At 38.8% G+C, this 110,072-nt stretch overlaps 3 protein-coding genes across 6 annotated transcripts; 1 reads left to right on the top strand and 2 right to left on the bottom strand.

Annotated features, from left to right (window-relative positions):
* Positions 1-9,702: 9,702 nt before the first annotated feature.
* ITGA2 (integrin subunit alpha 2) lies at positions 9,703-78,238 on the top strand. 2 transcript variants are annotated; one of them, XM_042875122.1, is made up of 30 exons: positions 9,703-9,779; positions 28,757-28,880; positions 35,830-35,939; positions 37,393-37,484; positions 41,393-41,507; positions 41,901-42,028; positions 43,272-43,420; positions 46,150-46,300; positions 46,704-46,869; positions 47,853-47,926; positions 48,855-48,993; positions 50,965-51,110; positions 51,802-51,945; positions 53,983-54,186; positions 55,095-55,231; positions 57,153-57,292; positions 58,383-58,534; positions 59,892-60,002; positions 60,564-60,646; positions 61,454-61,595; positions 63,227-63,319; positions 64,350-64,426; positions 64,519-64,602; positions 67,271-67,373; positions 68,217-68,327; positions 68,815-68,919; positions 69,199-69,312; positions 71,497-71,586; positions 74,425-74,541; positions 75,268-78,238. In XM_042875122.1, exons 1-30 carry the CDS (start codon positions 9,743-9,745, stop codon positions 75,355-75,357), a joined length of 3,528 nt encoding a protein of 1,175 aa, XP_042731056.1. In that variant the 5' UTR covers positions 9,703-9,742; the 3' UTR covers positions 75,358-78,238. The 2 variants fall into 2 exon arrangements, with proteins under 2 accessions (XP_042731056.1, XP_042731057.1); XM_042875123.1 differs by lacking the exons at positions 9,703-9,779; positions 35,830-35,939 and having other exon boundaries at positions 28,778-28,880.
* On the bottom strand, positions 57,517-90,735 carry LOC122182113 (molybdopterin synthase sulfur carrier subunit-like). Of its 3 annotated transcripts, XR_006179707.1 has the most exons (5): positions 90,678-90,735; positions 90,400-90,521; positions 87,502-87,648; positions 86,325-86,460; positions 82,566-82,674 (listed from the first exon to the last, which is right to left on the bottom strand). XR_006179707.1 is itself a non-coding variant. In XM_042875126.1 (4 exons), exons 1-3 carry the CDS (start codon positions 90,687-90,689, stop codon positions 87,522-87,524), a joined length of 261 nt encoding a protein of 86 aa, XP_042731060.1. In that variant the 5' UTR covers positions 90,690-90,735; the 3' UTR covers positions 57,517-58,891; positions 87,502-87,521. The 3 variants fall into 3 exon arrangements, 2 of the variants coding, with proteins under 2 accessions (XP_042731060.1, XP_042731059.1); XM_042875126.1 differs by lacking the exons at positions 82,566-82,674; positions 86,325-86,460 and adding an exon at positions 57,517-58,891; XM_042875125.1 differs by lacking the exon at positions 86,325-86,460.
* Positions 82,566-86,445, bottom strand: LOC122182112 (molybdopterin synthase catalytic subunit). The gene is made up of 4 exons (XM_042875124.1): positions 86,325-86,445; positions 85,403-85,556; positions 83,881-84,004; positions 82,566-82,674 (listed from the first exon to the last, which is right to left on the bottom strand). Exons 1-4 carry the CDS (start codon positions 86,443-86,445, stop codon positions 82,606-82,608), a joined length of 468 nt encoding a protein of 155 aa, XP_042731058.1. The 3' UTR covers positions 82,566-82,605.
* Positions 90,736-110,072: the final 19,337 nt, after the last annotated feature.

Below are 110,072 nucleotides of genomic sequence, written 5' to 3'. Positions count from 1 at the left end.
TTGAAACTACACTGTGAAACTTGACACTGTTTTGAATGGGTGAACACTGTGTGATGTACACCACAAGAAACAGGGCTTCAGGCAGACAGTCACTGATAAACAGATTTTGATAAAGATACTGAACTCTGAATGCCAGGTCATACACTTTGGACTAAACAACTTATGGTAATGCTACAGACTTGAGGAAGACTATGTGGAAGACTGTGTGGAAGAAAATTACCTGGGGGTGTTAGTCAGTGCTCAGCTAAACATGAGCCAGGAGTGTGCCCAGGTCAAAGAGGGCCAATGACACCCTGGCCTGTACCAGAAATAGTGCTGCCAGCAAGAGCATGGAGATGATCCTCAGGTGAGAGAAGGCAGGAAATGAAGTCAAGAGACTGGCATGGCTGAGCTGTGACCTGCTAGTCAAACTGAAGAACAAGAAGAAAGTACACAGACAGCGGAAACAGGGGCAGGTACCATGGGAAGAGTATAAGGATGCTGCTAGGCTGTGTAGGAATGGGGTCAGGAAAGGCAAGGCCCAGACTGAACCAAACTGGTCAAGGGGTGCCAAGATGGATGAGAAAGGCTTCTAAAGGTACCTCAACCAGAAAAGGAAACTCCTAGAGGGTGTACCCCGACAAATGAGTGACATAGACAAGCTAGTAACAATAGACAAGGAGAAAACTGAGGTACTCAGCAATTTTTACCTCCATCTTCTCTGATAACTGCTAATCACACAGCTCTCAAATGATTGGTTCAGAAGGAGAGAACAATTGGGGGGAAATTGGGGGAACAATGTCTCTCCCATTGTGAGCACAGATCAGGTTTGTGACCCCCTGAGGAACTTGAACATCCCCAAGTATATGGGTTCTGATGAGATGCAACCCAGACTCCTGAGAGAAGTGGCCAATAAATCACCAAGACACTCTCCATGACATTTGAATAGTCATGGCAGTCAGGTGAAGTCCCAGGTAACATCTTCCTCATTTTTAAGAAGGGTAAAATGGATGACCCTGGGAACTACCAGCCTGTCAGTATCACCCCTGTGTTGGGAAGGATCATAGAGCAGATCCTTCTGGAAGCTATGCTAAGGCACGCAGAAAGCAAGGAAATGGCACAAGAGAACCAGCATAACTTCATCAAGGGAAAATCCTGCTTGAGCAACCTAGTGGCCTTCTGTGATGGTATAACTGCATGAATGGACAAGGCAAAAGCCCCCACTACCAATACAAGCTGGGAGATTAAAGGATTGAGTGCAGCCCTGCCAAAAAAGACTTTGGGATACTGGTGGATGTTGAGCTGGTCATGAGCAAGTAATATGCCCTCACAGTCAAGAAAACCAACCATATACTGGGCTACATCAAAAGAAGCAGGGCCAGCACAGCAAGGGAAGTGATCCTGCCCCACTACGCTGCACTTGAGGCCTCACTTGGACTACCTTGGAAACCCTGGGTTTCCTAGGGAGGCTGTGGATGACCTGTCCCTGGAGGTGTTCAAGGCCAGGCTGGATGGGGCTTTGGGCATCCTGATCTGATGCTTGATCTATAGTTAGCAGCCCTGCCCATCACGAGGGGTTGAACAAGATGACCTTTGAGGTCCCTTCCAACCCAAGTCATTCAATGATTCTAAGATTCTTAAGGTTGCTTCGCATTAACTGTTATTCCTCCTGCAGTAATGAGATATTCTCCACAATAAACATTGCCTTCATGTTATCTTCTATCATACAGCCTTTGCATCTTGTTGAAGAATCTCAATTTGCCCTAAAAGCACACGTAAAATTTTGCAATTCTGAGAACCAACATTGTCCATGACGTACAATTCATATGAGGGAATTATATACATGAACATTTCTTCTTGAGTGTTCTAATCTCTATTAGAATATTATAGAATATTAGAATCCATATTCATGGCCACTGATGTGCAGTCTGTTGTTTCCCTGCTCACAAAACACTGGTGTCAAGAGATTATTATTCTTGTTTTAGTCATTTTACAATATGAATTGTAAATTGTACAGAATTCTTGGTTTCAGTTTAAAATTTCTCACAGCCTCATTAGTTAGAAACAAAGCAAAACAAAAAGCTCTGATGACACTAATGTTATGGTTTTGGGGACTCTCAGGAACTTCAGAAACCTGTTAGTTGGGTTTTTGCAGTTTATCTGAGCGATCTGTCTTTTAAGAATCTTAGATTAGAAAATTCATTCAAAGTCTCTGGCCTTCTTTGCAACATAGTTTTCCAATATTTGGAAACATGCCAATAGATACCAACACACAAGCACCAACAAATGCAATTAGAAAGCAAAGCAATAATTTCGAGACACTGCTGCAACACAGGTTGTCTCTTCATACACAGTACCTTCAGGTTTCAATCAACATTGGCTTGCCAGGTTGTCATCTAAAATTTTTTCTTGATGGTAAGATTTTTGCAATCTGATCAGGAATGCGTTGTGCATCTGGTCAACTAGATGACATTTAACACTGTTACCAAGTTCATCCCTCACAGTCTAGTCTGATATTTCATCCTTAACTCAAGGTTCAACAGCAAATGGAAAATAATTGAGTGAAAGTAGCTCCAATTTAGCAGTTATGAATGTAATGAAAAGTATTCCCTTGGAGACTAAGTTTTTTTGTTGTTTTCATTTGTTCATTTGTTTGTTTACTATATGCAAATAATATAAGAAAAGTAGCAAACAAAAATTACGTATTAAGACTGAAATCCACCTCACCTCATCCATTTACAGCTCTTCTGTGGTTAAGCAGGGTTTCTTAAGGGTGCCAACTTTGAAAAAAAATATCTAGCAAATGATTGATTAACCTTTTGTGACAGACAAATAAAAAGAAAGAAGCAGTGAATTTTAACTCCACAAACCAAACAGTCACTACGCCTTCAAGGCAAAACTGTCAAGAATTTGAGTTAAAGGCATATTTTTAGCGGACAGAGTTTCTCATCTTTTTGTTGCATACCTATAACTCCTATCTGATAAATATCTGGGAGAAGGTATCTACTGTTGTTAGGAGTGGTTATTGGAGTGGTATCAATGTTAATGCTCTGAGAAATGGGCTGAAGCTCACTGTCTGTTTTAGAAGGCATAAAACTACATAAATTAACAGGCTTTCATATTGGACCTCAATTTAGAGGATCACAAATGAGTGAGAATATGTCTTCCCCATCTGCCTTATATCCCATGAGCATCTGTGATAATTTCCAGATATCAGGCACAAATTTTGCTAATCTGGACAGAGAATCACTTAAAGTACTCTATGTTAATTAGGATATAGCTCAGTCTAAACAATATGTAATCAGTAATTGTATGCTAAGTTATATAGACAGGAACAGGACGGGAGAGTGCTAAAGCTTCTGCTGAGAACACAACGCACACACTCTCTGCCTTTTGAGAGTTTTGCTTTGTATTGACTTGAATATCAATTTCATATTTTTTTTCAGAAGACAGTCTGGCTTTAAAGGATGTGAATAGTGTTCCTAAAGGTCTGCTCTTCACATCAAAAATCTTTACTTCTCTCTGCCAGCTCCTGTATTTTTCCTTTGAAATCCTTACTTCACTTTTCAATCCCTTTTACTTCCTCTGAGGTTCATATTACACGTCTAAGAAAGCAAGTGTATACTGACCCAGTTGGACTTTCAAACATCTTGCCAAAATCTATTGTGAGACTTTGTTATCCCTATTAGTTCTTTTCTGTTTGTCACTGACAGCTTTAGTGGATAACCGATCATTGGGTTTAAAATGTTTACCCTTTGTTAAATTGTATAACAAGATCTGTTGCTCTTAAATCACCATGTAAGAAAACCTCCTTTCCAAAGTGTATTTGGATGATTCTCAGGTGGATGGGGAGATGAAGGAGGCAGCTTCACGTTTTAAACTGATGTGTGATTTGTCAGGATTAACTCATCTGTCAAGATTAATCGTGGCAATCACGTAGATGTTAGATCATGACTTTCTAATAGAAAATGCTGAAGTTTAGGAACAGGCTCTAAATGTGATATTCAGCTCATTTTCTTGTGTGTATGTGTGTGTGTGTGTGCCAGGGGAGAAGAGCTCACTTCTACTGCTTTCACTGGGTAAAGAACTGGCTGGATAGCCAGGCCCAGAGAGTGGTGGTGAATGGATTCACACCCAGCTGGTCACAAGTGGTGTTTGCCAGGGGTTGGCATGGGGGCCTGTCCAGTTCAATATCTTTACTAAAGACCTGGATAAGGGCATTGAGTACACCCTCAGTAAATTGGTAGATGAAATCAAGTTGGGGGGAAGTATTGATCTGTCTGGGGGTAGAAAGACCCTAAAGAGAGATTGGGCAGGCTGGATAGCTGGGCTGAGGTCAATTGGATGAAATTCAACAAGACCTGTGTCCTGTGCTCTGACCAAAAACCCCAGGCAACCCTACAGACTGGAGGCAGAATGGCTGGAAGACTGCATATGGGAAACAGACCTGGAGGCATGGGTCAATGCTTGCCTAGACAGGAGCCAGCAGCATGCACAGGTGGCCAAGAAGCCCAATGGTGGTGGCTTGGATCAGAAACAATGTTGCAGCAGAAGCCAGGAACTGATCATCCCTCTGTACTCTGCACTGGTGAGGCTGCAACTGGTGTACTGTGTTCAGTTTTGAACCCATCACTAAAAGAAAGACATTGAAGCCCTGGAGCATGTTCAGAGAAGGGTAATGAAGCTGGTGAGGGCTCTGGAGCACAAGTCTTGTGAGGAATGGCTGAGGCAACTGGGATTGTTCAGTCTGGAGGAGGCTCAGGGGAGACCTTATTGCTCTCTACAACTACCTGAAGGGTGGTTGTGGTTCTCCCATGTAACTAACAATAGGACTGGAGGGAATGGATTCAGGTTGGACATTAGGAATACTTGTTCTCTGAAAGAGAGGTCAGGATCTGGAACAGGCTGTCCAGGGAGGTGGTGGAATCACTGACCCAGCAGGTGTTCAATAAATGTTTGGCTGTTGTACTGAAAGACATGGTTTAGTGGGCAATGTTGGTGGTATATGGACCATTGCACTGGATTACCTGAGAGGTCTGTGCCAACCTCCATGATTCCGTGAATCTATAATTCTAAGATTCTACTTCACATACTACTTTACATACTATTTCACTGCTTTAGGTGTCTGACACACCTGTCCTACTGAATTTTCTTCTAACTCAATATCACTGAAATCAGCTATCTACTCTTCACATGATGAAACTTTCAAAGGTGACTGAGACCGTAGGCTACTTCCATATGTGAGTAATCTTACCCCTTCTGTACAGATTTCCAGAAGGGATAGATAATATACCCTCCTGAAAGTGCTCACATCATTAATAAAGAAATATTAAGAGCATGAAAATATAAAATACAGAAATATTAAATTCAAAACAGCTATGATAGTCTCAACAATGGCATAAAATGAAATCATAAAATGAGCTAAACACTAAAAATAATCAATTCTGTTTGGCAGATCAATTTAACAGAAAGCTATAGGTTAGTCCAATAGCAAAAGCACATGAAAGGACTAATATCAGCTCGCAATAAACATCTACGTAGTGTCAAGTCATGTCCTTTGATGTTAAAAGTAGACACCTATGAAAAAAAAAACTAAGACCAAAGCAAAACTGTCTTTCCACAAAAACTCTTGGCTCCATGCTTTTTGCAGTGCAAGGTCTTCACAAGCTGGGAAGATTTCAATACGTTTAGTAATCCTTGGCATACTTTTCTTTCCCAGTCATGACTTGGAACTCAGGTTAACTTTAAGTATTCTCATAATCTGTGGCACTGAGGTCTGTTCCGGAGTGCCCAGAGATGGAAAATCCATCCTCTTTTGCCTGTGCTCACTCATTTTGATATGCAGTAGCTAGACCAGACTGCCCTAATTTACCAAATGTAGAAGACAGCATTCAACTGACCCCATCACTCTCATTCATGCTATTTCCTTTTAAGACATCCCTTTTCTGGAGATAAATGTCTTTGTTGTGATTCAACAGCACCACACGCTCATTTGCTCACTCCCCCCAGTGGGATGGGGGGAGAGAATTGGAAAACAAGAGAAAACAAAAACAAACAAACAAAAAAACAAACAAACAAAAAACAAAAAAAAAAACAGGCAACAAGGCAGAATTTGTGAGTTGAGATAAAATCTATTACTAAGAGAAAAGAGGAAGAGAAAAGAAAAATAGTAGTAGTAATGATACGAGTATAATATATATTTATGAAACAAGTGATGCACAAGCAATGGCTCACACTTCACCAACTGATGCCCAGCCAGTCCAGTGAATGCATCCCTGCCCAACTCCTTACTGTTTTCAAGTTATTTCACGTGATGTTTTATGGTTTGGAATATTCCTTTGGCCAGTCTTAGATCATCTGTCCTCGTTCTGTCCTCTCCCAAGATTTTTGTGCTCTCTAGCCTCTTGCTTGCAGGACAGTGAAAGAAGTTGAATTTCCTTGGTTCTGTGCAGCACTACTCAGAAACAGCTAAAACATCAGTGTGGTATCTACATTTTCTCCTAAAGCCAAAATATAGCACCATACCAAACTCTAGGAGAGAAAAAACAACTCCGTATCCACTGAAACTAGGACACTTAACTTACTTAATTAGCCTTTGTCTTCTAGCTCTTGAGATCAATGAAGCAAAATTTCAACTCTACTGCTTGCTTAAGCAATTTCGAGCTGGGAGAGCAGTAATCAGCCTTTTTCAACTTATCTCAAAAACTTAATTATTACTAAGGTCTAAACTATATCCCGACAGCCATTTTTAATATTTCCTTTTTTGTTTTGGTTTTATTTTAAGCTTTTGCTACAAGCATGTGTCTGCCAAAAATAATAACTACTTGGTGGTCATTTTCTATGACACCTTCAGAAATACCAAAGGAGTGACCTGGAGCCATACACCTTGGCCTTACTGGTGCAAATTGCATCACCTTGGTGAGAACCCTTCCCAGAATTATGTTATCAAAAAAGTCCAACGTTGAGTACTGCACAGAAACTCTGAGTCTATGGGCACCCCTCACAGATAACAAAGAATGGAAATTCCCAAATGTTTGTCTGAGAAGGTTGGCATTAAGTTTCTTTTATGTCATCACATTAAAATTACTATATATTAGTTGTAAAATCCCACAATAAAACTTACTATTATGCAGTCAACAGATATCTTTTAAAATCAAATATTTGCAGTTTCTTTCCTCTTTAATTCTTCATTCCTCTTGAAAATACAAAAATTATACTGATCTTTTCTGTAGTGGAACTTACCAACCTACTTGCTTCCCTTACCACAGGAAAAAAAAAAAAAAAAAAAAAAAAAAAAAAAAAGGCTAAGGCTTACTTGGCATTTCCAAATGAAATAGATTTGTCCCACGTGCAACAAATCCATATTTATGCACAACCAAGCCTGAAACTTCACAAACACGCTCAGGCAGATAAAGCATTTTTGGCAAGTGTCCCTGTGACAAGCAGACAAAACAGGGTGTTACAAAGCACACCAGTAAACAGCCAAGTCATGGAGAGCACAGGGTGCTTATCAATCCCCCCTTACATACAAAAAAAACAAAAAAAACAAACAACAAAACAAACAAACAAAAAAAAAAAAAAAAAAAACAAGCACAAACCAAGCTGTTCAGTGGATTAGTTTTCTGTTATTCTAGACAAAATAAATTAAGGAAATATTGCCTTACTTTTTCCTTCATTCTTTCCCTAATTTCATAAGATGCACGTATAATACATACAAAATAGATGGGAAAAAGTTGGAAAGGTGAAGTACTGCACAATGCAGAAAGCCTGGCTTTCTGTAACACACAATGGGTAGTTCAGGATTACATAGCAGAGTACAAATGCTTTGTAAACTATTTGAAATATAAATATTCAACTAAAGGTTAAAGGATGCAATAATTCACACGGCACGTATTCTCCTCTGACCTATTATTTGCAGATACAGACAAATGTCAGTCTGGGAACGGCCTTTGTGTGTATGAAACTATTTTTCAACATTGTGTCTGGATGAGGAAGAAAGTTTCGTATCCTGAGGGTGTGTTCATAATAAGGATGATGTAACTGAATCAAAGGCACTGTTTCTTAGGAAACTGACATGTTGGTCTTCAAAGGTTATTTTTAGGTGGGTTAAAGGGCAATTCCAGGTGTATGTATTAACTAAGAAATACTTCTTTTTCCCTGTGCTGTAGATTTCCTTTATTACTGTCCTTCTAACAGAGTCTATTAATTGGTGGTTCTTTTTTCTGCTTCATGGAAGTATAGATTTCCCTCCCTGCCCCAGAGCTGCAAGCATTCTTACATGCACAGCACAGGCAGAGAAAGCCCAGAGCTGTGCCAACAGCTGTTCCTGGAGCAGATTTTCCTGCTGTAGGTAGCTGGCTCTTGAAGCACATTCTGCAGGGCTGTTAAGACACCAAGAAGGGACTGCACGTGAGTCATTCTCAGTAAATGATTGACTCAGAGGGAATGGTCAGAAGTAAGGATGTCCTGTGAAGTCTGTCCCTGTGCAAGTTCATGAGCTAGGCTGAGTAGCATGACTTCATGAAAGAGTAAATACGTGGAAGGGATCATCATCAACTGTCTAGTGTTGGGTCTCTGCTGTACTTTCATCAAGGATCTGAATGTCCTGACAGTTTCCAAAGACCCACTGTCTGAACCAATCAGTACCTGCTGGACAATCCCGCTTACCAACAGCCTCTGCTTTAACTTAAAATTCACATTCAAAGTGTTTGAAAGGAATATGATGAGTGAGAGAACGCATGTATTCTTACATTGCTCCCGAAATAAAAACTGAGGTCTGTGACACACCACAAGGACATGACACAGATGATGAACAGGGGTAGGAAGGAAGTATTTCTATTTCAAGTTTCCAGACAAACTGCCTTTTTCACCCCACTGTGTTCATGCCAGGAAGATACAATATGTTCACCAAAATCATTGCTGCAAAATAGAATATCATCCAGTATTCAATAGGTCTCATACACCAGAGCTGTGGGAGAGAGAAAAAGAAGGGATATCAAATACCATGAATATGTAGGGTACAAACACTGCTAATAGGCCTACATAGGCTGGAAACTACACAGAACAGGAATAATCCCACACATCGCACTGCTTTCTAATTTCTTCCCAAGTAGGACCTCTTACTATCACATCATTTGTGGTATTCACTCACACTGTGCCCCTGGATATTGGCCGGACACCTAGGGCAATATTTTGCATGACCAATATATTGTTACTGTCATGGCCAGCACTGGAGTCGGTGGAGTGGCAATGCTCCCACATCCTGATGCACTTCTTACAGCTGAGGGCATGGTCTGCAGGAATTTCACTTAAAGGAGAAGATGCGGGTTTAAGGCAATAGAGAAGAACATATGGTTGTACTCGAGGAAGACTTTGTGCTCCTAGAAGGGAAAAAAAAAAACAAACAAAAGCAAAAACAAACAAACAAACAAAAAACAACGGAAATAAACCATGATTTTAATTAGTTTCAGTGGAACCCGTTCAGAACTCGTGGTTCTGAAGCCGGACGTCGGCAGGTCCTGTCGGCGGCGGGCATGCACCGGCGGGCTTTCACCCATCCGCCCCTCCCGAGAGCGAAACGGGGGAGGGCCGGAGTTCCCGGCCCGCTGCAGGGACCCCGCGGGACGCTGTGGGCGGGCAGGAGGAGGAGGAAGAGGAGGAGGAGGGGTATTTCGTGGCAGCGAGGAGCAGGTGGCGCTCAGTGCCGCGCAGCCGGCACCGCACCGCGCTCTTTGCTCAGTACCTCTCCGCACCGCCCTGCGCCATGGCCTCTGCGAGTGCGGCGCTGCTGCTGGCGCTGGGTAAGGCTCCGGGCGGAGCGGGGCGATGCCGCTGAGCCTCCCGCCGTGGCGCCGGGGACGGGGCAGAGGGAGGCGCGGGGCGGGAGTCTGGGCCGACGCGAGCGGAGTGCGTGCGTTCCAGCGGCAGGTTCGAGCCCTGGGCTGGCACCGCTTTGGGAATTCAGTAAGATGGTGGTGATGGTAGTTCTGGAGGCCGGGGGTGTGCATGCGGTTTGTTGCGCGTTTGCGGTCCTGTGGGGATTGTGCTGTCCGAAAAGGGAAGGTGATGCTCTTTGCTGGGAATGCCACTCCTGATTTCAAGAATCCTTTACGTCCTATCCCACTCTGCTCAGCAGATGCCTCTGCTTGGAAAAGGACAGGGAAACTTAAACCATCTCCTCCTTCTCTTGGCTTGCTTAATTACCATTACATATATTTTCCTGGGAAATGTACGCCGTCATATTCACTTGCCATAAGCAAATTCCCAAGAACTTTCAGAGTGATAATATTACTGTATGCTCACTCAAACCCTTAATTAGTAAGTCACTGAAGAAGAGGCATAAGAATGAGTTTTTACATGTGAGCTGTTCTGACTTGTTCTTTCAGTAGCTGTAGCAAATACTGCAGTGGAATGTGCGGCTGCAGGGTATAAAGTAGAATGCAAAAATATTGTCCTGTGATGAGATACATAGTATACAAACAGCCTTATGTTTTTTGTTTTTTCTTTTTTAAGAAATGAAAATTCTTAAAAGCATCATTGGGCAAAACACCCATCTGCCCTTTTGTTTAATCCATCTCTTATGCTCTTGTTTATAGTCACTGCACACCAAGAGCGTTACAATTCCCAACGTAAAAGTCCTAAGACTGGAGGGGATTTGTCAAGCAGTGCAGAAACCAGAAGATAAGGACTGGTTATGGGAGCAGAATTCCCCCAGCAATGAGTCTGACAGAAGTGGGATAGGCCTGCTTTGTTCAGGCACTATCCATGGTTTGTCCAGATTTGTACATTACATAAGTTCTTTACAGAGAGAGTGGTGAAGTGCTGGAACAGGCTGCTCAGAGAGGTTGTGGATGCCCCGTCCCTGGAGGTGTTCTAGGCCAGATTGGATGGAGTCCTGGGCAGCCTGGTCTGGTATTAAATGGGGAGATTGGTGGCCCTGCATGAGGCAGAGGGGTTGGAGATTCATGATCCTTGAGGTCCCTTCCAACACTGGCCATTCTGTGATTCTGTGATTATGTGAAACAGCTGCGTGAAAAGCAGACATGCTTTTGATTTCAAATGTGACATTCGTGACATTTGATGCTAGTAGGTGTAATTGCTGAGTTAATACTTTAAAGCCTTTTTTTTGATCTTGTAGAACTAGAAGGAAGGGAGAGTTTTCTCTAATCAATTTACAGTCCCACTGTGTTGATGGAATGGTGATGAGCTCTTTAACCTTCAAAGGCTTATTGAGTGTAACTGGGCTATGATAGTTGAATTAGGCAGTCCAGCAAGAAAATAAATTTGCACAAAATAAATTTGATTTTATATAAGTATTCATTTCCAAATTATCAGCTATATTGAGTAGACCCCATAAGGGCTTTGTTGTATACCCAGACTCAACCAAAAGTAATGCAACAGTTAGTAAAAGTATGCATTTTTTACTTTTGTTGTGTATTTTTATGTTTGGAAAGTCATTCAGACTTCACAATTGGTAAATAAATAAAAAAAAACAGTAGAACTAAAATTTTTATATTACAACCTTGCTAACATAGATATATTGTTATTCATTGGACAAAAAAGTATAGTATGATAGAAGTAGACTATGGTAGGGGGATAACAGTAAGTGGAGGAGTTAATAGTACAACCTGTACGACAAAGCATGATGATTTCCGTTGCAACATATTGACTGTTTTGAGCAGATCTCAAGTACTTGTAATTTTTCAAATCTTTAAATCTTTGAATTCTTTAAATTAGAGGTTAATGTAATTCTTTAAATCTGCATGCTGATGCTTTCTTAGCCTGTTCTTAAAAAAAAAAAAAAAACCTGAGCCAAAATACCCTAGCTCTTCCTGAGAGCGAAGCCAGTGGAAAACACAGTGCCTTTCCTGGGCTCAATTCTGGTAACGTTTTCTTTGGAAAGCTCCTGTGCCCTCATGCTTCAGAGCAGATATTTGAAGTTTGGCAGGAAGATGTTATTTGCATCGTCTTGAAAATCTACCTAAATTAGTCCAAGTAAAAAAACCTTTGGAAAATTTCATTCCTCTGGAAAGAAATTTATTTTTATCGGCTTGATTTTAACATAAACCTTGTCTGTCCTTGGTATGGAGCTCAGACAGACTTTATTTGCTATTGCAGTGGCAGTGGTCTGCAGGTTTCTTTATGAGGTCTATGTTTACATCTGCAAATGTCTCCCTTGTGTTCTTGTGCTATTTCTTAAAATCCCCACTCTTTCAAACACATATCCCTCACACCATTCTGCTCTGAACTGAAAAATCCCAGCTAAATAAGGTGTGTGTTTTTGAGGACACAGGTGTACTGCTTCAACCTGTTAGACCCAGTCAGACTGGAGAAGGAATCAATCTTATGCAAAATGAAGGGGGGATTTTCTCTTAAACTTCATATGGACTCCATAATTTCCAAATGTAATCCTTCTTCTGTTTTTCAGTACATATCTCACCCTTGCTGATACAAAGCATCACATTATCCTAGGAAGCAGCAGTGTCCTTCAGCCTTGATGGCAATGGGCTGAAGAGCTGTGCAGTGATACAGGGGAAGACTCCACTAACATAAATCTTTTTCTTCTGATTAGTTATGTTTATGTCCCAGGGAATATGAACTGTGATAAAACAACAACTGAGTCAAATGTGAAAAAGTTAGGAAGTGCCTAAGTTAGCAGCCTTCAAGGCCAGGTCAGATGAAGGCCCTCAGCAGCCTGATCCAAGTCCATGGCACAGGATGAAACCAGATGATCCCTAAGGTCCTGCCCAAACAGAGCCGTTCTGTGACGCTGGTTATTTCCTCTTTGAAACCTGTGTATCATGCAATCTTTTGGACTCAGGTCTGCATCTTTGCTTTGTGGCTGACTGTGGACAGGTGGCTGTAGTGTGATCAGAAAAGGGGCTGGAAGTTCTACCTCTGTTACTGATGAAATTGGAAGATGCTCTAGAAATGGTGATGAAGGGTACGATGGAGAGAAATGATTATGTTCTTTGCAGAATAGGGCTCTTTCACTGTGTTTTTTGTTTGGGTTTGGTTTTGTTTTTGGGGTTTTTTTGGTCACAAAAGCCCAGTGCAATTTCAAGCGAGTCAATTAAATTAAATGTTTGACACGTGATTGGAGCCTTTGTCTTCCTCTCTTTCTCTTTGCTCAGCCAGGGGTTCTCAAAACTGTAACTGCATTTTCACAATCTGGTTAAGCTGACCTGAATGTGGGCTGCTGCTGCAAGGACATTTCATCCACTCCTGACCGCGTGTTTCCACCAGTATCCTGTGGTGCCACTGGAGCTTGGTTTGGGGACAGTAATATTTTCCCTTTTTTGGGGGAGGCAGGTTAGTTTTGGAGATAAGCTAATCTGATCCTGTTCACTTGAGCAGTCAGTATTTAGGTGTCAGTGCTGGCACAAGGGACAGTCAGAACTTGTGGTCAGAGGTGGGAGGCAAGCTGGAAAAGTTTCTTTCACTGGTAGCCAACACTTCCACTGGCTTGAGCTGGTTGTGAAAGTGCATCTTGACATGCAAGACTGCTGTGTATTCACAGCTGTGAATGAAGTCAATGGAAATTGTATTTTGGATGTGCAATGCCTTCTGAAAAAATAAAGTTTTTAGCTGAATCATTAGATATCCAAAAGTGGTAGTACTTTTGACCTTGATCTCTTTTTTTTTTTTTTTCTTTTTTTTAAATGAGACTTAGGATCTGTCATTTCTGAAACTACTTTCAGAGAACTTGTCAGGTAGCAGGACCGTTACTATATATTATTCTTGGAACTTTGCCTTTCATTCATGCTGTGTTACAGGACTGTATTTTGTACAAATGATGTTTATCTTAGACAGCATACAGGGTATTACCATCACACTTCTAAACACATTAACAGCTAATGTTTATTTGTGCATAATTCGTGCAGAGCAAACATGAGATCTTACCAACAAGTTATGAGCTATGTGCTCTCTGACTCTGGAACAATTTTTAATTGTACTTTATTTTTTTAAATTTATTTATTTTAATTCAGTTGCACAGAATTTTCATTTAAGAGATCAAAGGAGTTAGTAAAAGGACTGACAAGTCTTGGTTTCATTGTGCTTTATAGTTACTACACAGATGTTATTCATTGTGGTCTTTCTTCACTGTCGTTAATTTTGAATGAATGAAAGTAGTTTTTTCATATGCTTTGTGTAATGTATTTTCACGAATGCTAATAACTGGAGCTACCAGTATAATAGATTAATGTCTAAACAGCTAAATGGGAATAAAATTCTTTCCCTTAGGGTTAGTGCAGGTAAAAGGGAGTTTATCCATCTTCAGAGCAGTCATTTTCCCCCTCAGAAATCTTGGCTGGTCTCTCACCACTGTTGCTATTTTCATTTCAAGGTTTCCTTTGTTAGACTCTGTGCAGGCTGGTTCCCATTTCCATGGTTACCATGCTGAAATGCAGACAGGACATAGGCTGGCTTCTCCTTGGCGTAGCCATGCACTTGCATACCAACACATGTTATCTGCTTGTTTTAGGACATTTCCATTAGCAATGTTCATGTTTAGGACTTCTTCACAAAGTGAACCCTGGCCCAGTGATGCAGAGCTTAGGATTTCAGACCCTATAAAGTGAAAGGAAGAGAATCAACAAGCTTTTCTTTTTTCATGTGTTTAAATAAACTTGTACTGTTCCTGTTCAGATTAGTCAAGGCATCAGAGAACAGTCTCGGCCTAAGTTTTCATTTCTGTTAAAAAGGATAACAGAGCAAGTTTATATTTTTTTAAAAAACATTTAAGTGAAGGACTGACATGGGTTTGTGCTAAATAGTTGTATGAACACACTTTTTCATGGCACTGATAAAAGGGCAATAAAAATAAATGGATGTGAATACACTGGATGTATGATACCTTCTGTCTATATTAACTGAGTGTGCAAGCATATAAAGCAATATGAGATAATGTGCTTTCTGCTCATTCTGCACTCATTTTTTGGAGGTGGTGGATGCTAAAGGAATCTAGAGGAGTTAATATAAGCTGTTTGAGCGCCTGCATCAATTCTACATCAGGATGGTATTTCCCATTTAGCAAATAAATTCAATATTCTGAGTGCCAGCAACTTAGTTTGAGTTAATCTTTTGAGGATACTGAAATGCCATTTAGTGACTTAAGTTAGTTTTATTTTCTTGTGGAGATGCATTTTATTAAAAAATCAGTAAGACTTGCACGCTATTCAGGACCTAAAAGAGGAACAGTACAGGCAAAGAAGTAAGGTAAACACCGTCTCTTTGAATACTGTATGAGCAAAGACATCTTGTGTATAACTGAATGGCATCTGCATGGCTGAATGTCACACATGATAAATGTCACTGATTCTTTCGTCCCTTTCATATCGCTGACAGACAAGGATGAAGGACTTGCAAGTTATGTACAGCCCTGGTGGAAATCTCCTGCCTTATCCCTGATTTATTTTGCCCTTTTAATCCTGCACCCAAGTTTATCATTCTTTCTTTACTTTGTTCAGGATATTTTTATAAATAACATAAATCTCCTTGTTTAATATGGTTGTTTCTGAGGAACAGAGGAAAATTACTGTTCACAGCAAACATCTGGGAGGGAGCATATTTGCACAGTGAAGGGACCATTCTTAAAATGAATAGATCTACTTACAGAAATAGTGGATTTTATTGAGTCTGGTGGTGGAGAAATGCTGAATTAAGTTTTTACTTTTTATCTATCTCATGTATGCTAACATTCTAAAAGACATCTGGCAACAGTTGATGCTATGAGTAAGTTAAGACTGTAACACAAAACTGCGTGGAATCAGTGGAGGTAAGACCACAGATGCCTGAGTGTCTGACTGTCTGGATTAGCTAGTTAAGAATGTTCTCAGCCAACTGCAAGATGATTTCTTATTTGATTGAGGAATAACCAACCTGTGCTTGGTTTATGTGAACTTACCACAGGTATGGGTTCCACTTTTCGGAGTGTTGTGCTGTGCTCCATGTTTTCCACAGTTAAGCCAGGTGGAGTTGCTAACGAGGTGTCTACCTTTTCCAAATATGCAGCAGTCACCTGTAACTTCTCAGTGTTTTGACTATTGTGGTAGCCAATGCATACTGCAGTTCTCCTTTCAACGGTGAAAGTGCGCTAAGAAATTCAAGTGAATTGCATAATTGCTAAAACAACAAATCAGTAAACTACAGAACTTCAAATCTAAATTTCCTTTAAGTTACTGCCTCTTAGTAAGGTAAATGTCTGTGTAGGTGTCTGAATGAGGAAAGCCGATGTCAAGAAGTAGTGGTCTAGTTTCTCAATAATATGAGAAACTAGCAATATGCTACATTATTCTGTGGAAAGAAGGAATCCCCTTCATATAGGCCTGTCTGAAACAGAAAGAAGTAGGCTGTCTTGTCCCTGGTCAATTCATGTGTCCCAGACAGTTAAGAAGTAATGCTGCAATATGTGAGACTCAAGAACATTGTAAAATTTTGCCGTGCGTGTATCTTTATTTGAACTTTCTATTTCAAGAACAGCAGATATCACAGAATCACAGAATTGTATGGGTTGGAAGGGACCTCCAGAGATCATCGAGTCCAACCCCCATAAAGTTGAAGACAGGCACAGCATTTTAACATAGACTTTTGTAAAATTACTTACCCATCTGACCCATACTACTGTTTAACTGTATATGTTAATAAGATGATACATGTACTGCTCTAATAATGAAGACAGCAGTTTAATCCAGTGTATATAGAAGCATAGAATCATTGAATAATCTGAGTTGGAGGGGACCCACAAGGATCATCAAATCCAACTCCACGCACCCACAATCCAAACCCTGTGTCTGAGAGTGTTGTCAGAATGCTCCTTGAAGTCTGGCCTGTTCCAGGGTCCAACCAGTCTCTGGTGAAGAACATCTCCCTAACGCCCAACCTGACCCACTCACCCCTCATCACAGCTCCACGCCATTCCCTGGGGCCCTGTTGCTGTTGCACAGAGCAGAGCTCAGTGCTGCTCTCCGCTTCCTGTGAGGAGCTGCAGCTGCCATCAGGTCTCCCCTCAGCTCCTCTGCTCCTGGCCCAGCAAACCCAGAGACCTCAGCTGCTTCCCATGCATCTTTCCTTTGGACCCTTTCCTATCTTCATAGCCCTCCTTTGGACACTCTACCTTTCCTTCATTATATACAAAGCTAGTAATATCTCCTTTCAGCAACTGAACTAATGGGAAGAATTACTTTACTATGCAGAACAAAAATACTTAAAAAACAGATCAGCTTTTCATACATAATAATGCCTATTGTTACACCTGTATGAAAAGCAAGACACAGAACACCATGTTACTGTAGATCATTCTGAAATGGTAGTAATTAGAGAATGTGCAAATTCTTTAATTACAGTTCCCCTTTTATAAAACATCCTATTCTTAAAAAGTTTGTGTTACAGGCAGTAAACTATAGCACCATGCCTCCTTTTCATCTCTGGTATAAAATTGAGTTATCACTATGTACACTACTTCCATTGCACATGGAACTGATTTATCTATAGTAATAAATTAAATAAATAAATTTTAATAAATAAATTTAGCTAGAATTTAGTTGACCTTTCGTAAAAGGAAAAAAATTAACTGGCCCAATGCTACATTTAACTATGCCAACAAATAGCGTTCACTTTTAGATGAGAAATACATGGAAGTTAAACTTAGAACTGTGGAGATGACTTGACAATAAAATAACTCCCTTATTAAGATGGAGAAAACAATAAACAGAAAAAAAAAAAAAAATCAGTAGCACTGCTTGAATAGTAGTCCGTTAGTAATTCTGCTAATTATAGTGATTTGCTTGACTCCAGCCAAATCCCCTTTCATTTCACCATGTCTATTCACTCCCTTTCTTGTTATTTTGGTTTGTTTTGGTTTCTTTTCCAAACTGCCCAGAGCCAGTTCATCATAGTAACAAATACACTGTGGAAAATACTCTGTGAGTCTCCGGATTTCTCTTTTGACAAAGTTGATTACAACTACAATAGACTTTCTTTCTCTGGCGACAAAAAACAACCGTTCTGCTTTAGTGGAAGTATTACCTCCAGAAAATGGAGATTATTTTCTTAAATGTACATGGATCCCACTCTCAGTTCCCATAATGTAGCATGTCTGCACTCTACAAATGAAGAACTTCCTGAACTCTGATCAAAGATAGCATCACCCACCTGACCACAACCATCTAGATATGCCAGTCTCCGGTGTATGAGTTGAAGGCTGGGACAGTGCACGCTACTGCCTCACAGCACCCGAAATCCACCTACCCTACCCTAGATGCTGCGGGTCAAAGTGGCAGAGCTAATGGAGTCTTTTAGGCACTTTTAACTGCAAAGAAAATATCTGCATGTGAAATAGGAAGGGTCCTCCAAATCAAGCAGTGGGCTGAGGAGAAGTGGTTGGACTCCATCCATCTTGGAAACCTGCATTAGGGGTCTCCTTCCCTTGAGTTATGCGCACGGGAAAAATTCTTTGAAGCAGGGATTTAGGTGATGAGCTCTTTCTCAAGAAAGTGCAGGTACCTGATAAATGATGATAATACTTGGGTCTTACTTAACTCTCACTTAGCTCTCCTTTGAGACTTAGTAGAATGTGAACTCTCCTCTCTCACTTTTCTAGAAGCATCTTTTCTACCAGGCAGCAAAGCGCTAGAGAGGCACTCTCAACCTCTGCTTTTGAAACCTGCTTTGTGTTCATCCCAGGATACATATTTGTGTTTGCAGGCAGACATGCAAAGACACATTTTGCCTGTGGCCTAATGGCTGGAGCATTGAGCTGTGAGGAGTTTTGGGCTGGCCCTTTTGGACTGTTCACGCAATTTACCTTTGGTAAATAGGTAGTGCATTAAAATAAATGCATTAGCTTAGCTTAATAATTCATTTATTTAGGGCAGACATTATTAATCTGGGAACCTGCCACCTGGCCATGCCTGCAGAGTGGATCTCAGTTTGAGAACCTTGCTGTTAGGGGTGTTTTTGCATCTGTATTGTATTTTGAAATTGTATGTGAGTTTGTACTACAAAACCTAGGTGACAGATAATTTTTAGTTCAGTCTGGGTTAGGCAGCTGCTGAAGTCTGGGATTCTTGGGCTGTTTTCTTGACATTAATAAGACCACATTCTGCCTGGTGCCAAAACGGATGGTTATGGTTTCAGTGTTCATTATGGTGAATTTCAGGTCCATGTCTGGGACCACCTAGCATTCAGTCTGCTGGGCTGTGAGCTCTCCTTCTAGCCAGTGAAGACAAATAGTCATTATGTCTACTATAGGAAAACAAAAGATCTGGTAATTATAGCTCTTCCAACTATTGTATTATATATCCTGTGGTGCTTTGGGGTTTTTCTTGTTGCAGGAAGCTAGGGTACCAAATAGCTGATTCAGTTCTTGTGTGTAGCCAAGAAAGCTGAGCTCCTGACCTGCTCTTGAGAAGCTGAGATGGAGGAACAGGGTCCTAAATGTGGTGCCCTGAAGACTGTGCCAACAGAATTGCTCTCAAGCTACTGCAGTCCTCACACTGCAAGCTGTGATTCTGGAATTGTTGTGCAGCAAGTTCCTCAGGCTTTTTGTAATTCAGCATTTTCAGGTGCCATTTAACAGTGATACTGTGTAAAATGATATAGTATTCTTACATTATATCATACACTGAAATTTCTGTGTAACCTAGGGTCTGTTGTGCACAGGAGAACACAGATCTTTTGGTCTTCTTGGTGTCTCTATACAAATATGGATGTTCATCAGTCTGTTAGTACACCTCTACAGCAGCTGAGTGAGTAGGGCACAGAGATAACAGTCTTGGTTTCTGTGTAATGACTTGCATTTCCTGTCTTACAGTCCTTAAGCAGCTCATGCTGCTCTGTCTGTATTTGGAAATAGGAAATGTTGGTGGCTTGAGCAAAGCTGATAATGTGAGTGTGAGGAAGGAGTATATGCTGGAGTGAAAAGTCATTTTTTTATCATAGAGAAGCACATGAAGTATTTTTTGATGATTGGTGCTTTGAAAGCAAATGGCACAAATGCGTATATAGCATGTATGTGTGTACAACTTGTTAGCCATGTATCCTTTTAATCTCTTTGTGGTACTACTAAGAACAAATTGTGACAGTGTAATCCTGTCTGTTGTACCCAGATCAAGGAAGAGAAGAAAACAAAGTGCAAGTCATTTTGAGAAGATGCAATTCCTGTGAGTTCTCTGTGGAAGAAAGTTATTCCCACTGGATTTAAGGATGGAAGTATGGCAGGATAATAATTCTGTGTCCAAGTACTTGCTGTCCTGATTAGAAGCACATAGGAAGTTGTCAGTCCAGCAGGAGCTTCTACTGAATGTGACTTTGGAATCAGTCCTTCTGCGTACAAGAGGTTGTTGAGGTTTCCTAGCTCCAGCTGAAGAGCAGCACACTGGTCTATTCTGGAAATGGAGGAGAGCAGTGTGTAGGCAAGAAACAGGAAACTATCAAGACAGACTTTCCAAGAGTAATTAATGCAGTTGTGGGTAGATTTAGGTAGATCTCATACAGCAACTTTGTAGTACTGCCAAAGCAGTTAAAGAGACAGCAGCATTCTCCCAGGCTTTTCTGCCTTTCATTCACAACTTGAATTATATCCTGTCTGCGTTCATAGCAGGTTACTGGTAACCCTTTGGTGCAGTTTCTCATAAACAGTTGTGATTCAAAGGCAGTGAATCATACTTTCACACACACAGAAGCTTTCAGGCTCAGAGCTGACCTACTTCCGGGACAACACAGTTGGACGATGAAGCCAAGGAAACTTTTCAGAGGGAGGAAAAGGAGGGGAAAGAATAGGGATGGGAGGGAGGATTTGTAACTAAATGAATCATTGTTTAACCTTTCTTCTTTTGGTTGTGGTTTCAAATTTGTTTATACTCTAACCTGTCTCAGTTAATTATTAAATAGTTTGAGATATTGTACCTAATGGGAAGAATAATTAAGGCTCAAGATAAAAATAAATAAACGAATAGAAGAAAAAATGCTAAAATAATCAAGTTTTACCTTTTAAGACTCAAATGTAATGAAATATCAACAAAGTAATTGAAGTGGGGATTGGCCTTTAATACAAAAAATACAATGTCTTGCCAATTGCATTCTTTTCTCCTTTTGATTTCCTCTCTAAGTTTTGCTTTTTTTTTTTTTTAAGATGGTTTTTCTCAATGAGAGATATGCCCGATTTAAAATAAAACTGATGAATGTAATGATAAAAGTGGTGTTTCAGTGCATGAGTTGAAGATTTCTAAATGTTGCTTTAAATATATACTTATGAGGTTGTGCACATTGGAGAAAAGAGTACAAACTCAGCAAAACTCTAATGAGAAATTATTTTTCAGTTATCTTGACCTTTGCAGGTGAGCATTAGTAAAACTTTCCAATATACAGACTGGGTTCAAATGTCTGAGTACAGTAAAGATATATAAAAAGTGTGTTTCATATTTACATTCAGAAAAGCCCAAATGAGTGCATCCACTACAGAATTACTTGCTTCCCGTGAAAATAACTTCGTTTGATATGCATGCATAAAATGCACACAGCAATACAGTAATGCTGACAGCTAATTTGCTATTAGGAGGAAAAAAAAAAAAAAGAAATTCATTTTTGGTCAAATTTGCTCCCTGTAGAAGCTTATTGCAGAGACAACTACTTGGTGGCTTGTAGAAGGCACAGTGAAGAATATCTGTGCTGCAATTCAACAGAATCAAGTAATTGCATGATGGTTGCTTTATTCTCTAAGTGTTCACAGTCTTGTCAGTAAAACCTTAAAAAACATAATGCACTTTCAGAGCTGCTCAATTATGGGTTCTTTCTGCAACAACAGTTGACTAATTTCGGTTGGATTATTGCTGTGATAGCACAAGTTCTGAATAGTAAGGGAATAACTTTATTTTTATACCAAAATGCCTTTTAGAAAAAGTAATAAAATAACACTGAATATATTTAATGAAGCAAATACTTCCTGACTGCACTCTTTCATAACTTTATTACTTTCTCTTCCTGCCTTCATTCCACCTTTCTGCTCAGTATTTCAAGGACAGGAGGTGATTATAGTGTGAGGAAAAGCTGTGAGTGCCTATACTCCCTTGCTAATTTTGGAATCCAAATTCAGCTATCTTTGCAGAGGAATGAAAACAGTAACAATAACAGCTGGCATTGGGATGAGGCAAAAGTGCCTTTACCAGTTTTATAACAAGTAAAGAGATTCAACATAAGCTTGTGTATTACAAAATACCAGAATATCAACCCCTGAAAGAGCACCTAGAATTGCTTCAGAACGATTACAGAAAGATACAGAAAGAATGCAGTCTCCACCAAATCCACCAAAATGTGCAGTCCAGGAAAGGTATGGCCAGAAGAAACAGGAGTTACCATGTTCTCTCCTGCGTCGCACCACTTCTACACTTTCTATTCTTAGGAGGAAAAAATCTTTGAGAACAAAGGGAAAAATCTCTTGGTAGAATTTTCTTTGGTGTGGAGATTCTCCTGGAGAAGACCAATGTGAAAGGGCTATCAAACTTGTCTTCTGGAAAAACTAGATACTCTAAAAATTGCTAGGCTAAGCAATTTAGGCAATGTAGGTTATACACATCTTACTGGCTGCCAATCTATGAAACTGCTTCAGGAAGCAGACAATCACTCAGTGTGATTGTCACCCAGTGACTTTTTTTTAATATTATTTTCCAAAGCAGATCGTGGACTTAAAAGACCACACAGGAATGTGTGAAATACTATCATGGTTTTACTATAATGCTATACTGTGACCTTTATCTTCTTCAATGACTACAGGCATAATCCTTCCACTCCTGAATTCTTAATGTTTTTTTTGTTGTTGTTTTTTTTTTTGCTTGTATGTAGGTGTAGGCAGTAATACTATTTTATATCCCCTACATAAGATAGAGTTAACCAAATTAACTCTTGTGCCAGTTCTGTGGGTTTTTTTTTGTTTGTTTTGTTTTTTCAATTCACCATCATTGCAGTTTGGTGACAAATCTGGCAGAGGTAGTTTACACTGCATATGTGTTTGCCAGGTTCTGCTGCCCTGTGGTGCGAGGGTTTCTGAAGCTGTGATGCTGCACAGTGCAGCTGTAGCTGTGGCTATGCATAGGGCAGAGTAGGACTTCACATAGGGGCCAACAGTGTTTCCTCTCCTGACACCATTAATGGAATGAAGGCTCATGCATAAAGACTACCCGTAGCTTTAGCTGGATTATGCAGTGAACTTTCTCAGTAGTGGCTTTTTATGTTTTGGCTTTTTGTTGTTTTAGTTTTTTGAACAAATTACCATGTAATTGGGGAAAAAGATGATGAATTTCCTATCACTTGAGAATTTTCTGCTGACAAGGCTAATACTGGATAAATTTAATACTAATGATTAGTATGAAGTGGGTCTTTATAGATTCAGTGATCAAGTTCCTGCATGTATTCTCTTTTCTTTATACTGTGAGTGCAAGACTTGTTTAATATAAACTAAACAATAGTAAATGCCTTTATTGTACTATATATCTGAGCTGAGACTTAGTAAAAATGGTACTGTGTGATTATAGGATTCTATTGTGTATTATCACCATTTCAAACAGTAGCATCACCTTTTAAGTGTAGTTCTGATGACTGAAAATTCAGTTTCAGTATTCAGACTTAAAACAAAATGATGTGGTTATTATTACAGTATGAAACAAAATGCAGACCAATAAGATTCTTACTATATTTTTAAAAACTATTACAAACTTGCCTGGCAAACCAAGTAAGGTCCAAGGCAGGGCCACAGGGCTTGTGAAGGGCTTGGAGAATATGCCCTACCAGGAGAGACTGAAGGAACTGGGGAAAAGGAGGCTGAGGGGAGACCTTATTGCTCTCTTCCAGTAGCTGAAAGGAGCTTACAGCAAGAGCGGGGTTGGTGTCTTCTCACTGGTGACGAGTTAAAGGAGGAGGGGAAATGGCCTCAAGTTGTGCCAGGGTAAGTTTGGGTTGGATATCAGGAAACACTTTTTTACAGAAAGGGTTGTAAAGCACCGGAATAGGCTCCCCAGGGAGGTGGTGGTGTCACACATTCCTGAATGTGTTTAAAAACCATTTAGATGTGATGCTCAGGGACATGATTTAGCAGAGGGTTGTTAGAGTGAGGGCAGTATGGTTAGGTCCATGGTTGGACTCGATGATCTGTGAGGTCTTTTCCAACCTGAATGATTCTATGATTCTATGACTCCATTAGACACACAGAGTCATGTTTCTTTTTTTTTCTTCTCATCTTACTATTTAACCTTTATTTTTTGTTTTGCTCCTTAATAAAAAGAGAGGGTTACAGCCACTATTGTTATAACCACTACATTGAATGATTGATTACTCAGTATTTTATACTTGCTCACTGAAATCTCTGTATTTTGCTTACAGAACCAAACCAATTACAAACTCAGGGTACCTTATATAAGCCACTGCTTCAAGAAACTTGCTTCAACTTGTACTTACTAGTACAATAGTAGCGAAGACGTAATAGCCATTATTAGACATGCCTTTTATAGTTACAGAAGAATTCCCACATGTTCAGGCTTAAAGGTGCTCAGTCAGGACTTGTATTATTTTTCATCCTGCTAGAAGCAAGAAAACAGAGGTGCAGATGTATAAAAGCAGCAGCACTACTATATTGCATCTCTCATATGCAGTAGAATATAATCATTGAAGTATAGTAATTCCCAGAAAAAAAATATGCAGTGCAGACTGGTACTGGAGTTTCATTAGATATCCTGCAGTCTCTTTTATTCCATTAAGGATTTTTTTCTAACTACTGTTTTTTTCTGAAATGTTGCTCGGAGCCACACTGCCTGATGAAGCTGTCCTTTTTGAACCAAAGTGCCTATGTTCCCTATCCAGCCTGTAAAGAGAAAAAAAGCAAAAAACACACTGAAGTCTTCAGAGGCCCTTTCAGAAACTTTGGTCTTGCATCTGGCTTCATTTGTTCCATGAAGTCTGTTTATTTGACTGTAATTAGGTTGTCATTTACAGACTGAAGTTGCAAAGTGGATTTTTCCTTGCCCAACTAATTTCTCATTGTAATTGTTAGGTCACAAAGTAATATTCTGTCACCAAAAGTTATTGAAATCCAGATAGTGGATTAGTTTTCTTTATTCTGAGATATTCAGATTATCAAAGTTCATTTCCTGAAGGCAGAAACAGATACTGAATCTTTCAGCCTAGAATATGCAGTACTTTGAACTCAGATTCTTCAGTAGTTGACATTCCTTTAATGCATAAGAAACCTTCTTATTCTGGAACAGTCTTAAAATAGGTTTGCAGCAAACAGCATTTTCTTTTTTTCTTTCTTTTTTTCTTTTTTTTCTTGCTACAAATGCTTGAATTTCTTGTTCTGAGTAGTGTGCATAGATAGATGTACAAAATGCATAAAATATGTCTTTATACTGTAAGCACAATATGAAATTGAGAAAAAAGCAGGAAAATGCCTGCTATGTTATTCTTCTCTAGACCTTACTACAGCCATAGGATTCTTTTGGCTCTTCACTCCAAAGCCAAGGTTTATTTGCATGTACACTACCTGATGTGTGGGACATAAATTTAAAATAAAATATCTGCTAATAATTATCAAAATATGGAGCATAAAATGACTGTCACTGAAATACATTTATACTATGGTTCCCTTAATAATGTCAGAAGTGAGTCAGATGTACTTGCCTGCTTTTCTACTTTGATTTTGCAAGTAGTCATGCAGCAAGTAGTATTAAAAAGCAAAGCTGATATACAAGAATATTGCAGATGGCACTGCCTCCCTAGACATTCCATTTTCTGGTTTCTTTTTTAACTTCACCTTATTTTTTTTAAATGTGATTGGTCTGAGGAGGACTGCAGTGCCCACATGAAGGCAAGGGGAGAGATGGACAAGCAGTGTGCAACCCAGCCAGTGTTTTCTCAAACCCTATCTAATTCGACACCATGCCCTATATGAAATACAGTCAACATGGGAATTTCTCTTCAGGCTCTTATTTGTGGCGTCTGGTGTTTGGAGTTTTATAAACTTCTGTCAATTTTTGCCCTCACTCTTGCATTTAATAATACCATAATCTCGGACACATGAGGAGGAATCTTCAATGCATTTGCACCTAAGCTGGCTAAGTTGCACTTAGAATATATTTAGCTAAGTAACAATTCATCTAGCAGGCTAGAAATAACATATGTCTTTGAAACACAGGAGCACTAAAGTATGATTGTACTCCCTTTTACCCAGTGACAACTGGGCAGTGACAGCAGCAGTATTAAGATGTATTCACTCAAGTCATACAAACAGAAGTCTATCTTTTGGCACCTTATTGCAGAGCTGCAGGTGTCATCTGGGATAGCTACAGTGTTGGTAGATGACATCAAGAAGATAAAATCTTTATTTTAAGATAATTTTTTTTTTTATTTTCTGTTAGACAAGTAGGGCTCTCCCTATCCTCTGTGCCCAACTCCATCCAGGTAAGGCATAGCCACATGTTGCACTGCTTCCTAATAGCACATGTACAGCAACTGATGATAGCAGTAACTCAGTGCAAGGATGCAGAGATGAGCATACAGACTTGGAAAACCGTACAGTATGCTTCTAAGTGACATATTTTGGCCCTTCATTCCAAATACAAGCTTTATTTGTATGTATATCACCTAATTTGTAGAGTTATTCTTTCCCTGAATTTGCATGAGGAAGTCAAAATATATGATGGCATTGTGGTAGAGCCTTCCATGGTCTTTGAGAATGAGTCACTACCAAATGATACTCGATTTGGACCAGAAGATTTCCAGAGGTCCCTTCCAACCTCAACCATTCTGTGATTCTATGATTCTGTGATTTCTCACCAAGTGTAATGTAACTTAAAAACAATAGACACCAAAGTAAAAATACATAGGATGGGACACAAGCAAAATATTTTGATAAAATACAAACATGTTAGATCACCAAAGAATTAGTGGCAAAGTTTCCACAGTAATCTTAATTTACATATGGTCAATATCTGTCTCTCCTTTTCTCTAATTCCCTAAACCTAGATTTGAGGTGTAACTTTAAGTGGTTGTAATTACTGTCAAAAGTATTGCAATACACAGAGTAGTGTGTCTGTACACACACTTCTCCAGTCTCAAGTAACATGGCTGAGAAAATACTTTTTCTCTCTAATGATGTTTCTCAAGGAACTGTATTTCTAGCAAAAAGCAATTGTTTGGTTTCCAAAGGCCATCTGTAGATAGTGGTTGTTTGAAATAACTAATGTATGATTTCCTGTTTTGAGTTTGTGGTCAAAAAGTAGTAAGTGTGTGAGTTGCATTTACTCTTTTGCATAACCTCTGTGCTTTCTATTCCATGGCTGTGATATGTAAGTCATTGAAATTTTTTACATGTAGTGAACTTTACTTGCAAACCTGCAGTTGTGATTTTGATGTTATCACTATGATGTTGTTACTGTTGTTACTATTACAGCTAAGCTGCTGTGATGGGCTACTGTATGCCAATTTAATTGTGGTTGAACTCTACTGAAGCTGTTTTAGGGACCTGGAAGAGTGAAAAACCAACAATTAGCACTCCACACATCAAAGATAGAGAAATACAATTTAAGATCAGATTTTCAAGTGCAAAAGATTGGTACATACCTCCTTAAAGGATCAATGTTATAAGGGATTGTTATAAAGACCTCTACTTTACTACAGAATGACTCGTACTGAAAAACTGTGATGAGACATATTTTGTATGTAGAGTAGATAAAACACTTCCTGTCTGGATAGACAGGAAGGGAGGGAAAGCATCAGGGATGTTGTTTAACCACTGTGCAACTCCGTGAACTAACCTACCTGAGAACCTCAGCAGTGCAAACAGAGGTCACCATTTCTTCCTTTGCTGTCATTTTCAGAGGCTTTCCTGGGACACTAAGGTGTCCATGAGCTTATTCTTGGGAGCCCACCATTGTTTCAATCTTTCTGCGTGGAAGGCAGAATAATCAACTTGTGGCAATTAGTGATTTCTAATTACATACAGTGTGTAATAATAAAATTCCTGCAACTTCTGTAGTAGACATTCTTCTTAACATCCTCTTACAGGCCTTCATCAGATATATTTCAGGTCCTTTATGAATGAGGAGTGAATCCCTGCACTTCCCAACACAAAGTAATTAACATCACGGTCACAGCAAAGTGAGGTTTCAATATTAAGTCCTGTAGTTTATTAATACTGTGATAACTTCCATGTTTGTATTTCTAAGTTTTCCTGTTTGGACAACCGTTCTGGCTGTTTGGACAGAAAACAAACATGCTGTGATAATGAAATGACTCAAAACCATAGGTTCTCTGATGCAGTAGGTAATCTGATTTTGTTCCAGTATTTCAAACATTAAATTTCAGAGAGACACTAGAATACAAACAGTATCAATAATTACTTTCTGTGAACTTTCATTTCAGCATTCCTCAGCAGGCAGCTGATGCGTTTGAGTGGGACACAGGCTTATGTCTTAATGTAAAGAACCTCTGAATCACATTTCCTGCTTCGCTTCAACTAAAATGCTCTCATTAGTAATGCCTCAAGATTTGCCGAGCAAAACAGTGAATGAGTCATTAACCTACAATATTATAACACCTGTGCAGCATACTAGACAGGCTGTACACATGGCAGGGCAGATGGATGCCATAGGCTGTCTTTTATTGCATGTGTCAAAGGCTGTGTTTTTTTTTCTTCTGTTGTGGCAGTTGGCACAGATGAAAAAACGTTTTCACCAGCATCTAAATTCTTCTTTAATTGCTTCTGTGGTAATAATAATCTTTTTTCTAACAGGTTTTCTTCATAATTGCTGTGAAGCCTACAATGTTGGGCTCCTTAAAGCAAAAATATTTTCTGGTCCATCAAGAGAGCAGTTTGGATATGCAGTTCAACAGTTCATAAATGAGCAAGGCAAATGGTAAGCAGTTTGAATATCTTGAAAATGTCAAACTAAATGGGTAGCAAAAAAGCCTGCAACTTATTTTTATTGTATGATTCCAGATTTCAGTTAAGTGACTTTCAATTAGTTCATTCTTATATTAATCTTTTTACTAGTAAATACTGACCTTATCAAAACAAAAGCGAAAATGTTCTGAAGATGCATTCATGTGAATGCTCCGGTTCTTTTCTCCTCTACACAATGTAATCTGAAGTCTTTATCTCCTTTAACCTTTTACTTTCCCCTCCAATATATGACTCTCCTCAGACTCACAATTACTTGTAGCATTTTAATTCTGATCTCAGTCGCTCTTGTAGCCATAACATACCTATTATACACTGTATATGTTAAGGATATTTTCTGCTTTAATGTTAGCAAAGTTAACACAAACCAATAGGAATAAGGATTCCCAGTTATTAAAATTAACTGAACTTAAACTTTGTACATCTTTTTCTGATACGATATTGTTTGCTTCTTAAGGGCAACGTGTCATAATGTAATCTTAGCAAAGGATGTCTGCTGCATTTCCTCAAGCATAAAATTTCATGTGAAGTCCTCTATTGCCACAACATTCAGCTTAATGAGTAACTAGTAAAATATTTTTTCTGGTATTGATGGTTCCAAAAAGAACTTTAAAATATTAAACCATGTACATTTAAACACATTGTACTTTTTCCTTCTGCAGTCTCAGCAACCACAAAGCTTAAGACATCTTTTATGGCAGGGACCAATGGGAAGTCATACAAGCTATACATATTATCATAAGCTGAGATAATATTTTAGATGCGTCATTCTCTACAGATTGAAACAGTATCATAACCAAAGAAACAACAAACTGGTATGTTTAATTGATGATGGACAGATAGTAAGTAGCTGAACTATTTTTCAGTAAAAAGAAAGATGGAAATGCATATGAAGATCTCAGTGTTTGCAAAAGCCCAGACAAAACTGTAAAAGCTAGCAGAGATGCTTTACTATGCAGAGTCACTGCTCTAAGCACAGTTTGTTGCATATGGAACAGTGTAAGACTTCCTTGGTCCCACTGCTTCTCTTGCATTACCTTGTTTACCGCTGATGACCAGGAGACAAAGCAAGAGAGCACAGCTGTATCCCGAGTAGAAGCTCAGTGTTTCCTCTCACCCCTTTGAGCATGAAATTCCCCTGCTTCTCTCTGGTTGCAGTAACAGTTTCTTGCTGTGTTTCTGCCTGCCTTAATTATGTGTTTAGCCACCCATAGTTCTGAGCACTCTTTCTTCTGTGTGAAACTATTGAAGGAGAGAAAGAATGTTTGCCCAAAGTCAATTAAATGCTTTGGTATTTTCTGAAAAAATTGTCATGCATTTCATCCTTATAAATTTCTCTTTAAGCTTACAACAGGAACACCAGGTTCAGGACTGAACTAAGGCATTTTTTGTTCTTTTATTGTCTCTGTTTTATAATTAGTTCCAATATAATAACTCCTTCACTACAAATTTACTGGCTGGTATGCTGAAGTTGGGAAAGAAAGTAAATTTGGATTTACTTTCCCTATCTGTTTTCCCATCTATGTGAGTATTATGAAATTGGGGCTGTATTCTGCAAGTAAGCACTTCTTCATCATTTATTCATTCACCGCGTAATGTCTGACCATGATTCCAAAACTTGGAAGAATTCTATTAGCAGCTGTTTCAGTAACCATGGCTTGTTATAGACTCTTAATGAAGAAGAGCTCTTTTCAGTCTTCCTCTCAAGTAACCATTAAACATGCAGGAAAAAACATCACTCCCATTTTACTCTCTCGTTCTTTTCTTATCTAAGCTATTTTCTTTTTACTGGGGCAATAGCACTTTTGCTTGTGCATGTTATTTAAAAGCACTCAAGCTGCTTTAGAGTTGATTTTTCCTATAGGTGATGCACTGACTGCAGTCTACGTACGGAGCACTGGCTGACATATCTAAGCTAGGAGGGAGGTAGGCAAATTGAGGCCTTGCACAACGGTGAGATGCTGCCTGGTATCAGAAAGGAACATTTATCACTATGTGCTTTTTGACAAGACCATAACTGTGCAGCAAGTGTGTGATGCACTTGTAAAATCTATTTAGGCACAGTAGAGTTTCTCTCCACATCAAACATCACAGGTGGCAGCTCTCTCCAAGGGAGAGATTGTCCAGAATCTGAGATCCGCAAGGATTTCATCACTTCCTAGACTTTCCTTTGAATATAGTAGGGGCTACTGTATGTAGGGAAGCTGTGACACAAACCAGCAAGGGAGCCCTTTTTGTGTAGAGTCAGAAGATCCAGGATAATTGGACACTGATCTGCTGTGCATTGATGGCATGTGATGCTTGTAAATAAGGACAGATTTGCAAGCCATGCAAAGCTCAAGCTTTTCATAGTGTCTGGTGGGAATTTTCAGACAGGAACTCTTTAATGAGGTCAAATAAAATTGTGAAAGCTGAAGAAACTTGTCAAATAGAAAAAAAAGAGGCAGATAGTCATGGAAGTAATAAGCCACAGCAGAAGCATCACTGAGTTTATAATATGGCTCTTCTTGTCATGAGATTATTTGCATTTGAGTCTTAAATTGAGAATAAATTCTCTGTTATTGCATTAAGTATTGTGAGATACATTCCACAATAGAACTAATAGACTGAAATTTCAGTGTGTGATATAAAAGTGCAGCCACTCTACTCTGTTGTACATGTGTGCTTAGGATTTGGGATTTTTTAATTTTGTTTTGCAACATACAGTATGGATTTTGCATTTTTTATATTTTTGTTACACTTAATATCATGTCAGTTATGAAATGCCTTGACATGCCCTATCATTTCTAGAGCATCACATCTGTTGATCTGCTGACTTGTTCAACCAAAAAGACATTTTGACAAAAACACACATTTCTTGAGCAATTTCATTGAAATTGATACATTTACATACTATAATTAAGAGAATGCATTTTGGCCAATTTTATTTTATTTTTTAACAAAATGCTGCCATTATTACAACTCTTGCTTTTAAGTGTCAGCAGCAACTGCTAACACTGGATTCACAGCCTTTTGCTTTATCAACTGTGTGACCTAGTTTCCCTTTTCCCAGCTTCTGTCTTCATGGCTTTCTATGTCTATCGGTCTGAATTCTTGCCATAATTCACAGTTTATGAGATTTTGAGTATCTTCTTCAAAGAGTTGGAAATTTTAGATGGTGATCAGGGCTTTAGGATGTGTAGAGAAGCAGCTATGACAGTGAAAAGATTCCTGATCTTTGTATCTATTCATCACTTCCTGTAGTTGAAGGGAAAAGAACCAGATGATTTAAGAGGTCCTTTCTACTTTTATTACTGCAATTTGCAGCTAGTCTTCTCTGTTTAGAAATTGCACAAAAGAACAAATGCATTTTAAAAAGTCAACAAGGCAACATTAAATTTAAAAACTGCTTTGACAACAGCTGGGAATGTAGCCCTTCACCCTGAATTCTGATGTTTTTTGCAACATCACACTTTGCCAGTTACTCGCTTTGTCATGGTGTAATTTCATGGAAATAATTCCCATTACACTTTGATCTGCCTCTCCTTCAGCCTGTGTGGTATGGCGTTGCTGCTGAACTTTACTTGACTTCTTGCTTTGTATATAGCGTTGGAGACTGATTAAAGAGCTGACTAATGAAATCCGTGCCAATACTACACAGTGATCACAATGGTATTGTGTAAAGCTACTCTACAAAGATACATAATGAAGTTTTGTTAAAATAAATATTTAACCCATGCCTAAGACGGGCCCATAATTAATGCACTGTGCATGATACAATTTATTTTAAAACAAGTATTTTCAAGTATTTTAGTAATCATTTTTTGCATTCTTTCCTGATACATTCTGTTTCACTCTGTTTTGTCTACATCCTGTTTAATCAAAGTAAATAAATGTTTTTGTCGCTAGCAGGATGCTAGTCAGATACTCTCTTTCTTCATTTCTGATTTTTTTGAAAGATACGCATTTTCCCAGAACACTGTTGTGTAACTGTGTACTGTAACAGTTTCTTTTACTTCTACTTTTTAAATACAATGAGGATTACTGATTTAGAAGATGAAGACTGGTACTAAACTCACGTAAGTCTCGGGATATAAAAGAAACCATCATTACGTTATCTCCTAGGTAGGATCTTCATATAGACAAAAAAAAAATCACTGTAGGCTAGGCATGGCAGAAATTGTTTAATCATTTTTTCTCAAGAAAATATTGATGAAAGTTTAGTTAAATCAAATAAGAAAAGATGTTAAATATTTAATTTCTGAAAATCAGAGTGTCAGTAATAATCAGTTTTAAGTGTTAAATTCTGTGTATAGATGCATTTTTTTGCTTGCGGTGTAATTGTGTGTTGAGATTTGTGGGTCTTACAAATCTATATTGAAGGCTAATTCCAGCAAAGGGAAGGTATGAAAATAACATCCAGAACACTAGGAGGAATGTAAACTAAATAAAAGCTATAATTACATTTGCTTTAGGCACAGTTTGCATAGATATTGTTTTGAGGAGAGAATTAGAGCAGCTTATTTTTTTAGCTTAGTTTTTCTTTGTTTGGTCTGCACAACAAAACAATTGGTGTCTTTCTGCAAGATAATTGAGAAGTGGACAGGTATTTTTAAAATATTCCTACACAATGGCAATTGAGTTAATAAAGGAGAAGAACGTTATTTGTGTCATCAGGTTTGCATTTGGCTGATGTGAAATAAACTAAAAAATACAGATAGCAGTATTTCCTTTAAGAAATCTCAATTATGGAATCATAGAATTTCCTGAATTGGAAGGGACCTATAAGGATCATCCATTTCAACCCCTGGCTCCATACTGAACCACTCAAAAATCTGACTGTATATCTGAGAGCCTTGTGTAGACTTGAAGGACTCAAACTTTTGTTCTTGCATCTAAAACTATGTGTTTTCATCAAAGCAATTTTACTTGAACTAGTTACAAAATTGGAGCAATAAAATCAGGTAGTCTTCCAAAAAATTAGTAGCATACCATCATTCAAGAAAGCTGCTTCAAAGCATAGTTATTTCATAAAATAATTTATTTTACAGTGCAAAATATTTACAACACCTACCTGTGAAATTTTAGGGAATGGCAGTTGACATGATGAACAGAAAAAAAGATGTACTGTTTGTCCTTTTTACTGTCCCACAAAGGCATTAATTATTACCATAGATTATGCTTCATGAAAGGAAAGTCATATTGCTGCTCTCTGATCACCTATTTTTTGTTGGTTTGTGTGTGTGTGTTTGTAGAGATCATGTTCGTATAGTGGTATTTTGTCTTGCCCTCATTTTGTTGCTCATTAAACTGTGTAAATAATTGTCTTCCCCCAGAGCTCCACTACCCTATGCTGCCTGTTAGTTGCACTCTCTCAGAGAATAGTGCTAGAAGACAGGTGTTCTTCAGCAGCATTTCCACGGGTTGAATTTGTTGGTTTTGTGAACGCTTTCAGACAAAATGTGAGAGATGTTTTGAGGAATAGGCTCTGGAGAGGGAATGTTAACTGCAAATGAAGAAAAGTGCTGGGGAGAGTGAGTCATTTCATACTACTACCATAAATTACTGAAGTTTTAACTTTCTTGTTCAGGATTAAATACTTCACGCAGCAGTCTGTTATCACCTGCAGTATTTTCTTTCTTACTCAGTGTTGTCAAGGTGTGGCAGCTTTCAAGTTCAGACATAAGAACCATACTGTTGCTGAGCAGAGCCTGAAGGAAGTGCTTCTTGTCAGTTAAAAGAATAACTTAAAAGGAAGCAGTTAACTGTTACCTGATGGGAGAATCAAATTCTTTCTCTCTCCTTCCATAAGGCATATATTTCTAAATTTGTATGCACTGGTGTACATTAACACCTGTGCTTTATTTCTTCTGACATGGTGACCCAGTGTCACAAGTCAGTTAGGTTCAACCCAAGTCCCACAGGCTCCATGTGGCCCAGCACAGCTTGCAATGCAGCTGCCTGCTGTCTAGCCTGGGCTCAAAACTCTCAGCACCACTGGAACACTGGTGCACTATTAACCCTATCGATGCTGAAAGCAGGACATGGGGTGCAACACAGTGCCAGCTCAAGCTGCCACTGAAGAACACTGATGCAATAGTTTCACAAAAACAGGGTCAAATAGCCCACCAACTTTATGATTTTGCTGCTTTCCTTTTTTAGGTTTTAATAAAAAGATATTTAAAAAATATTTTTTTTTGTTGTTATTTATATACATTGACTACATTTATATATTTTATGAGGGCTGCTCTGAAAGTAACATCTCTTACTTTAGGATGTTGGACCACAATGTCAGAGGTGGGTGTTGGTGTTATGTCATTAGAGATTAAACCTTCCCACCAATATCCTATTACATTTCATTGCCTTGTGACAAATGGCAGCAGAAGGGCAGTCTGACTACCAGTCAGCGAATGTGAGCAGTGAGGAAGCGTGAGGTATGTTTCAGCAGAGGCAACAACAGTGGATCGCCTTCACTGATACAAATTGCGTAGCTAACAGTGGTGACTGTCGAAAAATAGAACTTCCTGGCTGACAACTTGCTCTATCAAATGATGTTTGTGCACTTTGTATCCATTGTAGTTTCCATGGAAATAAAGAGGAGGCACTACTTTTGGAGCAACCTAAATATATATACAATTCCTCTTCACTCAGTGCAGTGCATACTAGCCAAAAGGTTGGACACCCATGGGATAAGTGCTTGGGGCAGTATGCTCCTAGAGGCATTCCTGTCGGGGTTTCCAGTCATCACTCAACTGTATTAACGTATAAGTAAAGTAAAACCCAGCATCCAAACAACTCTGGAGAAAACTCCTGAAAGTCTTAGGTGCTATATCTGGTGGAAGCCTCCTTACCTGATCCCCTCAGCTTTAATTGCGTCAATGCTGCTGGCCCTTTTGGCATGGTAAAAGACATTCCTGTTGTTTCAGGTTGCTGGTTGGCTCACCCTGGAGTGGCTATCCAGCAAATAGAACCGGAGATATCTATGCATGTCCTGTTGGTACACCCAAAACCACGTGTAAAAAATTGAACTTGCAAGGTAAGTTACAGTGAATAATGCCTCATTGCAATTATTCAGGCTTTTCTCATTTTTGTACCAGGTGCATCTATCTAATGAAATAGCTGGAAGCTAGTAAGACCAGTAGCAAAAGCACATAACAGCAGTGTAAGCATGAATGTTGCTTAAGAGGAATTCAGAGGAATTTCATTTTCAATGACAAGTCCAGTATTCAGTGGTCTCAGATTCCTTGAAGAATAAAAATATTTTTCTCTTGTCTTTTTCACTTAACTGTTTCTGAGTTCTAAAATTAACTGTTGGTGAATGTTTACGCATATTTTTTTACAATTGACCTTATGATACTGATGTGAGCTTTTTTTTTTAATCTTTCTGTCATTTATTTCAAGTATTTTTAATTAATGATCATAGAATCGTAGAATGACCTGGGTTGAAAATGACCACAAAGACCATCTGGTTTCAACCCCCCCTGCTATGTGCAGAGTTGCCAACCAGCAGACCAGGCTGCCCGGAGCCACATCCAGCCTGGCCTTGAATGCTTCCAGGGATGGGGCATCCACAGCCTCCTTGGGCAACCTGTTCCAGTGCTTCACCACCCTCTGTGTGAAAAACTTCCTCCTAATATCTAACCTAAACCTCCCCTCAGTTTAAATTTCAGTTTAAAATATTCCCCCTTGTTCTATCACTATCCACCCTCATAAACAGTCATTCTCCCTCGTGTTTATATGCTCTTTAATAAAATAAAACTAAAAAAAAAATAAAAATTAGTAATATGGTTACTATTATTATTAGTGTTTTCTATATCTTTTCTGGAACACTTTTTGTTCTGCCTTTATAAACACTTAGATTCTTTGTCATTTGTAGCAGCCCTGTTAACAGGGTTAGCAGTATTAATATTTATAAGACTTTTACTTAATACTTGGGGATTCTTATTACATTCTCATTTCAAATTTCATTTGGTCAGTGTATGAAGGCATTTCTGCTTTGTGTGTTTATAGACTAAGTATGAGATTCCCTTTTGCATACAGTGAAAATAAGTACAGCACAGTATAATAGTTTAGATGTGTACTTCATGTTTAATTGTGGTGACATATCTGTTCTCCACTGTTTCTTTCACATTTTTGTCTGAAGTGTGCTACTGAATAAGGGCAGCCTTAGTATCCTGAGGAATGTAACAGGAGCTGCTCAGCTGCATCTATGAAGCCAGCCAAAAATGCTTAGTTGGAAGGAAGACAATTTCTTCCTCTCCTGTGCCTTTGCTCTTTTGGGAGCAGGTACTTTAAATGGCCCTACTTAATGTCTATTACTAGCTAGCAAATTTATGACAAAGATTAGTTTTCATTTTTTTGTCTCAAAATATTATGCAGGTGTTTGGAAGAAGCGTGTTAGATTCTAAGACACGAAGGAATTGTAACTGACTGAATTGCTTCTGTTCCTCAGCTACTGTTTTGCCACTTTTTATTTCTTTTTATTACAGCTTTAATAAATATTCCAAATGTAACTGAGATAAAGGAAGACATGAACCTTGGCTTGACACTGATCCAGAACTCAAAAACAGGAGGATTTTTGGTATGTATTGAGGATACATTCAATAGATACAGAAATTCATGAAGACAATGAAGAAACTAGAATTTCTGTAGTTTCTAGTTAAGCCTGAGCCAGATGTGTTTCATTATGCAGCCTTGATAAATACATACTTCGGATGATTTAAAGTCAAGCTCTTATTTCCTAGGATCCATGCAGGTTGTCTTTCACACTTGTCAAAATACCATATGGAAGAAAGCCACCAAACATATAATTAAAGATTTTGTAATTCAGGTCAGAAAACATTTGCAGGAGCATTTCCACCATGGGCCTGTAAGGTAGTCTCATATAGCTTTGGTTATGCTTTCAGAAGAGAAATGAGACCTCTCCTCCGTATTAAGCACTTGCACTACTCTCCTGAAATGTTAAGATTTCCAGTCCTGTGGGTCTGCTTTTTGCTTTAGCAGTGTGGTTTATTTGAATAGTGAAGTAGAGGGAGTGAGTTTTTATGTGTATATTGTGAAAACTTCTCCTAGAATTCTGTGCAATTGGGATGTAGTAACTGAGAGTAAATTCAGGCCTGTTTTGTACACAGTTATACAGTTAGCCATAGGCTTGAAAACTCTTGAAAAGTAGATATGTACCAGTTTATGATGTACAAATGGTAATCAAGTGAAACAGTACTGGAAAATGAGATTTGAACATCCCTTTAAGCTTGTTATTTTTCAGTTGCATCTTCCTAGTAATCATGAAATTATTCAACTGTTTATATTCACCACCATATAACCCAGTTCACTGAACTACTACGATAGATGCAGATTTAATTACAAGCTTTCCAGCAGTTCTATTAGTGTTACTTAGGTGGATCATAAGCTCAGAGTACAGCAACAGTTCTCTGTTCTCACACAGATGGACTGTGTGATCCTATCTTTTGAGTAATATCTCTAATTAAAATTAACACTGTCCCCTGCATAACTACTTTAACCAGTATCAGTGACTGAGGCAGTATAAAACATCTCACAAAGGAAAAAATGCATTTTCTAGCAATACGTGAACTTTTTCAGTTAAAAAGAATTTCCCGATTCATGTGGCTCTGATGATTATCCAAACTGCATGAAGTAGCAAGGCAAAGCAAAACACACAGGAAAAAAGTGGAATGCTAAGGCATGAACTATTTGCCACATCTTTGGGAAAGGAAGTTCTTTCTGAAAGAGTGAGTATTAGAGATGGGTGCTTATCTGTGTCTCAGCTGTCTTGAATTTCAAAAGCCCTGTCATTTACGTACACTAGCATTGATCAATAAGTGGAGACTATCTTTGCTCCTAATTGCACGTTGCTGCTAACCAGGACTTCACTCTGGGACACATCTCTGGGAGCTGGGCTCTGCAATGGGCTCTCTGTACCATGCTCAGGACTTCCTATCCAGCTCATGCTTCATCCTCCCGTGGCTGCCTCTCTCCCAGGCTCCAAACTTTTGTGCCCATGCCTGCTCCTCTTCAGAGCTCTTTCCAGACTGCTCAGATCCTGGCATGTCTGTGTTGCAGCTTGAGGGCTCTGTGTGTTCAGCTTTTTGATGTCATGTGATTGCTTCCCACAGTGATCTAACAAACCAGGCAGTCATTTGCACATGCTTGTTACATTTTTTTGTAGGAAGGCTTAGTCCTGCTGAATAGTGTTTAAGAGTTTAATTCCTCTGATGGCTAACAAATTTTTATTTTTTTAACTTCCAGGCTTCGTTCCTAGCAGTTTGTTCTTGGGACACTGTTGTTCAGTAATTTGAAGGAGCTCCCACCAATCCCCAGGATATAAAATCTCACTTCAGTATTTAATACGGCATTCTCTTTCATTCTTTTCTTTGCTGGCCAAACAGGTTTTTGGATGAAATGAGATTTTTAAAATATATCTGTCTTGAATACTACAAACCAGATGTATGCTGTACTCCACATGAATCTCTCCTGGACACAGCACAGTGTATTTAGTACCTCCCTGTCTCAATTGCAAGTGCTTCTTGTTACATACCTCCAGGCCATTCATGCCACATTTGCCTTTGTGCCACCTTGTAATCAGTCAGCGCGTGATCCATCTGCTCCTTGGTCTTTTCCCTCCAGAGAGCTCCCAGTTTGCATTCAAAGTTCGTAGGATCAGTCCTTAAGGACAAATCTATTCCCCTTTCTGATATTCCACTTTTCAAGTTCATCAGTTCTACTTATCTTACCTGCCAGTTTTCCACTGCACTACTGCTGCATCTTGCTTCTCTGACTGTAACCACACTAGAACACTTGAACTTATCTATAGGTATGATCAGTTTCTTTTGTCTAGAAATATTGCTATCTTATAAAATATATTAGAATATTTTGATGCCATCTGCCACTGATATTCCTGTCTGACATTTATGTCATTTTTTTTATTAATTTCTGCCTTTAGTTACTTCTTTTTCTCTTCAGCATTCTTGTCAAAAGGGTAATGTTTCTATTGCTCTCCTTTCACTATTGACATGGAGATGGTGCATTTTCTGTTATCCAGACTCTTTTGACTTTGACAGAATTGATAGGTGAATCAGAAAGTATTTGCATGGGAGCTATCATTTCACAGAATCACAGAACTGTAAGGGTTGGAAGGGACCTCCAGAGATTGAGTCCAACCCCCTGCAAAGCAGGTTGCCTACAGCAGGTCGCACAGGTAGGCATCCAGGCAGGTCTTGAATATCTCCAGAGAAGGAGACTCCACAGCCCCCCCTGGACAGCCTGTTCCAGTGCTCTGTTGTCCTCACTGTGAAGAAGTTCTTATGCACATTTGTGCAGAACTTCCTGTGCTTCAGTTTGTGGCCATTTCCCCTTGTCCTATCACAACACGCCACTGAAAAGTCTGGCTGTGTCCCTTTTCCTCCTGCACTTTAGGTATTTATGGACATTGATTAGAACCCCTCTGAGTCTTCTCAAGGCCGAACAGATCCAGGTCTCCCAGCCGTTCCTGACAGGAGAGATGCTCCAGGCCCTTTATCATCTTTCTGGCTGCTGGACACTCTCCAGGAGATCGCTGTCTTTTTTGTACCGGGAAGCCCAGAACTGGACACAGTTTCTTTCGGAACTGTTGACAGAAGTCACATGTTTTCTCCTAATATAATTTTCTTTCAATAAGAACCTCCCAAATATCCTAATGATAAAGTACTGTCTCTGTATTTGTCTTTTCATCTAGTTACTTTTGTAGAAATCCTTCTAAGATCAGAGTTCTCACTTTTATATGATCAGTTGAAAAATTTTCTTTTTGTAGAGATCATTTTCTGCATAGCAAGCTTACTTTTGAGGAAGGCAGGGGCCAAATATCTCTTCAGCAGCAGCCTGCAGCTAAGTCAGATTGTGTAAACTGGGGAGACCATGAAGAAACTCAACTCACAAATGTTTTGGCAAAGTTAGTTTCCCTTGGGAACAAGTCTTCTCAAATTAATAAATCCATGTGCAGATGCAGTGATCTTAAGACTTGTCAGTCCTGTCACTGTGTGGGCTAATAGAGTGTGCTGTCTGGAGCTATGAAGATGCTCGTGGATATAATGCCACCTCCTGGTTTAATAGAAGAACTCCATCACATGGTTGAAAGCAACTTGGAAATATGAACTCTAGTTTTGTGCCGATAGTTTGTAGAGCAGGCAGATTAATAAAGCAGCACAAGTTCCTGGCAGACTGTGTCACACTAGAAATTATAGATGCAAATGCTCTGTAGGAAGGAGCTTGCAAAGACTTCATAATGGCCACAAATAGAGAGTCCTTTTTATGAGAATGTACACGAAGGGGATTGTCTGATGTTGTTGTGGTGACAGCAAGAGACTCAGCCTGATAACCCATGGGGGCTCATCTTATCTCATCTTCCTTTCATCCAGCTTATTGTGCTTTTGTATATGGATGCAGTGAGACCAGTACTTGTTATTTTATAATTTATTCTTGTTATTACTTTTAAAGACTTGTGGCCCCTTGTGGGCACAGCAGTGTGGAAGCCAGTACTATGCAACAGGAGTCTGTTCTGAAATCAGCCCAAGTTTCCAGATTCTAAGAAGCTTTTCTCCTGCTATTCAAAGTAAGACAACATTTATAAAATAGATTCAGTAAAAAAAAGGATCAAGCAAAATTAAGATATATTGTGTTGGGGACACTTTAATTTGGGATTTTAGAAAAAATGTATATGGAGACTTAAAATAAGCCTTTCTGACATAAAGGAAGATTCACGGATACTGATCTAATGCTGGTAAGAATCTGGATTCACTCTTCTGAATTCAGAGGCACTGCACTGGAGCAGTGCAAATTGTTACCAACTCAAAATCTGCATATGATATCATTGAGTCTTCATTCAGATGAAACCTTCCTTATCTGAAGTGCTGCCTATGTGAGACCTAGATATGCTCCTCTTGATTTCATTGAAGACTTGTGAGTAAATTGAGAGTGATGTCCACTTTTTTTTTTCTTTTTTTAGAGTGTTCTTCCGTCATAGATATTGTAGTGGTTTGTGATGAGTCAAACAGCATTTATCCCTGGGATGCTGTGCGGGCATTTTTGAAGAAATTTGTCCAAGGTTTAGATATAGGCATTAACAAAACCCAGGTAAGTAAAATGCAACCTTGGGATAAGGATCATGGGAAGGAAGCAGTGGATTTTACTAGCAAATTCTGGCAGTTTTAAAGAAAACCACATTTATTTTACCTTAACAATAGTAACTCCCCCAAGGCCATAGATAATGCAGTTGTCCTTTGTCTTTCAGTACTGGGTATTTTGTTTGTTGGTTGTTTTTTAGTCTCACACCTTATTTATTCCAAAAGTGACTAGTAATTTGATACCAAATGCAGACCAACTTAAATAGAAGTCTAAATTATGTATAGTGGACACAGATCTCTTCTAGATATATAAGATAATATGATAGATAAAAATAATTAAAATGTAGCCTGTGGAAATGTGGTATAAGTAAATTTTTGTGTGTGTGTGTGTTTGTTGAGTTTTTGGGTTTCTTTGTTTTTTTTTTTGTTTGTTTTTTGTTTTTTGTGGGAGGTTTTCATGTGGCTTTTACTTTCCAACTGCTGTATCTTTAAAATAGGAGTTTTTCCCCACTTGATTGTTGTCTGATCTTTGAGTTCTTTTCTCATTTTATTCTGATGATGGTAAGGAAAATTTTGTTTCCTGTTTTTAAACATTTTCTGTCTTTGCAGCTGTCCATTTTCCATAAACAATTCTGGGAACAAAGTCTGGGCACTGGAAATCTCTCTCCCAAAGGCTGCCTTCTTCATTGGGCTACTTTGGAAGTGAGGTGCTTAAAAGTCAGGCTTCCTGCTCAGCGTCATGAGTCCTTTCTAAACCTTACCTTTACCATCTTCCCTTCTTTTTTTCTTTCATGTTACATGTACATCTTAACGTATTTCCATAGTATTCACCTGTATTGAAAGTAAGTAAGGTTTGCAGTGCTGTCAAGAAACTAACCCTTAGGACTTCCCTAGAAAAGATCAAAATGAGGTGCTGTCAGCTTGTAGAATTCTTGCTGTTTTCTTATTTTTGCATAGCTCACTGTGTTACTGCTGTTCCTAAGCTCTTCCAGAAGTAACCAAACATTTAAATGCCTACTATTTCAAATTCTTTGCATTAACATATTGTAGTCCATAATAAATGATGTAAGATTCAAGAGTATTTAGATTTTTTTGCTTTCCAAATTAGTTAGTATAAATTGGTTTTATATGTTGAGATAAAATGGTATGCATCTGCAAATCTTCTGCTCCTGCTTGACAAATAGATATGCATCATGACATCATTTAAGTGATTGTAATACATGGTAATTTAACGTAAATCTTTCATTTTATAGGTGGGTTTAATTCAGTATGCAAATAATCCCCGTGTAGTGTTCAAGTTGAATGAGTACCGAACAAAGGATGATGTTGTTAATGCAACAGAGAAAACGTTTCAACAGGGAGGAGATCTGACTAATACTTTCAAAGCCATTGATTATGCAAGGTAAAATGTGGTGACGATTACTGTGGTATGATTTCTATCATAACTTACCTCACAGGGCAAGGAGCACATCCTGAATTTGGTTCCTTCTGAGAGCACACATCCTTAGAGTCTCCAAGGAGGTGTATTTGTAAATAGGTACATGCAAATAACTGTACATTGGGTACATATGTAGCATCAACTGCAGTGCAGGGCAACGATACGTAAATTCCGCTTGCTGAAATCAAGTCCTTAACGTTAACCTCAGGTACTGAATGAATTCTTTGCCTTGGTCTTCACTGGCAGTCAGGATTCCAGTACTTCTCACGTACCTGCATCCCTAAACCTCTAGGTGGGGACTGGGGTGGTAAATTCCCCCCCACTCTGAGGACAGAGCAGGTCCGAGACCACCTCATGAGACTGAATGTGTACAAGTCTACGGGGCCAGATGGTGTGCATCCCAGGGTTTTGAGCTGGCTGAGGTGGTTGCTATCCGCTCTCCATCATGTTTGAAAAGTCGTGGCTGTCAGGTGATGTCCCAGATGACTGGAGGAAGGGTCACGTCACTCACATTTACAAGAAAGGGAGCAGCAAGGACCCTGGGAACTACAGGCCGGTGAGTCTCACCGCTGTGCCTGAGAAGATCATGGAACAGATCATCCTGGATGACATGCTTGATCACATGAGGAACGAGCATGTGATCCGAGACAGCCAGCATGGCTTCCCCAGGGGAAGGTCATGCTTGACCAATCTGGTGGCCTTCCATAATGGAGTGACGGCATCGGTGGACAAGGGAAAGGCGACCAATGTCATTTACTTGAACTTGAGCAAGGCCTTTGACATGGTCCTCCTCCACATCCTTATCTCCAAATTGGAGGGATGTGGATTTGATGGGTGGACCACTTGATGGATAAGAAATTGGTTGAAAGGCCACAGACAAAAGGTGGTCATCAGTGGCTCCATGTCCAGGTAGAGGCTGGTAATGAGCGGCGTCCCCCAGGGGTCTGTCTTGGGACCGGTGCTCTTTACCATCTTCATCAATGACATCAATGTAGGAATCGAGTGCACCTTCAGCAAGTTTGTGATGACACCAAGCTGAGTGGTGCGGTTGATACGGTGGAAGGAAGGGATGCCATTCAGAGGGACCTCAACAGGCTGGAAAGGTGGGCCTGGGTGAACCTGATGAGGTTCAACACAGCAAAGTGCAAAGTTTTGCACTTGGGCCGGAGGAATCCCAGGCATCTGTACAGACTGGAAGGAGCAGTCCTTGAGAGCAGCCCTGCAGAGAAGGAGCTGGGGGATCTTGATAGATGAAAAACTTAACATGAGCCGGTACTGTGCCCTTGCAGCTCAGAAGGCAAATGGTATCCTGGGCTCCATCAGAAGAGGGGTGACCAGCGGGGACAGGGAGGTGATTGTCGCCCTCTACTCTGCTCTTGTGAGGCCCCATGTGCAGTACTGTGTCCAAGTGTGGAGCCCCCAGTACAAGAAAGAAAGGTAGCCATTGCAGAGGGTCCAGAGGAGAGCCACTAGGATGATCAGGGGACTAGAGCACCTCCCCTACAAAGACAGGCTGAGGGAGCTGGGTTTGTTGAGCCTGGAGAAAAGAAGGCTGCGGGGTGACCTCATTGCAGCCTTTCAGTTCCTAAAGGGAGCCTGCAAACAGGAGGGGAATCAACTCTTTGAAAGGGTTGATAACTGTAGGATAAGGGGAAATGGTTTTAAGTTGAGGGAGGAAGATTTATGTCAGGGGGAAATTCTTTACTATGAGAATGGTGAGGTGCTGGAACAGGCTGCCCAGAGAGGTTATGGATGCCCCATCCCTGGAGGTGTTCAAGGCCAGATTGGATGGGGCCCTGAGCAGCCTGGTCTGGTATTAAATGGGGAGGTTGGTGGCCCTGCGTGAGGCAGAGGGGTTGGAGATTCATGATCCTTGAGGTCCCTTCCAACACTGACCATTCTGTGATTCTGTAATTTGCAAATGGCATCATGCTGAGGGCAGATGACACCAAGAGGCTGTGGATGCCTTCACCCTGGAAGCATTCAAGGCCAGGCTGGATGGGGCTTTGAGCAACCTGGTCTAGAGGGAGGTGTCTATAGCAGAGGGTTGGAACTAGATGGTCTTAAAGGTCCCTCCAACCCAAACGATTCTATGATTCTATGATTCTAAGTATTTCTGGTACCCAATAGATACATCTGACATCAAGCACCACTGAAAACGTTTTGGGAGAGATACAAAATAATTGAAAGTAGTAAAAAAATTCCAGAAATTTAATGGAAGTGGTAACATATGAGTTTTCAGGTCATGTTTGTTAAATACAGGGAAAAGAAGTCCCTTTTCTGCTGTCAGTTTGTCACTGCATCACTAGTAGCATGAAAAAAATTGAAAAATATTTAAATGATATACTGTGAATTCTGGACACACATAGAATCCAGGTGCGTTTCTCAATAGGCAGGTGCTATTTTGTGATTGAATCTAGACAGGGCTGTAGGCATAAGCGTCTGGAAGTCTGAATGATCTTGAAAATCTTATTTAAGGAAAGAATCAACCTTCAGTGGAGTCCAAATTTGCATACTGTTAATATTTATCCCTTTTTATTTGAAATTAGTTTAGGCAGTTCCTAGCTATTCTGGTATTACAAAATATAGATTCTCCTTTTTCTATGTCAGTGATAGATGTGTTCATTGGTATATATACATATAATTCCATCTGTTGTGAATTTCAATCTGGTAAACCCACTGTTTTATAACAGACAGCATGCCTTCTCAGCTGAGTCAGGGGGACGGCCTACAGCCACCAAAGTAATGGTTGTTGTGACAGACGGTGAATCGCATGACGGCTCCAACTTGAAAACTGTGATAGGTAGATGCAATGAAGACAATATAACAAGATTTGGCATTGCTGTAAGTAATAATTACTTATAGTATGGCAGATTCGGAAAGATCATATTATTGTGCGTTATGTTCTATATGTAATAATTATATAATATAATAACATAGTAACTTAAATTTGGTTAAATGTATCTTCATGAGTTAGTGAAATATAGGACCTCTTTAATTGGCAAAAAAAGCAGAAATGTTTTAATTCGATCAGTGGATTTCTTCTTTGCTTTGGTTTATGTATTTTTTCTGTCTGAGTGGTCCATTGTAAAGGTATAATAACATTAGCAGTTCCTTAATATAAATGAAATTAGTTTTATTTTTGTTGTCGTATTTGGAATGCTTACTCAAGTGATACACAAGGAAATGAAGTAACAACATGATATCCCCTGCTTTTCTATGTTGTTTCTCCCCCTCTTCCCCCAAGGTTTTGGGATACTTAATCAGGAATGAACTTGATACTAAAAACTTAATTAAAGAAATCAAAGGAATTGCTAGTCATCCAACAGACAAGTATTTCTTTAATGTGTCATCTGAGGCTGCACTACTGGAAGAAGCAGGAACACTTGGAGAGCGTATTTTTAGCATAGAAGGTAAAATACTCAATCTCTGTGAAATATTAGACAAGATTCTCCCAGCTCGGGAGTGAGAATTTTGTTTGTCTTCACCTTAATGTCAGAAGGAGCAGCTGGAACTGCTTCGTGTTTGAGGCTCCCCAGGAGGGCTATGGTTTGTACAAGCTACTAAAGCCCTTATAACCCTGAGCTTCACTTTTCTGCAAATTAGTGGGAATTGTTCCTCAGTTTCTGAAAATTTCACTTGAGTCCTCAGTTTCAGGCATCAGCCAAGGGTTTGTCCATGTGCATCCAAATCTTTTTAGAGCTGCCATCACTGGACAGTGAAGGGATCTTTCTGCTTGTGTTTGTTAATGTTAAGCAAAAATAAAGATAAAAAGCAAGTCAGAAGATTGAGTTACCTTTTACAAAGCTGAAAAGCTACAGTAATGCAATCCATGTGGTTTCTGGTGGACTCCGTTCCTGGCATCATCCATGTGTGTTTTGGATGAGGGTATACCAGCTGTGGATCAGAGACACTTCATTCTCCTGACACCCAGCTTTTTAAAGTCAAATTTGCGCCTTCCTCAGGAGACCTGTGACTTGACCGCAGCTCGTGCTACAGAGCTTTTTGTAGCTTTAGTGTTACTATATTCAAGTGAATCAGTTGAGCTTCACTTTCTAGAGTTTTGCTGAGTATTTCTTTTGAATTCTTGTTACTTGTCCTATAGAACATAAAAGCTGATTAGCTACGGTGCCAGTATCATGCAGGCTGACCCAGGCCATCCTTATCATCTGCCTCTTTTGGAGAAGTCTTGTAACATGGCTCCATGCAACACTGTGAAAATATTTTAACATTTTATCTGATTTCATTTGTTTGCAAATGTTTTAACAGAAATGGTGAATTGGAGAAAAGATGGAATTACATAGGGACTCTATAAAGTTATACTTGTAAGCAGCAGGATTGGATCTCTCTCTGTGCTTCTGTTGGGTTAACTGTATGTGAACATTTATTTTACCAGGTACAGATCAAGGTGATACATTCCAAATGGAAATGTCTCAGGTGGGCTTCAGCGCATATTTCTCACAAAAAAAGGTATATGAATTTAATTATTCAATGGTATAAGTAGATTTTATTTGATAGACATACTGCATTGAAACACGACAGTGTAAGATTTTAAATTGATAATTTCTTAAAGATTGTTATAACCAGGAGAATGTCAAATTATCCTGCTTTTTTTTTTTACCAGAAAAACACAAAATTGACTTCTAACATGTGGTACGTTCTCTCAAAAAGACAAAATATTTGTTCATAAGTGAAGCTAAGTGACAGCTACATGTATTCGTACCACTTCACTGTAATGATTTTGAGAAAGTTAATCTAATGTTTTCATCAATTTTGAGTTCACCTATCATGAGAAATTCAGTCACTGAAGTTGACATTCTGCAGCTGAATAACTCAGAAGAATTGAAACAATACTGTAATGATATTGTATTTCTGGGCTCTGACCTCTATATAAATAGTCAGAAAACAACTTCTCCAATATTTATAAAATCAATAATAGTTGCTTAAATAACATTTCATTTAGAAATTACTATAATAAATCAGATCAATTCTTCATGCTAATCAATTTTAAAATTATCTTGATTAAATCAGTTTTAACACTCTCCCAAGGATCATGAGTTTGTAAAAGTGTTTGCTTAGCAAGACCAGCTCTAGAGAAGCCAGGTGTAGGAAAGTTGGGTTGCAGTGCTCAGAAACTAAAGCTGTCACTCATCCTCTTGCAATAGAAGGGTGGAAATCCTTTTTAATAGGGTAGTAAGGTCCAGCATGCAAGTGAAAACTAAACAACTCACATCGACTGCTTGTAGTCATTAGAATGCACATCATTACCTCAAAACACAGTGATGTTTTATATAATTACATATGGTAACTTCAGCTTTTTGGTGTTGTTTTTTGTTGTTGCTGTTCACACTTTTTCTGAAATAAGCAGCTCTAAAGTGTTGATTTTTACTTTTTAAAGGACGTCCTGCTGCTGGGTGCTGTTGGGGCTTATGATTGGAGTGGAACAGTAGTTCAGGAGTCTTCAAACAGAGTTACTACTTTTCCAAGCAGTGTGTTTGAGAAAATTCTGCAGGACCGAAATCATAGTTCATATCTAGGTAAAGGACTAAAATGCAAATCTGGAAATGCATCGAGCTTCTGGTGAATAAGTTGGAAAATTTATCTCTCATTCCCATTAAGAAGTGATCTGCAAAGAAAAGAATTTTGTATGCAAAAATATTTTATTTACTGGAACATTGAATGAAGTCTTTTACTGTGTTTTTAAAATTCTATTCCTATCAAAAATGCTAAGCTGGAAGAAAAAAAAAAACGAAACGTTCTGTCACAAATCCAAAAAAATCATGAGATTTGAGAAAAGGCCAGTTTGTAGTAGTGGATAACTTCTCTTTTAATATCTATATGTACTTTCTCAGTTGCACATGGCAGTTGATTGACTTGTTGTAGTTTCATCTGTGCTTTTTCATTTCTTGGCCTTTTCCAGTCAATTTTATAGTTTTAGGCATAACACAACAGTTTAGCAGAGATCTTATTTATAACTCCCATTCATGTTCTGACACATGCTTTTGTGACCCAGTGAAGCCAGGCAGTTTGTCTTCTCAGTTCATTGAAATGTTTTCTGCAAAGCTACAATATGCATGCTAGCAATTTGTTCCTGAATAATAGCACTGTGTTTATCAACTGTGGCTTTCTAATGTGTGAAGTTATTAAAGAGGTGCTATTTTTCCCGCTGATATTTACACTTTTCCCTATGAGTTAGCAGTACTTGTATCTGACACAGTGAAATTATTAAACATAGTTTAAAAAGCAGTAGCTTTTTTGCATGCCTAATAGATTCAGATTTTTTACTTTTCTCTCTGTTAGAATAATTCTTGAAAGGTCAGGTCATTTCTGTGCAGCACTTCTCCACTAGACGTTATCTAGAGCATCATGCTTACTCTTTTTGGAGCAAACAATGTTACTATCTTTTCTTACTCCTCCTTTGGTACTGTTGCTGTACTCTCATTTCCTTCCTTTCCCTCTTTCTGTTCCCCAGTGAATCTCCCCAGTGTCAGTGAGGAGCCCACGCTAAAGGGTTTGCTAGCTCATCACAGCTTGCTAGCTTGGCCTACATTTTACACCTTCTCATTTCAAGTGGCTGTGTGCTGTTTGAATTAGGAACTTGTGGCCTTAAGCTGTGGAATAAAATCTTGTTTTGAAATTTAAGCTTCCAGTGACATTCTCTTCCTGGAAAAACAGTCACAAATTAACTGCACACAAACCTGTATAAGACCGATAAATGTAATGACCAAGGCATAATCCTTTTGGTCTGTGCTTCTTGCTTTGTACAACAGCTTGCTGAAGACCTGCATGCTCTGCCCAATCACTGGGATTTTGTTATTCAGTTTAGTTACAGACTTTAGAAAGAGTGATTTTGTTTTCTTGTGTTAAAATAAATCTGGTGTAGTTAAATCACAGAAATGTAAAATGTGTAGTAAAACTATCCTTACAGTGCTAATACATTGTAAGATATCTGTGGGCACTAAAAGATGTTTCCTGAAAGCAAATAAATGTTAGAATAATGTGAATGAGGATTAAAATGTTGAAAGACATTCAACCAACTAAGCCCTTCAGCTGACAAGCTATTATGGTCTGTTGTGTTCAGCCAAAGTACTGGGCTGTGGTTTTGTGAGTTGTGAGAAAATGCAATGAGGGCTTTTCCAAAGCTAGGTATTTCTCCCTGATTGGAGCACTGGCTCATATGTTTATCTCAAGTTTCTCTTTATTTCTTCATTCCCAGGATACTCTTTGTGCAATTTTTCCTATCTCCTTCATAAAACTGACATTTTAATGGTCTATGTTTAGGCTAGGCTATTGTCCATGCTGGTCTGCAAACATTCTTCGATTTGATCTCTGTGCCTCTGTTTGTTCCAGAAGAGGTTTGATGCATATGAGACAACTTCAGTTCCCATCTGTAGGCACCATCCTTTGCCACTAATGCACCAGACTGAGTCGTCTGTGCCTTTATGGATAACCAGTCGGCAACCTGACTCTCAGACTCTCACATGTTATATGCTGTCTTCTTCCCCCAGGATATTCAGTTGCTGTTCTCTCAACTCAGAGTTCCATCTATTTTGTTGCTGGTGCACCAAGGTCCAACTACACTGGCAGGGTTGTGGTTTATGATGTTGACAGCCAAGGTAATATCTCAATTGTGCAGTCCCAGAGAGGTGAACAGGCAAGTATATTTTGTTTATGACTGCAGATTTTGAAGGTATCTATTCTTATTGATAGAGGAGTAGATTGCAGTACTTGAAAAATTCCTTTCGCCAGTGCACTTAGCATCCTACTTGCATTTTTCTCTACCACTAGACTTCGTGAGGTTAACTGAAGCATATTTTATGATGTCATTGTATTAGTGGTACAAGATAATACACAAAGCCACATAATGTACAATTCTGTCAGCACATCTAACTGGGAGAGATTTGATGAGCTCCACTCTGCCTGAGAAGTTGCGAAGTAGATGACATCAAGGGAGAAATTTGGAAGTTTTTTCTTTTTCTCAATTTTGGAAAGAATGGAAAGCTTAGATGGCTTCAGTTTGTTTTGTTCTACTTTGTAAGACACAGATAGCGGAGTATAATGTGTGCAGTTTAATATAAAAAGCATAGCTTCCATTGTTTGTTCTCTGTTTTCATTCTTGTTGTTTAGTAGTAAGGCCATGGTAGCAACTACTAGGCAGAAGCAGTGAACAAATAGTACAGTTGTGATTCATAAAATACTGGAGTATGCTTTATAATAGTTTCATGCCAATGGGCAGTTTCATTACTACTATGCCTTTTTCAGGTTTAAGAGTTTTCTGGTTCAGATGTTAAAGCATTATGCTTTGCAAAATCAACATAAAAACTCAGTTTTTTACTGGTTTTCAGATTGGCTCCTATTTTGGCAGCGTGGTATGTTCAGTGGATGTTGACAAGGACTCTGTGACAGACGTGTTGCTTGTAGGTGCACCAATGTTTATGAATGACCTGAAGAAAGAGGAAGGGAGAGTATATATGTTTTCCATCACAAAGGTAAGAATGGACATGTAGCAAACCTGGAATTGGCTTCTTGCATATCCTTCCATAATGAGTTCTGGCATTTTCACTTTCAGCTGGGATTCACTGTTTTTCCCTGGATTATAGTTTTATCAGGGCAGTCCAATCAGAACTTGGTGACAACATCTGTTCTGTTAAATCAGAGAACGATCTAAGGAGTGATCTGTGGCCCGAGGGTAGCATTGCTTAGCACTACCCTCTTGCAGAGGCTGGACACAGCTATGCAAAAAATCCGTTGGCTCCAGACTTTTTCTGGGCCTTTATTTTGTTTATCTTTCTCCGAGCATTTGAAATGCTGAGAGCAGTGTTTTTATTAAGACACACAGAACATGTGCTTTGCCTGAGGTGTAGTGTAAGGGCAGGGGTAAGTGATGCAAAGGCTGTCTGGTCAGAGGATGCAGATGGAACCCTTCCCAGCACAGTCTTTCCTGTCCTGCTTTTCAGAAGCAGGTGCAAACTCTCCCCAGAACCACTCATGGACATAATGTGGTAATAAGCCAGCTGGAGCAGTCTGAAAGAGAGCCACGAGGCAAGCTAATAGCTAAGCAGTATTAGTGATTAAGGGCTGACTGCTGCAGCTCGCTCCTCCCTGACCCTGGTTTTAGGGACTGTGCTGGACACAGTATATGAATGCAATGCAAGTTGACTGTTTCTCTATAAGATTTAGCTTGTGGCTTCCGCTAATTAATTTTCTGTGTAATTTTAGGAAATCTGTTCAGAACCTGACAGTATTCCTAGAATAGTTCTAATAAACACTGTTCTGCCAATGCGTTGTTTCATGGACCTTACAGCGGGTGGTTGCTAATACTTGTCTCCTTTGTCAGCATAGCTGTGCTATTTATGTGATGTTTTTTGTTCAGATCTGTGGTAGGTGTTTTCAGAATGTTTGTATTAAGCATCCTGAAAAATCTGGTAGTTCTGAACAGTCTCACAAACAGTCATGGATGTCTTAATACACAAAGTAAATTTTTCCTGTTGATGGCAGCTGTTAGCAAACATGGCATTTTACTAGGTAAATTACAATCAGACAAACAGAAATGAAGTGCCATCCTCTTTAGAAGTGCTCAGGGTCCAATTATCCTGAAGCAAGATGAAGCTGTACTCAGGGGCAATTTTAAGGTCGATGAAGTACTGTTGGCAGCTGGATTGGTCAATGTGACTGTGAAATGAGACAAAAAAATATACAAGGATGGTGGTTTTTTTCATGTTTCAGAAAATGAGTACATTGAAAGGCTGTCCTTACAAATTTTAATCTTTGACAAATATTGGACTTAAAATTACTTAAATATGGTGAGAGAGTGGTTTAAAAACAAAAAACGAAACCTGAATTTGCGAAACTGTGTTTATGTTGCGTAAATTACACATTTCTAGTCATTTTGAATAAATAACTTGGCTGGTATTTATAAAATTTTGAGCACAGTGTGATAACTTAGGTTGGAGATGAGAATGATACTTGCCAAAGAGCTGGATTTAAGGTAATATAAATGTGATTACTTAACTCTAAAGATCTCCAGCCTTCCTTTCTTCATTGGCACTGGAGAGGTCAGGAGTTTACCATTTGGACACATGTTTTTTGCATTAGTATAGTTAGGAAATTCCATTTCTATTTCAAAGAATTATGTCCAGTTACATAATTTCCATTCCCTCTGCATAAAAACTGGTAATCCAAAACTGGAAACTGTATTTTTCAATGTATTGTGAAACTTTCAGAACAGTCAGATGAGGACAGTGAGAGCACTTAAGCTTTATACATATGGTTATATTTGCTGTTAGTACTCTGGATAGCATGCTTTAATTTTGCTGTGTAATGCTTGCCAAGACTCTGAGACATAATGCAAACTGAATGGGCAATACAATGGGGAAGGAATTCAGGGTTGAGCAGTCCAAGGGGAATGTACTGGGGGAAAAAAAAAAAAAAAAGCAAAAAACAATGCACATAGATAATGCTGCTATGTCTAATCTGGTGTCATGATAATTATGTTTTGGCTTTTTCTTCTTTTTCCTTTTATAAAGGGAATTTTGGATCAACAAGAGCTTTTGGAAGGCCCACAAGGTTCAGAAAATGCTCGCTTTGGATCAGCAATTGCAGCACTTACAGACATTGACTTGGATGGCTTTAATGATGTTGTAATAGGTGCACCACTGGAAAATCAAAACTCTGGAGCAATTTATATTTACAATGGGTTTCAAAAGACTATACGTACCAAATATTCTCAGGTAAATAACTGCGCTGTACAATGTTGTACTCAGGTGTGCTGGAGGAAAACTGAAGGATTTTCTATCCTTTTATTGCCCATGGTTTCATCCTCTTAGCATTTGTTATTTTCACGGTTTATTTCAAGTTTTATCCCCCTCCTTACTTCAACTGTCAGCATATCCTGAGTGATACTGTTGTGGTATTTACAGCTGAAGTGTACAGAGGAAAACTGCTTGCAGGATGCTTTGTTTGAGCCTCTCATAATTTTGGTGCATGCATATGAAGTCAACTCATTTCCTTTATCTTTTTTGACACCTGCAATTCAAGTTTCTAAAGCTGTTGTGCAGCATTGAAGATTAGATAAGTACTTACACTGTAAATTTGAAATAAAGAAATTGAAAATATGTATTTGAGGAAAAGTAATTCAGAGAAATTTGCATATTAGGTATGCAATATTCAAATATATATATAATGTGTATATGTATATATTATATATTATACATTATATATTTTATATTTTATATATATTATAGTATATATAATGCAAAATATATAATAGTAATAATTTTAATGTCACTTTCCATGCAGATCTTCTAGTTGCAGAAATTGTTTGTTAGAAGTCCTGTTTAGCTTCCTATTCTTTGAGTTGCTCAATGTGAGATGGAAAAAGTTTCCAGTAAGTGCTGGCTGGCATAAAGCAGTCAGCTAGTTGATTTACTACCATGACAGAAAATTCTAGTCCATTGTCTCCTCCAACAGGGGAGGAAAAAGAGCTTAACAGCATTTGAGAAAACATTCACACAAGTTTTTTTGTTTAAACAATATGTTATGTATACAGAGAGAATCTGCAAAAATCCATTGTTTGGGCTGATATCTACAGGCTTACAGCACTGCTGTGGCAACTTAGTAACCAAACTTTCTTTCCCAGAAAATTTTAGGATCGGATTCTGCTTTTGGAAAACGGCTCAAATTCTTTGGAAGATCAGTAGATGGCCGTGGAGACTTAGATGACAATGACATTACTGATGTATCAGTTGGTGCAGATGGAAACGTGGTTCTGCTTTGGTCAGTAAACTCTTTTAGAAAAGCAGTACTTAATAAATCAGATGAAAGTTGAGCATTTAGTTAATTAAGCAGCAAAACAAATCATAAAGCTTTTTTATTCCATGTGTTCAGAGAGCTAGCACACTTTCTTCATCAGTAATACACAGCTACAGAGTACACTTCTGGGGCCCCAAGTACAAAGACATGGAGCTCTTGGAGCGGGTCCGGAAGAGAGCTACTAAGATGATCAGAGGGCTGGAGCACCTCTCCTATGAAAGAAAGGTTGAGGGAACTGGGATTGTTTAGCTTGGAGAAGAGAAGGTTCCAGGGAGATCTCATTGTGGCCTTCAAGTGTATAACAGAAGAGAGTGTATAACAGGAGGGGGAACGGCTGTTTATGAGGGTGGATAGTGATAGGACAAGGAGGAATGGTTTAAACTGAGACATGGGAGGCTTAGGTTAGTAGGAGAAAGTTTTTCACAAAGAGGGTGGTGAAGCACTGGAACAGGTTGCCCAAGGAGGTTGTGGATGCCAGGCTGGATGTGGCTCTGGGCAGCCTGGTCTGGTCATTGGCTGCACATAGCAGGGGGGTTGAAACTAGATGATCTTTGTGGTCCTTTTCAACCTAGCTTATTCTATGATTCTATGATTCTACTGAGTACTTAACAATCAAACTACCAAAAGCCAAGCCAGTCTGAGAGCGGAGTGAAGATGCAGAGGGGGAAGTTGGATAGTGAGGACTGTGAGAGGGGTTCAGAGAGGGTAGGGGGAAGAAACACTCCCATGTGGGCATATGGTCTGGAAGGAAATGGTAGCAGAGGGAGTGGGACGCGACAAGCAGCTTCAGTAACAGCACTCTTCAACAGCTACAAGGTAATTCCAGTACTGAGAGAGACAAAGCTTCTTCCTACAGAACCTGCAGAGCCATTGTAAGCTGATAGGCTTATATGAAGGAAGAGTGATTCTGCTGGGTATGGACTGAAAGCAGTGCCATTGAGTTGGCATCTACTTCTGACCGGAAACCCATATTTTCTAGCACGTAGCCTTTACTGACACAATCTGAGTACTTGTACAAAATAAAGAAGAAGGGCTTCAAGAACCCAAACCTTGTGCCTCCACAAATACTGTGTATTTTCCACTGCTTCTGTGGGGAGGAAAGTTAAACTGTAGCTTGCTGTCCAATCTGTCACCCTTCCTCTTGCCTGAGGGCCCCCATTGTAACAAGAAAAACATCGCTGAATTGCTATTTATTTCATAATAAAGCAAGAGTTTACAAAATGAGTGGTCAGTTTGAATCCTTGACCTACAAGAGAACTCCTGCTGGTGCTGATGGAGATTGTGTTAAAGAAAATTATGCTCCTCGGAGTACAGGCATTTATTTCTATGTGATTAATGAAGATGCTCATTTTTCTTTCACTCTGGAATTTGGCCTGATTAATGCATTTCATTTTTGATTGAAGTGTTTGTTTTTACAAGGGTTACTTTGAAAATGTTCTAATTACATGGAAGATGTTTTCTGAAAAAACAAAGGCATAATTAAAAAGAAGAATTACCCTTTTTTACCTTCCCAGTGGAACTCAATGACTTCCCCAAAGAAGCAGAAGAAGGTTTCATGTTAGGAAAACAGGGCAAGGGCTTCATTCTCTGTTATCGTAAGGGACTGATTAGGTCATTAGGACAAAGACATTGATTAGCCATTAATTTGATATGATACATTATTTGTTTAATTATCTCAAAGCTTTTTTTGTTTAATTTCTCAAAGCTGCTGTATTAATAGACTCGGTTATATGCAAATAAAAGTAATTTTGCCAGTGCCATAAATACTGTTTCCATTGAGAACCCAGAAGATCTATGTTACATTTACAAACAGTAGCAGAGAATGGTGTCTAAGTTACCCAGTGCTGTTGAAAATCACATGTAACCCTTTAAAAATGTTTTACAGGTCGCAGAGCATTGCAAATGTGTCCATAATTGCCTCGTTTATACCTGAGAAAATCAGTCTCCTGAACAAGAACACTGAAATAACTGTCAAAATATGTTTTCAGGCTACATTTAGACCTGCTAAGAGAGATAATCAAGTGGGTAAGAGTATTTCAATGGCTTGTTTTATATTAATTTCTTCAGAAATCCATTATTCAAATGTATAGTGGAAATTTTAAAGAAATAATGCATTAGATGTCAAGAAAGGTGAAATCACTATCAAATTTAAGTGCTTAAGGAAGTGTTTTTAAAATCTGTGGTCATCACTGGCTCCATAATCTTGTAAAAGTGAGGAAATAACAATATAAAGAAAATCAGTATGACAAAACCCAGAAAATGTTGATACTGAGAAGCTTTTCATTTTACTTTATGTTTTTAGCCTTTGCTCACCAGTTCTGTTTTTTTTCCTTCAGCTGATGTCACTCACATATGGCAACACACTTCAGTAAGGGTGAATGGGTATCTCTGGAAGATGCTTGTTTGGGTACAGTCTTTGTGAGCTGCTGTTTCAATGGCAGACTTCAGACTCTTCTTTCTTCAGCACAAAAATAATTTCCATAAGATCAGTACAGAAGTCCATGGAGAGAACCTTTTCTGTTCAGAGAACAGGAGAGCTCAGAATATTTCTGAGACCAGCACTCATCTCTCATGAAGCCATTTAGTCCAACACCAGTTGGACTGCTTCAGTCCTACACCCAGTGCCTTTTGGAACTTGTGATTGTTAGCTATAAAATTAAAGTGAACTTTCTAGGTGTATTAGTCATCCTAGGAATAGAAGAAGACAGAAATTATGATGTGATCGAAGAAAAGATGCAGATTTTTTATAGTCGTCTCAGAATTCGGGATATGATTGCAGTGCCTTTTTATCTGCTATAATCCTGGCCCTGCTAACTGGCTTTCTGCCTGAGATGCAGGCTCAGCCATCTGAAGTGGAGACTGAATTGATTGCCATTTAATGTGCTCTCTATGGATGAGAACTTACTTCAGGATTTAAAACTGTTTGACTGCTTTGGAAAACACAAGAGAAAATTTTATCATGTTGAGAATGTTCTGTGATTACTATGAAAAAAGTAAAATATTTATTGTGGTTTAGAAAGTCTGGTCATTCTGCAGTGTTGAGCATAGCAATGAGATCACAGGCAGTATGGCTCAGCAAAAAAAAAAAAAAAAAGTACTGTTATTTTTCTTGTAGCTATAAAGTGCAATGCAACATTGGATGCAGATCTCCAGGCCTCCCGAGTGTCTTCTAGAGGACTTTTCAAAGAAAATAATGAAAGGTACATGCAGAGGGATGTTGTGGTGACTCATTCCGTGAATTGTGTTCAGGACATCTTCAATGTACAGGTAAGTGCAATTGTAAGGGGCCTTGTGACAAAAATGATCAGAAGAAGATGTTGATGAATTTTATGTCTGTAAGATGATTTCCATCACAGAACTGTAGGGGCTGGAAAGGCCTCTCAAGATCATCTATCCAATCTCCCTACCAAAGCAGTTTCCCTATAGTAGGTTGCATTCATGTAGGAAAGTTTTCAGGTGGGTTTCAGATACCTCCAGAGAAAGAGACTCCACAACCTCATTGGGCAGCTTGTCCCAGTGTTCTGTCGCCCTCACAGTGAAGAATTTTTTCCTCATGTTTACATTGAATTTCCTACGTTCCAGCTTGTGTACATGGCCTCGTGTAGGATTTAAGTTTCTTAAATTCTGCAATGTCGAAAAACACAGAGTGAGATGCCAGTTCCAAAGAAAACAATAACAACTGTCTTATTTATCACAGCTTTTTAAGGCAGAAGAGGCCATTCTTAACTATGTATTTTAGTTTAGGAAAAAAACAGTCCATAGTTTCAGTAAATGTCAGTTTCCCTTTAGTTTCAATCAATTTTAGATGCATGACCAGTAGCAATACATACAAATGTCTTATTTCAAATGAACACTTGATGTGGACTTCTCTACCTCATGCATGCTAACCCTAAGAACACACAAGTTGTATTTGGGATAAAGTGTCCATCTTTCTCTAGAATCAAGGCCAAACACAGCCCTAACACCTGCAGTAAGCCCTCTGTGTTGTGACAGGTCAGGTATTAGAAAGTCTGAGAATTTTGAGTCTGCTTTGCTTTGCAATACTTAAAACCAGCAGGCTTAGAGCTGAATAGTAAATAGGAATGTTTTCACATCCCTCCTTCTGATTCTTCCTTCTTTTATTTATTGTATACCCAAATTCAGTGAGGGAAAATATTTTTGACTTGTTGATCACATTTATTGTCATCTTGGAGCCATGAGTTAGGAGAGTATCCACCCAGAACAAAGAAACTAAAGAGATACAAGGCATATAGTGTTTTATTGCTGCCTACGCAGACTGGAATAGGAATTTGATTCCTGCAGCAGTTTGAGAAGGAAAGTCACCTGCTGTTGGCATTTAATGGTTAGCTTCTGCAGATGCAAAGTCTATACATGTAAGTGATGAACAGAGTCTTTTGGAATACTTGCAAAAGGAGTTTTATCACAGAAATGGAAATAAAAGCTGTTTAGCAAGAGGATACCACATCAGGCAATCTCACAGAAGTATTTTGGTAAATAAATGGAGTTTTACATTGTTACTTCATGTTTAGAGAAAGTATTGTTTTACTATGCATTATAAATTTACAACAGAATTACCATTTTTATGTTATTTGCTGTGCTGAGAGCTACCATCTGTGTTTTACAGGAACCTTCTGATGCAGTCAGTTCCCTTAATGTGCGCATTGACATTGGCCTAGCAAATCCTGGCACCAGCCCTGTACTTGATACATCTTCTCCTGCATCTGTGGCCTACAGTGTAAGTACACAATCTCACTGTTGGACAATGCATTGCTATACACTTGTGCCTAACATGACCTACAAAATCACTAAGGAACTGCACACAGGTAAAAACTCGTACTCTAGTTAAGTTACTGGACTGAAAGCAGGCACCTGCACATATTCTTCCTGTTGCTTTATACCTTGATAACATAATCTTTGCTCATCTACAAGCACACAACAGACACCATGGCATAACAAGCATCTTGGTAGAGCCAAGTCACTGTACATGTGAATTTCTATTGCATTGTACTGTGAAGTCTTAGTTTAGCCTACAATAAAGGAGTAACTGGGAAATGTAGATTCCTTCAGATTATATGATTGGTGTAGGCTAGCAACACTCTGCCTGCATTGTTCTTATGGATCAGCTGATGTGTAGTAACATGCTTCTCAGGATAGCTTTTCCATCTGTCAGAATTCTTAACGTGCTTTGAAGTGATGTTCTTTCCCTATAAAGTGTTTAAGACTACTGTCCCTAGATAATTTTAAAGTAAAACACTGTCATTCAGGATTTATTTATTTGTTTATTTGTTTTTGGCAGATTCCTTTTATTAAAGATTGTGGTGAAGATGAGCTTTGTATCTGTGATCTTGTTCTGAATGTACAGCAGAAGGGAGATGATAGGTAAGACCTCAACAAATGGGATTGGTGGAGACATTCTCCTTGTGGATTTCATGGATTGGCTTACCTTTAGGCTCTGAATGAATTTCTAAATAAGAATACCATTTCAGTGCAAAATCTATTTAGAAATAGCAGAGGAAAAAAAAAAGAAAATAATAGCATTTCTGTCTAAATAACTAGCCATGGAAAAAGGGGTGCCATATGAACAGAGATACAGAAGCAGGATTCTTATAACTGTAGACAAAACTAATTTTTTGTACCATATGAATGAGTAAACACTGAAAACTCAGAAGACTGTGTCAGAAGAAGTGCTCTGGGAAAGCAGCTGCAGCAGCAGTCTCAGACCCTCCTGCGAGGAACAGAGAGGTTCCTGCATCAGGCTGTGCTGCTGGGAGGAGGAGATAGCGTATAAGCATGTACTCTAAATCCATATGCAGACACACGTACATTTACAGTATGCAGACAAAACTGCGTCCTCCTGAAGCTGCTGTCTGACTCAGCTGCCCATTCTCTGCTCACCTTTCCCAGAATGGTGGAAACTGTGAAAGTTCAGCAAAGTGACTGACTGTACACGATCAGTTCTGCACTTAACAATGACATTAATTCCAGTTGGTTCTGAAAAACATCATCACAGAGTTTCTCAAGTCACAGGGTTTAGAAAGCAGAAGATTTATATGAATAGAAAATAGGAAATGTCTTGCTGTGCTTGTTATTCTTTCTTGACTAGAGGCAACACAGTACGATACAGTTTCATGATCCACAGCTGTTCTATTACCTCTGTTTACAACATTAAACTTCATTTTCCAACAGCAAACAGCAGTTCATTGTCAGCAGCAAAAACAAAAGACTAACATTCAACATGAAATTGAAAAATAAAAAAGAAAATGCATACAACACCAGAATCCAGGCCACGTTTTCAGACAACTTGTTTTTTGCTTCTTCTTCCTTACCGGTACGTGGTACCCATCTTCACTGTTTCTGTTACTGCTGCCGATTTTCCAGCTACTCCAAAAAGTGTATTTTTCTGTCTATTAGTGTCTGTCCCAAGAAAGGAGAATGTGTGTGCAAATCTTTCTCTCAGTTTATTTTCTTGGCTACCAGAATTATTCCCTTCAGCATATCAGTTTTATATAGGTCAAGGAGAAACACTGCCAACTCAGCATAAAAGTTGGCAACCTGTTGAGTTTGACCTCACGTCAGTATTTCAAGTCATCTTTTCCTCACTTTAGGCTTTGGCAGTCACATCTCGTGCTTGACTCCCAAAAACATGCCTGAGTACAGTTGCTGGAAATTCATATTTGATAAAGCATGCGGCACAGATGCAACTTTAAAGTCAAGACTTTGGATCTAGAAGAGGTTTCACTGCCAGCACCACATATTCCAGCTATAGACAGTTAATCAGACTGAAATGATTGCTATACCAGAAGTTCTTCTAACAGATTTGGTCTTAGAAGGGAAAATAAAGGAATTTACAGACTATTTCAGGGAATACAGTAGATCTTTAAAGTGAACTGTTTCTCCAAAACAATTCATGTAGGATGAAATCCAGACTTCAGTGCTTGGCCTATGCGTTAGACTGCTACTGGGGAAATGCGTGATAATACGAGGGGTGAAATCCAGAGCAGTAATGAGGGGATAGGAGCATTCATCACTGTCCAAGAGCCACATTTTCTGGAACAATGAATTGGCAGAGGGACTCCATACTGTGCTGAGTGTGCCCCTCTACCTCCCCATCCTGTTGCACAGCAAAATTACTCCATTCATACCAAAGGACCACACTGGAGCTAGGCTTTTCTTCCACTTTAAAAGCTCATTTGTTTAGAAGTATTCCAGCCTGCAAGTGAAGTTTTTTCCCCCAAAAAACATGCCTTTTTCAAAGCTGAAATATTATAAGCTATTTGTTCAAAGCTTATATTCTTTTCAGAATATAAATCATGAATGGTAAGTATGTGGTAGGGATGTGTTTTACAAAAAACAGTACATTTTATTATCTTCAGCATGATGATAACTGGCCATAGTCTATGAGTTTGTCTTTCCTTTGATGTGAGATGCTGACATGCTAAATAATATAATAATAATAATAATATAATACATAAATAAATAAATAATAATAAGAGTAATAAATAAACTCTTAAGTACTGTAGACTTTCCTACAAAAAATATGATACGATTTCTCTTCCACGCACTAATTTCTATGGTGAGAGTACTTAACTGTCTCTCAGGCCATGCAAATATAACTGTAGAAGTTCTGCAGCAATATTATAAAAAGCACAGTAAGTGTTAATGAAGTAGGTGGCCTATACACTATGGTCATTATTCCTTCTTTCAAGTCCAGCATGAAGTTTCTGTAAGATCATTAGAGTCCAGAGAAATTACATAGCATCAAACCTTATTCAGCCATTCTCCTGCCTCACTCCCAGCCCTACCTATAATTCCCATCCATCTCATCTCTAGGAATTATTGCTATAACACCTCTGGTACTGCTTCTTACTGTAACACAGCTCATGTGGAAGAGGCAGGCTGGGAATTTCCTGTCTTTTATTAGAAACTGCTATTAAGATGACTTTTCTGTTTCCCCTGCAGAGCGATGGGACTGAAGTCTCATGTCAGACAGGAACATCTCAAACTACAGTCATCTGCCAGATAAGCTATCCTGTTTTCCGAACAGGACAACAGGTACAGCTAGCACAATTGAATAACCTCAACTGACGTACCAAAGCATTTTTGTTGTTTTTGTTTTCCCCTAAAACGGCATACACTGTTGTTGAAGATTTTAGGGCTGGCAATAGGTAACTTCCCCTTGGATTTCAGAGGCACTAAAAGAAGCAACTCGGAGCCTAAACTGTGATGACCAGAGTACTAGATTAAAGGAAAAAAATGCTCTAAAGCACACTTCTCTGTGCCCCTACAATCCAAATGCCTCTGTAGCTTTGTAACCCATGTAGAGTGAGGCTGGGGAGAAGACAAGAGATGGGCAGCCAGGTGCAATGTGCAGCCTGCTGGGGGCTCTGTGCAGTGCATCAAACCCTCACTGCTGAGCAAACCTGGGCAGCTGCTCCAGCTCAGCTCTGCAAGGAAGTGGTGCTGAGGAGAGGGAGAGGAGAGCCTGAGGATAGATCATGTATCCTTTTTCTCATTTATGCCATAAATTTCAGGATATCCCTGGTTTTATGGAACTTAATCTCTTATTCCTGAGGCAGAACAGAAGTAGGCTTCCAGCCTTTAGCACAGTCACTTGGAGGAATAAGAGACTTTCCAGAAGTAATATAAACATGATATTCTGCAAAGCCAAAGAAATCCCATCAGATGCATAACATTAAGGGTTTTGTTAATTGCATTGGTCAAAGCAGACCTGTTGGAATGACTGGAAGAGAAACGGAAAAGGCTGTGTGAGTGCTGGTGTTTAAACATGTAAAAATAAGTAACTAAAGCAATCTAAAGACCTGTAGTTGCAGCCTGAAGCAAGTTACACATCTTTTAAAAATACAGATAGCTAATGTTTACATAACAGAGTTGACTTGTGCATGAAAGAAAGGAAATTGCAGTGTTGAAGGATTAAGAGATTTTTGAAATATTACACAGAAACAGGAGAAATCGGTTACAGAGGGTGATGTTTGTACATATGAATAATAACGTTGCAACCTTTTAGTTCTCTTGGTGTTGTATCGTTGACTCATTTATTCTGTGCTCCTTGTTTCTTCCATAGGTGTCTTTTGATATTAGTTTTGATTTTAACCTGAAGAATCTTCAGAATATGGCAGTTCTAAGTTTTCATGCATTGAGGTAAAGTGTTTTATAAAGCAAATTATGTATTAGTAGGACATTTGTACAAAATAATATGAAAACACCTGATCAAAATCTATTTTGATGAACAGTGAAAGTAAAGAAGAGCAAGAACTGGACAACCAGATCAGCTTGTCAATTCCTTTGCGGTATGATGCAGAAATTCACTTCACAAGGTATGCTGAATAATGGAAGGAGTCGCTGTCATTTTTTCACAGGCATTAAAATATAGAAACAGTCTTGAAAGACCACTGAAAGTATACTGAAACTTTGTTCTTTTCTTACGGAAGTCACAAGAAATTCCCTTGGCTTTTCTTTCTGCTCCCACCCTAACTATCGTGGCAGCAGGAGCAGCATGTCCTCTCTCCACATGCCCAAGGTTAGGATCATGAGCCTGTCCCTCAACTTGGGAGGCAACTGAGATTGGTGTGTGTCAGACACGGTATCCTGAGAAATGGAGATTGTGAGTAGAGCTAGTTAGTCAGGAGGAGAGAGAGAAAGAGACAAAAGTCCCCGTAAGACTGATCTTGAATTCAAGCCTTTGAAACCTCTTCTTTCAGCCCTGTGAACATTTAGTGATTTGGGATGCACTGAAACAGTAGTTAGTCTGATAATGTTGCAACAAGAATAATTCCAGTTAAAGTTTAACTGAAATTGAAAATGAAATGAAAATACACTCGTTTGACTCACAGTTTAAGATATGCTATTTTACTTTCATCAAAGAAAGGTTATCTTTCCCAGCTGCTGAATTTTCAGATAAAATTTGTGGAGCTATACATGGTCACAAACTAATGGTGGAAAAAAATGCTTTTGCATCCCAAAGCATTCCAAAATCAATAAACATAAAATGGTAGAAAACAAATGGTAGTTATTCAAACAATGACAGAAATATGAAAGTAAGAAAGCTGTTTAAAAATGCACAGCAATGATGAATTTAGGAAATGAATATTCCAAAGCCACCATGACACATCACACAAGAGATTCATGCAGTGACCTGACCTTGAATCTGGATCATAGCACAGAAGCTTATTTTAATGAACTGCATTGCAATTGCAGTTTCATTGTTCTAAGGCCCTGGGCTCAACACAGTTGGGTCCACCAGGTCTAGAGTATGACAGAATTTTCCCGATTTTTGTAGTTGCTGAAAAGCATGTATTTAGACCAGCAATGCACGTTCTTTCAGCTCCCTGGGAAAGTCACAGGAGAAGAGTGTTTGTTACTCAAGTTGGCAGGAGCACAAAGGCTACAGAAAGATTTGAGTAGGTAGCTATCACACCAAATTAAGGACTAAGTCAGTAGGAATTTCAGATGGTGCAAAGTTGATTCAGCAAATTTATTTTACCTGAGAAATAATTACAGAAAAACAAAAAACAAACAAAAAACTCACAAAAACAGACAGAAAGCTTATAGAAGAGTTGCCCAAGGGAAAATAGGATTTCAAATTCACCTGCATCTCCTGAAGTATCAGAAAAGGTAATTGCCTATGCAAGTGCATGAAGAAATCTCTAGTCAGAAAAGTTTTTCAGTTATTCTTGGAGATGAACCAGCTTAAAAGAACTGAAGGAAGTACACATTAAGGCAGTGTACAACTTTAAATGCTTCTCTTGGATTTAGTAACTCTTAGCAAATATCAATATGGAAATAATTTCCTCCTCTGAAAGGTAATTTTTAGCAAGTAACTTTTTAAATAAGAACTGAGGGAAAAAAGTCATCTCGCTGAAGGGCGTCCTTTCTGGCAAAAAATCTTCTGAGTTTTCAGAGGTAGGAATCAATCTTATCAGTGACAACTGCAAGAACAGGAAGTTGATACTTTCAAACTAGAAGAATTGGAGATTTGAGCAATAAGAAAGAGAAAGAGCTCCACATGGATTGTCCTGCGAGTTGTTGTCCTGTTGCCCTGCAGGGAAAGGCCTCATGGGAAAAAGCATGGAGGATCACAGAGGATCCCTGGAAGAGCACCTCATCAGGAAGTGCCTCTTTGAGACTGTATATGTTATTTTGGCATTGTATGCACAGATGTTACCCAGATTAAATGGATAGAGCTGCCCTACTGAACAGAAGGGATTTGCAGTTTGTGCTACACAGATCTGCTGGAAGGAGTCACGATGGCCTCTGCTTCTTGCCAACTCACTTCCCAGATTCTACTTTTTTAACTGCTTGAGTAACTCCTCTGTAGGATGAAGACTATAAAATTCTGAGATGTTTCAGCAGAAGAGCTGCTCCCCAGGAGCACGCAGAAGCAATTACTTACATAGGGATGCTTTTTTTGTCTTTGAGCGTGGTCCCACCTAGTTGAACCCCCGAAACATCCACAAGCCCTCCCACCATGTTCTTCCATCAGACACCCATCATTTCATGCTTGATATGTTGGGCTGCATCACCTTCATGTTCTTTTGGGAATTCTGAATGAAAAACAGAAGTGTCCCAGAGTAGTGTAAGAATGTGTCATGCACATTTGCAGGGTGCTGTGTGTGCACACCCAGACCGTGAGGAAATAAACCCACGTGGAACAGAGCACATTAGGGCCAAAAGTAGCACTTGTTCTTGGGAGAGGAGCCTGCAGTACAGTGCCAAAAGCACTGTAGGGTGCAGGAGGCTGAGCAGAGGCCACATCTGATGCTGCACTGCTGGCTTCACATGCTTTCTTGGCTTTGGGCTTCAGTATAGCCCTTCTTTTCATAAACAAATTTGTAAAATTCAAAGACCAGTACAAGTGACTGATTTTTCTTCTCATTATACTTTTGACCCATCCCACAAACTTAAAACAAACCAAAGCAGATTCAGTTGCTTATGTTTTCAAAGTAGCTGCCAGCTGTAATGTATTGTTTTGTGGTTGCTACCTAGGCTTGCCAACATCAACTTCTATGAAGTATACTCTGGTCATAACATTCCTTCCACTGTGAATAATTTTGAAGATATTGGCCCCACATTCAACTTTTCAGTGAAGGTTAGTAAATGTTTCGGTTTCTGGTTTGTGAAGCCACTTTACCTCCTCTTATATGGGACCAAAAACACAGTTGAAAAAACAGTTTTGTTTCACTGTCTGATTTTGATGCTTTTGAATCAGTCAAATAGGAAAAAAAATGGCAAATAGCTGGAGGATAAATGCTTACAGTCTTATGAGGTCAAGAATGAACTTTGCACTTAATGCATGAGTAGGCTGGGGAGGGATTGGTCCTGCATTGTTTATGTTTTTGGAAGATGGTTAATGCTTAACTTCAGTCCAATTTATACTATTTGTTCACAGAGCTTATTTGTCTTCTATTCACTTGACAAAGGAAAATAAGTCTTTGCAGGCTTGGACTCTGAAATTTAAGTTTGGTGAGGGTTAAGTGTTCAAACCAGATGCAAGGACTTGCCAGATCACAACATTTATTACATACCTCAAAAAAACCCTAGATCCAAATATGCAACGTGGAAGAAACTTAAATTATGTTCCATTTACATTCCTGTAACTGCTGTTGTTAAGGCTTATTGGCTGTAGTAGAATATTTGCTTTTCAAAAAAATATCTCACCCAGTTAATAAGAGCTTTGCTAAGGAAACAGACTGGTACCCAAAGCTGTGCTGTATATACGGTACTCTGAAGGCGTACAGCATAGTACACTTTCCATTAGGGCATATTGTCATTATTTACCCTATTAAATTTACCAACATAAAAGTACTGATGCAAAAGGAATCCTGTTCTATATCTTAATTATCCCTGTTTTGGTTTTCTTTTGATATACCAAATAATTTATGTATATGTAAGTATCGCTTCCTGAATTAATTATGAGTTATTTGTTTTGCAGGTAACAACAGGGAGTATTCCAGTGAAGATGGCATCTGTGAAAATCCATCTCCCAGAATTAACCAGCAAAGACAACCCACTGATGTACATAACTGCAGTTGATACAGATCAGGTGAAGAACTGAGCCATATAAGCTGCCATGTTTTGAGAGTTAGCCAGCACTATGTACATCAGCCTTCATAGTGTGGCTGTGATTGCTTCCTGTCTCTTAGTCACAGATGGGAAGGTGTGGGGGAGGATCACAACCATCAGCAGTACTCTAAGTCTAGTCCTTGGTGTCTATCTGTGCAGTGCACAGCTGAGTTTTCATATCACCCTGGAACTCTTCAACTAGGTTCTTCTCCAAGCTCCTCAAAGGAATACAGTAAAAGTGGAATTTTTTGATCAGCACGAAATTTTCAGCATGATCTAGGAGGAAAAAAACTACCAGAAGAGCAGGCTAAAAAGTAGATTGTCTATTGGTTTCTAAATTATCCAGTATTATATAATTCACAACCTATAATTTCACATCAACCATGCCATCAGGAATATATGATATTATGATGACTGTAAACTTCAGAGCGTGCCAACCAATTTTAATTCTGCTGTCCATTTCCTAGGCCAGAGGCGTTACTTGTCAAGTTCAGATAAATCCACTGCAGATAGGAAAAAGACCTTACTCTGCATCTTTCAAGAAAGAAAACCTCAGAGCTGTGAAAGAACTGGTGAGTAAGAGCCAGGACATGGGTGCATGGCTGACATTTTCTGCTGCACCTGTGGGGATCGCTGTGATGGCCATGGCATTCTTCACCTGCAGTGCAGAAGTGATGTTCTCATGCTGCATCTGCCTTAGAGAGACGAAGCACTGTGTGTTCTTCACAGTGTGCACGCACTTAATGTGTGGGCATAGGAGAATAAAACTTTACCTACATGTTAAAGGATCATTACTTAAAGTGTAATTTGTAATGCATACTGTTGTCTCTCCTTGTTGTTTTCCCTCGAAGAACTGTAAGAATGCAAAGTGCAGTACCATCACATGCAAACTGGAAGACCTCATGCTGAAGGGAGAGTATTTTGTGAACGTGTCCACCCAAATCTGGAACAGTACCTTTGCTGTTGTGAGTACCACTGGTGTAATCATGATGAATCAATACCCAAGTATTTTCTAGTTCTTGATGCTTTACAAAGTTTGTTAAAGAGAACTTTCAATTCTAAAAATATTATGTTATGTTATTGTGTTTGTCTGAATTGAAAACTTGAACCAAGAAGTAAAATAAGGAGTAAGGCTAGATAATGGAGCTGGGAACCTTTATTCCAGCAAATAATTTAGGAAAATGCAGCAATAATGTAGATCTTCACAGCTGTAGAAAACATTTTCTGCATCTGTTAAATTAATTTAAGGGGAACTATAGCTCCACAAAATTCAGCATAAGAAAGTAGAGTGTAGTTATAGTCTAGAAAATAATATTGCTTTTAGTTTTTGAACATCTTAGGCTACATAGTGATCATTTCAAGTCACACCAAAACAGGAAAAGCCTATTAGCTCTGCCAGTTAATTTGTTTCAGAAGGCGTGGAAAACTTTTAATTGACTTTTTGTTTTTATTAGAGCTGGCGTCAAGGAAACTGTCCTTGCTTAAAGAACTACAGGATGCTTAAAAATATCCATCAATAATACCTTGACCTTCCCACTTTAAATCATCATGTGTCCTCCAGGACATTAATCATCTTGAATTACCAGACTTTTGAAAAGAGACCATGTTGGCTTCTCAGCTAGGCATCCAACCAGGCTGTCTTAGAGACCCAGGTTTGCACAGAGCATCAAGAACATGACGCAGTCTCATTACCCTGTCTGGCAAGTATGATGCAGGTACTGACATTTAACAGCAGGGTTGCTGTCAGCTTCACCATTCAGCTCTTAAAAGGAAAAGGTCAGGCTGATAATGTAATGTACTTATGCAAGTATGTGAAGAAAAGCATCTGCCTATGTTTAAAGATGGTGTTTTTCAAATTGGCTGGGTCAAGAGCATTTGTTAGTGCTGACAGATGTGCAGAAGGTGGAGACCCAGATAAAAGGTTGTTACTTGTACAAGACAGTGCCTAGAAACAATTTGTTTACCACTCAGAGATGAGAAAGGAAGATGACAGTTTTCATCTCATCTCCCATTTTGTTGTTTTCTATTTGACTGTGAATGTTCAGTGCAAATGCTCGTACAAACAGCCAAAAATGCAAATCATCACCCTTGTCCAGGATGAAGACGTAAGATTTCCTGGTACATTACCTGCTAAACAAAGCAAAGAAAGATGTGTTTAAGAATTGGGAAGGTGTTTTGAAACATGCTTGGGCAGCTTTCCAGTTTTCAGGTTTGCAGGACAGCCTGCCATGGTGCAGGCACGCTGTATGCTGCGGTCCATTCGGTGCACACTGATGGCTGTGGGATCACAGTAGCTCACACACCCAGTGTCAAACCCACCATACCTGAACTTGCAGTAGCAGTAGGGTTTTCAGAACCAGAGAAAAGGCTGAGGAGGCAAAAGGACAAAGAGCTCATTGCATCTGAGATGACTGGCAAGCAGTCTTACAAACCAGAAGCCGTCTCCAGTGACACTGCAGAATTTGGGACCAGTATGCTAGCAGGACATGGGAGATGGCATGGGAATAAGAGCAGCACTGAGCTGGATGCTTTTGCAAAGGAAGTGGTATCTGGCACATGGTCCCTTTTCAAATGGGAACTGGCCTGGATTTTTGTCTTCTTTGTTTAAGCTGAGGACATGAGGTCAGAATTTAAGCAGTGGAGAGGAACAGACAGTGGTAGGAAAAAAATAAAGGGGGAAAAAGAGAGAAGAATTGGGTAGAGGTCATGAGGAAAAACAGGGAGAGAACATCCAGTTTCCATTTCTTTCAAAAGCCAGAGAGATTTCTCCCTTTTTCACTGTTATATTTTTCTCATCTCTTCCCAGCTATCAGCAGCGATAGCTTTGAAATAACTATAAAAACAATTTTACTCATTCTATTTCATTTGATCTGTTAAAGAAGATAAAAGGGGGAGAGTTTTACAGTTTTACTGCTAATAAATAAAAACAAGAAAATTAAGAAATTGTCAGCATTACATAATTGCTTTCATAGATGCACTATCTTGAGAGAAATGAAAAGAAAGATCACTTTAATTTTCTTAATACTGTGAATTTCTTATGGTTCTGAAGACTTATGAAGATTTAAAAACAAGAGTTTTTAAAAAGTCTGTACTCTAATTGAGTTGTCCTGCAACAGAGCTTTATAATTTTTGTTAATCTTCTCTTTCAGTCCACTTTCCAGACATTGCAACTCTTTGCTGAGGCAGAAATCAATGTGCATAATACTGATTTATTTGTAATTGGAGAAAATACCCTAACTGTAAGTGATGGATAATTAGAATTTTTTTTTCTTACTGTGTTAAACTGATGATATTAAAGTGATATTTAGAAGTACATAGCAAATTTCAACCTCTTGTGACATATAAATATGTTGAACTGATGTATCCTTTTGGCTACATACAAACTTCTGTAAGTTACGAAAACATTTTAATTTCATCTGACGAATACCTAAAGCAGAGATAAAATCTTCAGATTTTAAAATGATTGTAGAAGTATCAGCAAACGCAGTTAAAGACTTAGGAATTTCATTCAGCTTCCTCTGCATGAAGAGATCAAACTGAACTTCTTTCTTCAATAGAATTAATTGTTGTAGATAAATAAGCTCTGGGAAACATTTTACCAAATCTGGTTTTTAGTCTTACTTCCATAACGTAGGTTTGTAGTAGGTTTGGAGTTTGCAGACAGATCTTTGAAGACCAAAGTAAGCTGTTAAGGGAGTCAAACATCTTCAAGAAAACGTGGTATAGTCCATTCACAGGCAATGGAATATTCAGTTAAGTATGTACCAAAACAGTAACTGATTGACCTATCTCAAAGTGATGATGAGACCATATTTCAGTACTATTTTTGTCATTATTTTCTCATGGATAATTCAGTTTTTGCAGAGAACCTCTAAACAGATCTTATTATAACCAAGGAAGCCTCAAATCCCTGAAGAAGGGAAAAATATGTATAGATGTGTAAGTAATGCCATGGTTTGGCAGAAAAATTACATTACCTATATTTGAAGTCTGCTGGGAATCTCTGTTTTGTGACATAGTATTTCTGCCAAAAGGTGAAACCCATTAACATACAGTACAAATATTCCACTTATTGTACAGGCTTTTTAGCTAGTTCATAGATTACATTTGACTGTGTGTTCTTGTACAGCTGGAATATAATAATACCAAATTTGCATTTCCAGCATCATTGTCAGTGATTTCAGAATGTACCTATTTCAGTGATTCTTGTTTAAGTCAGTTGACACACAAAAGGTAGTTTTTTCAGCCAACCATTGAAATATCTGCCCCTGAGACTCTTACTGCTCTGACACAGTGGATGAGCAGACCATGAAAGTTATCCACATATGTTCTGGTGAAGTTTAGTCCCATCTTTACTTAATAGGTTCTTGCCCTGTGAGAAGACTTGGCAAATGTGCCAGCTGGTAAAGGGCAGTGGACCATATACTCTTCTAGGACAACTCCCTTTGCCACCTTGGTGTTGGAGCCAGAATCAAGAACTGGTCACATAGCATGGCAAGCCAGAAGTGATGGCCACTCTCTGTCCCTTCACTCTTTCTTTGGAATGGGACCGTGCAGTGACAATCTGAGTTTGTTTCCAACTTATACTGTTATTTTAGAAAAGCAGCTAGAGTGGTAGGATTCGTCTAACTTAGTATCTACATTAAAAATCCATACAACAGTTAGCACTTCTATTAGCTCTTATCAGTAGAAAGAATAGGTATATTTGTGATGCAGTTAATTACATCTTAAAGGTGATTGCTAGAAATAGGTAAGGTGAATGATGTCCTAAAATAAGGCCAATCTTTTTCCATGGGAAACCAATGGCTATTCTGTAGGTATAGCAATAGATGAGGTGAATTCTAACCAGACAGATTGCATGTAGAAATGAGATTGGCTTTTTAAAATTATGATGAGTTAGATTGCTATGTAGTCAAATTAATTAATATCACCTTGTGATGTTATGTGGAGAAACTGCTTGATACTTTTGCGTAAAAGCTTTCAGATTCTTTCCTTGTTGGGAAGTACTGCCAGCTGGAGGACAGAATGTTAACCTGCTATAATCATCACTACAGCTACTCTGTTAGAGAATACATAAAGCCAGCCTGCCTCAGTGAAATGAATACGTAGAGCCACACCTAACACAACAGTAGAGCTTTCCAGCAGAAATGAGTTAAATCACTGAGATGTCAGCTCAGTGCAAGTTTCCCGGAAAGCTTAAGATTAAATTACCCCAGACAAATGCACTGAGCAAGCAACCCTGAGAAAGTAAACTGACATGACTTCTTTTATCATGTTTCAGGAAGGAAAGAAAAAAAAAATCTTCATGCTAAACGCACGTCATTCCAAAGATTTGACAGTTCATAAATATTACAGCAGTATCTCCTTGTGCTGCTACATTATGTGAAACTAGATAGCTGGTCATATGCAATCCAGCTAGATAGGGTATCACCTGAAAATGAACTTCCAGACATTGTATGCTATCCTGCGAGCTCTCTGGTATTTCTTGGGATGCACAGATGTCCTAGAGGCTTCTGTTTGACCGCTATGTCTTAATGCAAGTTCTTGAAGCTAACTCAGGAGAACACAGATTAATACCAGAAGATCTAACAATTAATATTGTTTCTAATGGCTGCCCACTACAGAGAATGGAGTCTGAAAACTCAGTTGGAAGTAGTCCTTCTCTAGCTGATGCAGATGAAGTCTGTTTTGAGTAGACGGGGTTGTAAGCACAGCTATTCCCAGCCTGCATGTCAGTATCTGTGGTTTACGTAGTAGCAGGGTGTCCACACTCTGGGAATAACTTTGAAAGTACCCTTGTTACCAAAAAGACAGAAAGCTGACATGAAGAGATTGTTTCTATGCCTGTTGTGTATGGCTAAGAATGATGAGAGTTCCTAATCTTCGACTGTCCAGTGCTACTGTGGTGCAGGCAGGTGCCTGTGGACCCCAGTGAAAAGGTTGCCGTTGTCTGGTGTGCTCCAGTCACTGATCTTGGCATGCGTGCACTACAGCTATCCTTAATAAGTACCTGGTTTACAAATCCTGCTTTACATGCTGTGAAAATGTTAACCCCTACCACATCTCTCTGCTTTCAGATCCCAGTTACAATAATAAAGCCGGATGAGAAAGCTGAGATACCAATTGGTGTTGTGATTGGCAGTATATTGGCTGGACTCCTCTTGCTGTTAGTACTGGTTGCTGTTTTATGGAAAGTAAGTAGGTGTTTATATTCTTAAAAAGAAAAGCAGAAAAGGATAAGTACATGTGGGCTGTTTTCTTTGGAACCTCTCTTTATTAGCACTGAACAAAACTGCATACGCAGTTTAGTAACAAGAATAATACTGCATTGGCTTTCCACTCTTGATGGGAGCTTTTAAAATCAAAATGCTGAAGTGAATCACCATAGACATGGGCAATGTGAAAATGATAAATGTGCTGCCAGTTCCTTAAAATGAGAGCAGCAGCATTTTTGTCCCTCTCCCTGTCTCCCTCCACAGTTCACCAACCGTATTTTCAGTGAGCAAGTCTGGGGAAAAGAAGCAAGGACAGAATATATGCTGAACAGGCAAAAAGAACAGAGAAGGGTGACAGCAAAAAGTGGTTTACAAAGGATACCTTGATAAGAGGAAAGGAAAATCTTTTGTTCATGCCAGAGCATTAGTTCTTGGGGGACCGTGGCACACCAAGACAGCCTAGATATCCCTTTATCTTGGCAGGGAGACTGGCTGTTCAGCACTATTATTTTGGCATTTGTTGCCCCAGGCAGGAAATTAAGGTCCAGCTTCTCTACAGTTAGGAATCATCTACAAATCAAACACTCCATGATGTGTGTGCACGCACATATCATGCATTTCTTCCATCATAGTATTTAGCTTAACCTAGAAATATAAGTACTGATGACTGACTGTAATGTGGTGTTATATCCATACTCCTCACAGTTTGGCTTCTTCAAGAGACAGTATGAAAAAATGACACAGGATATAGAAGATATCGATGAAATTACAGAACTCACGAAAGACAAAGACTGAAGATGTGTTATGTGGATAAAGAGAGAAGATCTGAGCCACCAATAGAAATTGTGATCCAATCTGTTCTTCAGCTGGAGTGCCTTAAAGCTTAATAACATTTAAACATTTTTAATTAAAGTGTTGGTGTTTTTTTTATAGATGAAAATATTTTACAGATTCTGCTCTATTATAAGAGTAACTGCAGGACAGTTTGTTGGTTTTGTTTTTTCAAAAGTGATTTATAGTGCCTTTTCTTGTATATTTTTGCCTTTCAAACAAACTTAGCCCTTAGAACTGGCAGGTCCGGAGTTTACAGTAACGTATTGCGCCAGCAACACTTCTCCTGATCCACTGCAGAGTGAAACAGAACAATTTATTTCAGATTATTGTTGAACAGCATCAGTTCGTAATTCAGTTGACAAGTACCATATGTGTAAAGGACACTTTCTATTACGTTGATGATGAATGTGTGGTGAATACTGCTTCCAGACTGGGAGAAAAAAATTCATTTTTTCATTGACTAGCTCCATCCTTATTGTTTTACACAAATTCATACAAGGAAACCTTTGTCTTAACTAATCTATGAAGTGAGAACTATGTAAGAAGACATGTATCTGTGTGCTACAGGGCAACTGGATGGGCATACTGTTCCAAAAGGTCAGCATTTCCTTGCACTAAGGTCACAAATTATTGAAGTATACTGTTTTTGGAAAATACTGCCAAATGATACATGTAACTGCCTTCTGAATGCTGTCTCTGAGAAGAAAATAAGAATTTCATAATCACTTACACCATGTTCTCTGTCATGTTATGACTGGCTTTCAAATTTCATCTGGAGAAGAACTACCAATACTGTTACGCTGGGCTTTTTGTGCGCAGGCCACCTGACATCAGTTTAGCTTTGGCATAAATAGAGAACAGAGTCAAAATCTTGCCCTTAATTCTGTACTGGAAGATTTTGCAATAGTAAGTGCATGAGTTGAGCTAAAGGGGATATGACTGAGGTCGTATGCACATGTTAGGACAGAAGATGGAGAAGATCTTGTAGGTCTTTTCCAACCTTGGTGATTCTATGATAAATTACACACTGCACTTGCTTTTTTAAGTATCTCTGTGCCCTCCAGGAGACCAAAGTTCAGTGTGACCTACATACCTGTCTTTTTTTTATTTGGTTCTTTGTCTTCATGTCTTGAGGAAATTAGCTTGTATTTTACATAATAAAGTACTGTAAAGCTCTGCAGGAACTCTGAGCACAGTTGGGTCTTTGTGTAAGCTACACACCTCAAATTTATCATGTGCTGCCCAGTTTTAATGATAGATAAGTCAGAAGGCCCTGTAAGACTGGTAACAGTCAGGGGATTTGGCCTTCTGTCTGCCTTTCACTTTCATAGCTGGTGGTTACTTAAGTGCAGTTGTGACAGAAGACACATGTGTTGTCTTTATGGATGCTGCCACATAACTAAGATTGTTTCTGATTTGATGTGATTTACTTGAAGAGTAAAACATTCAAATGTGCCTAACTGATACAGGACCTGAAGTTACGTTTTCTTTCCCCAAAAACTAGTTTGTGAATACAGTTAGGCACTTCTAGAATTATTTTCTGTGGGATGTTTAAAAAATTACATTTGAGTGTGTTTGGAAATTTTATTCAGTCTTTTTTTTAAATCACTAAAGATTAATCAGTCATGAGACAATTATCTCTTTGGCAAATAACAGCTTCATTTGCAGTGACAGCTGGATTGTTCTCACTATAATTGTATGCGTTTTGGATTTATTTTGTATCAATTGAAGGTTATACATTTGTTCAGGTTTTTTTTAACATTCTGAAAAACAATCTGGATTCTGATCTTGACTGTCAAACAAGATTGTTGCCATTAGCTGAGTTTGTGACCAAAACAATTATTTTAATTTTTTTTTTTAAAGCAATTGTTCAAACCTAAAGAATGTGGTCCTGACTTATAGTTATGAACCCTGCAAGCAAATGCTCTAAAAGTAAAGATAAAAATTTGTCTGTTTCAATCACTGTATAAAGTTGTAAGGAAGAAAACAAAATCCTACACCTACATGTGCGAGGGTCATATAATCAAGGCCATAGGAGGAATTTCACAACAAAGCAGACTGTAGCATCTGTCATTTCTGATGCTGCCATACAGGAAAGGATGTAGGCAGTGAGCCAGACTTACTTCTTCAACCACAGGTGTGAAATACAGGTCAATATCTGACACCCAACGTCTTGGTTATTTAACAGTTCATAGACAGCAACAGTTCTGCTCACCAGTCTACACTAGGTTTTATTTTGTCCCAGACAACAGGAGTCCTCTCAATCCTGGGAATAACACTTTCCCTGAAATAAAGGGAAGGCATAGCAATGTGTAAGGTTTTCTATCCTAACCACTTCAAGTTACTAGTTTTATTTTTCTTTTATAATTAATACTTGGCTAGTTCAATTTTTGTTATGGGTTACTTTACTGCACTTTTAAGTTAAGTTGGCACAGCCACAAATAATGCTGGAAATATTATGTATATTTTGTATTATGGATTTTTTAGTTTTACTTTTTTTAAAAAAAATAGCATGTTGCAAATGAAATAATACTCAAAATGTTGGACTTTAGCATGTGCTTCTGTTTGTGCTTGCAGCAGAGAAGTCAGGAACTCTTTTCAACAATCTCAAGGTATATCTGATCTTAGAATTGAATCTAGCTGCTGACTTCTGGAAGTACTAGAATCAAGTCTAAACTCGGAGTTTCACATGAGACTAGATGTAGATGGAAAAGAGAGTTTATAAGCAAACAGACTTCTGAAAACTAGTGTGTAAGCTCTCTGAGAGCAGGGACTGTATTTCTGTGGTGCCTACCTGAAGGCCTAATAGCATTATAATAATAAAAACAAGAATACTGCTGAACAGAGACTCGGTTATTTTTATACAGCACCCTAAAGAAAAGAAACGCTACTGAAAAAGCACTGCATAAAATGGGTCAAATATGTAATTATTCCAATAGCACACAGCAAAAAAACCTAAGGTGATGACTCTGTGAGGTATACAAAGCTGCACCAGCACCAGGCCTTCCTATATGCATATGATTATTTTCTATGGCATCTGAAATTACACTGTATTCTGCCAGCCCCATGCTTTGTGTCTATATACTTTACGGCTACAAACCTTAGAATTTCCACAAAATAGAATCAAATGTTTCTAATCTTAAGGCATGAGATTCTGTCATTCACCCCATTTTGCTGTTCAGGAAAACTGAAATCCAGCTTCCTTATCTACTAACTAGCATGTATTATCTGTTATATACAAAACTAGAGAGCAACAAAACCTTGCATATTAAAGAAATGATACAAATATGAAATCGATAGTTAACTACCTCAATTTATTGTTGCCTTTAAAGGTAATAAAGCATACATAATTTACACAACCTCAGAAAAGCCAAGTCCTATCTTTTCAATCAACCTTTGTGCCTTCATTTATGATTCATTTTTCATAGGCAGTCACAGGCTTTGACATGTTAGTAGTTTTAACAGTGATTTACCTCTTTCCCTCAAAGTAGCAGAAATCAAACTTTTAAAACAGAATCACTATCAAAATATATAAGGATGCTAATTTTTGTAACATGACTCATATTATCTGGACCAAGAAAATCACTGTCCTTAGATATTAAAAGAAACACTGCTCACTTATAGTCACCCACCTATTTTTAACTCTTTCTTCACACACCTCTGCAAGACAGCACTTAATGGAGAAGCCCAAAACTGAGTTTTCAGAGCTTAGGGCGAAGCTACTTTCATTATACTCCATCAACAGTTTTAGTAGTACTTGAAGAGAATACTTGAAGGAGGAAGACTGACTTTTTACGTGGATAGTAATAGGACAAAGGGAAATAGCTTTAAATTAAAAGAAGTGAGGTTTAGATCAGACATTAGGCAGAAATTCTGTCCTCAGAGCATGGTGAGGCACTAGCACAGGCTACACAAAGAAGTTAATCTCAGGAGGTGTTCAGGGCCCCAAGTTGGACAGGCCTTGGGCAACCTGATCGGGTGGGTGGGAACCCCACCCATGGCAGGAGGGTCAAATTAGAGGGTCTTTAAGGACCCTTGCAACCTAAGCCTTCCTATGATTTTATGATTAGATAGTCTGTGAAGCAGAAATTCCCTGAACAGCTAAAGGCAAAGTGAGCTGAAAGAAAAGCCAGTTTACTTTAAACTTGAGTAATTTAAAGGCCTCATTACTGAGTACAACAGTGCTAGTTTCATGGATTACAGAAGTGAGCACCTGTATTTTGCAGATGGAGCCCAGCACAGCGCGGCTGTGCTCCCAGGTGGCTGCCCGCACACACATCTGTCCCTCTGCTGCCATCTCCTGGGTAGGTGTCTCTTCCATCAGTTGCATTTTCACATTGTGTTTTCAAAATGTGTCATTCTGAGCTTCTCTTGTGAACAGAACAAAATGAAAAGTTTTGATGCAGGAAACTTAAACTTATGCAATGCTGATGTGCAGACAAAGGGAACAGTCTATTTAAATATCACCAGTCAAATCCAAGACATTTCAGAAGGACAAATTCTCATTCTGAAGACACGTTCTTCACCCCCAGCGTACCCTTTGTCATGCAGGTCACTACACTAGTCACAGATTTACCTTCTGGTTTACAGGGTCTGCTTCCAGGAACATCCATCTCTCCTCACAGCCTCATCTCTATAGCTTACTGTGACGCAGCTGGAAGAGCAGCAATGACGTAGGATTACCTTCACTTATAGTCAAATCAGAGAAAAAGCTGCACTCATCCCAGACAAGAAGATCTGCATTTATACTGTTCTGTTGTCCAGCTCATATTCATCAGAACACTCGGTAGTTTTCATCCAGCAGCCTAGTTCTGTGAAACCAGGACATGTGCAGCCTCATCTTTCTCTGACATGCAGTTAAGCAGCTGAAGTTCATCCCCAGGCCTGGAAATTTGGAAGCAGTTCTGGGTTGCTCTAGACATAGCCTCAGGCAGCTATGGTAGAGAAGAGTAATTTGCCATCTTAAAATAATTTCTCTAGCAGAGTGTAGCACAACAGAAGGAGCCTGAACAAATAGTTCAGGTTATGTATTTACATTTCAGTTACATACATTTTACCTCTATGCACATCATCCCTCCTAGGGACTTTTCCATTTTGCTTTCAGATGCCAGCAGAAGAACCCAAAGTTACACAATACTGATGCATCATTGTTCCAGAACAAAGCACTACTTGCCTCATGCACAGCTAGGGACATAAAATGACATTTCATTGTTTTGACCATGGCAGCATACACACATTGTAGCACTCAGCTGTGACTCAGTACAACATCTCTTCCATTCATTGTTCCTGGTCACTGCAGGGAAGTACACCATTATTCTTTCTCTTCTTTTCTGCACCCTCCTTCCCAGCTGCATTGCTGAAGAAGGTGCACTTAAGGTCACCCTGGACAAATCCTCAAAGAGACTGCAGCACCAGAGAAGTACGAAGGCAACAGAGTTTGCCTTACACAGGAGCTGCCCTCAATCATTGGACTTGATGATCTTGAATGTTTTTTCCAACCTAGATCATCCTAAGGTTCTCTGAATCTGTAGAGCTCCAAGTACAATTTAACTCTTCTAAGTATCAGTCTTCCTGCATCAAAGCACAGCTTGAGCATGTAAAAATTGTACAGGCTTTACTTCTATCATAAACCTTACATCACAAGGCAAGCTAGCCATTTGCTTGAAATTAATCAGTTGCATAGTAACAACAAACAAATTAATGTGCAAAAACACAAAAACACTGGAAACTGTTTGTGTCTTTGATTGTTTTTTATTGGTTTTTGGGTTTGTTTTTGTTTTTTTTTAAGAACAAAAATAATTACTTGTCTGAAGAATTGATCTGTAGTCAGGATTCCATACAATTCCCACCAAAAATGACACTCAAATTAACAGATGGCTTCTCTCCAACATCCATGCAACCTTTAACTTGTTCCGCTCTGCCTAGATAATAGAGCCAACATGGTTTGAAGACTGTGTATACACATGCATACAAGGAGCAGCTGCTGTCCTGCAGAGGAAGAACTCCCACTGAGGGAAAGTGCAGCAGCAAGCTATAAAGCTTTAACCAGTTTAACCACCTGTTTACCTGAAGTTGCATGCTTTTCTGGGGTTTATGTAACCCAGTACAGTAACCATCACTAAGCATTAAAAATGACTGACATCACTGGGGAAAATGATCACTGCCTATTTTTCCAGTTTCATTTTGTGCTGCTAGCAGCTGTGAAGGTTTTTATTGCAGACACAATGAAACAGATTCATACAGCTGAGGCTTAAGTATTGTATTATGAAATGATATATCAGCTTCAGTAAAAATGATTTTACTTAACTGCATTCCCCTTTTCTTAGAATACCTTTCTTCTCTACATCGATAACAATTAGATAAATCTGCCATTTGCCACTAGTAAAAATATCACACACAATGCCACCTTGAACTTTTAACATCTACCATACTTTGCAGTACAGAATAATATAAAGAAAACAATTCTAATCAGATAAGCAGCCTATTGTCCACAGTGGAAGAACAGGCATACTATGTCTGTCCTTTCCTCTTAGACTGTAAAGCATAAGTGAAAAACTATTAAAAATGTAAATGTGAATTTAAAGGCATATATAAGCTGTGAATTCCTTGCAATGTACATATGCAATAGATTTAACTTTTCTTTGAACAACGAATCCATTCTGATGACATTGCATCCTAACCTGCCTAAGGTCAAACTTCTAAATCTAATTAAACTTATTCTTGAGGATGTTTTTCCCGTAGAATCACAAAATTACAAATCCAAAAAAACTCCTTCAAAATCAATCATGTCTAGACATCATTAGGTGAATACAAGTTTATGTGCTATTGCTAGTGCAAGTTTGTTGCTGGCAGAGTATTAGTATCCAATTGTCTTGTTGTGACCTCCCATGAAAACAGCAAACAAAGACTACAAACACAGAAGAACTAAAGCAGTATATATCACAGAGGACTAAATGTCTTGCAGCCGTGAATTTTAGGAAAGATAGTTTTAAAAACTGACTCCGTGTTTTCAAAGGATTTAAGAACACTTAACACTTTAAGAAAATCCTAACTACTGCTCATTAATTTCATACAGTCCTGATTAAATTATTCAGATTGAAATGCCTATTACAATTGCTTAAGATCACATAGATTCTATGTAAGAACAACTCAAAGCTAGAACAGAATACTCATTAGGAGCAGTAACACTTTATTTATAAAAGAGTACAGTTATTTTTCTGAATTTGTCCAAAAGCATTCCTTGTTTTCCTTCCAAGAATACTCGTCCTCATAAATCTCCTGTGAATACAAACAAAGAATGAGAAATATTGTGGGAGTCCACTACATACAGTCACAGTTGTTTGGCCTGCACAAGCCAGGCCAAACAATTCAACAGCCATCTTGCTATTATTTGCTGACCACATCAGGACTACACTACACTTAGCTGGCAAACAGAAAAGGGAGATCATCTTTAGAAAATACTGACTTACATGTGGGCACATGCTGAACCTGGAGCTGAACCCATTACATTTAGAAGGCCTCATCTATATTGAAGTCACTTAAAGAAAGAGATCTAGAAGAAAGGATGCAGAAGCTGTATAGTACACAGCACTCGTGTACTAAATACTACCATCATTTTTAGGAATTAGAGTGTTTAAATGTTTAGAAAATGTGTTTAAAAAAAAAAAATAACACCAAGACTCAAAATACAGCATTACATCTTCAGGATAGACTGGACTACCCAACAGCAGTCCAGTCCCAAGTAGCAAATTTAGCAGCGTTGTGAACCCAATTATTCTTTCTGGAATCATAAAACTTCAGTCTCCTGAAGTAGGTGTCAGAAAAGTGATACAGAAGATACTGTTCTACACTGAGCAACTCAAGAAACTACTGTTACTACATGCCAAGTTTGGAAAGTAAGAGAAGGCAGAGGTAACGTCCACCAATTGCATGTAATCCTGTGGTTATGCAATGTGGCTCTTTCTAGACTTAGGCTGCACTCTACACACATTATTGTGTCTCTAAACGAGCTTTCAGACCACTGAATACTCCTTCACTCTGTGCTGTTGCTATATGTGTGTGTCCTGCTTCTTAATGCTTTGTGCCTATCCATAGCCATAGAGATGAGAGAAAAATAGAAAGAAATGCCACTTCTACTTGCAAACTGCAATGCCATCCAAGACAATACATTCTAAGTTCTTCCACTAGTATATGCAGAACTGAACTTTACTCAGAAGAGATGAGCTCAAGAATCCTTCACTCTTACCCCAGAAAGGCATTAAGAAGAAGAGTAGCTGGGAGGCACAAGCAAGGGAGGGTTTTCCTGGTCCCTGAATGCCACATTCAGGCCTGGTTGCATTAAAGTAAAAAAAAAAAAAAAGAAAAAAGCATCTCTACAGGAGCAACTGCTGCCCATAACACTATAGCTCCTTCCCTAAGAGCCAGCAGCAGTCCAGCTGTCTAAGATCCTTGCAGTGGCTAGAACCAAATTTGTCCCAAACATACCTTTTTCCATATTGGGACAAATGCTTTTAAAGTGTTGATGCAATGTGTTACAGCTTCAAGGGATTCTGCTCTGTGTGGAGACGAGATTGCAATAATTACACTTGCCTCTGTTACTGGAACCACGCTAGAGAGACAACAACAACAGAAGTTTTAGCTAATGCTTAACATCTACAGCACCCAAAGATTGTACCCATGTCACATCAGTATTCTGGTCACATGCACTCCTGACTCATTCACACTGAGCAACTGTCAAGCCATGTCCAAAAGATTATGCACATTTAAACAGAAAGAAAACCACAACTAAAATCAACATCAGATGCAGGAATTCCATGCTTTAAAATAAATAGAACCACCAGTCACAGGTTTTTTTTTTTTTTCTATTCTTTCTTCTTTTTTAAAAATAAGTCCATGGAATTAAGAGATGAAAATTACTATCTTGCAACAAAGGAAACTGTCCAGAAGTTGGGCTTAATAATGAACAGTAACAGGTCTGGAACAGGAAGCTAACTAAAAATATCAGAAATTCTTATGCAAACTGAGATGATATGTGAAAAAAGATACTATGTATCTCAAAGTACACAGATTTTGCAGCATAACTTTAGTTTTGCCAAATGTTGACTTCAAAGTGTGTTTCTTTTTCTATTTGGTGGGTCATTTTTACTAAGCTAACAGAAGTTGCACAAGGTTTTGTACTACTCCTCACAAGGGTAGTACTCCCAAAAGCTGCCTTCCAGCCCTCTCTACTTAGCAAGACTGCATTGGCAAACAGCTCAGAGAAAAACCTAAGTTCAAGTACTCTGAGTTGCTCTTCAGAGAGAATTAATTCCTGTCTCTGTTGACTGTAGAAGAAATCCAAAGAAACTACCCCTCAGAGTTAATATTAACCTTTGTGATCTCATTCTAAGTTCTTCCTGCGGGGTGGAAAAAAAAAAAAAAAAAAGTAAACAAATATTTGCAACACACAATGCTAATCCTGCTAGTTTCAGCCAAAAATCTGATGAACATTGAAAGCTTAGGACTATATTAAACCATTCCATGGTTTATATCCAATTAAAAAATGTGTATCCAATGCAAGGAATAACAAGAGATATTTTTACAAGTATGACTGGCAATTACAATGCCTTTCTCTCAACCTCATATTCTGACATTTTAGGTTCCATTACTTAAACCTGACAGGAAAAAAAACAGTGACACTTTGCAGCAGTGGAAGAGAACCTCACAAACATAATGGCCTGCTCTCTCCTGCAAGGAAATCTTGATCTCTTTTCTCCACTCTCAAACCATAACAGCAGGATTGAGGTTTCTGACAGCTTAATATGGATTCTGGCAAATACTACTAATAAAAATATTTTGAAAAACAAGACTTTATTTCTGAAACCTAGTTCCTTACTGACAGCACGATCCAGTAGCAAGCTTTGACGCTTTACAGCTTTTATAGACTCCTGCACAACCTTCAAGTATGCAAGTGTCATTCAAAGATTAGTATACCATTTGAAGAAGAATATGGTCTATCCGTACATACCCAAGTCTATGATGCATTGCAATATGTTTGACTGATGGCCACCTCTGTCTAACATCTCTGCAGATTTTCTTTATTTCCATCTCTGCCATTGAAGCATATGCTTCATACTCTAAGCGAATCACTTTTTTCCCTTCAAAATTATTTCTCGTAGTACCTAAACAAAAATGCAGTTATAAAAGGAAAGCAACAGAAAAAAAAAACAGAGCAAAACTCAGGACCTCCTGCTGAGGCCAAGGACAGCACTCTAAACATAAATGACTTCCTCCAGTTATGGCTATGTAAAGAGATTCTTCAAACAAAAGAAATTTCAATATACAAGGAATAAGCCTACAGATTACGAAAATACACAGTCTGTAATGCTCAAAGCTGGAACATCTTTTGTGCTAATTTATTTAAGTGCTTAGTACTTAGAAGCCCACAGGTACTCAGGCTTAAGCAAAAAAACAGTTTGAAGATCTATACCACGTATTTTAAACAACAGGGTGGAGCCAGCAAACTCAAACTGCACCGGCCCACTGGTAGAACAAAACTTTGTCTTCAACAAGACCTGAACTGTATCAGTTTTCACACAGGTGAGTACCTGTGTTTTACTGCAGTCACTACTTTCCATCTTGAATAAACTGTGTGCAGGGAAATAGCAGAGTAACTTATAAGCAGGACTGCTCTCCAGCACTGCTGCTCCATTCAGTCCTAGAACAGCCACACCAGCAGGGAAGCTTCTCACCACTCAGTCTCAATGCACTGTTTAAGAGTTGCCATGGTCTTGTTCTAAATAATTCAGAATGAGTTTTCTAAACGTCCTGGGTTCAGTCCAGAAATGCATTTATTTGAGAAGCACGAGTTTGGGGTGTGGGACAAGCTGGGTTCCATTTATTAGACTATTAACACATCCAGAGATCCAGCTCTAAAACTTTAAACTCACCAATGAAAAGAGACACTGCCCCACAGCATGGTGAAATGACCAGTTCTGACACTTCATCTACAGACAGCTTTTCAGACTTGAGCTTGATAAAATCTTTCGGCACATCCTCTCTTTCAACCATGGCTCCCTAGAAGGGCTAAAACCAAACAGATTCTGCAGTTGTTTTTGGCAGTACTAACATTTGCCAACTGCCTTTTATCCCATACTGATGCCCCAATTTATTCAGAAAACACGTACCATCTTCTTACTCACCCCAAGAGACCAGTATTCATGGCAAATTCACTTCTCAGCAGACTTGCTGAGAGAACAGTAAGTGCAAATACCATGGGAAGATCTCTTTCTAAGGCAAATGGGCTCCTGCTTTGCAGGAAAGTCCGGTGTAGTAGGACAAAACAACTAGTTGAAGGTTCAGTTCAACAGTACAATCTACTAGCACAAACCACTATGTTAGCAAATTTCTGGTAAGCCTGTCAGCCCATTCCTTCTGTCTTATCCTATAATCAATCACAGTTTAAACTTGCATTTAATTCAAAGTTTAATATGCTCACCAGGACATGCAAGTTTTCATCCTATCAGCTGTTTCAATGACACTGATGCCACTTCTAAATGCTTTGTATATACACCAGTTACCAGTTCATCTAAGGATGAGGAAGAATATAAATGGACTGAGCAGCAGGAGTAGAATAAGCTACACTGGAAAGCACGAATCTGTGCTAGAGACACTTGACCCTTTGACAGCAAAAAACAAAGTATTTTTTTAATTAGCAAACAATTCTTCTTCTGTATCATCCTTTATGTTAAAAAGTGGCATCCTTTCAGTTAAAAATCTTACTTATGCAAGCTGGATATCTACTGACAATCAGAAAAAAACTACCAAAGAAAATAAGACCTAAAAGCAAAAACAAAACAACACAGTGCCTGACTTCATTGCCAATTTTATTCCGTTTACTTGTGTGTGCTAATCATTTATTCATGCAACAGCTTATAGTTTGTGGTCAGCACTGCAATTCTCTTCTGCAGGAAACAAAAGTTATGCTTTCTCCAAAGAGTACCAGATGTAGATGGGGAATCTCAGAATCTTACCAGAAAAATATTATAAAAAGATTGTACAGAATGCATCAGATACTTTAACATTGGATGATCCTCTACAGGACGTGAAGCAAGAAGTGATACCTACCTCTCAGAACTTGCACAGATTCAGCCTCCACTAATTGGTGGGATGATTGCAACTTCGTCTCCTGTCTGCAGGACCAGAAGTTGATCTCCAAGAAGCACGTACTCCTGCCGAACAGCAAAAACCACTTGCTCCCGGATGACAGCAAGCCTGAGGGGATTGGCAGGAACACAGTTAGGTTTCTAATTAGAGTGTTTACATTCAACCACGAGATTTCATTAACAACAAACTGATAGACAGTCTGGGGCAACTGAGGTAAATGCTGCTGAGATTTAAGCAACTCTCTTCCAATATACTTCTCAAAATCACAGAATCATAGAATATCCTGATTTGGAGGAGACCCGTAAGAATCACCAAGTCCAACTCCTGGCTCCAAGTAAGATCACCCAAAAAAACAAATGACAAAACCACATGACTGAGTGCACTGTCCAGATGCTCCTCAAACTACAGCAACCTCAGTGCTACAAACCTCCCCTGTCACAGTTTCAGGCCAATTCTCTCAGGTCCTGTCACTGCCACCAGAAAAAAATACCATACATTATAAGCACCCACTTCATTGATTTTTTTTTTCTTGGAGCTAGGGAGAAACCAATTAAGGACAATTTTCAAAAGTCAGGGTTTGTCACTGGATTTTATTAAAAATTAACCAACGTAAGCCAGACTCACTTTAGAAGCTTCTAATAACTAGATAACTCAAGAATATACAAACTATCTGATTTGGGATTAAAAGGAAATGCTCTCCTTATTCAGTGTGGCTGCACTGCACAGCAATTTTTGTCAAGAACACCATCCCTCAATACTTTGTTTTTCAAGATCTCATGAAGATTCAGTGGTCAGACTGTTACTCTTGTTCTGTAACCGCAAAAAGGCTTTTGGTCTTCTGTACTTACAGATCAGCAGTCTGCTACTGATGAGGGTGACAGCATCGCTAAGAGGGCAGATAGGGTGCATTTTCCTTGGAGATGTTCAAGGCTAGATTGGATGGGGCTCTGAGCAGCCTGGTCTAATATTAAATGTGGAGACTGGTGGCCCTGACTGTGGAAGGAGGGTTGGAGATTCATGGTCCTTGAGGCCCCTTCCAACCCAGGCCATTCTGTGATTCTTTGAGAACTCTGTGATTTCTGCAGATTCTGCGTATATCTGTTGGCCTTCACATCTGAGATGTTGGTGTGAGAGTCTACAGCTCTGGATACTATGAAACAAGGTTTGCTTTCACAACAAAGTGCAGTCACACAGAGAGTATGAGGACAACACCATTGAGGCACTAGAAAATCATGCCAACTTTTTACTTTAGCAGATGCAGCGTAATAACTGTATTGTTTGAGAGTACAGAATCTGGCACAGACAGCGAAGAGCTGCATTGCCTAGAAACAAGCAGGCATGCCAAAAGGGTACATGTAAAATTCAACTTATTTCCTACCAGCCAGCTAGACTAAAGCCAGCTAGGCAAGGCACTGTCTGAGCGAAAATCAGTAGCACTGTCTTGGAGGACAGACTGAAGGGAGGGACTGTACAAAAGTAAAGCAAGCCACTAAAGAACAGACTACAACTACGGAACTGAAGTGCCCATTAAAAGGATGGTTTCTAATTAATGTCACTTGCAAGTTAATTCATTGGGGAAAATGGGTGGAACAGAAGAGCATTGTCAAGTATGCTCAAGCTGCAGTTTGAATATCCATTAGCAACGTGAATAGAAGTCTGTGGTCAGTGCCCTACAATTATGTTGAGTTTTTCCAGAAAATCTAGGAACAGAAGCATTTTCCAAGAAGGCCACTGTGAAAGGCATGTGCACATGCAAAATGTAGGACAGCAAGTCACCTTTCAAAACAGGGTGAATTTGACAAACTACGATAAACCGTCAAAGGTGCTAGTGCTTCTGATACCAAATAGAATAATACGTTACAAAGTAAAATACATCCATTCCTTACTCTAAAACTCTACTTACCCATCTTATTCTACCCATCCCTTCCTCTTCTAAAACTCCTTTAGAAACACTTAGCATTGCTAAATTTTTATTCTTTTTCTCATAACATTTTAGCTTGAGCACAGAAGTGTTGAGCACAAAGGAAAACTTTATAAGAAACTAGAAAACTAGAGCTAAAATGGTGGAAATCCTGGTGCATTCAGCAGTAAGCCCATAACTTCTGTTATGCGCTATACTTTTATTCTTTTTGACTAAATGACGCTACACCTTTCTGCATCTGATTTATCATCAGTAGGCTCCAACACACTCTTCAGCCTTGACCAATGAAGGCATTCTTGCTGTCGCCCCCAAAAAACAAGACTCCCTCTGAAATGCAATCAAGAGTGCCTTTTTTTCCCCCAGTCAGAAGAGGCTGAAAACAGCTGAGCCTATTTCTTGTGTAAGGGTTGTTTGGCAGGAAGCTTGGGCCAGGGCCTTAGTTCCCTTCTTCACTAGCCTTCCAGAGACTGCCATAAACTGAGAATACAGCTAGAGGTAAGTGATCAAAAAACACCTGCCTATGATCAGACCTTCTTACTTTATCGCTGCAGCTGGGCTGCATCCCCTCCTGGGACACCTGGCCTTTCCACAGGTAGTGCTTTCTGCCTTTATGCAGTGCCTTCGTGGAGGCCATCCTGGACAACAGGACCTCAGACCTCTCCAATACCCAGCTGTGGGGTGCGTTTATCGGATTTAGCCTTTTTAACGTAGATGTAAAGCCGCAGTATTTGCAACTGGCTCACAGCCAAAACGCTCACTTGAGGTTATTACAACACAAAGAGAAGTTCACTGCTGTTCTGATGCCAAAGCGCTGCTGCAGCCTCTAGCTCGAGCCTGTACGATGAACTTGTATTTCTTAAAACAAAACAAAAACTAATCCTCCACCCCACGAACGTCAGGCTTTATGCACCGCCTGTACGCGGCGCTTTCCCCAATACCTGGGATGAATCTTAACGATCTCTTCCCAGAGCTGGAGGGAGGTGATCCGCTGCGGCACAGAGACGCTCTCGGAGCGCAGCCCCACCAGCTCCGCGCTCCTGGCAAAGTACAGCACCGTCACCTGGGGACGACAGGGGGACGTTTCTGTAGGCGACCGCGGATCCGCGCTTACTGCAGGCGGCTCCGCACTACGCTTCTGCCGCGAGAACCGAGAATGCCCCCGCTGGAGACCAGGGGGGTGCCCGGTGCCCACTCGCGCCCGCCCGGCGGCACTCACCTGGCAGCTCATGGAGCCGCCGTCCGCAGCCCGGCGCCCTTGGCCTCCCGGCGGCCCCCGCGCCTAGGCCCGGCCCACCGCTTGCGGCCTGCAGCTGCGGCCCCGGCTCCGGCTCCGGGTTTTAGGCAGGGCAGGGCTGCGTTTCGGGGAGTCCGGTTTGGAATGGCCTGTAAATTCTCGGAACAGGACCTTAAAAGGCAGATTTTGAGATGGGTGCAGCCTTTGCAAGTAGTTGCAGATGTTATGCATTCAGTGCACGGAACTTCTCATACATTTATATTTATCATAGATATACCTAATATTACAAAGCCCAGAGTCTGTTAAAACATTCTTGAAAACCTTTCTGGAGTACAAAGGTTGCAGTGGCACGGTATCACCTGTCTCCCCATGGACAGCTGCAGGCCTTCAGTTGCTGCTCTCCTGGGAGGAACGTGAGCTGGTGGTGAAGGCAGCACAGCAGGACACATGCTAGGGAGACCTTGGCAAGCTACCAGCATAGCTGTGCCCCCGAGCCCTGTGGCCAGCATTATTTCTGTACTGTTCATCAGACCACGCTTGTAACCCCCTGGCCAGCAAACAGCTCCTCCCGTCACACCGAACAGGGAAATCTGTAATTACTCGTGGAGACGTGAAGCTTGCAGCGTGCCAAAACTGTGGTATGGGCAGGTGGTGGCATCCTGACTAGATGCAAAAGAAAAAAAAAAAAAAAAAAGTCTTCAAAATAAGAACTAGTATCCTGTCATTCCAAAAGATCACTGAGAATGGAAACAGGCCTTCCTGTGTACAATTTTTGGCACCAACTTATAAAGAGGGCAGTAGCACAGTCTCCTACTGTGCAATGAAAGTTAAAGTGATAACAAAGTTTTACAAAAGACGTGCTGTAGAAACACAATTGAGCCCATGGAGTATGCATTTTGTACTTCTTAAACAGTACACCATGTCTTAATTTTCTGCGGTGAGGAACAAATGTGTTATTTTTTAAAACTCTATTCTTTTGCTTGTGAATGATTAACTACTGTCACAAATTGAACTCAAGTCAAGTAAATAAAAGGCTTGCTCTTTTATCTGGGCTGCATAGTGTCAGATCTTTACAACTTAAACAAAATAGATAATTTTGACAAAGTGTGGATGACCTACCCAATGGCTAGCAAGTGGCTGGCACATTTTTTCCGGTGCGAAAGATGTATCATGGATGTCATGTCCTCATAGTCAAGCAGATGAGTAGATGGGCTCAGCTGGAGCAAATTATCGTCTCAGTTCACAAAACAGTAAGCTCTGAAAGATTTATTCTTAGAGTTGGAGTTGGATTTGGAGTGAGGTCCACTATGGAATAAGGACAGAGCAGTTAGTTACAGATTTCAAGTTTCTTGATTTTCCTTGGGTTCCAGCTAATGACTTGCTGAAGCCACTTCTTGAGCTTGCTTGAAAGGATGGCTCAGTCCTTAATTCTGTGTTGTGTGACTCAAACGCAAAATTTGGCCTACGCCAAAGGACCAACAAAAGAAGTTACCAGTTTTTAAGAAAAACTGAGGTGTATTATCATCATCCAACAAAAACTGTCCATAAATAACCTCTTAGATCTGGAGTTATTTTCTTCCAAGAAGACCAGTCTCAGGAAGTTCATTGGATTGGAAAAGTGACTTTTATTGAAATTGCTACTTTTTTGCTTGGCTTTTTTTTTTTTTTTTTAATAGTGAGTAGGGGTACTTCTGTAAAATGACATTAGAGATGTTTCTAAAGACCAGGATTAAAAACATTAGCTCTGTAAATGCTGAGATTTCAAAACTGTCTTTTCTTAATGATTCCTTTAATCTCTGTCCACATCGTTTTCCTCTAACATACCGTCTATTTTGGATCCTTTTTCAGGTGCCATTTTCTTCCTGGGTAGCTGCAGAATGTAATGGATAGTTCTAAGTGTCATTTATTGAGTCTAATATTTTAAATTAAATCTCGTCCTAAGGTGTGGTCTTTGCTTTTGTGAACAGATGTGTGTGCATCCTCCCACATCCATATGTATATTAGCATCTTAGGTGATACTTTAAGGTGATATTTTAAAGACTGTGATGAAGACCTCCAATGCAAACATTTCTCATTCTGTTTTCCAACTGTTCTTTGTTTAGCATCATTTAATACTGAAAAAGTGCAGATCTTCCTGCATAGAATTCCCTTATACCACTGCAATAGAAACTGACTTACAAATTCAAACAAAATCCAGGAGGGGCAAACACTAAGGAACTGATGTTCCTATCTTAGCTGCCTTACTTTGAACTTTACCCAGGCACAAGGGTTACAGTTTAAGGTACTAATTTTGCATAGTGCTCTTGAATTGAGAGAAACAAAGCAGAACGAATGAAACCTAAGTAGGAACACCAGTTTGCTAGTCCTAAGCTATTTTTGTAATAATTGATTACAGAATTTGTTACAGAACCTACCTGGATATGTTGGGAAAACTAAATAGGAATGAACTGTTCACATATTGTTAATTTTATTAATTTATTTTTGCCAGTGATTTACTTAGTGTCACTGCAACACAAGTGACTCTTTGGAACTGCACAAGACTGTGACTGTCTAACTTATGGTTGTATCTTCTGTTTCATTTTGTTTTCATTTTAGACCTTTTTGTAGGATTATTTGTATAGATCATGAATTACTGCTGTTAAGTTCAAATCTATACTTAGGAAGTGTTGAGAGAACTGCTCTTATTCCTACTTTACAGTTGTGATGAATTTAGCTACACCTGAGTGCATCTGTGGTATACACCAGACATTTAGGTATTGATGCGTAACACTGTAGTTTAAAAAAATGCACACAATTGCTTTACTTCACGCTTCCTGAAATAACCAGGGAGAATTATCACGATCTGGAATAACCCTTCATTACTTGCTGTACCCTTCATTTATCTTGGGTCCCCAGCCAGATTTAGTCAGTTTATCATTAACCTCCTGCTACCGAGTTCATTTAAAACAAAACAAAGCTGTTCATCATAACTTACAAGGATCCCAAAGTGTGGCAGGTATAACAGATATGTCACCAAGAATTCCAGTCATTTCACTGAATTTAGGTCTGAATTTGGATTCAAATGTGTCAACACTGCTAATAATCTGGAAAACATTTCCTTCCTATTTTTGGAGGAAAGAAAGCTGTTCCTTCAGTTTACATGTTGGAAGAATAGGGAGGGGTGGGGAAGTGAAAATATGAATCTTTCTGAGGCACTGTGACCTCCAGAATTCCTGTGTGTGAGGTATATGTGGCCATTTGACCAATGTCTTTAACATCCCCCTTGGCACTCTTTGAAATTGTCTATTACAAAACAGATGGTGCAGTAGTTACTTTCTGAAAGGCTAGAGTAGCATGACTACATCTGGAACTAATCTTTAGCTCCCTAAACCAATAGATCACCCAGTTTTAAGAGGGTCTTCCAATATAAATGCGTTGCATAAGTACTGAGAAAAATACACAGCTTTAAGGCAGAGTATAAGCAGTCTGGAACTGCTTCATAGTTCATAGGCACACAAGTCTTTCTGTTCAACTGTCTCATTTTAAGCAATTTTTTTTTCTATAAGAAATTCTTTTTTATTTTCATTGAGCAACAGCAGTAAGTAAAATATGTAGCTTCTTAAATGAGATTTTAAAAATCCACAATCTTTCAGGTTTGTATAAAATATTTTCTGTTGATGGATAAATTATTTCTAAAGCTTTTTAATTTTCAAACTCTCCTTTGCCCAAAGGGTAGCTCAAGGTTATATTAAACCAGCATGCACACAGCATCATTCAAAACAAGCTAGCTGTGGAGTTTTGGGTGTCTGTTAAGTGGTATAACAACTGTTCTAAACAATGATGGGAGAGAGCATTAGGGTACTTAGTAATGGTGCCAAGGTAAAAACTGTTTCCACAGTCTTTAATCCCAATGCAAAACAAAATTTTTATACCTAAGAACCTCGTTTTCCAAAGTGCCTGGTACAGAACTGCACCTCTGCATTCTCTGATCTGGAGAATCTACATATTTAAAACTCTGTTGTTTGTCACTGTTTTAAAAAAAAAAAAAGTAATGTCAAAAATTCAGTGCTTACTACAGAGGTTCAAATAACAAACTAATGGAAAAGGCAAAGAATTTTGAGTGTTATCAAATCTACAAATCACATCTCTGATATTGCATTTAAAATGATAAAATTTCTCTCATCCATAGGATTTCACTTGGCTTGTATGCTCTTCTGTCCTTTTGCATATCAGCCAGCACAGAGAGATGTTGAAGATGGGGACAACTGCAGGTTATTTATACAGTGTTAGTTTATATTCCAAGATTGAATTGTTGGCCTTCCAATTACCAGAATGTGTAAGAATCTGAAACACGGAACAAGGTAAGGTGCATTTCACAATACAGGTTTGCTGAAGCCAATGGAATTCCACTGGCGTTGCCTCAATCCATTGCTGACTCGTGAAAACAAAATCAACATCTCTACACAACAGTAACATGAGTTTTCAGGTAGACGGTTGTCATATCAAATCACAGATTGCAGCTACTCTATCTATGAAGTATTTATAATCACTATAAATTCTTTGCTAGAAAACTGAAATTTTGTTGAACTTTATCCAGTTTTTAACATCAGTTTCTTTTCTTACCTCTGGAAGTGCCCAAAGTGCAATCATGGTAGAGCATGCTGCAAATGCCAGTCTTAGTTTTAGATTCCGATTGCATCACATGATTAGTTCTTTCAATATCAGTTAAAGTATTCCAGTTGTTTTTCGTTTAAGCTTTTCTTTACACTTTCTGTGTAAAGGTTATACATCTGATGCTATAGAGTGTTATGCTGATGTCTTGATTAATTTTACACTTCAGGTTGAGAGTTTTTATGTAGTAGAGTCAAAAGTGCAAACAATTTTATAAACTCTCCAAAGATACACTGGCAGCAGATGTTCTTCATGGACAATACCTATCACAGGTGACTAGAGACACCAGGTGTGGATCTGCCCTTACTCTAGCAAGTTGTCTTCAATGTGGAATGTGCCATGTTCACACATCTGCCTCATTGCTGCCTACATAGGAGCCTTTCTGATGGTCTGTAAATGTTGATCATCATGCAAACTGTACAGAAAACTGGATCAGTATTCTTATTGAAGTTTTTTGTTTTCATTCATCTGTTTTGCATATGACCAGAAAAACATGCCTAGATCCTTACTGGTAACATCTATGGAGGCTGATTAAATAGAAATTATTTCCACCACTCTATATACACTATACACTATACATATTCAAGTGTTACATGTGTTGGTTAACATCTGGAATGCTTTCTGTGTTGATCAGAAAAGTATTTTTTTCAGAAAACATAATATTTAGTTGAAATTTTTCCTAGACCTGGAAAAATGCTGCGTGATTAGTTCTGAAAGCCAGCCACTTGATAACTTTGACATTTTAATATGAAGCAGTAGTTTATGAGAGGGATATTGTAACTATGTAGTTAAGAATGAGTTAAATTTTTTATTTCAAATTTAGCTTATGAACTACACCATATCCTGACATGCAGGTAGGAAATTTTGCTTACAATTATACAATATGGGATTGCCTGCAATTCAGAAAAATGGTGAAAGCTATCCTAATGGGCATCCAAATTCTGTGTGCAAAACAAAGCAGCTAAAATTTCTATTCCTCTGCATTGTCTTAAAAGTTTTTTTTCTTCCATATCTGAAAGCACAGACATCCACATGAGGGCACCAGCAGACATCTTATTCTCAGACCATTGTGTAATCTGGTTCTGAAATGAACGTGTCAATCAATGGCCACTCCATACTTACAAAGGTAGAGAGAAGATTGAAATCTTAAACATTACAGTTCCTAGACATTGTTTTATTCTTTCTTTCCAAGACCAAAAAATGTTTTTGTATTTCCCTGCATCTTATATTCAATAGATACCCTAAGGTAAAACTTTTAATCACATGGAGATGGAAGATGTTAAGATATTTAATGAAATAAAATTAAAATCCCATTTTAACCTGGCTACATAATGACACAGAAATAAACTCTCATTAGAATTGGTAATGTTTATTATTTCTTAGCTTTGAAATGAGAAAAAAAATCGCAAATTTTAGCTTCATTTTTATTAAATCCACACATACATGCAGACAGCAAACAATCAATTTGTAGAAGTTATACAATCTTTTTAAAAAAAAAAAATAAAAAAAAAAAAGCAGAGAGCAATTATTGTTGCTCTATTCTGGGTTAGGCGGAGGATTCAGGACCAAGTCTGCCTCCTTCCTTTCCATGCTGAACTCCAAGAACATCCACCAACATAGACACAGAACCTGAACAACCACATTTCCTCTCCAACTCCAAATGTGCCAGGCAATCAAAAGCACGGAGGCATGATACTTTATTCAGTAGGCCAGCACAGTGCACATTAGGAGGATGTAACAATATATTTGTTAAATAGAAAAGGTTACACCAAGCATAGGGTGTTTTTCTTCAAAATCAACTGTGCAGCTTTTTTAAGAACAGAGAAACTTGACAGGAACTTCCAAAACACTCTGGAAATTATTTGGAAATCTGTCTTAACATAGTAAGAGTGATCTCTCTAGACTCTATTCAAGTGGAAACCTGTGTGCTTTTCTGAAGTCATTCTAAAGAGCTAAAATAACTTGCTTACCTCTGGCCAAAGCTTGTTGCTCCACTGACTGTTGGGGTAGTCTAGAGAAATTAGGCTCTCTGGGCTTACTTTCATCTTTGTGAGTGCTTTCCTGGTGGCAGGGAAATACTATTATTTAAAGATTAGAAATATCATGTAACATAGACTTCTGGAATGGGAAGAATCCAGAAAATGTTTGCATCCCCAAGAAGGCAAAGAATTGGAAAATTCATAAAGTTTGATCTGAGGACTACCCTCACTTAGGCAGAAGCACATTTTATTGCTTGAGAACAAACTTGAGAGCAGGTGTGGACATGAAACAGTTGTGATTATGTAAATCTACTAAAAGTGTTAATGCAGAGTGGTAACTTTAAGGAATCTTTAAATTAGATTTTCTAAGAAAAAATGGTCACCTGAAAGGACAGTAATTTACTCTTAATGATAGCTGTATCTTAGAGAAAGGGAAGAATGGAATAAGAGTTATTTGATTGTCTTCTTGCATTGCGTTTTTTCAAAAACAATTTTAAGGGGAAATAATCAGCAGTCATTAAATATTGCAATAGTAGAAATTCTAGTTGAACCATAACATATGTGCTGAGCTATTTAGAACACCAAGTTAGGTGAGTATATATTCATCAGTTAATAAACGTGATTTGTCAACTTGACTGATTGAGGTAAGCTTTTTTTATCAATATGCTGCCTCTGAAACCAATTAAAAATGAGAATGAGTTTGAAACTGTTGCACTGCTTAGTGAATGGAGAACTTGCTGTCTAGTTTCTTTTAACAGCACCTCCAAGATGAAAAGGAAAGATGGCCATGCACTGTAGTATCACTTTATTGAAGAGATTAGAGATTTTAGTTTGATAGAACACACTTGTAGGCACTGGAAGACGTTTAAAGTCACTTTAGAACTGATTATAAATTAGAATGGACATCAATTTAGTTTAACACAGATGATAATGTATGAGAAATGAAAAATTCCATGTCCTGAGAGACAACAAAACTAATGATAACATGGAAACTGAGATTTTCAACATGTGTGTTAAGACAGAAGAATTAATGCAGCAAAAGCGGCTGAGTAAAACGAAGACTATTGGTCCCCTAAGCACTGTAGGAGTACTGACAACCAAGTGTAATTGTGAAGCTGGCATATCTCCATGTGCCAGACTCCATTTAGTGCATATGAGTCACAGTCAAAGTGACTTCTCAGAGAAGCTTTTGAAGGCATGACAAGAACTAGTCCCAAGGGTTAAAAACAAAAGGCTGTAAATTGATACTTGAGTGTGGGGTGTTGTCAAAGCCAGTTGCAGGAGCTTCAGTTTGTTTAGCTAGCTTCAGAACTAAGACTTGTCACAAATAATGGCACCTATTTCACCTAACTTTAGCTGTCCAAGTGTCACTTAGGTAGCACTAGTGCTAGTGCTTAGTCTTCTTCTATAGCCAGCCTATCTTTTATACTTACTCTCAGTAGAATATCTGCTATCTAACAACAACTGTGAAGCTTCAGTTTGGGACTAGATTAGATACCTAACACTTTTTATCTCCTTTCAGCTTGTAACACTCTGTACCACAAGACCAACCAACTGGAAGTCTGCTTACTCAGGCTTCTGGAAGCTCCTGAATCTGGTCAGCATTTTATCAGTGATATCTTAATAAAAATAATGAGAAAGCTGTGAAGTAGAGGAGTGGTCTAGATGCGTAGTTATACATGTGCAAACATATAATACAGACATTGAACACACAGCAAGGGTTGCTATATAGGATGCTGACTCTTTAAGATGGTTACAGTCATAACTAGAGAAGTCAAATTTCCCTCTGCTGTTCTCTCTTTCTATATATATACAGTGAGAGCTTGGATCTTGCGTGTATTGAGTTTCTCTTACCAGTTAAAATCATAAATGGAGTAAATTGTTTCAAACTGACTATTTCACAAACTGAATCCAGTTTGTGTGTCAACACAAAATTTGTGTGATACAAGTCATAAAGTTTTCTGAAAGGTTTCTACTTTTCCAGTGCTGCATTTGGAGTAATGCTATTCAAAAAAAATAGTAAAAGCAATAGTAAAAAAAAAAAAAAAGGAAAACCACACACACACACACACACACACACACACACAAACAAAACATAACACAGATCTTGCATATTAAAAGAATAATCCTTCCATGAGCAGAACTATTAAAATATTGTCTGTGGATTAACTCAGATGACTCACCAGATATTGCAACCATGGAGATCAAATAGTGATATATTTGATAAAGAGATTAGGGCAAACAGCAGCAATGGCACGTTTTCCAGATGTTATGTAAAGCAGAATTATAGTACAACTTTTTTTAAATTCAGGGCATATACTGTTATTTTTCCCTCTGTATATTCTGGCCTCTGGGCATATTTCTGTTCTTCCCTTCCATGCTCTGTTCAGCTTTCACTGTTACATGCACTACAAGGGAACTGCAGTCACTTTTCGCAAGCAGCAGCAGGACACAGACATGCTTGTGCCCAGCTGAAGTTTGGTCTGAAGGTAAGAGAGCAGCAACCCTTTCCTCACCACCCTTGCAGTGACTCTGTGCTGCTGTACCCTAACATTATAAGGTTCTGGGAATAGTGAACCTGGGTTTTTTTTAAAGAGCTAATGTCCTTCCATCATATTATGCAGTACCAATACAAGTAGAAAATGCTGATTAAAATGATTAAGTATTGATTAAAATAAATAAATGTATCTTTATAGTTAAACATGGCACTTGAGTTAACACTACTACTGCAATTCATGTTTTCCTGACTGGTCAGAATTTATAGGTGATCCCACTTGTACGTAGCCTTGTGTCTTCCTCTTAAGCTTGTTTGTCTAAACAATGAGAGGTATAAATGGCTGGACTTTGTAGCACACCCTGTCTGCTTAACACAAGGATTGGTGGGCTTGAGTTTCCCAGTTATGTGTGTTTTCTATCATGAGGACATTTACAATCTTCTTGAAAGAATTTGCATGTCTTGTCAAAATTTATAACACTCTTCAAGTATTGCAGATAACTGCTTAGCACTAACCTTTTGTTTTTAAAATAAGCAGATACAGTCCAATCAACTTAATGCTAACAATTAGTGATCTAGTATTAAAAGGCTCGTGAAAGCATTTGCTGCTGTAGTTTGTGCACACATAGCATTTCTCATCCTGTAACCACTTTCAGCTACCTTTGCCAGCCTCACCATCAAATGTGGCAGCTGCTGAAAACCCTCTAGGCCCAGCCAAGAAAAGCTTAGCAAAGAGTATCACTTCTCCCTGCAGCTGCATGGATGTTGATGCCAACTCAGCAGACAAGGTATGGGTGGGAACAAGTAGTGGGAAGGTGGGATCATTTGTTTCAGCAGCAGTCTGGGGTTCGTGCCAAAATAAATTGCTCATGGGACTACTGACTGAGGATTGCCAATATTACACTGATATGGAAGTAGAAATTCATGCTGATAAAGTCTTTTGTTAGTAATTCATAAATCTACGAACATAAATGTGAACCTAGATTTCAGAACTTTAGTTTTCCAATATCATAATGATATTGTTCTCTCAATACTAAATCAGACAAGTTTAAATATTTGTGTCTAAAGATGGCATGCTGATATCAAATAAATGAAGGTGTGACTTAATGAAATTGAGTGCATTTCATCTTCTGTCCATGCTCATCAGCAGCTGAGCTGATGAGTCAGGGTGTCTGTACCCCCAGACACAGAACTGTCATTGTGGGAAGACCAAGGGGTGGGGTCTTTGAGGTAATGTTGTCCTTTACTGTGAGAGTAAGTGTAAACTCTGTGACCATTCTTCTCTTCCCTTTCCCGCCCTTCCCTTCCTTTCCCTTTTCTTTTCTCTTTTCAAATTAAAAACTCGAAAGTGACATTTTTAAGCTAAAGAAATTATATTTGAAGAAAATTTGGAGAAATCTCTAGAATATTGAGTAACCTCTTACCATTAAGTGAGGGCCTATGGATTATTCAACTAATCTGGAATAAAGCTTTCACTGTAAAAGCTAATTCTCCAAAGTGGAAATTGATATGGAATTTCCTTTGGGCTCAGGACTCAGAACACTGACCTGGGAAATGAATGTGATCTGTAACAAATCTAATATGGGCTCAAAAGCTATACAGCCTCCTCCAGTGATCCCAAGGTAATCATTCTTTTCTTCAGTGCTTCTGTAGCTCCTACTCCTTTGCAAAAATCATCTTGGGAAGACTTTTCAGGACTGAGGGAAAATGCCTCTTTTTAGTTCTCTCCTCCTGAATTCCCAGGAGTTTCTCAGTTTTGTATAGCTCTGGCATCAGTCCAATTTAAAACTGGCCATTTCCAGTTTTTGCCTCTTTATAACTAGCTTGGAATAATGCACATACTCATCCATGTATGGATTAATATGGTTAGTGGAAGCTTGTAGCTAATAATGTTAGTAAATTTGAGATTTTTATTTGGATTTTTCACTTGAACTTCATCAGAAAGAGGATGGAGCAGTCTGTGATTTCTTTTTGAAGAAAAGTTGTTGCTTAATATAGTCATGCATTTTTCTCTCCAAAAAGAAGGATAAGAGTTCACCTATTCAACTGTCTTCAACACAGTGACATTGTTTTACCATACAGCTTACGTGGGAGAATAGACAGTGTGAAGTGAGGAAATGTGGTTTGGGAATCATTTCTACTTGCCTATTTTTCACTCTCTGGATGTATGGCAATCCTGTTTTTGTAAACTCCTGGGTACCTGTTTTAGCTTTACAGCTTTTTTAGTTTTTACATCTGCAGAATCCCCTCTCTGTGATCAGGTGGTAATGGAGAAAATGTAAAGTTTGATGCAATTTGTGTTTGTTGCAAATCACAGTATCACTTTATCTATACATACAAACTGTAAAGAACTGTAACCTTGAGACTGTATATTACTAAACAGAGATTTGTCTTTTTTTCTCTTTCAACTATGTATTCTCCTTCCCTGTGGTTTCTTTAGAAGACCAGGGTAAATTAGAGTACAGTACAGCTCTGAAATAAAATTCATATTCTTACATTCAAAGACCAGTATTCGAAAGAAGTAAGCAACGTAGTACCAGTGCATGAATAAGATGCAGCAACATACCCAAAAAGTAGAATCTGAGGTGGAAAAGTAGAACATGTTTCTTCCAAAGACTGCAGTGTTATTGTTTCTACATCCGTACTGCTGCATAATATTGCTATATTGAGCACCGTCAAGCATGTTTTACTGTTAGAATCAGATTACTGAGGCTTGAGAGCCGTTGCTACCATTTACTAAATGTGGAGAAATTTATCTTCAACTTACAGAGTACAAAGGGAAAAAAATAGTGTTAATTGTCAGGAGCAGATTTTACTTCATTCTGTAGAAACCGTATTCTGTTCAAAAGCAGTATATTTGATATATGTCAAAAAGAGTATCAATCTTTTAAACAAGTATTTCCAAGCATGTGAGATTTTTGTACAATATTGCTAAGAGGAGGAATGAAATATGATAAAAATATATAAAATAATGCTATTAAGTATCCTTTTTAAGATCAGTTTGTATAATTACACTTTCATGCAGACCAAAGTGCAATAGATCACTTAATTATTATTACTTATTATTAATTATCACAGTATCCTTAAACATTATAACACATCAAGCTGAAAAGAGGGCCTGAGACCACAGGAGTACCAAGCAACAAAGCCTTCTGTTAGCATAAGAATAATGGAATCACAGGAGATCCCAAGTTGGAAAGGACCCACAAAGATAATTGAGTCCAATTCCTGGATTCACACAGGACCACCCAAAATCCAAACCACACATCTGAGACCTGTGTCCAAACCTTCCTTGAACTCCAGCAGCTTAGAGCTGTGATCTCTGCCCTGGGAAACCTGTTCCAATGCCCGACCACTCTCTCAGTGAAGAGAGTTACCGAAGAGTACCTCACCAAAAGTGTTGTAAGAAAAAAAAATCTGATACACTTGGCCACAGCATTAAGTAAAGCATGTATATTTCCATAGAGAAAACACAAATATAACAGCATTCTGTCTGCAGATGAGAAATCAACACAGATAGTCACCAAGGTATGCTCATCACTGACATGTATTGAGAACTCTCCCAGAACTCACACACATCATCCACACATACCTTTGGGAAATCACTTCTACTCCCTGGAGCTGGGCATGACCATGAGGCATACCAGCATCATTTCACTGAGCAATCCCAAGTGACCAGAGTCCCTCTGATGGGACAGAGACATTTGTTGACGGGAAAATAGTAGGAATTTATACAATTACGCAACACTTTTTGTAACTATTTCAAGTTCAGTACCTTTGCTTGGCACAATTTGTGGCTGGATAATTCTTGCCTTTAATAGTATTGGCCATTATGTCAATATTACATTTAATCACAGGGAAATAACAGAACAGTTGTAAACACTTTCAGTTTCCTGAATCAGTGGCAGAATTGATTTAAACTAACCTTGACAATCAAGTGGTGTCATCCCAGGATGGAGTGGCAGGTGTCGATCTTTACTCCTGCTGGCAATGACAGGACCTGAGGGAGCAGCATGGAGCTGCATTAGGGAAGGGTCAGGTTGGAGTTTAGGAAAAGGTTCTTCACCAGAGGGTGGCTAGAACCATGAACAGGCTGTCCAGGGCTGTAGTTGTTGCCCCAAGCTGCCTGAGTTCAAGTAGCATTTGGACTACACTCTCAGACATGGGGTTTGAATTTTGGGTGTTCCTGTGTGGAGCCAAGGGTTGGACTCACTGATCTTTGTGGATCTCTTCCAACTTGGGATATCCTATGATTACATGGTTCTGAGTCTCTGCAGCCAAGACCTGTTAAAATAATCATTTATTTTCCTTGTTGTTTTTGAGACATGGAAACTTTGTCAACCTTGAAACAGAATGAACTGCCAGCAGTGTAGTTGTTTTGAGTAAATATTCCCAGGATTTCAACACACCATGGATGGCAATGACGTCTCTTTTTAATGTTTGTTGTCCTAATTCCAATGCACAATATTGAATATAAAACACAAGACTGCAGGTTATGCTGCAAGAATTTTAAGCAGATAAAACAGATCTTAGTAGCTCTGCTTCCTTCCCCTTTTATTTTAATGTTGCTGTATTATTTCCATAATTTTTAGTTATACCAATTTTGAAGCGGCTACTCTTCCAAAAGCAACTTTCTCAAGGAGTAATTTGGAAAAGAATAATTCCACTGTGTGCATTTCTTAAGTTTCTATTTAAAAAATCTTTTTTTTTCCCTCTCTACTAAGAATGTTCTAGGTAGACTTCATTTTATTTTTATTTGGGTAGCAAGCACTGCATCTCTGAAGCAAAAAGGCTTGTCTTCTTAAAGTCAGGTCAAGATAATTGTATAGTTAGAGCAATACCCATTCTTCTCCTCCTCTAAAAAAAAAAAAAAAAAAAGAAAAAGAAAGCCTTGTGAATTACCTGTTGCAGATGGTAAGGAAAATATTTTCACAACATCATGAGTCAAGCACTGGAGCTGGTTGCCCAGAATGAATATGGAGTCCCCATCATTGAAAGAATGTAAAGCTTGACTGAGGTAAGCACTGAGCAGCCTGTCCTGAAAGTAGTCCTGCTCCAAAATTGCATGGACTGGATGATGAGAAAAGAGGTAAGGGCCTCAAGTAGCTCTAGGCAAAGTTCAAATATCAGGAAGATTTTTTCCACAGATAGGCTGGTTAGGCATGGGAGTGAGCTATTGAAACAGGTGGTATAGTTGCCATCCCTAGCAGCATTTATGAGGCCTGTGCACTTAGGCACACAGTTTAATGATAGACATGGTAGTGTTAGGTGGATGGTTGGACTTTTCCAACCTAAATTATTCTATGACTATATATCCAGAGGCCCCCTGCAATGTAGATTCTCCTATGAATCTATTATTTTGAGGACCTCCACAGAACATGCTCATTTCTTCAAATCTTACACTTTAATTCCCAATGGATCCCCATGCTCAGAACCACATTTATTAATTCCTCAAACTTGGCAGCCCCTACCCAGATCTTTATTAATCAGTAAAATAAAATAGCTGACTGTGGAGGAGAAAATGAGAGAGCCAAAGGATTATTACAAATTAAATGGATATTTAAAAAGTGGGACATCTTTCTCAGGAACTAGGTAAGAATGGAATAATCTTGGTCACCAATAATAGAAGGCAGACTTCTTTTCACAAAAACTGCCTTTATTGCTGTCTAGCATTATTGTCAGTAATGAGGTTAACACTGATCCGCACATTCTGAGATCAAAACAAGGTCGTCATTTCTTTAGTGAAGCAATGGAACAAGGTGACCAAAGAGATGGTGGATAACCCAGCCCTGGAGACATTCAAGGTCAGACTGGATGGGGCTCTGGACAGTGTGATCTAGCTGTTAGTGTCCCTGTTCTTTGCAGGGGAGTTGGACTTGATGACCTTTAATAATCCCTTCCAACTCAAATTATTATTCAATTCTATTCTTAATATTCTGAATTCCAAAATATATCTGTGTGCTGGCTTTTCTGACTACAGCTTCACGTGGCAAGCATTATAAATATTTGTCATCAGCCCTGACACAGGGAAAACAACAAGTTCACGTTTTTCTTCTGCTGAGGCATTGTCTAGATTTTTGCATTTTGTCCAGGTACTGGGCTTGGACCACAAAATGCTGATCCACATCTGGAATTATCCCAATGTTCAGGATTTTTTCTCAGCCCATTAGATTGCAAACTATTCAGAGGCAGAAAATACCCTTATTTTTACATCTTCCTCAGAGAGTAGAGTAGGAGACCTGGTTCCACTATTTGACCCATTTTAGTGGGTTTCTTGCAGCCCTCTCAAAGTTTATTTCTCGCTGCCTGAGTCCCTGGGGATATAAGAAACAAAGACCAGCATGTTTTTTGCCTGTAGCGCTGAGCAGCAGTGTGGCGTCTCTGGTTACCATATGTCCTAACACGCAAATGCATGGTGCCAGCTCATGCAACTACATGCACTATGCTGCTGACTGAATAAAAGCATCGCATAGGATTTGGCTGCATCACTTTCTTGCCTGCGGGTCTACACTTTCTTTCTTCCTCTCATTCATCCTCAGTTTTATGCATACCAAATTTAGCTTTGAGAGACATAAGCTGATGGCAAAGGCCATCATATGTACCAAGTTTAACTGAGGGACTTAGGAGCACATTTAGCCTAGGCTACCTTAATAGTCTGTTCAAAGAATGAGAGACATTTTCAGTGGGGGATTTAGGAGGGAGCTGAATAACACTCTGGAAACTTCTTCCCTTTTCTCTTTTGGGAGTGAGCTAACAATGAATACATTCCTAATTAAGATACCTGGCCAGTTGCCTAGAGTTAGGTGATATAAAGCAAGCCACAGCATAAAAGCTAGTAGGGCCAACTGTAATCCTAAAAAGTCCGTGCAACAACTTCATTTTCATAGCAACCCCTCAGACCTGTCATATTTATTCTTTCTTCTGTTTTTACACTGTCACATGCCAACAACACTGTACTTGCTAGCAATGTGCAAGCCACAGTAACTCATCTTTTTCATACAGGTGTAAGGAACAACAAGCTATCTAGAGTGCCCCAGGAGTCCATGCCAGCAAATAGCTGTACTACACAATGCCTGTTACTCTGGCCTCGCCACTCTGCTAAAGAATAAAGTTCAGCATTTCTACAGAAATGATTCATGAGATTCACATCCTGATTGGGATTTGACCCCACATCCTCCATGATGAGATCTCTCTGCGAGAGAAAGTGACATAGAATTTCAGAAAGTGTGAAGCATGAAGAAGCTACAAAGAAGGGAGAAGTGCAAAACAATGAAAACACTGAAAAGGAAAGGGGAATTGCAGCAGATGTGTTCTTCTGGATTCTATAGGAATTTCTTTTTCCTCTCTTGGTTCAGAATTTCAGTATCATGTACCTGGCTGTCATTTTGTCAATATGTAATAATTGTCTACTAGTAAATATCAGATGCATCTTGCTAGCATCCCATGCTGCTTGGGTCAAAGAGAGCTTCCAGTAACTTCTAGTAGATTCATTAGGCATTCCTTACATTTCTGGGTACAAAGGCCTCAGACTGCTGCAAAGCAAGTTCTGCAGTGCTTTGGGACTCTGCCTGTCTCACTGAAGCCTTTGCGCATTTTCAGTGGATCTGATGCATTCCTTTTAACTGCTTTGAACAAATTCAGGGACAGCATATAGAATCATAGAATCCTAGAATCACAAGGTTGGAAACGACCTATAAGATCATCTAGTCCAACCGTCTTCTCATTACCACTGCTACCACAAGCTACTAAACCATATATCGCAGCTACTCATCCAGCCACCTCTTGAACACTGGAAGGGACGGCGACTCTACCACCTCTCTTTAGAAACACAAAAACATCTTCTGGCTTTCTAAATTTTAATGTTTTCTGGAAAACGTATTTCTTTATCTACAAAATGTCATGAAGTTAATGCCATTACTTTTTATGCCAGAATAGCCTGTAGAGGAGGAAGCAATTCTAGCAGTAGTGTGAAGCTTTTTGTCTAAGATGCTTCCTAGTTTGCCTCTATTTTTGTCCATAAATATTTCACCATTACCCCTGCTCTGATACTAAATTAGTTTTATAAATGTGCAACTAGAGGTGAGCTTAGTCCAGGCTAGTGAACTAGTGTATATGGTTTTGTGTTTATCATTATCTGTTTGAGAGTCTTATTTCCAAAGAATCCAAACCTGGATCCAAATTCAGAGTCCTTAGATAGTCTCTGTCACTGCAGAAGGCTCAAACAAAACAACCAATCATGACTTTGAAGACAGTTTTATTCTCAATCCTGATCCAAATACTTGAATTCCTCTCTTTCTTCCATCCCTTTAATCTAGATTAGAGATAAGATCCTAAGAGCACAAGAAAAAAAGAATATCAACAGTAGATATTAATTGCTCTGTATCAGTCCCTAAGGAGCTCTCAAAATATTTAGACAGTATGACGTGAGAACATTGATAAAGAAAAAGAAAAAATGTTGGTAATTACAGCAAAGTTTAAATATCACATGTAATTTGTAACAAAGACCTCTGAAAATAACAGGAAAAAAAAAAAAAAAAAAAAAAAAAAAGAATAAAATAGCATAGTAAAGAGAAAAAAAAAAATTAAATCAAAATCAAAGCATTGTCCTCCATGCCATAGGGGTCACATGAATGAAATATCTCTAATGTCCTTCCAAAAAGAAAACATCATGAAAAGCCTGAAAGAATTGAGTTCTGAATTAATTCTCCAACAACATTCAGAACACTTCCCTCTCTTTTCCATCCCAGCATTTTTCCTAAGGCCTCTTTCTTGACCCATGACAAACATGCAGTTGTCATAAACAGAAAGTAAACTTCTGACCATTTATTGAAGATTAAGACTATTTAAGTAACACACTGCAGTGAACAAATCTTAAACCAAAAGTATAGACAAGTTTGGAAAGAAGAGATAGGAAAGTTAGTATATGTATTTTATTGATTTTATTATTACTTGTGTAAGGAATAAGTTGAAAATTTTTACCAAACAAATGCCAGTCAATGAAATCTGCAAAAGTTTACAGTAGATTAGCTTAACCCAACATTTTTGGAAATTAATGTGGGTCATATGTGATACTTCTTTTACTGGGCATAAATGAACAACTGTCTTAAAATCAGTCTTACTACCAGCATACAAGGTATTGGCACATATGACTGTTCAGCAGCCTCTGCTCAGAGCTTCCTTCTCGCTCTTGCTGGAGCCTTCTCACCTTCTTCCTTATTGCTTTACATCTGCTGATTTTCTTGTCTTTCATCAGACATTTAAAATTCTAGAAAAATTGGTGTTTAATATACTTCACTCTAGTGTAGCAAGTCTTTTTTTTTTTTTTTTTTTTTTTTTTTTTTGAGTTTTTGCTTATTTTGTTATAAGATACAGCCCTACAATATTTTCATCAAGATGGAACACTGGGGGCATTTTCATTGAGATGAAGGATATGCCACAATTTTAAGATAGTTTCTAATGTGGTTCCTCAGTGACATGTATTTTATTTTATTTTATTTTTGCTGTAAAAGAAAAACACAACAAAAGGAATTGGCCTGGGGAAAATGCCACAGAGATACAGTTAAGAAGTCTGACTTAAAGCCAAGTAGCATATGCCGAGTAAATGCTCAGTCCACCCATTGTGCTTACAGCCACAGGGGGCTGAGAATAATACCCTATGTGTTTTTAACAGAACCATGGTAAAAATATTTTGGTCTAGCTGCTTCAGTTGCTGAAATCAGAGACCTTATTTTGTAATTAAATATATACATTATTTTAGCATTGTTTTTTTTTATTTCTGTGTTAAAAGTACATAAATATGTATTTAAAGAAGAACTGTTAAGAGAGTGCAACCTGCCACTTAGCACACAGTAGTATTAACAAATTTAACCCAAGTACCACTTTTAACCCTATAAAGGTGATGAACTGGTAAGGACTCAGCTATTGCAGAGGTTGTGGCCATGGTGCATTTACTAGCTACTTCTTCGCCCATGAAGAATCCTATAAAGAACTACTTGAGTCTCATGTAATTTTGAGCAGTCTGTGGATGGCTTTAAGCTGGACTAAGAAAAACACAGCTTTCAAACTTAGGCCAGAACTATAAAAGTGAAAAGGCAGATGACCTTTGTTCAGTTTTAACTCCCCTGTGCCAAAAAACAGCATGATTTAACAAAGAATCTGATCCATCTTGGACAGCATTCCTTTCAGTTAAAAGAAGGATAATGATTTAGGACCACCTGATAACTTGGAAATTGTAGACATGCAAAACAAGGAGAC

Source organism: Lagopus leucura, unplaced genomic scaffold (genome assembly GCF_019238085.1).
Source record: "Lagopus leucura isolate 7727_CA_CO unplaced genomic scaffold, USGS_WTPT01 Super-Scaffold_100014, whole genome shotgun sequence".
NCBI classification, from domain to species: Eukaryota; Metazoa; Chordata; class Aves; order Galliformes; family Phasianidae; genus Lagopus; species Lagopus leucura.
Note: the sequence above shows the minus strand (reverse complement) of the source record. Positions and strands in the feature narration are given on the sequence as shown.

Bases quoted from the DNA above. Each gene is read 5' to 3' on its own strand.
- ITGA2 (XM_042875122.1), top strand. From the start codon at position 9,743: ATGGCCTCTGCGAGTGCGGCGCTGCTGCTGGCGCTGG. The intron at 46,870-47,852 runs GTAAAATACTCA...TTATTTTACCAG, and splicing joins GCGTATTTTTAGCATAGAAG to GTACAGATCAAGGTGATACA. The intron at 47,927-48,854 runs GTATATGAATTT...TACTTTTTAAAG, and splicing joins CATATTTCTCACAAAAAAAG to GACGTCCTGCTGCTGGGTGC.
- LOC122182112 (XM_042875124.1), bottom strand. From the start codon at position 86,445: ATGGTTGAAAGAGAGGATGTGCCGAAAGATTTTATCAAGCTCAAGTCT. The intron at 84,005-85,402 runs GTATGTACGGAT...TTGTCTCTCTAG, and splicing joins GCAATGCATCATAGACTTGG to CGTGGTTCCAGTAACAGAGG. The intron at 82,675-83,880 runs GTATGTTTGGGA...TTGTATTCACAG, and splicing joins TTGTCCCAATATGGAAAAAG to GAGATTTATGAGGACGAGTA.
- LOC122182113 (XM_042875126.1), bottom strand. The intron at 87,649-90,399 runs GTATTGGGGAAA...CAATCCCCTCAG, and splicing joins ATCGTTAAGATTCATCCCAG to GCTTGCTGTCATCCGGGAGC.